This window comes from Siniperca chuatsi, linkage group LG18 (assembly GCF_020085105.1).
Source record: "Siniperca chuatsi isolate FFG_IHB_CAS linkage group LG18, ASM2008510v1, whole genome shotgun sequence".
Classification (NCBI taxonomy): Eukaryota; Metazoa; Chordata; class Actinopteri; order Centrarchiformes; family Sinipercidae; genus Siniperca; species Siniperca chuatsi.
Genome location: NC_058059.1, coordinates 4,112,755 through 4,227,372, shown reverse-complemented (window position 1 = coordinate 4,227,372; position 114,618 = coordinate 4,112,755). Strand labels below are relative to the sequence as shown.

The window sequence follows — 114,618 nt, the reverse complement described above, 5'->3', positions numbered from 1 at the left end:
AGATATGAACACACAAGAAAGGCCATCAAACTGATGAGCGATTCACCATCAATATACAGTTTCCTTAAAGCTGTATAAAAAGATTTTTGGCCTCTAGGGGGCAGAAAAACACAACCACCACATGTCACCAGCTTATAAAGTTGTTATGGCTAATGTGTTGGCATACAATTGCTTATTTACACATCCAGCAGACGCAAAGAAAATATTAGCATTCATTTGTAGTCGTGTTTCTGGCCACCTGATCTCTTTTTAGCTCTGGTTTGACTTTCACCAACTAAGACACATATCTGGATCTTTAGCTTGCTAGATGTTAGACTTTCTTCACCAGCTAGTTGCTAACTTTGTCTATCCACCATTTGCTTTGGGGCAAGTAGTGTATTGTGGGTTTATCAGAGGGTTGTTTTTTTTTTGCTGGAAACAGCTGCCTTTGGGAGCTTGTGAGATGCCAGTAAATGTGGTGTAAAACCAATACAATGAGCTAGAAGAGGCTGAAAGAGTTGGGTGTTTAATCTTAATGACTTCAGCAATAGGAGTGACCCTGTCGCATTGCACATTATCATTTGATCAAACGTTAATATCTCAAATATTGGTAGGTTTAAAGAAGTCTTTAATCTGCGTATTTCTGAGTATTTGGGGGAATTCTACTGGTGTTTACAAAGTGATGATCCATCAGCCAAATGTCAGAGGCTTAAATTTGTTTTTGGATACTCAATGACGGAGAGCTAGCTACTGGCTCCTGGCTATGAATCCCTTTGATCTTCTTTCTTTGTTCTTCTCTATACTACTGTGGATTGGACAGCAGTAGAAATAATGACTCCAAATACAAGCCCCTTTGCACTCACAAAAGTCTGCAATTCACTGAAAACTCATCTGCATTATGGAGGAACTTGTTGATCCACAAGCACTGTGGAAGGTCAGACTGCATTTTGGAGTTTCTTAGGGTTACAGTGTGTATATACATACAGCCACTGCAGCACAGCAGAGATGCAGCAGTGAGAATTTGTCTATTTGTGTTGACACATGGAAACATGGGACAATGATTATTTTATATCCACTGGGGTAACTCGAGGATTTTAATGAATCTTTCAGGAGAGCAAGATAGGAAAGTTTTGCACTTTTTCAAACAATCAGTTATCACATAAAAGTGATTAAACTTGTTCAACTTGTCGTCAAATTGCCAGAAAGAATGGTCTTGATGGAAACCACTGAAATCAACACAGCAGGATGTTTCTGCAGAAGTGACAGCAGTATGATCTGTCTTTAAAGGCCATTGTCATGAGTGGGAGCCTGTCTGAACCGGTTAAAATCTTTCTGACTTTGCCTGAAGATCAGGTCAGTGGTTTGGTCAAGACCTTAAGTGTTGTCCATTTCTAGAAAGCAGAATCTGTAGGCACTTGTTCAGAAATAGAACAACTTACTGAACTGAAATTGAAGAGTAATGTCTTCACAAGAGACTTTTGTCTGTTGTGGGACACAATCAGCAAGTAACGGCTATGTCACAGGCTTCCAGTATCACCTGTTTTGCAAGAACACACAAATTAATTTCAGTGTGCCAATTTCTGATGTGACCGGGCACTTAGGGAGCTCACTAAGAAACATTGTCCTCTTGAAATGCACAAAATAGTTTGCATGTGTGGCTATGGCATCCGTATGCACAGTAGTGTGTTTGGTTCACAGCTGATAAGGAAAGTGCAGAGCTCTAGACATTGACAGAAAACAGCTTTGAAAGAGGCCATGGTGCACAGCTGAAGCATTTCTCTTCACATCTTTGAAGGTGTTAAGGAAAAAACACATCCTCCTGGTATATATGATGGGGTGGCTGTTGCCCTCTCCTCTGCAGCCAGTGCCCTTCAGGGCTTTGATCTTGTCCATGGCAGTTCAATCTGGGCTTCAGCTGTGGGAAAGAGCAGTGGGGCTTAACAGGACAGAGTCCAAACAGAGCCCAGTAGATAGCAGGTGCTGGAGCCGTGACCTTCCCATCCCAGGCCAGCATTCCTGCCTGTCAGACCCCCCCGCGTCCGTGCATGCACTGTCTCCAGCCACACCATCTGGAGATGTTTGTCTTGCTGCACTGTGTTCAAATGGAAGAGTGTCCGAAACGCTTCAAGCACTCATCGACAACACCGCAGTACCACAGCAACTTTGATTAAGAACGATAAACCCTTAGAGAGCTATGTTGTTCGTCGCTATGCTAATTCTCACACCTGCCAGTTGGAGAATAAATACACAAATAGCCACTGTCTTTAAGTTTAGAGCCATGATATGTCTTCAGGACCCCAGCCAAGACTAATTCCACATGTCTTTGGGTTTTCAACCTCCAAGGGGAGGTAGATGATTACCACCCAAGAGACTCAAACTTAAATGTGGCTTAAAAATATCTTTGAAGTTTGACAGATTGTAGGATGCTGATGGGGTTTTTTTTGTGCATCCTTATAATTGTTGGTACCTTATTTCTGGTGTATCTTGCACATATTTGTATTGTCATGCAGCTTGTGAGGGATATTTAATTGCTGATAAGCAACAGCAATGGCTTCTCTCACTGTCAGCTGTTTCCATTTGAAGTGCAGAATCCTGGAGAAATCTGTTCCCCATCCTCTCTACACCTCTTATTATAAGCAGCCTGTGAGCTCCACGTCTCAGCACACACATGTGCTGGGAAATCATCTTGTCACTTATTCAGTCAAATACATATGGTACATGTCAAGGAGATTGATATTATCCGCTCGACTAATAAGGTCAACATACTGGAATAAGAGAGTTAAACAGTACTTTACTGTAGTCTCCATTTTGTAGTAAACAGACACGCTGACAGTGCCTTACTGTGCAGTGATGTCTAAAGGCCTGGTCACACCAGTATTTAGAGTGGGGAAATTCTATTGGAATTAATATAAATCGCCGCAGTTAGTGGATCCGCACAATTTTTTGCGTCGAGGTAAACTTTGGTGAAGTTTAAATTTGCACCTTTGACCAATAGCAACCCATCTTGACAGTGCTGACCTTTGAGGGGACGGAGAGCCAGAGAGTCCAAAATGGAGGAAGCTATCGTAGCTTATTAGCCGTGTTGCACCATTCACTTTAGCAAGGTCGTTAGCTTGGAGATCTTTATTTTTCCCTCTTCAATAACTTTTTTTGAATTAAATGGTGTGCAATGGTGAAATTCCAAGGTGGAGTAAACAGAACAGTAGAGAGAAAATAGAGAGAATCTCCAAGTGCTATTATGAGTTAGCGGTTAGCTTGCCTGCTACAGCAGTTCACCGACTAGCCCTGGGAGTATAGTCACTACGTCACCAAGCTTCTAGAACTAAATATTTCCCAAACATATGCACCCGGCCTTAAGGCTGACAGTGCTGAAACCAAGAAAATACTTGGTAATTCAAAGATAAATACCAATAAAGCTGCGTGACAACATGTGTTGTCTTGAACTCGGTCTTACTTTCATCGCCTCATCATCTGGAGGCCTCTTGGCCATGTGTACCCGCACAGTATCCAGTGAACAGCTTACGTTTCTCAAGAAAAACCTTCTGTTTGTATGTTTAATCTGCAATGAGGTATCGTCGACGTATGTGCACACATAATCGTGTGCAAATGTTTCGTGTGAAGTAGCCACCTCAGGGCTATCAGGTCCTCTGCTGATACAGAATCTCTCGGCCTGAATTCCATCACCTTCCTTTTTTTCTCTCCTTGTCGCCTTCAGCTTTGCAGGTTAGGACTAATGTAATCACAGACCCCTGCAGACGGTCCAGTGCGGGAGACAGAAGCTGGGCCAGATGTACAGGTATTCTAAACTGGTTACATTAGACCAAACAGGCCATCTGTCTCCCTCTGTAATTGGACACTGTGGATTAGAAGGAGACGGCGGCCTTTCCCAGCCAAGTGGGCTAGTTACTGTTTATTTGGAATTAATTACCAAGGAGAGTGGAAACCTCACAGCTCCCAAAGAGTGAATCCAGACACTTGAGGCCAGGATGAGAGGAAGGAGAGTGCCATACCAAAGCTGTGGCAACAGAGCTGGGACAGTTGAGAATGGTGTTTGACGCTGCTCACTTAAAATAGCTGACGTTTATTATGTTTGAATCTCAGATGATGACGCAGCTGGCATATCAGAGTTACGTAGATAAGGACAAAAGCTTTTACAAACGTTGCCCTTCTTCTCCGATTCGGTCACCCTAAACTGAGGCAGCGAATGAATGGATTTCTTCAGCGTTGGTAACGGGTATCCTGGTGTGATGCCATTAGCTTTTCTCATGCTGTGGGTGCTTTCCAAGAGTTGAGTGAAAGGACAAGAGCATATATCTCTTAAAGCCTGTGAGAACGGAGCATCCGCCCTGGCACCAACACTTCTCATTTGATCCTCAGTGTTTGTATGAGCATTTTCCTCTCACATGGATCACTGTGTACATGAATAGAAATGTCATGGCATGTTTTGATGAAATGAATACACTAACACAGAGTCTCTTTAAAAGCTGCTCTTTTTATTGTATCTACTTTTTTAAAAAAAAAGGGCTGGTGAAGGGCTGTATCACTGCATTTTTTTCACTATGCTAAATTTCAGTTTGCATGCAGTGAAATAAATGTACAAGTGAGACAACACAATAAATTAGCATATAATTTACATTTGAAAAAAAAAATTAGTAACAGTGTACCAACATTAATACTGAATATAAAATATAAGCAAATAATCACATGATGCTTTTCATTTCTCTTGCACTTTAGGTACAGGTATAAGCAATGTGACATTCAAACATCCAAGTTCACAGCAATGAGTACCAGTTTGATTGATTTCACTTCTCTTTTTCTGGAGGCTCTGTATCCCACAGCCAGTAGATGAGTTAGTCCAAGCAGTTTGAATTCAATTGATTTCAAATGCTTTTCAGCATCCACTGTCCTTTCCCAACTGCCTCATTCAAGGTTTGGTAACCAACAAAATCTGCTCGACATTGTCATACTGAAGGTGGCTACAAAAAAGTAGCAGCAGCAAAATTAGAAATTAGTTGTTAACAGCTTCGATGAGATTCTTGCACACTCCTACATTGTCTCTCAAATTTCTCAGACTCCTACTGTACCTCCATAACAGAGTGTGTGATGGAGACGTTGACACGTTGTTCCCTTTCACAACCCTTACACCAGCAGAAATGTCACCTGGGTAAAGGGATCAGTTACAACTGGGTGAGTGTCCATTTTGTTGGTAGCACAAACAACAATACACGGTTAACAATGAAAATTCCCAGTGTGAGGTATAAACAGATACAAACAAAACAATAACATGACCAGCATTTACCAACAGAGATATTGACAAGGATATTATTTCATATTGTTTGGATCCAGCCTCACTTTTAAGCACACTGGAGGGTTGAATGGAAGCACCCACTTGATAGCACCAGAAGCCTGGGAAGGCCGTAACCCTCGGAGCAGAGCAGGAGGAAATGAAGAGGTAAACACAGTACTCCAAGGAAATAAAAAAATAAAATAAAATAAAAGAGAGGAAAAGCACCATTGAGTTGGCTGTTTTTGTGTTTTCACTGAGGGACAAAGATGATGAGAGGAAAGGGAAGAAGGACGAGGGGGTAACCTTTCTTTGGAGGGGGTGTCTGAAGTCTGGATACGTGGTCTGGCAACATATCCATAATAAATGTGATGTGTGTGTGTATTTAGCACTAGTCCCTTATTTAAAGGAATAGTTAGAAATTTTGGGAAATACACTTATTGCTGAGAATCAGATGAGAAGATAAATACCCCTGTCATGTCTGTATGCTAAATATGAAACTACAGCCAGGAGACGGTTATCTTAGCTTAGCATAAAGACTGGAAACAGGGGGAAACTCCTAGCCTGGCAGCAACTCTAAAGCTCACTAATGAACTTGTTTTCATCATCAAGCCTCCTGGAACCGAGCTGGGCCGTGAAGCGATTTTCGTGTAGTGGCCACATGGGGTATTGCAACTTCAGCATTCATCACATTACGCACACTGGCCCAAAAAGCGTTTTCCCCATACACAATCATTGTAAAAGGAGGGGCTGTGAAACGGTGAATAAATTCTTCAGGGTGTCACAAACCCCCTGAAATTACTCTTTTTATTATCAGAATTTGATCTTTTCAGTCCAATAACATTTGGAAAGTCTAGAAGAGCCATATGATTAAATTATTTTATCCCATTCATCTGGCTCAGCTGGAGAAGGACTTTTTCCAGCCAGTGAGCAACTGTCAGAGGAATAAATGGGGCACGATCTTTGAACGCGGTATCCAGTTCTCCTTAATATATCTATCTATACACCAGACGCAGTGACTTCCTGGAGTCTTCACAATGAGGTTGCCAGGCAACCAACAGAGACTCCAGGCCAAAAGATAGTCTGGCACATCACCCCCGCTACTTGTCGTTTTTACTCAAGGTTAAAGGTCCACTGTGTAACATTTAGGAGGAGCTATTGGTGGAAATGGAATATAATATTTATAAGTATGTTTTCATTAGTGTATAATCGCCTGAAAATAAGAACCATTGTGTTTTCGTTACCTTAGAATAAGCTGTTTATATCTACAGAGGGAGCAGGTCTCCTTACACAGAGGCCGCCATGTTGCACCGACATGTTTCTACAGTAGCCCAGACAAACCAAACACTGGCTCTAAAGAGGGCCGTTTGCGAGTTTCGCGGCCACCGTAGCTTCTCTTACACTGGGGGCAAGCCGTATTCAAATGGTTGCAAACAGCAATTTCACCACTAGATGCCACTAAACCCTACACACTGGACTTTAACACATACTCTTCAAACTGAACTGACTGTAGTGAATCATCATTGTCACCGACCTGACTGACTTCCACTCACCGGTGACTGAAAGCACCGTTGTTGGCTCAGCTGTGATATACAGTACAGTACGTTACTGCAAGAGCCCCATAAACGATCACGATGTGATAACTGTCGCAAATAGTTGGCTGCTGAGCTATTAACCTTTACACAGTGCTGGTATGGGCCTAGTTTTGGACTGAACTTAACGTAACAGCTTAAACCAGCAACTGACTGAATGTGCTACTGAACTGAAGACACTCGCCGCACTTCTCAACTTTAGGAAAGCTTACTGAACTAAACTAAACGATTCAAATCAGCAAAGTGATTTGTAATTTCCACCTCTACTTTTTACGCTCCGGTTTTTGGACAGATTCAAGAAATGAGATATAACATGTTAATTTGTGACCTTTAGAGGTGCTGATAGGTGGATATTTTTACGGTTGGACAGAGCCAGGCTAGCTGTTTCGCCCTGTTTCCAGTCTTTATGCTAAGCTAAGCTAAACAACTCCTGGCTAAAGCTTCATATTTACAGTACAGACATGATGTCATAGAAAAGGTTTCAGTCGTAGTCATCTGGACACTGTTTTCAGAATCAAGACGTTTCGGCTCCCATCCGGAAGTCATTCTCAATTGTGATTGACTTCCGGATGGAAGCCGAAACGTGTTGATTCTGAAAACAGTGTCCAGATGACTACGACTGAAACCTTTTCTATGATAGAACACTCCTGGACGAATGAGGGACTACACCGTCTACAGACATGATGGTGAGTGGTATCAATCTTCTCATCTAACACTCTGCAAGAAAGCAAATAAGCAAAAATGTTGAACTATTCCTTTAACTCTTATCAGTGCTAAAACCATGACAGTCTTCGCTTGCTGCTGAAATACAAAAATATGACCGCTTACCAACATTTGATTAAATAATCACCCAGCTTAAAAGAGTAAGAAATAGTGACTGCACTGTGATTCCAATGAACAAGCTGCTTCATAGAATATGCTCCTTCAAAAGGAATCCTTCAATAGTGAAGTGAAAGCTCCTCAGTGGGATGTTTAGTAAAGGCCAGTTTGGTAATAGTGTTACATGTGTCCCAGGCACAGTCTGACAATATCTTCATACTACTCTAAACTAATGACTGACACTGGGTGAACTTTTATTTGAGTGTTAGGAACCAAGGCACCCGTCTGGGGAAAGAAAAAGTGATTTAAAGGTATTTTCTGGTCCTGGATTAACATCATATATAATATACAAATCCTTACAGTATATAAGGGTTTAACGTATGTTACAGTATGTAATATTTCATTCCAGCACAGAGACGTTGAATATTAATTCAATCACATTAAATTCCCTTCCATGACAGTAGGTTACTATCTGTCACAAACATGATCAGAGGACAATATCTCAGCTCTGTTTGGAATTGTACAATAAATATACAGTACACTGATGGGGTTTCTCTGTCGTATTTGAGCGGTAAGTTGGCAAAGTATTTACACGAAAAAGTGCACCGAAGCCAAAAGTCTGCCTGCCAATAGCACCATCACAGTCATCCCAAAGACATGAGTCCGACATGTTCAACTCCCATCCCCCCTCTTCTAGTGAGGAGTCCTCCCCTCCGTCTGTCCATCTCCGGGGTACATCCTCTGTGAGCGATGTGTCCAGCACTTTGGATTCATAAAACAACAAACACGAAGGAAGACTAACAATGATATTAATAATTATTATTATAATAAAAATAACATCACCAACAAATAATCTTCCAAGTTCCACTTCACAGAAGTGAAAATTAAAAAAAAAAAAAAAAAAAAAAACAAGTTTGTGTCAGCGTTATGGGCTGAGCAGTGGTTTGGATTCCACCACGATGGAGGGCAGGAGGATCAGGTGAGATAAACAGGGAAATCCTTACTTCTCTCCCCCTCTTTCGCCAGCACCGATCTCTTCATCTCTCTTCCACTGGTCCAGAGGTTTGTTTGTTTTTTCAGTCGGCCCTGTTTTCTTCTTCTCTCCCTTTCAGTGCCGTATCAGCCTCCCTCCATCTTTCTTACCTTTCTCTCTCTCTCTCTCTCTCTCTCTCTCTCTCTCTCTCTCTCTCTCTCGCTACATCTGGCTGTCGTGCTCCCTGGGTCAGTGCCCCTGGCAGGTCTTGCAGCACATCTGTCTGAAGTACGCACGGCTGCAGAACTTGAACTTCAGTACCAGCGGGCAGTAAGCCACTTTGTTTACATCTTTGCATTCTGGACAGAGAGAGAAGAATGTTAATACATTTAAAATTAACTTCCTGAATAACTTTTTTATGTTTTTTCCTGAGTATGACTCCTTTTAAAAGGTGACCTTCTGTAGGGTTCACCAAGTGAAATTTAAGACTTTTGAAGACCTTTAATACCACATAGAATGTAATTTAATACCTGTTTTACAATTACAGTTATAGCATCCAAAACAAAAACCAGTAGGGATGATATGGTCAAGAATGATTTATTATTTATTAAATCACATTTTTTCAGTACTTTCTGGCATGATATAATTAAATTAATTTAATTAACTCGTCCTGGACCCAGATAAGCGGCATGAAATGGATGAATGGATTAACCAATTAAATACGATTAATTCATTAAAGTTCATGTAAGTTTTGGCTAAAATCAACACTTGCCCATTATGAGACGATGAGCTTTGCAGCTGCTGTAGCTTCAATAGTGACTGTGTTTGCTGCAGGTCTGACAAACAGCCCGCAATCAGATACAAAACATTTTCTAACTAACAGAGAAATATTTAAGACTTTTCAAAGACCTGCAGATACCCTGTACTATATACTGATGTTTATTTCCAATATTTTATTTTTAAATACAAAATAACGTGTTAATATTTCGCTTGTCTCACAAAAAGAGCAGAACCATATGTAATTTCTGCTACCTTGATTAGGAAATACAGTCAAAAATGCTTTTATTGTGCAACAAATTGAATATTTTTTCTTTAAGGACCATACCTTCAGAACAGTGTTAAGTGTTTTTAAACAACCTTCTGGGTCCTTCAAATATCACCAGGTATTTATTTTTCAGAAATTCGGATGCTTAGCGCTGTGAATCCAATGAAATGTTAATACATGAGAGGCACAAACTGGGGTTAACCTGCTACATGAGGGCTGGTGCATCCCCCTTAGGCCTCAACAGAATACAACTCTGCAACTATACTTGGACGCAGAGGCTGAGACAGATCCTGGCCTCGTTCACTAACTGGGCTATCTGCCATCCCTACCATGCACACACACACACACACACACACACACACACACACACACACAAACTGCTTGCTGGATGCCGGACAGGCAGTGCTCTAAATGCCTTATCACGATCAGAGTGTCTTCCCTTATTAGGCTTTGGCCCCTGCCTCCGCAGAGCCAAATGAAACGAGACATTGCCTCACTGCTGTCCGTAAAGGAACAATTAGCCTACAGCTAATCCCATTAGCCAGCCTGTAAACGCTGCTCACGTTTTCCATTCAGGCTAATCGAAAGGCCCTTCTCTATGCATCTGAATAGCCATCCATCATGTGTAAGTGTATATGGAGGGTTGAGCTGTTTCGCTTTGACCAGGAGCCAACCTCACTGGAAAGATTAATGTAGCTGGCAAAGTGTAGAGGAGTGTGTCATCCAAGTGTGTTTAGGTCATAGAAGAACAGTGAAGATGAAGATAGAGACAGTTTATAACCTTTTCAATTGGGGCTTTGTGTGAAAGCAATGCATATACAGTAGATAGGTATTCACATAAACCATCTGCCTTTGCATTTGAAGGAGCTGCAGTTTTAAATAGAAACCTGCGTCTGTCCGGTGACCACACATTTTCTTTGTGAGCGTGATGAAAACTGCAAGCAGACAACTCGTCACACAGATGAGTTGAGCCAGCGCTATTAAAATGTGATGGCAGAGTCAGATGTGTGTGTGTGTGTGTGTGTGCGCCGTACGTTTCGTCATCTTACCGTCGCCATTGGAGATGGGGGTGGCGTCGCACTTGCTCTCACACTGCTGCATGGTGGTGGGTCGGAGCGACTCTGCGCACTCGTTAGACGGCTGCCCAGTGTAAGAAAGACACTGCACCGTCCTCATCTGCTGGCCCAGGCCACACTGGGCCGAACACTGTAACAGAGGACATCAGAGTTAAACTTGTTGTCTATGCAGGAGCATGTTTAGCCAATGAAGAGGTTTCTTCAATGTTAAATGAGGACCATCTTTCCTCTGTGACCCTGAGTGCTGCGCTGTAAGTCTCCCTCATGCACGCAGACACACACACTCAGCCATTCTGAGTAATCCCTGCACATACACAGCATCATTGATCCAATCAACCAATCATCAGGGCACGGAGGCAGCGAGCAGACAGAGTCACCTTCCCTTTTGTCTGATTCAACTGGCTGCTTGTCAGTGACTGGGTTTCCTAACTCGGAGTAACCAGGTCAGCTGTTGCTCACGAGGTTTTTCTCTGCGCAGAAAAAACATATTTTTGTGTATGTGTAAGGAGAGAACGAGAAACAGACAGACAGAAATTTGCCTTTTGTTTCTCCTGAGGAATTCCACTCTAATTCTTTTCAGACTAAGAGCTGAGCTACAAGCAGTGTGCACGGCTGAAGGAGACGAGGGTGAATCATTTCAGATGAAAATATAAAGCTACATCTGCTAAGTGCTGCTGGCTGAAAGGCCATAACCAGAAATACCTTCAACTGACGATTGGATTTACATTATTTATGAACACTTTCTCCATAAGACTGCAACAGGATGAGTTTTTGAAAATATGCACATGTATGTAATATGAAACTTGTACATTACACCTAAACGTCAATCATTAGTTTAAACCTGCAATAATTGATTTTTTTGGCCACTTCGGAGCAGCGGTAACAAGTTGTGAACACAACATTGACATATCATCACCTTTTAAGTTGACATGGCAAACTTGTTAGCAAACAGTTGCTTATTAACACATCCAGCAGTTACCGAGAAACATTGTCATTCATTTTGAGATGTGTTTTTGGCCACCTGATGAAAGTTAGTCCAATATTTACTCTCTTTTAGCTCTGTTTTTGTCTCTACCAAATCCAGAGGGAAATATCTGGATCTTTAGCTGTTAAATGCTCCACTATGTTCACTATGATAGATGTACAGACAACTATCACTGGAATACTTGATGGGAAAACATGATGATTCTCAGACAAAGCTCTGGAGGTATATGGAGCATGTTTTTATGATTTCCAAGCAGATGTATGGATGTTTACTCACGACGGACATTGAATGACTTATGACTCAGAGAAGGAGTACAAATTTTGACGCAAATTGCAGCAATCAGGCATGAGCTGTGTGTCACAGCCACAACGGTTGCTGCAACTGCTGACCGTGTTGTTAAGCCAGCCAAATCACACAGTTCACACAGTATCTTTGCCTCACATCTCTTCCTCTAACCCTTCCCCCTTCAACTCTCAGGCGTGCCTCACAGTTTTAAAACCTCTGGTATAGCCACATAAAAAGGTCATTTAAAAAAAGAAGAAATCATAAGGCCTTGCTTCTGCCAAAATGTGTCTTCTGGATGGATGATTTTCCAGCCTAGCTCATATTGTTTTATACAAATATAAATAAACTAAAACAGCTGCAACTCCAGAAGCAGAATATACTGAACACAGGTGCAATGAAGACTCGTCTGCTGACTAAAAGCTTCTGATCAGGAACAGAGGAAGCGTTAGGGTCCACTGCCTGTTTGTGTGTTACAACTCAAAGGTCTGCAATAACTGAAGGAACTACATGAATGTTAAGTCTATGTTAATGTTAATCACTAATGGTAAATAGATAATTCATTAATTCTTGCATTATGACTTGTGAACAACTCAGTTATAATATAAATGGAAATTATGTCTACAATGTCTTTATTTTTAAACCAATTTTCAATTTCAGTGCATCCAACAAGCTTTTTCAAATCAACAGGTTGTTTCTGCTTTTGCTGACTCTAGAACAGCCTCCCAAAGTCTCAGAGAAGCCAAACCCATTTGTTTTCTTCGGTTTTCTCTCGGATTTTATACCTTTTATTTTGTGTGTTATACACTTAATTTAGCTTGTTTTTACATACTGTCTTCTTTATATGTTTTATTTCCCTCTTATATCTTCTTTCTGTAAAGCACTTTGTAATCTCTGTTTTAAAAAATACTTGCTATATGGATGTTTGGAAATTGCATGCAGGTACAGTATAGTGAGGACTTGTATATTTAAACTGAGCCCACACAAAAACAGAGCAATGTAGTCTACTCCATTCAGTGCAGTGAGGAAAACTGCAAAGAACGGTGCAGAGGTGAGACCAAACAGCCACTTCACAAAAGACTTTATCAGCACAGACGACACGCTAACTCAGGATTACAGAGCACCGTGCATTTGCATCTAAAAGCTACAAACCGCACATTTGAAGACAGCGAGGTGAAGAATCTAAGTAGAGAGAAGAGTTGGTTTGAATGGGGCGTCAAAGAAGCCATTTTTGTAAAAAAAAAGAGAACCCCTCTTTGAACAGAAATGGTGGTCTGAGATTCAATCTGCCCAAAGTCTATCACAGTGTATTAGCACCTTGGTCACGCCAATCATCATCAATCAGGTACTTAACAGTGATGAGGGAGGTGCAGCCAGAAAACAATAGCCCTGATTACTGATCACTGGGCCATCTTGGAAACTATTAGGTCAGTTTCAGGTGAAACTAGCTATTAACAGATACTCAGGCAGATTCCTTCCTGAGGGCAGGGCTTATGTAACACAGAGTAGCTTAAATTTCTAGTTCCCGTCCCATTTTTTCACAATTGAGAATGACGGGAGCCGAAACATCTTGATTCTGAAAACAGTGTCCAGATGCCTACGACTGAAACCTTTTCTACGATAGAACACTCCTGGACGAATGAGGGACTACACCGTCTGATTTAAACTGAGTAACTTTGATCATTCTCAAAAAAAGCAATGTTGAGGTGTGGCTCTCTTCCTGTTTCTGCATCTTAGCTGAATAGTTAATTTGCATATCACAAGTTTATCACAAGAGAAGTAAAAAAAATTGATTCATAATAACACAACATTAACTTTGTTTCACAGGCCTTTTTTCCCCCAAATGTTTTTGTCCATAGTTTCAGTCCACTTCCTCTAATCTGCTTGTCCATTCTCCTGTGGAAGGCGCATCCTCGTTGAGCCGATGTTCAGTTGTACATTTCCTTGCTAACCAAAAGAATATTTTATGTTTGAAAAGTATGAATGTCTACAATCTTCAGGGATTATTCCCAGTACTGCAGTCTTATTTAGGATTTATTTACAAGGATATCTCCAAAACATTGGAGTATTAAATGTTGATGGGTCTTAATAAGAGTAACCAAAAGCATATGGTCCATACTGGCTTGGTTTTCTAAGAGAAGAAGCAAAAACTTAATGAAAAATGACTCTATTCGCTGGACTCGCCTTAACCAAAGAACTAAGGGAGAAAACGTTTGTTGACACATGAAAAAGGTTGTTGTACTGAACCCAAAATGTGCACCTGCATTTCTTTTTGACTTCTATCAATGTGCCAGTTGTAATAAAAACTGAGATTTGTTCTATGGGTGGCCATTAAACTCTTTTGCGGAATAAAAAAAAAAAAAAGACCTCAAAAACAATTCCTGTAACTGCCAACACACCTTTGGCAAAATACAAGCCTCAAATGAAGTGGATATCTTCATAATTACTCACTGAGAAACAACACACTTGTCAGCCATCACTATGCGTATGTGTCCATGTACGAGTGTGTGATATAAACCCAGCCTTCAACAAACGGCCATCCCCTGCTGACGAGAGAACTACCAGGCTTTCTGTCACCTTCAATGATCCTCTCTGGCTGCCTCAGATCAGTGAGCCCGCATGTCATCCCTTCCCAATTAGAGAGTCTTTATTAGGACCTGCTGCCGGCCATGACAGATGGCATACGTCAATGGTGCGACTTAAATGGGATTTGAACCAGTGACCTTTTGGCCTTTGAGACCAGGCGCTCGGTAGCTGGCAACAATCTCCCCTTTCTGACGCTTCAAGGGCCGGCCCGGCAAGGGACCGGAGCAATGAGGGCGAAGCTTGTAATTACAGCCAAAAAAAAGAAGAGGTGGAGGCCGAGGGGGGAGAGTTGCACACACACACACACACACACAACTCTGCAGTGCATGAGAAAGTGCTGTGTAAGAGCAGACTCCAGCTGTTGCTCTACAAGGTATTAACCTTGGCTCTGCGAGACAAGGAATCCACTCTTTGATGGACCACGCTGAGGTTATCAGTCAGGTCTGCTTTGTTTATGACTGTTATTGGCACTGATTGAATTGTAAAAGTGCGTTATTGATGTTTGTGTGTGTGTGTGTGTGTGTGTGTGAACACACATGTGGCTGTTATGAGGAGAAGGCAAGGGAGAGCTGTGACCTAGACTGCCTGACTCTTGACCTTTGACCTCTGACCTGAACAACACAGAGCTAAAACCATGACATCACCTCCACCAGAGCAACGAGTGACTCGCAAAACCATCTTCTAAACATCAGAACACACTGTTTAAAATTCCACTTTTACACTAAATTAATAACAAATCCTACAAAATAACAAGCCATACTTTTTGTAGATACAACTTTCTCTGACGCACGTTCTTTGGCGTCCTCTCACCAACATGAGTCAGCTGTGTTGTAAAGTGTTCAACAGCTTTGCTGAGCACACTAAGTCATGTCAGGGTGAGCCCAAGAATGCTACTCCTCTAAATCGTGTTCCTGGAAGTGATCGAGAGGCCTGGTCTGAGGCAGAGATAAACTTCAAACAGCCAGAAGGATATTACTGCCACTGATCACACACTCCAGGCCTGCTGGAGCACTTGGACTCGCACACACAAACACAACGTCTACGCACACACACACGTCACAGGCCTGCTTAGAACCCCCCAGTATGTCATCCAGGTGTAAATTATATTAACCATTCACCAACACATGGAATCTATCTGTGCATCTTTTGTCTTTTAAACATTCAAGCTATCCTTTTAAAGGATTAACCAGCGTACTGTTGTTTGGGAAGCTCACTAAAATCATGCGTAAGTTAAAAAGATCAGGCAGTGATGTGAAGGAGGTGCTGTCCTACCTGTCCCCATTCGCCAGGGATCCAGCGAGGAGGAGGACAGCGTCCTAAACTGCAGCGGATTCGGACCGGAGGTTTGTTGTGGCTCGGGCAGTGGGCGGGCGGAAAGGTCTTGGTCAGGTCGCTGCTCTTACACAAGGCGATGCGGTGCTTGAAGCCGGGGCCACATTTAGGTGTGCACTAAAGAGGGAGGAGGAGGTGTAAGAAGAACATCTCGACAGCGCAAGGAGCTAAAGTTAGTTTCAGAATATTGTCTTACCTCTGACCAATCCAGAGTGACCCACTTTGGCGGGCAGGACTGGTTGTTGCAAGACTCTTGTTCGATAGGTCGGTGAGTCAGACAGTGGGTGTCCTCTAGTGTCTCCTCCTCAGCAGGGCCAATCTTCCTGATACACAGGACTGTCCTCGTCCTTATCCCGCCGTCACATGTCTTCCCACACTCCAGCCAGTCGCCAATAAACCACCTGGAGGAGAGAAACACGAGTTACAACAGAAGAACCAAAGCTAACAATGAGCTCGGTTTTAGAACTCTGTGTACCAGCGTGTTATACACCCTGTGGTTATTTCATTACAAACAGGCTTTTGGTAATTAGTTAGGGTGTAAAATCACATTATGGTACTGTACATTTGAGTGGCTTTATCAAGTTTGGATTACAAAAAGGGCAAAGCAGGAAAATGCCCTGCATTGAACCTCAGGGGCTCCCAAAAGCCACAGGTTCACTGGTTTGTGGTAATTTGATTAATTGCAAAATTGTTTGGAAATATGCACCACCAAAGTACAATATAAACAGAAAAGGGCGATGAAAAGGTGGGTCCTGTGTTAAAGGTTCCCTATGGAGGTTTTTACCTCTAGTAGTGCTATGGAGCTGTTTTGTTCTCGTGCATGTGCATGAGGGCACACATGCACGCGGGTGACACGATACACATTCTTGGCAATGGTTTCACACTATTCCACTGAGCAACAGATGGGAGTAAAGTGCCAAGAAACATAGTAATTCGCCAACAAAGGCAGGGAAGAAGAAGACCGCAAGCTTGTAAATATGGATATAAACAATGCAGGATTTAAAATACTTAAAAAAAATCTACTTTGCAAATGTTTTATGAGAAAGGAAATGCATTCATTACTTTTGTTAGAACCGAAGGATACACACAACCCATTTTACTAAGTAATACTCAATGTAAATATATGTTTTCTTTGTTTACCAGAAAACTCCACAGGGCACCTTTAATCCTGAGGCTCTGTTTATGCAGGGGTTCTTTGTCTAGTTTTTGCTGGGTTAATTCGACCATGAAAAGGAATATTTGACCTTTTGAGAAATGCGCTTTCTTGCTGATAGTTGAGATCGATAACGTTCTCATGTCTGTGCATTAAGTATGAGGCAGGAGACAAGAGACGGTTAGTCTTGGTTAGTTTAGCTGAGCATAAAGACTGGAAGCAGGGGGAAACAGCTAGTCTCTCTCCAAAGTAAAAAAACATCCACCTCCCAGCACCTCTAAATCTCACACACACATTGTATCTCATTAGTTTAATCTGTACACAAACAGTAATGTAAAAATAACAATTTAAGGTTTTAGAGAGAGTTACCTGGGGTAACTTGGCTAGGCTAGCTAGGCTATCACGTGTAAGCCACCAGATCTACCTCCGTACTTAACGCACAGACATGAGAGTGGTATCAATTATCTCATTTAACTCTCGGAAAGAAAGAGAATAAGCGTATTTCTCAGAATTTCAAACTATTACTTTAAGAGTATTGAAACTATGTGTACTATAAGAGCAACCTCATTTAAGTGTGGCTTGACAAAGTGCTGTTGTAACATCTAAAGTTACCCACATAGACAAAAATGGGGAAATGATATTGGACACGAGACCAACACCTGGACAAAATGTCTTGATTTGAACATTTTAACATTCATTAAAACATGAATGATGCAGACAAACTCTTGTGACCTGGCAGACAGGTAACCACCATGTAGTTGTGCGTGCCGTGCCATGCCAGGCCGCTGAGCTTTTGACCTCCAGAAAATTAGACCCAGTCTTATTCAACCCTTTGTCTACAGACTTTAGAATTAATATCATAAAACTGCCCAGACAACAGCCCTCCAAACACATCCAGCCTGTGAGATATTACATCATCTGAAGGAATGTATACAGAATTAACAATGTGTTCAAACATCTGTGTTAGCTTTCATTACTCGAGCCCATAAAACCCTGGCGATTCTAAAACAATCGTGTTTACATGGTCTCCTTTAGTCGGCCTTTCCTGAGGCTGCAGAAGGAGTGTTTGCCTTCCTAACAGACACAAATGTCATGTGTGCACTGTAACTCAATACACACACATGTGTTGTAAAAGCCTTTAAGTACTAATCAAAATAAATGAGATACCACAAGTCTGCATCCACTGAATACAGATGTGAAAATAAATAACCCAAGACTGTAGTCTGAATGTATGAAAACAAATTACCACTTATACAGTAGATTTACGATACTATCAGTTTTTTTGGCTGAAACCCAGCTGAAAGACACCAACACTCACTCTCATACACAAATAATTGTCAGATAGTCTGAAACTAATTAACTCAATGCATTTAATCCCTCTTTTTCCAGACATGATTGAAGTGAGTGAGTCTGGCCATGTGTCCAGCTACAGTGTGGGGTTTACAGACATTTGGCCACCAAACACAAGTTCATATTCCACCTGTATACGTGTATATTACCCCTCGAGGATCGGTAAAGAAGCCAAAACAATCAAACACAGGTGGTCATTTTCAGGGCTCTCATTTCTGGCACGAGGCAAACACTGAAAATAGTTAACATATGAAGTTATAAATCACTGCCATTTTATTTTATTATTTTCTTCCAAACACATTTCACAAACTAAGGCTCATTGGAGGCGAATTAATATCATGAGTCAGTCTTATTTTTATGGAGGGCTTTTCTTTTGAAAGCATTAACCTTAAGCTGCTATACTCAATGTTTTTATATTTACAATGGATCAAATGTCTCTCTGTAATGTGAAAGGTGTAGCTCATAGTGACAAACCTACAGAGAATTATCACCTGACACAGTTCTCCTCGGCTCTACGGAGCTTGCAACTTTACTGTTTTGGTTCAGTCTGACCGCTGTCATCAGCGTTGTTTCCAGATGTAGCAGGCAGCTGTTTTCAGCAAAAAAAGCTCTAAACAGGAGATGAACTTAGCGACTAGCCGGTGAACATAGTGAACATAGCATTTAGCAGCTAAACAGCCAAATATTTCCCTCAGGAGTTGGTGTAGGCCATAAATAGGGTTAAAAGAGAGTGAAAATTAGATTAAAATTCATCAGACACACGACTCCAAATGAATGCTAATGCTGCTGAATGTGTAAATAGGTAAGTGTTTGCTAACACGTTTGCTATATTACCTTAAAAGGTGATAATATGTCAGTGTTGTGTTTACAGCTTGTTTCCACTGCCTCCAAACGGCCCAAAAAATTAATGGAGGTTTAAGATGATTGTAAATACTCTCTACAAGCAATTATTAGCAATATTTTCTCTGTCAATGAAAATTTTTAAAACTCTTTTTTCATTTACAAAAGTACTGAACTAAGCAGGTTAAACTAAGCTGGAGAGCAGGACTTGGGGGGAAAAATGAAAGAAAAATTGATGAATTAATCAACATAAAAATAATTGACGGCAAATTTGATAATCGATTAATCATTTAAGTCATTTATCTAGCAAAAATGCCAAACATCCTCTGCTTCCAGCTTCTCAAATGTGAGGATTTGCTGCTTTTCTCTCTTTTATATTGTTGTAAATTTAATATATTTGGGTTTTGGACTGTTGCTCAGACAAAACAAGCAAACTTAAAATGTGACCTTGGTCTCTGGTAACTTGTGATTGGCATTTTTCACTAGTTTCTCACATTTTGCAAACTAAAAAATTAATGAATTAATCAAAAAATAATCAACTGTTAATGAAAACAATCAAGACTCAGCGTTACGTACTCTGGAGGACACGACTCAGTATTGCAGTCTCTCTGGTTCTCTGGAGGTTTGCTGTCTGGGTCACAGTAGCTGTTCTGGACCACCGAGTTGTCATCCAGCCTTTTACACACCACCTCCTGCTTCTGGGAACCTACAGGGGAAAAGTCTGATCAATAAGGCACCACAGAGCTCAGCTGATCTCGCACATTCAACTCCTTCAGAAACATGGAAGCCGGCCGTCGTGTCGAGCGCTGTGTTTGAGCGGAGATGGTATCACTTTCAGTCTGTAGTAAATCCAGACATGTAAATTCCTGATTCTTTGCAGGATATCTTGGCAAATCACTTTTACAGAGCAGAGGGCTCTTTACTTTGGCTTCTAATGGAGAGAGTGAGGGCTACCGTATCGGTGTCACACCTCCCACTGTGTGTGTGTGTGTGTGAGCATGCATGTGTTTTCTGTGCGTGTGTGTGTGTGTGCATGTGTCTATGCCATACCAACTCAGAAAGGGTCTGTTTGGGCCCTTGTGGGACATATCCCACAGCAGACTTGTCTGGCAGATGTAATGAGATATGGATGTGTGTGTGTGTGTGCATGCGTGAAGTATAGAAAATCTACCCATCTGTGCTTGAAGTGAAATACAGTTTGGAGGAATAGTGCGAAGCATGGGGTAAAAGAGTTTCAGTTATAAGGCTGTCAAAAGGTGTTTTTCATAGGTTTTATTACTGTAGTGATATATTAAACAACACTTAGCTGAGCTAGCTGTATCGAATGGGTGCATGATAAAATAACATTTCACTGATTTAAAGCTCAGTGTGGTCAGAGACACACAGTAGACACAAATTAGATAATTTGGATCAACAATGCAAAGGCATGTTTACAACACTGGAAGGCCATGTGTGCTTCCCCATCTAAGGAATAGCTTCAAACTTCTGCTCCGGACTTGGAAATCCTTCCTCAGAAAAACCCACATGCTTATTCAGTCATGCTTTTACAAAATATTACAAACTCGTCCAGGCCACACTTGACAACTGGGAAGAAACACTATTTATTGTTACATGAAACCCATTGCTTTTGGGCTAAAAGGTTTGGTTTAGTCATTCTTGAGGCCATGGTCAACATTTCACTGCGGTTTCAGATTTTCAATGTTTGACTTTGTAGGACAAGCGCTCTAGAAGAGTGGCTGTATCTGTCTGCAGCACTGGTAAACCAGAAGCTATGCAGAGCAGCTCATTCACAGAAATTACACCATATTCATTACTCTGGCTAAAATATGGAAAATATACATATTGAATTTATTAGAGGGCTGAATATCCAGCTATAAAGTAATGATTTTGGAAACCCATTGCAAATTATGATACTGGGTTTCCACACACTGCTCTTCAGCATTTGTGTAATTATTGGTTAAGGGAAGATTTACAGAATGACACACACACACAAGATATGAAGTATTAAATACTTGAAAAGGTTAGAAATATTCAAAAACAATTTAAAACACCCACAGCGTGTTATGGTATTCAACACCAAAATGCTTGGAGGACTCTTTTTCAAAAGGCAACTGGCCACTGGAGCTCAGCAGAAGGTCGACACGGAGAAGACAGTATTCTTCTCTCATAGAAAAATAAACTTTAATAATGAAAACTTGTACAGCAATTTTATAAAATCAGTGTTTAAGCACTTTACACATAAAAAAGACATACAATATTTTATGTGACTGGTGGCTAAACTGCACTATGCTTGAAATAATCGATAAAATGTTAGAATTGATTAGAAAATGAATTAAAAACCATGTAACATGAGAAAAATGCTAAAATTGGAGTGTTTCTGTATTTGTACCTGACAGACACCTGACAGGAGTAAAGAAAGTGGCTGTGATTTAATCAAGAGTAAATTAATTAAAGATCTTGATTGTAGAGGTTTCGTTTTCGACACAATGTGCCATGAAAATGCCGGAAATTCCCCCAAAAAAGTTGAAATGTCACAAAAAAGTTTTTGCGCTTGGCTGCGAGTGAAGAGCTGGTGTATCGATAAAACCCAAATGCAACAAAATGTAATGGAAACAGGCTTAGCAAATAAATAATGAAGCATAGGACTTAAACTTCCACTGAAGCTTCGGCTCCACTGAAGAGACGAAAACATCAGCAACATCATCTATGTGGAGCCTCAAATTAATACATAAAACAAACATAAATGCCATATTTCCATTACATTCTCCACATTGTTTTCATTCACCGCTCTTTTAATTACTTGACTGGAGAATTAGTGCCACCAACTCCTAATAGTGTTACAGTAGTGGATGGAAGTGCACATTAATTAGCTTTTTATTTGCTGATTTTCTGGAAATTCTGTTAAAATTTTGCTAAATTTGGATGCTAGGTTTCTGTGACCATTAAAAGCCCAGGATCACAGTGAGGAAAGATACTGCAGTCAAGGCTTGCAGTGCCGACTTACCTCCAGCGCAGGTAGCTGAGCATTCAGACCAGGGCAGGTGGTGCCAGGAGAAGCCCACCTCATTGTCACCACTTCCTGTGCGCTGGATGGGCACGTTGAACTTGTAGCGTATTCCCAGGTTCTGTTCCTGAAGGAGGACCTGCAGAGGAAGCAGCAAACAAAAGGTGAGGACAGAAAAAGAGAAATAGTGTGAAGAAGAAAGTACATTTCTGTGCTTAGTATGAAAACAAACTGATCTGATTATTTATCCACTAACAAAGGCTTGATTCTTGCTCTTAAACTTGCTTAAATAGATTTTTTGGCCACATGGGGGCAGCGCAAACTGTAAACACAACATATTAAGACCTCATAATGTGGATATGGAGAACCTGTTAGCAAGCAGCTTATTTACACATTGGGCAGAAACTGAGCAACATTAGCATTTATTTTGAGCTGTGTTTCTGGCCACCTGACAAATTCACACTCCTTTTAGTTCTGTTTTGGTCTCCACCAACTCCTGAGAAATATCTGGCTCTTTGTCTACTAAATGCTCCATTATGTTCAAGTAGCGTATGGTTGGTCTTTAGAGCTTTATTGCTGAAACAGCAGCAGAGCACTGAGACTGAACAAAAACAGTAAGGTTACAGGTTGTAAAACAAAAACAATGTGCTGAAAGACGCTAGAAAGCTCTATAGAGCTGAGGGGAACTACAGAATCAGGTGATAATTCTGTGTGGGTTTGTCACTACGAGCGACCCCTTTCATATTACACTCATTTGAACCATTGTTAATATAAAAGTATTGATTATAGCAGCTTTAAATGTTGTTTGAACAGTCCGGATCAGTGAGGCTCTGGTGGGTTTATATTAGTCTGCTGGATGCAGAGGGAGACTGAGGGAGTCAGGCTTTGCAAGCCGCAAAGAAATGGCTAGTGGTCGAGTGGCCACTTGCTTGTCTATTCCAGTGGTGCTGTGTGGTCTGGTATTTTCAGCATTCATGTCAAGGCAGAAACCACTGAGTATTACAACAAGAAAATGCTCAGTTGCCTCACATTAACACACAAACTCACAGAGCAAAAAATGCAGAGAAACTTGTTATAAAATCCATTTTTAAAGAAGCACATCCACACGACTTAACATGCACAAGCAAATTCCCATACAACAACACACTCACCAAACAAGTGACATTGTATTTGCACTCAGCCAAAAAAAGTAGTTTTTTTTATCCCCATATAAATAGCTTTAAATCCCAAACCACAGGCTGAGGGTCACCTAAGGTTAGCACCCAGATGTTGAGTTTAAGTAGACTCAGACACACCAACAGCTTTCTGATTTCTAAGAAAGGAAAGTTTAAATAATTCAACCTATATTATCATTAAAGCAGTTATAATTGATATTTTTAATATAACAATGTATGAAAAGACAATGTGAAAACAATGTGAAAGGGGTCAATCGTAGTGATTAACCTACAGAGAATTATCAGTTGAATCTGCAGCTCCCCTCGGCTTTACGGAGCTTTATAGTGAGTTTCAGCTCATTGTTTAGCTGTCCGGCCATAATTTTACTGTTTTGGTTCACTCTCACCGCTCTCACAGTGTCATATTCGGCTGCAGCAGGCAGCTGTTTTCAAAGAAAAACCTCTAAAAAGCCACTGTACACTACCTGCTCAGCAGCAAACAGCAGACAGACACAGTTAGAGACTAGCTGGTGAACATAGTGGAGCATTTAGCAGCTAAAGAGCCAGATATTTCCCTCAGGAGTTGGTGGAGACCAAAAACAGAGTTAACAGAGAGAGAATATTACATTCATCAGGTGGACAGAAACCACAGTAAATGTAAATGAATGATTATGGTGCTCTGTAACTGCTGGATGCGTAAATAAGCAACTGTTTGTGAACAAGTTTGTTACATGGGTGATGATGGTGATGTTTTTATAGTGTACTGTATACAAAAAAATATTATTTACTACCATGACAATCAGGTTTTCAGTGGTAGCTCCCAGCGCCTCTAAAGACTCCGGTTCATCAGAGGGTCTCTTGTAGTGGAAGGCCGTCCCTGCAATGTCAAACTTCCTGGGCCAGTCAATGGTCCACGCTCCATTGATGTAATAATCATCACCTTCAGATTTCAAAGCTAGGTAATCACAGAAAACAAGAAATGCTTTTAGAAAGCTAAAATCAAAAGCAGGCAGGAACGGTAGCTGGGACAACAGGTGGGGACAATCATTTGGTGTGATGTCATTGCCGTCTTTCATCTTCTTTACCATCATTTTCAGCCTCCCTGATGTCACTGACTACTTTCTATCCCTCGACAGACTGAGCAGAAACACACACACACGTGCCTGTAAATGAAGAAATTCACGTGCACCGACATGAACGTACGTCTAATTTAGGAAGAGAAAGAAAACACACCTCAGGTGAAAGCCTGGACGAATCTCATGAATACCATTCTGTCTGGTTGTCAAAACAAAAGTTGGTCTCCAAGCACAACAGATCTGAAAATATCCACTTTCTATGCGTTGAAATGGGGCCAAATTGAGGAGAAACGATCCAACCGCTCGCTATTCTGTCTCTCTGACTCGTACTCTCCAGATTCCCTTCTGCAGCATTTACGCAGATTAGATGAACAATAGTTTACTCCTCTTTAACATACAGTATCACAATCCCCTCCTCAATACATTCATTTGCACATCTGGCACTGATTGTGAGCATTGTGATTTTGTTATTTTGAACAGTGCATTCTTCTTCCCAAGCATCCCGGTCTCTATTTTATATTGTCTGACTTAGTTTTTGATTTAATAAAACATTTTAAAAAAATGCAAACTTTGCTGACCTAAATAGCAAGGACTCTGACAATGCTGCAAAAGAAAAATATTATCTTTATCACTGGGGTCACAGATGAAATTCATAACAAAGTTACAAATTGCTTGGAGGGGAAAATCTAGTCCAACACAATAGCCAAAATTGCAGTCTTTAAACTTTGATATATAGACATCATATCCCCCATAATCCTGGTGGACCAGGCAGCTGTCACCACGGCCCTATAAATCTGATGCAGCTCGACGATTCAAAGTAACTTAAGCCCTCCATCAACACCATCTGCTATAAATTCAACACGCTGTCACATGTCTTTCTCTTGTTAATGAAAAGACACAGAACCGGCTTAATTGAATCCGGTTGTTTGATTGTTTTGGGTCTGACACTGCCAGTGTAGCAAATAGTTTTTGTTTAGTCTGGAATGGAGAGGATGAGTCTGGTGCCAAGACGGCCATCACATGGGTTAAGATTCAGGAGGTTTTTTTTTTTTTACAGACTTTGTTTTATGACTTTACATTAGGCAACAGGAGATTAAATGATGGCATCTTCTAATTTGCGCTTGACAAAGACACAAGGAAATCCCTGGAAATGTGGTTGACACAGAACTGAACAGATAATATGAAACAGCTTGACGTCGCAAATTGCCAATTCATCACACTATAGTGAACCACAGGGTCTACTGAGATTGATGGATTGATAGTGAAACAAGACTTAAGAGTCAACAGCCACACTAGTGCCTCTGTGAGACTGTACTTGCATACACTGTACACTTGTACACTAACATGCTCACAATTCAATTGCTACCATTCATATGTTTAGCATGTAATGTTTACCATGTTCACAAACTTAGTTTAGAGTGTTAGCATGCTAGCAATTGCTAATTAGCTGTTAACACAAAGTACAGCTGTCATTAGTTTTGCAGGTATTTGGTCATAAACCTTAGTGGATCATCCCGAGGGGAACATGAATGTCTGAACCAAATTTCATGGTTATCCATCCAATAGTTGTCAAGAAATTTAAATTAAAGGTCCAGTGTGTAACATTTAGGAGGAGCTATTGGTGGAAATGGAATATAATATTTATAAGCATGTTTTCATTAGTGTAGAATCACCTGAAAATAAGAATCGTTGTGTTTTCGTTACCTTAGAATGAGCTGTTTATATCTACAGAGGGAGCAGGTCCCCTTCCACAGAGGTTGCCATGTTGCACCGCCATATTTCTACAGTAGCCCAGAACGGACAAACCAAACACTGGGTCTAGATAGGGCCTTTTGTGTTTTTTGAGTTTCGCGGCCACCGTAGTTTCTCCTTTACGCTTGGAAGGGGAGGGTGATCGAGCGGTATTCAAATGGTTGCAAACTGCAATTTCATCGCTAGATGCCCCTAAATCATACACACTGCTCCTTTAAAACCACAAATGTTGATATATCGTGGTGGTTCTAGAGGGAAAGTCTGGGGGTCATTAAAGTCATTAAGAGTCATCATCCTGTAACCATGAATGTCTGTACAACATTGTGTGCTGATCCATCTAGTAGATGTTGAGATATGTCCCTGGATAACTAATATTTTTGCCCTTCTGATGGCGCTGGAGTAAATGTCAGGATTTCACAAAAGTCATTAGGATTCATCCTCTGGGCACCATGAGTATCTGTACCAAATTTCATGGCAATCTATCTTATAGTTGTTGAGATATCTAACTAAAAAAACCTCATGGTGGCGCTAGGGGAAATGTCAGGGGATCACCAAGTGAGCTTCATCCTCTGGGGATCATGAATGTTTGTACAAAATGACACAGCAATCCATCCAATAGTTGTTGAGATATTTCAGCCTGGACCAAAGTGGTGGGCAGACCCATATTGCCATCCCCTAAAGCCACGCCGCTAACATGGCTAAAAAAAAAGCTCACTAAAGTGCATATTCGTCTAATTGTGACTTGAACATTTCAAGGCCGTCACTTACCGATATAATTCTTTGACATGGCAATCTCTTTGATCTCAATGTGAACTGATCCTTTTGGGATCTGAACCACCTCCATGTAGCCTGGAAGGCAAGGACAGGGATCGTTAAGGTGGTATTTCTCCCACTCAACCCCCCCCCCCCTTTCATTTCTCCAAGACGTTTTTTACAACACAGAGAAGACAGAAAGTTACATATCATGTTAGGTAAGAGTACATATAGAATAAATTCCAAATCACCCAAAAAGGACAAAGCAGGAGGACAAAACAATCCCCTCATTTTTTTATTATCACACACACATGCACACACAGTATTTTTAGATGCTAGCCATACCATAGAAGGAGAAATATGTTTTCTCTCTCTCCTGCTCTCTATAGACGACCTCAGGCTAAAGCCAACACCAAGTCCCTATCTCTACTCCTGATTTCTTCACTCCATGATGTAATTAATGGGAAAAATATGTTTTGATATGTTATTCTGACAACACAATTCTAAATAGCCAAAAACATATGGTCGGTCGGTGGGTGACAAAGGCCAAAAAGGCACATTTTCTTGAAAGCTTATCTTCCTGGCTTCAGGGATATGTTGGCCTTTGGACAAAAGCTGCTTTGCCAAAAGGACGATGAGTTACTTTGTTTTCTTCACAGTCATCTCCGGTGACTTAAAGTTTGTCACATGTTTTCATCAAACCAAAACACACTCTCTCTGCTCCTCCTTTTCACACTGAGTGAATCAAAGAAACCTGAAAGCTGCTGTACAATATATCAATGGAGATGCATTAGAAACCTGAGGTGACAGAATAAGTCTCTCATCCTAAAAACGGCATGCCTGGAGTCAGATATGTTTTACCTCCTCTGGGTAGAGAGTCATTGAAGAGTCCCTCTGATGCCTCGCAGGTGCTGCCGTCTCCTCCGCACACACGACATCGATCTTCTTTAGCATCAGAGCTCAGGATGTTGTCGCAGCCCACATGCTTTGAAGCCAACATTCAAAGTCAGACAATGAGAGTGAGCGTTAATTGAATACTTGAATATGGATTCAGGATTTAGCACCATATATGGTTTCTATATGGATTAAACAAACAAGATATAACGTGTTAATTAGTGAGCTTTAGAGGTGCTGGTAGGTGGATTTTGTTACCTTCGGACAGAGCCAGGCTAACTGTTTCTCCCTGTTTCCAGTCTTTATGCTATGCTAAGCTAACTGGCTGCTGGCTGTAGCTTCATATTTACTGTACAGATATGAGAGTTGTATCAATCTTATCATGTAAGTCTCAGCAAAAAAGCATATTTCTTAAAATGTCAAGCTATTACTAAAAGCATGTTCCTTCAACAACAACAACAAAAAGCTTAAACAGAATTGACTGGCACTGTTGTGGGGATTTTCATTTTGGGAGGGATTTGTCTTGTTTGTTTATAGAGGAAGTCACCAGAATACACACAGCACATTCAGCATCCACACAATCCTGTACAACCACAGTCCTCTACTATTTGGGCAGCTTCAGTGGAGAGACTTCACTGAAGAGTTGTATCTTCAAACCAGCAGAGGAGGAGAGTAATATAATGTACATTTACTCTAGTACTTAGCTTACTAACTAAAGTTTTAAAAAGACCCTGTGCTTTGAGAGTAAAAGTTCTTTCTTGGCCTTGGACATAAAAGTTTGAAGTTCTATATTTTTCTTATTGTTAACAAATCCAATGAAAAGACTAAGAATTCTTCTGTGTCCCAGACCTCCATTGTTGTCCAAAAACAATTAAAATCACATCAATGAGCCACACCATTGCCCTTGGTGACATGTTCCTTTATTATGATGAACATGCCCACTGTATTTTGACTTAATCCCACATACACTGTCCTGCTACCACAAATACTCATTAGAGCACCAAATCAATTATATATTTGTGACCTGTTTTTTAAGTTTTACATATTCAGTAGAAACCAATGGGCCACAGACAGAGTTGGAGAGTCAGAAACTATTGAGAAACGGACTAACACATTGTTGGTGTTGGTCTTTTCATGGGATTTGTTGACAATAAGAAAAATAAAGAACACGGCTACACTGATAATTGCTAGTAACTTGGCAGGTTTTTACATATAAAACATATGAGAGCTCATAAAACATGATGGACTCTGAATCCATCGTGTTTTGTTGGCTTCAAATAAATTTTAATATGGAGGCCGCATGGAGCGCATTAAATCTTTATCTGTGCTCAATTTATAGTGATTGCTTCATCGTTACTTGATTGGTAATGCCTCGGAGCATCAAAGGTGGAACAAGCGGTACTGAGCACATTCTGATTGAAGGTAAGATTTGTGTTTTTATTATTTCATTATTTTTCCGCTTTAAGGGCTGCAGCATCAGCAGTATATTGACTCATTAGAGCATTTGCAATATGAAAATATTTGTTACATGTTAGGACCACAGTCTATGGTTAGGTCTACTGCGATATACATGCAAAGGACCCATTCTACAACAAGTTTACTTTGAATATTTCTAATACATTTTACATGAAAACTAAATTTGTGAATGCAGGACTTTAACTTGTAATGGAGTGCTCTTATTCCATTGTGCTCTCTGTGTTAACTGCTCCCTGTGTATAATCCCTATGTACAGTGTTTTTATAGCGTCTTAAATTATTTTATTATTATTATTTACTATTTACATTACTATATCTGTATTTACTATATTTTTACAGTATAACAACAATGTACACTTTAATTATCATGCCTCTTAAAATAATTTTGCACAGAACTTTTATAGTTATTTATTATATAATTTTTTTTAATTATTTTTAGCATCTTGGGATGACAAGACTGTTTTGTCGTACATCCAAAATTGAAATCACTCCCTCATTCACCCATTCGCTACTTAATATATATAATGGACACCAAGTAGGTCACTCTACAGTAAGCAGTAAATTGAGATTTCATACACACACGAATTATCATTTTGCATCATCACTGACATGCGGAGTGTTTGAAATGTGTATAAAATGTAACGTATTTCATTTTGGGATTGTTATCAGAAAGTAGTGCACATGCCACAGACACTACTTTTAATCTTCGATTTTAATCTTAGGGAGTTTTTTTAGGGCACTATATTAGAGCAGCAACGATGAGTTGATTAATCGATTAGACGATCGCTAGAAAATTTATTGTTACTATTCTGATAATCCATAAATCGTTTAAGCCAGCAAAAAATGCCAAAAGTGATCTGGTTGCAGCTTCTCCAATGTGAGGATTTGCTGAGTCTCTCTGTTTTATTATCAGCAAACTGAATATCTTTGTGTTCTGGACTGTTGGTCGAACAAAACAGGACTCTGGGAAAATGTGATGGCCATTTTCACTATTTTCTAACATTTTATGGATCAAAAAATTAATCGATTAAGGAAATGATCTAAAGATGAATTGATAATGAAAATAATTGTTACTTGCAGCCCTACACTATACAGAGCATACATTTCAGTAAAATGGCAGACAGAAATTGTCATGCACTATATAGTAAATAGGGAATGATAACAGCTTTAACTGTGTGTTAATGCTATGTGACAATACAACTGGGAGGATTACTGTTATCACTGACACTCCTACTACTCCTTTGGATCTTTCTACTCTCTATCACTATCTCCCCTCTCTCTCTCTCTCTGTAATTCGAAGTCTTTCTTTCTCTCGCTCTCCCTCTTTCTCTCTCCAGCACCTGTAAACAGCATAGCAGTTTTGAGTGTTTCTGAAAGCTTTCCAAGCACTCAGTGTTCTAGAGATTTATCACAGTGTGGCAGTGAACCCAGAGAGCCAGCCTCTGAAATACAACGACATGCTGGATTCAGACTGGAAATAAACCTGCAATGCTCCTTTGGTAGGGAATATTCCACCTCTTAGAATTTTCTTCCCATTAAAACACACACCATGTTGTGTTTTTATATTAGAATCAGAGTAATGTTGTTGGCACAGACGCTGCATGGTCATGCCAAACAGGAATCAAATTGTACGGTCAGGTGGAAGTCAAAGCAAATACTTAAAGCGAGGAACCAAAAAGTTATTTCAGCTGCATCTCAGAAAATACACAAAACCCTCATCTCCCCACACACACACACACACAAACACACACAAACTGTACAAAATGATTTATGCTCATGAAAACAAAGACAGCACCAACTGCCAACTCCTTTCAATAAAATGCTATTTTGCGTTGTTATTAAATCAGCCTTTTCAAATATATATAAAATCATTACTCAATCAAAACAATGATTTTTGTGTTTTATTTATCACAACACAATCCCGGTCGAGGCTGCGGGGCCCTGATAAGAGTCAAAAAGAGCAATCATTCGATCACAATCAGCCACAATCAGCAACTCAAAGGCTTAATTGTTCTTCACTGGAGAATGGTGCGGTTCTGTGCTTTGGCAGTTGTGTTTACACAATCAGTATCTAGCAAACTGTGTTGTCAAAGATAAAAACTAGCACGGAGGCTGAGGAAACTCTTGCTAGCTCAGTTAATGTAGAGCTAACATGTCACTCCAACTGTAATTTGACAAAATAGCAAGGGTTAACAGTCACAAACAATCACAAGAGCCCACTTAGGATAATGTCACAGTGTGGTGTGTCCTTATTTCAGGGCAGGAGATGCATCATTTCTTTTTATTTCGTCTGACATGCATTTCACATGCAAATTGATCGCAATACTGGATTAAACTTGGCACAGTGCCAGATAATGCATCAACATGTAATTTCATAGTCTGCACATTTGCCTGACTAATCAAACAGGATTGATCACATATTTATATCTGGAAATAATAAATTTCTTATGTTGAGTATATGAATTTTATAAGATGTGTAATTGTATTCTGTTTTTAGGGAGCTTTTTTTATCATCTGGCTAGAGGCAACAGATGAAAATTTGCCTTTTATCGATGAGCACTGCCCCGTCAAAAAAAGTTAAAAATAAACAAATCAGCCCTTGTATGAAAAGCTATGAATACTGAAACTGAATATGAAAGTTCATTCAAAACATCTCAACTCAAGGTTCACTTACTAGCTTTGTCCAGAGCTTTCAACCACATCTTAGTCTTCCTCAGCGGATGGAGTTTGTTCAGTTGTCATCATGTGACCAGGGTATGGAATTTTGATAACAGGTGCTAACTCCATCATAACTCCATTCGCTGAGGAAGTCCGTGACATTCGGTTGAAAGCCCCACAAAAAGCCAGCAAGTGGACCTTTAGTTGAGATTTTCTTCTCAAACAGAATTTGAAGTTTACTATCACTGATTTTCAACCATGTTTCAAGTCATACTTTATAAACCAAAACATCATCATTGCGTTTCTAGTTTTTTCGCTAATGTTGGCAGACTGGTTGTTAAAGAAAAACTATGATTTATTACAGCACAACTTGGGTTTTATTTTCGTAGTTCCAGCAATCAGTTGTATCGGATACGATAACATTTGTACTCATCAAAGTAAAACGTCAGATTTGGGAATATGGCTACATCGCTAATAATAGGTCCAATGAAACACAAGCCATCAGATGATCAGACCATGATTAGCCAGATTATCTAAACCTTTTTATTTGCAGATAAAACTGAAAATGAGTGCATTGTAAGTGTGCACAACCATGGTAAGTACGGTAGGTCAAAGTTAAAACAAGAAGCTGGTCAGAGGTGGATATTTTCCAAATCACTTTACTGATTCAAATCGTTTCATTCAGTTCAAAGATTCCTAGTCACTAACTATGTAGTTTTTTTCACTTTTTTCTAGGCTAAGCGGCTGCATCACCGTTCAAATGCACATGCTGGCTTCAAGCTGACACTGTTTGAGGTTAATGATGAGGTTAATAGCTCAGCAGCAAACTACAACAGAGCAACAGAGCTCCTGCTTGTTCCCCCGGTGGACCTCTTTTTAGTGATGTCGCCGCGTACCGCTATCATAAATGATACATACCGATAGAAACTGAGCTAGGAAAATAAAACCCAAGTTGTAATAAACTGTAGTTTTCCTCAATAAAAGAGAATAAAACAGAAATTTGCAAAGCATCCCAAACGTTTCGTCATGTGGATTTATGCTTTTATGCTTTTAAATGACCATCAGGAATATATGACAAAGCACTGCTCCCTTACCTTACACTCTCCATTGATGCAAATGTCCAGTGAGTCAGCCTGACATCGGGTGCCATCTATGACAGCAGGAGAGCGCTCTGTGTAGAAGTTATAGCCCTCTGCCAAGCAGTTCAGCGCACAGGGCTTAACACCACCTGGGTTACACAGAGTACACACAGACAGAGCACATCGTTATCTGTCGATCAGCCTGCACACAGAAAACAGACAACATGACCTGAACGCTAATAGAATAACTCAGAGATAAATGATAAACAAACAAAGAGAGCAGCAAACACTAGTGTTGTCCCAGGACTTGTAGCCAGCTCTGGGATCTCCCTTTTGACTTGTTGACAATAATAATCATGTGGAGGAAAGTCAGCAGTGCTCAGATCTAAAACCCAGAGCCTGACGTCACTGTAACACTGACACCAACAGAGACAGCACTGGCTGCCAACAACAATCACACTGACGCAGGTTATCTGCCGTTTTTACATGACGGCTCCCAGCCCGAGCAATGCTATAAGTCAGGAGGTGATAGACTTGACAAAACAGACCCCTGTGATAAAAGAGATCTAACTTAAGCTCCTCTATCTCTAAAAGAAAATTAAAGCCATGTTTATCACTTTTTCTTGTGTTTTTAGTTAAGTTGATATTTTCCACGATCTGCAGGCATGAAGGAGAGAACTTAGGGGGAGAATGACACAAAGCCTGTACTCCTATACTCCTGCCAATAACTTTGATAGTAGCAATAGCAGAAAAAAAAAAATCGCCCAGGTTGGACAAGCAGCAGATCCAGAAAACCAGCAAGGGTCTTCGAACACAGCACAGTGTACGGGAATCTAAAAAATTCTCTACCCATCAAAGAGACCTTCCCACTCTTGGTATTAACTGGGTACACAAGACAGGCCGGCCATTTGTGATGCAAAAAGGGTGACAGGAAGATTTGAAACACTTGAAAAAGTTGGATGTATGAAATATTCTCAAGCCAGTTGCATCGGCTCTTTGCAAGTTCAATCTTAGCCTAGTTATAACGTAAATGTTTACTAAGTGAGGATTTACACATCACTTAATTAAAGCTGGTTGCACCACACAAGCTAGTTCTTACATAGGGATTAGTTGTCATTAAATATTTACACCCACTAACTGCCAGGTTAACTGTTGCATAGCTAACTGAACTAGCTAACTGAAAGAACTAACATTGCTAGCATATGACCAGTTTAAATTGAGGAGTAAAAGATAAAGATATATCTGACCTGACACTTGATCAAACTGTTTCAAAATGTAAACTGGGAAAATGTTATGCTAATAACATCAGACTATTATATATATATATATATATATTTATTATAATTATTAGCTAAATAGTGTCAATTTAGCATAGCTAGATATTTACTGCTGATTCTAAAGAGCATGAATACTACTAACTCACGAATATTTTTCCATGCACTTACTTGTTAGTGTGTTAGCAATTACATTTTATATATATATATATATATATATATATATATATATATATATATATATATATATATATATATATATATATATATTTGCCCAACTGTTATTTTTAGTAGTTATGTTACAGCTACAGTGACTCCCTGTTTACAGAGTTGATTGCTTTAGTGTGAACAGTGATAGAGTTGTTTCCTAACTACCAATATTTACACATTACTGAAGTCTTAACTAGCTAAAAAAAAATACTCATATTTTAAAAAGGTACAACCTGATTTAGTAAATCACTAGTTTCAAACCAGCTTGTAGTTAAGCTAAGAACTTAGGAAGGACTTTACACAAAATGATTTTATAAATTAACTTCTTATGAGCTTAGGAAGCCTATATGAACACATCTTATGTTAAAGTTAAAGTTGAATCAAAATGTGACGACGGTTGTGTGGATGTTTGCTTGTGTTGGCAAATCACTGTCAATCAAATGTGATCAAACCACACCCATACAGTTCTGATGAAGCACATTAATTGAGTTCTGGAGTATTAAACTCTTAAAAAATAATAACGTTTTTCCAAACTTTTATTGTTGCTTATTTAGTCATTTAGAATATTTAATGCTATAAAGAAATACTTATGATTTGAACCCAAGTTTTCAGGGGCTTTAATGGATTTACAAATAGCTGGTGCAACCCAGACCTGAACTCACCACCAGTGTAAGGCTTCCAGTTGTAGTACTTCCCACGGAAAGGCATGCTGTCAAAATCGGCACACTGCTTCTCTCGGAAATCACGAGCTCCTACAGGGCAGGCCTGCAAAAAAAAGAAAAGGTGTCTTAGCCCAAATTATTACAAAGTATGACTGCTAACCATTTCATAAACTTTTTACAATCATTTTAATTTTTAAATCTATTAAAAAACTCTTGGAACTTGCTTGATTTATCCACCTACAGCAAATATTTGGCTTGAAATCATCAGAGATCCATGAGATGGAAAGACTTACTTAGATGATGGGAAGGGATGGATAAAATGGATAATATATTTGTTGGAATATTGAACATAGGTGTTAGTTTGCCTCTCTTACCTCTACTCCTTTCTATTTCATTCATCCTTTTCTTATTGCTGCATGCTTTACCAATCATGGATAATCATACACAAATTATGTGATGCTGCACAAAGACTTGCTGTCCTTTGTGCCTGGAAACTGTTCTTGTTTTCTTTTGTTGTTATTGACATAAAAGTTATTTTCTAATAAAATTTGTAAAAAGTATTAAAAAAGAAACTTTCTTGAGTTGTCTAATCTATCACCAAGCCCGCATTATTGTTGCAGAGTAAAGCAATACAGACTTTTCAAATCAATTTTCTATTAAACTGCATTACCAAGCAATGATTATGTAACTTTGACAAAAAACATAATGCAGACTTGATGTTCACTGTGATGGATTACACAACTCAAACAAGTTTTAGGAGTCTGCCAGTTGATTTTCATGTCATACGGAAATGAATGGAAACCGATGGATAACTGGAACGATAGGAAAAAAAATCTGTGGCATGAATTCAAAAATGATCAAAAAAAATGTACAAGATTTGCAGTAAAGGAGCAAAAACTTGCAAGCACACTGGTATGGGTCCTTTAAGATCTTGTGATGCAGAGGCTAGCATGTTGTTACCATTTGAGTAAGTTAATTATCTGCAACGACTATTTCTTTATTCTGGAAAGGTTTTATTTGCATAGACAACATCATTTTTAACAACTGGACAAAGTCTGCATAAGATGTCACATTTCATTTTCAGACACTAAAACAGACTTGTTTCTTGGAATTCCTCATTGAGAATAGTGTGTTTTGCATTTGGAGGGATTGCTCTGTTTTCATGTGTGGATGTTGCTCCAGTAAGAGGAGGTAAAAAAGTGGAAAGAAACACTTTATTGGTGTGAAAAGGTCCTTAGAAACCCCAAAACACTCTCCCCCAGGACAAATAAAAGCTCTTAGGTCAAAGCTATATTTCATATGCTGAAAGTGTTCCACGTTGCAGCGGTCCATAGGGAAGACTGAGCCACTTTCATTACCACTCAAGCGTTTTGCCAATATGGCAGCTTTAAACTTGCACATCAAACATGCAGATTGAGTCAGAAGAGACAGAAAAATATTATTACAAGTGTGTGTTGAAATGACAACACAGGGCCAAATTAGATTTACATGTACCAACATGTGTTGAAAGGAAGAAAAAACGTCAAAGATCACATTGGTAGGGCTGCAAGTAAGGATTATTTTCATTATTGATTAACCTGTTGATTATGTTTTGATTAATCGACTGATCATTTTGTCTATAGAATGTCAGAAAATAGTTAGTAAAAAAATCACCCCGGAGCCCGAGGTGATGTCTTCCAGTCCAAAAGAGAAAAGCAGCAAGTCTTCACATTTAACCAACTGGAACCAGAGAATGTTTGTTGTTTCTTCTTGAAAAATTACTTAAATTATTAATAGATCATCAAAATTGCTGTCAATTAGTTTTCTGTTGATTAACTAATCAATTCATCGACTTACCAGAATTACTGCATAATTGCATATTCATGTGACAACACTGGCCTGCCATGGCACAACCTCAGACTCCAGTCTCTAGAGTTAAAGGGGAACTCCACTGATTTTACAGTCAATTCACTAGTAATGAGGGGCACTGTGTAAACAGTTGTAAAATGTCTTCTGTGAGGAGCTTTGTCAAGTCTGAGAAAATTCTCATGACATCACTTAAGTTATCTTGATTTGGGCTTAGAGACAACTAATTTTCCTGCGTGCTAGCAGCATGGCTTTAGGGATGTCGCTCGGTCCACCATTTTGGTCCAGATTGAAATATCTCAACAACTATTGGATGCATTGACATGAAATTTGGTTCAGATGTCCAAGGTGCCCAGACAGTGAATCCTCGTGACTTTGGTGATCCTCTGACTTTTCTTCTAGAGCCACCATGAGGTTAACATTTGTTGTTTTGAGTGAAATGTCTCGATAAATGGACAAATTGTCATGAAATTTGGCATAAACATTCACGACCCCCTCGGGATAATTTGTAATAAATTTGGTGATCCCTTAATTTTCCAATTAGCACCATCATCAGGCCAACATTTATATTTGTCCAATAATTTGGTTTATGACCAAATTCCTGCAGAACTAATGACATTCCCATCAGCTTCAGCTGTACTAGGTGCTAAGTGCTATTTAGCAAATGTTAGCATGCTAACAAGCAAAACTAAGATGGTCAATATGGTAAACTTCATGATAAACGTCAGCATGTTAGCATTGTCATTGAGAGCATGTTAGCTTGCTGACATTAGCATTCAGCTCAGTAAGTACTCTTAATCTGGCTAATATGTCTCTCACAAGTCCCTCAACTTTATGGAAGTAATAATAACCTGATATCCGATTCCTTTTTCAACAGTTCTTGCATGAAGTATTATGCTAATGGTAACAGCCTTATAATATAAAGTAACCTCCCACAGGACAGACGTAGTAGCAACAGGAAGGGAGGGAGGCAGCATTAACAAATAATATCTGACTGCTGATCAATGCACAAATAGCTGGGATATAAACATCAATTTATGCATGTAAGTATTTGTCATTGTATCTACATCTGGTGCTCACACACACGCACATTTCCCTGGACAAGGTGTGGTCAGTGTGATGAAATAGCGGTTAGGGATGTTGTTTGTTGTCCAAAGAAAACACTCAGTACTTGCTCTCAGCTGTTATTTTTAAGACTTGCGGTTAAATGTCCACCAGGGCCCTAACTATTTCAATTTTCACCTTGTGAAAAAAAGCCCACCTAGAAATAGTTGAACAGAGATCTCAACTTGCAGCCATGTTAAATATTTGCTTAAAGCTTTGCTCCAGACCTGAAAAAATAAAGCTCTGTGAATTGCTTTTCATGGAATACAGTCTGAAACTGTCATCATCGTTGACTCAAGTAAAATGTCACAAACAATATATGAACTATTAAGTGACAAAGAGACGAGTAAACCCAAAGTTACCGGGGGAATATTGTATCACTGCCTGTGCATTTTTATCATCGTCTGTCCTGTGTTCCAGGAAGATAACATGTCAGAAAGCTTAAAGGCAGTGGGATGCTACTAGTTAACATGCTCCTTATAAAGCCTTTCCTAAGATAACATGTTCTGCAGGAGAAAAACGTGGAGCAGCAAAGAGGAGGTTCAGCAGTCGTGCTCTGACAGGCCAAATCCAGGTCAGAATGCCTCAACAGACCAACTATCTCAGTCTCTTTACAAACCAGAGCAGCGCATCCATCAAGAGGCCAAGTCACTTGTATACGCTGTTCTAAATACCAAGCAGACAGCATAAAAAAAACAGGGAGGCAAAGAAATTAAGAAACTCACATCGGTGTTACAAGATCTGTAACGTTTCCTCTCTCCAAGACAGTACTTGCCTCCTCCAGACGGGCTGAGAGACACAGGAGAATTGAATGAGTGGGGAATTGAGAAGTGAGAGGATATCTTCAACACATCACATCAAGCACCATAAATTACAAATTCTTCAAAGAAATCATCTTTGGTGATGTAGTGAGTACATTAGGGAGGGTTTGGTGAATGCAGGTCATGAAACAGGCCTAAAAAAAGCCTCTGCCAGAAGACAAAGTGTGTTTGTGTGTCTGCACTTGCTGCTTTGCTGAGTATGTGTGCCAATGATTCATTCACGAAATCCAAGCTGCTCCAAGAGCTCTTAAGTGTGACATGCCATTTAGATTTGGGAGAGAGACTAAAGTCCTGTAATTCTCTACTCACTCTTTTTTTCCTTGTCTACTCTTCACTACACATCTGCTACATCTGTGAAAGGGTTTGTTTTCCTTCTCTTATCATCTCTTTCCTTCTTCTCACCTTCATTAGCCTCCATTTCCTCCATGACTATTTCCACTTCATCACAAAAAACTATGAGACAGTCTCTGTAATGAATGTGTTAGAGGCTGGTCTGGCTGTGTTTTCTCTGCCTCCCTCCTCTTTGCACTGATGCCTGAGCTGCAGCGATCACCTTACACAGGTGTTCCACATTATGCTTTCTCCTCTTCCCCCTCTTCCCTCCTTCCCCCTTTTTTCCCTTCCCTCTAGTTCACCCTGGCTCTTTCTCGTGTCTTCCCATGACGTGTTTGACGTAATATCTAGCTTCCAAAACAAAGGAATGCAATGCTGGAAGAAGGATAAAGATCCCAAACGTCTACTTGCCAGACAAAGATGCACTGGACAATGATTTGTCTAGTGAGGACACACAAGAGGCCTTAAAACAAAACTACACAGCACTTTAATCTACAGTAGAGAGTGAGCTGTGTCTTAACTGATTGCACATGCTACATCAGTCCATCTCAAACTGTATGAGGACATAATTCTGTGCTTTGTTTCATTAGAAAATAGTGCTGTCCAGGACAACCTTAAAGAACCTTTGCCTGGCAATTATACGTCTGTCTTGTTACAGCGAGATTATGTAACTTTTGAAAGAAGAAATAACACAGTTTTCCTCTTACAAATGAAATGCTGAATTCATGAGCAATTAAACGAACCCTTGCTCAATTCAATACACTCCTGCTACAGCCTTTCTTAGTCTGGTGTGACCACTTAGCTTACAGTGGCTAATGTTAGCTAATGTAAGCTGCAGATCCGGGTGATAATTCTCTGTAGGTTCATCACTATGAGCAACCCTTTTCACATGTCACATTGTTTTCACGTTGTCATTTAATACATTATTATAAAAATATCGATTATAGCCACTTTAAAGATGAGTGAGTAAAAAAACAACAAACAAGTCTTCAATGATGAGGTATGTGTTTTTACTTCCATTTTTACTTTTGTGATAAAACAAATTAAATGTGTAATCTGTGACACAAGTAGAGAGGTCATAAATTCAGCAAACTGACTCAGAAATGTCAGTAACACTGCAGTATCTATCTAAAGTTTGCAAACATTAGTTAACATTAGCCACTATAAGCTACTGGTCATACCAGACCAAGTCAGGCTGTAGCAGGAAAACCCTTGGGAGTATTGAATTGAATAAGTGTGTGTTTTATTGGTTATGAGTTCAACTTTTAATTTGTAAGAGGAAGAGTGTGGTATTTCTTCTTTCAAAACATAGTCTCACTTCCTGAAAAACAGTGCATCATCAGTGGTGACCTCATGCTGCACTGAGGGGTGTAACTGAAAAGTCCAACCAATACATTATCAATCCTTTCTACCTATCTGCTTTTCTCTCCACAGCCCATCAGTTTACACTTATGATTGATCACTTACTGACCTGTTTCAACAGGAAATACACATTTAATAAGTAATTATACCATTTGATGGGATCTTTAAAGCTCTATGCGCTTGCAGATCTTAGTGGATCAAGAAACACGTGGAATGGTAACGATATTTTTTTTCTGTTCATTATAAACAATAAATGCATCACGTCCTGTTTGACTTTATAGTTTTGCACCACTGCACCCCCATTACACTTTCCATAGATCAGAATATGCAATTTTGACAGGTTATAAGTGAAGTTAAATGCTTCATTACGTCCTGTAGGAGTCAACAACAAAAATGTAGAAAAATTTAAGAAAAAGTCATCACATAGAGCTTTAACTACTAAGGAGTTTTTTTTCCCAAGATAGGAGACATGTACTCCTGGAAATATTTTACTACTAATAACTACAATCTAAGTAGCTCTACTCCCACTCAGATATAACATACATCCACACAGCATACACATGTGCACATACACACAAACACACACCTGTAGGCAGGACCTGGATGTGTGTGTTCAGCTTGCTGTGGCTTACTTTGCCTACTTACGCTGGGCTGTCACAGTGCCTCATGGAGGAGGATACACCGCCCCCACAGGTCCTGCTGCACTCCCCCCACGTCGACCAGGGCCCCCAGCCTCCGTCCCCACTCTGAGGCCAGGTACCGAACGCAACACACTCACCCTGGTAGCACCACTGGTCGGGGAGGAGCAGAAAACAGACAGAGAGGGGGAAACGTTGGCTATTATGCAATAGAGTTGCATCATTTCTTAACAACAAAAACACTGAGACACATTAACGACTGTTTTAAAGTCTTAAGTTAAGGCAAGACTCACAATAACAAACAACTTTTTACAATACAGAATACTTAAGTCTCGGTTTTACAGTTTTCAACAGTTATTAGCTCACTATAAATGTATGTACATCTGTGTATAGTGAAATGTATACCATACAGAACCTGACTGATGAAGTTTTCCTTCAGTAACACATTCTCTCTCCCTCTGTCTTGCTTAAAAAAAACACATGCACATAGACTAATGATTACGCTATTACTCACGCTATAATTTCATTTCCGCATTAGTCCTGTTATTTCTCCTCTCTTACCTGCCAATTTCCATTTTGTTATTACTGTCCTGGTTTCCTCCTCGTTGAGGTTTATTGTTGTATAGTTCATGTTCAGGTTGTGTCCTTTTCATCATTAACAGAATAGTTCAACATTTGGGGATATGTGCTTGGGTATTTGCTTGCTTTCTGAGAGTGAAATGAGAAGATAACACAATCTTCCTCTTACAAATGAAATATTGAATTCATAAGCAATTAAACAAATCCTTGCTCAATTTGCTCAATTTGCTCCTTGCTATTTGTTTAACACAGATGTAAACAGAAATGTAAAAACAACAATTTTTTGTTTTAGGGCGGATTTACATGCTATAACTATTTCTTGGTGAACAACAGCTGGGCGCAGTGACAGTGCGAAGTATCCTAAAATCTTGTCATCACAGTGAGATTGCCAGGTTTGATACCACTGTGCCCATACAGGGGAACAGAATTTAGTAACCTCCGCTATTGCTGGAGACGCTGCACTGAAGTACTGGGCGGAGAGATAAATTGTTGTTGTCAAGAAATAGCTTCAACAAGTAACTCGTTGTTAGTTGTTACCTGTCATTTTTACATTTCTGTTCATGAACAGGCTAAACAGATAAGATACATCTTGTAAAGAAGATAGTTTCAGAGTTGGAAGGCATATTTTTACATTTTGGACAGAGCCAGGCTAACTGTTTCCCCCTGCTTCCAGTCTTTATGCTAAAATGGGCTAATCATGTCCTTATTCCAGCTGTACATATATATGTTGAGTTAATACTTTAAAAGGACTTATCATTACAGTTTCACATGTTAATGTTGCTAAGATGCTTGATGCTAATATGTTTGAAATAGTAAATTCATAAACAGTGTAGAGACAGAATCTAATAATGTAAATTATTATGTTAATTAACATCTAAGATGGGGGGGGAAGTGGTGTAAGTCACCTCCAGGAGGTTCAAGTTTAGGACTTTAGGGGTTCTGTTCCAGGGGTCACCTGAGTGTGGGCGGAAATAAAGCGAAATTTCCCAAAATGTTGTACTATTCCTTTAATTTGTGCATTTTCTTAGTTTGTCATTCTAACAAAATGTGTTCTTATAATTATCTTGAACACATTCTTAACTTAAATAAAAATTATCTTATTAAAGCTGAATTAACAGATCAACTTCTTATACTGTATTTTTGTTTAATGTTTCCAGTGTACTGTGAGGTGTTTTCAGAGGCAGGTGAGGGATGGAAAGCAGTGTGCAGCGTTTCAGGAGTGTTTTAAGCCTCGTGCTAAGCTGTTCTGGGTTCTGAGGGAAGAGGGGATCAGAGACGGCACTTTGTCTCTCCAGCTGTGTCAGTAGGTTAAGAACCCAGAGAGGCTGGGACAATCAAGGTGAGGGCTACGTTGGGCCACTGTCCTCTTTCTCTGACTTACTCATTCACGTCCTGAGACGCTGTCTAAACAAGATTAGCAGTGGGAGAGAGGAGAGAGGGAATGGAGAGATGGGGAGAGGGACGGAGGGATCAGGGCACAGAAGGGAAACTGATTGGCAGAGACGCAGAGGAGGAGATCTGCTTTCCACCTTCGAGTATATCTCTGAGTCCACACATAGTAAAAACACAAAAAACTCTCTGTTGGTCTGTTTCTGTCTTTCTCCCACCTCCCACTGCCCTCTCCCCCAGTCTCTCGCTCCCTGCTCCTATTGGAAGGGCCTCTCTCCATTACACGCTGGGTGAGAAATGGCTGACATTCATATTCCTTTGAAGCTGTCCCCGGCAGGGGCAGACAGGGTATGCCACTGGCTCTCCTAAAGCTGCTCCAAAAGCTGTTCCAAAGCCCCCCAGGCTCAACCTGGGGCCCCCTGTGTTGGCCAGGACCCTGTCCGTGGGCCCCGGTCCTCAAAGGCTCCACTGAGCTAATGGTAATCACGGGTGACAGCTCGTGACACTCTCCTATTCTTCCCTTTTAGACCTCGGACCATCCGGTGACAATGGCTGCCGTAATCCGTGTTAAAACTGTCTCCCCTAACCTGGCTGGCATCAACAGTGGGCTGATGACCTAAAGCCTGGCCTGCTTGCATGTGTGTGTGTGTGTGTGGTAGCACCCATTGCATATGTGCACACTAAGGGAATGGTACCCCTTCCCAGAGTGGAACAGATGCAAGTCGAAGCACTGAGGTACCATTAGCTGAGGCTAATTTCTGCACACAGAAGACCAGGTACTGCACTAACTATGTGTACAATGGTTAAAGGGTTGGTTCTCCCAAATTACAAAAAAACTGATTTTGTCACTCATGCAGATAGTGAGAAATCCATCTTTAAGATTTCTGCCTCAACAAAAATATAATGAAGGTGAATGGAATTTGTGCTGTTCACTGCATTGAAAAATACATATTTGAAAAATTCAACAGCAACATCTCCTTCCAGAAACAAAGTCTGGATAATGCACAGAGGGAGCGCTCGAGAGATTTCATGGGAACTGTGCCACTGAAAAGTGTTTCCAGTGAGGTCTGTGGATTATCCAGAGATATGGCCCAATCAAGGCTCCCCAAAATCAATTAATTTCAATGGGAACACTATCAGTGGAGTCACTCACGGAGGCCAAGTAAATCCACAAGGAGCTTTTGTGTAGAGTTCAACTTTGACTGATTTTGACTCATAAATTCACAATGTAGACAACTGCAACCATCTTGACAGGGCTGACCTTTGAGGGAACGGAGAGCCGGAGAGTCCAAAATGCAGAAAGCTATCAGATTAGCCGTGTCGCACCTTAGTAACCGAACAGGCCAGCTAGCTTGGCAAGCTATTATGGCTGACCGAACACTAACAGGGATTTTGTTTCTGGAAATACACGTTGAAGTTAGATTTTTTGACAAAGTGAGTGAGAACAGAAAATAAAAATATTTTTGATGACTCATCTTGAACTCGGGGCTGTGCACAGAAATGTATCCAATCAAATGTGACTTTAGTGCGACTAGCTAACCCCACCCATCATATAAAAGCTAACTTGATCGTTAGCTTGTGGGTCGTAGTAGCTAGCAGAGATATAATTTCCAAAGAACATGGTTGAGGTCTACTTTATTAATTTCTCCCTTATCCTCCTGATCTAACAACGTGCGTGAGGGAGGTGTGTTGAGTTGGAGGCAGAAAACTTAGAGGATATCTTAAAACTCATTTATCCCTTGATACCACTTGTAGTAAGTGAGAAAATATGGAGGGTTTTTTTGGTAATTTGGGTGAACCTTTAAATGTATGAGAAACAATCGATGACTTACCCCTTTCTCAATGCTGCCAGTCTGGCACAGAGTCCCCTCTGCAGCAGGGATACTGTTAGTTACACAGCGGTTGCTTTTGCTAAGGCACCAGAGCTCTCTACACACTTCCTAGGAAAGAAGGCAAAAGCAAGTTGGTCAGAATAAATCAATTCAGCAGACTGGGGGGTGGATTGCTGAATAAGGGTGAGAATGATTTATCAGTAGCCTTTGGTGGATTTCTTCTTAGTGTTTTTCTTCTCCACTCTGTGAGAGGAAAACAAACACAAACAGCATGGAAATTCATCTATAAATCTACAAGATTCCAGATCAAATCAGAGGATGAGAGGAGTTGATGAGACCACATCAGGACTGCTGAGAGGCATCTAAATTCAAGAGCCCATATGCTTTGGATCATAGTGCATCTTGAGCAATACGCCAAGGGTCACCGGGTGCTCTTAATGTTCTCTTATGAGAAATGAAGAGTCAGCTGGATCAACACCATGACTAACGTTTGTTCACGTTCACCTCAGGACCACACGGGACCGTGACATCAGTTCAAGAAATCCAATTTCTGCTTCTTAGGGGAAATCAAGAGTGAGCAATAGGCCTCCCAAGTCTTAGATAAAGACGACTTGTACGCCTAACAAATATCTTTAGTATTACTGAGTGGTCTGAATAAACATCATATCTCTGTCTTCTCCTCCTCACTCCTCAGTCTAGAACATAAGGTGAATCCATTTAGATTACTAAAGGACGGGAGTGTGTGAGAGAGAGATAGTGGGTAGACAGCACTAAGTTGCCCCCAAATAAATGAAACCATAAAGTGAACACATGTTACAAGGGCAGCTCTGCACAACCTTGCATTAGATTTCCCATTAAACCCAACTGGGTCGCCTCGCATCTCAACTTCAAAGGCATTTACAGGACAATTGTGTACAGCAGAAGAGCAGGCCCATGAAAAAGAGTTATGACCCGGGCATAGATTCTGACCCCAGGGGTCAGTAAATATGCCACAGCCCTGCAGCTCCCTGAGCCTATCCAAATTAAATAAAGCGGCAAACTGCCACTCTCTGGTTGCAGCGACTCCCCTCTGCCAGCTGGTTTCAATAAGACACCCCGCTGCTCCATTCACTATCTCGGCCCTGCTAAAAGGTCAGTTGCCCAGGCCTTAACGAACATGGATGTGGGCTGGATGGATTTACGCTAAGAGAGAACAAGCCGGCAATAAAAAGGGCAGGGGCGCTCAGTGAGGGCCTTGCTAATATAGCCATCAAAGGTTGTTTGTTTTTCATACTTTCAGCTTCCAGTGTCGTTCAGGTTCTGGAAAATGCCTGTCTGTGTTGGTAGCTTTGAGCACAGACTAACTGAGAAGTGGGAAGCAGTCACTGAAACCAAATTATTGCTATAAATTACCCTAACTTCCTCTATTACTTTCTGGGAAAAGTAATACAGATGTATTACTTTTCCCACCTCTGACACAGTCTCATGCTGTGATTTAAAGTCTGTGATACCCCTGCGGTTCTGAAGGTGTTGTCTGCAGTGAAACACTGCTGTTGTATTTCTCCACATCAGTGGTTCCCAACCTCTTTTGGTAATGGCCACTAAATACAAAGCAATGCATACTTTGGTTTGATTTGTGAGCAATTCAATTGAAGGGTGATTTATTTTCCCTTCTTAAATTGTTTGAATTGATTTGATTTGATCCAATGTTGCCAGATTTGCCAAATAGCCCAATCAGAACCTCAAACCCACCCAATCATCATAAAAGTAGCCCAGTTATCTCCACCAGTCTTTTGGATGTAATAGTTTTTACAAGGCTTATCATAGAGGTACGACAAAATAATAAACTGCATAGGAAACATAGTAAAAACAAAACCAATAGTTTACAGCCATGCTAGCAGCTCTATGAGCCTGTCCTTAGCTAAGTGCTAATGTCAACATGCTAACATGGTCACCATGACAATGTTAAAACGTTGATGCTTAGCAGGTATAATGCTTACCATGTCCTCCCTCTTAGTTTAGCATGTTAACATGCTAACATGTGCTAATTAGGAGTAAACACCGAGTACAGCTGAGGCTCAAATAAAAATTTTGACCTGATGATAGTGCTGGACCAAAGTGGTTGACCGACAGACATTGTCATCCCTAGAGCCGCTAGCATGGCTGAAAATAGGTTCAGCCTAGTTGTAATGAACTGAAATGTCCGTTGGTTTTGTTGGTCATTTGTTATCAGTCATTGTGTGTTGAGATTACTAGTGCCTTGTGAGTAAAGCAGGTGCAGATTCATGAGAATGTAGCCTAAATTATCATTTGGGAAAACTGGTACAAAAAGTAGCCCAAAGTATCACAAGCTGCCCAAAACCATTTTTAACTATCCAGTATTTCACAAGAAAGAACCAGAAGTTAGAGAAAAGTATGAAAAATAAACCAAACTTAGTGCAGCAGAATTTTGTTTTTTAGTATTATGCTATATAATATTATGCTGTTAACAGTTTAACCCAGTTGGAACAGGACACACCAGGTCATGTGTGGTGGTAAATCTCCAACCTGTCCTGAAGATGAATGAATATGGTGTAGCTTTGTGGCCAACTTTTTGTTTTCTGTGGCTGAAAAAAATAACAAATCATTTTGTTATCTCTATTTTGTTATTTTGTTATAGTCTAAGCCGAACATGTTTTACCAGTGACATATCAAAACTACAATATGAGCGTATGACATTATTTATAGTAATATTAGAGATAAACTTTGATATGCTCTGGCTAAACGTCCCTTCCTTTCCCATCACTGTCTTTTGCAATACAAAATGATACAACGAATATTCATCCAAATGTGGAAAATTTCAATAAGTTATGGCTGAGCTTTTGCTTCAGAAACCAGACTCTTCCATTCATTAGACCTTTTATCCATTTCTGTGGTCACGTCTGTCCTGTAAGCAGTCGCAGAGGGCGTCTCTTTCACAGATGGCTGTATGAAATAGATCTGATTGTCAGATGAAAAACTCCAATCTAGCTCTGTTGAATCAGTGCTGGAATCCAATCTGCTTATAAATGTGTGTCTTTCATGCTGATCTAAAACCACAATTATGAGCTTAGGAGCCAAAATAACAAGGCTTGATATAAGGCCTGTTATAATCTGCTGTCAGATATTTCTTTCAATGAAATGAAATAACTGTATGATCTCAGCTAATCTCTGTCCCATTTTTTTCCATCGTGTGCCCAAATATTTATGTAATACAAAACAATATCACATTATTCTTCATTAAATCTTCTTAAAGGATTCTTTCAACCGCCAATTTTACCATGTGGTTGTTACTTGTCTTTCACTGCCTGTGTCACTTAATGTACTGAGGTTTTCTCATTACTCGGGCACGGGGGGTGAATCATTATCATTACAGACTTAAAAAACAGATGAGGGGAGTGCTGACTTCAATCCTTCATCTCTTTGTCTGGAAAGTTTATAGATTAAAAAGAATAAGGCAACGTGTGGAAAGACACCTCCGAACCAGCTCTAGTTGTCAGACAATAATAAAACAATTATCTTCTTCACATGTTCACCCCCCTTTAATCTCAAATAGGAAATATAAACATGAAGAAAACTGTTATTATCCCAGTAAGGACTGAATATGCTGTAACTGTACATCAACACCCCTTATTTAACAAGTCAAAAATAGAACTTTAACTGAAATGGAAATGGAGCTTGTTTTTTCGGTTCGCTTCGGTTTTTGCATTTGCATTGCATTTCTAAACAACTTTTATACAAGAATTTATGCAGCGCTTTTATCCTTTTTTCATAATTAGCCACACTCGAAGGTGGGGTGAAAAGCCGGCCGTCATAGTGAGGGGAAAGACGCAATATTGTTTAAATATGGTTTGTTTAAACACCATGAATGACTACAAAGTGCCCCCCCAAACTGACGTTGGAAAGGTGTGGGGGGAGGGGGTTTCCAAAGCTACTGGAGCCATCAGACATGCAGTTCTGACGGAGTATACTGGCACCTTAATGGGAGGAGGTCCAGATGAAAATGAAGTTGGTCTGAAGTGTCTATGACAAAAAAATGATAAAGCTATTGGGAAAAAAGGGCTAAAAAAGCTCATTGGGTCATATTGCATAATTTTTTTAAATTAGGTTGTGCCTGCATTAGGAGGAGGTCCAAATGTGTGTATATGATAAAAAATGAAAGAGCTATTAACAAAAATCTGACAAGTTCTTTTGGGCATTTTGCATGCACTTTTGAGATGGTCCCTAACTATCAGTTTCCCATGCACTGTGAACCCGCACAGATGCCAAGCTTCACTATTGCATAATGAGGTAAAAATAACAACTGTGCAACATCAGTCAAGCTTCATCCTGCATTGCACAGCAAATCTGATGAAACCTGCTGAGAGGTTACTGAGGATAAACCTCGCTGAATGTTTGAATATTGATTTGATATTAACTTAAGACTATTTACATCCAGTTCACACTGTAACCATGGAAACAGAAGACAATCATCAGGATTACTTTTGATACTGAAGAAAAAGTCGGAATCAGACGATAATGAGACCAGTTATAAGGAGTGCCTTTTTTCTATGATTTCCAGGGCTGCAGCTAAGAATTTTTCTCCTTATCGATTAATCGGACAATTATTTTCTCAATTAATCAAATAATAATTTCTCAAATAATCAGTATAATCATTTGGTCTATAAAATGTCGCCCGTTGGCCATCATAAAATTCCTAAAAGCCAAGCTGACGTCTTCAAAGTCTGACTAACTGTCCAAAACCCACATAAGCCAAAGCAATGAGGTGATTCCACAGGAAATGTTTGGCATTTTTGTTTGAAAAAATGACTTAATGATTAATCAATTATCAAAATAGGTGCCGATTAATTTCTAAACAGATTTATGGACATTGGAGATCCTGACACCAAGAGGGAGATCAGCTGGCTGTAGCAGTGTGCATGATGTTTGTGTGTTTCGGTGTGGATATTACTGCAAAAATTTAGATTCTGTTCATATCTGAATGATATATTCGTTTACATCCCTACTATCCACTCTGCTTTCCAACTGAAGTCCAGTCCTGTGTGGGTGTTTCAGCGATGCTACTGTAAGATGTCTTTGACTACACCATCCCATGTTCCAGTCTGAAAATGTAAGATTGTGAACTAGATAACTAGCATGTAATGAGCTGCTCCAGTTAAAACAGGGATCCCTTTGGGTCAGTGAGCAGAGGAAAAGTGAGCTGGAGAGCGACGTGAAAGATGCTGGTTTCTTACCCCATACTTGCACTGGCGTGAGGAGGCTCCATACTGGAAGCGACACTGCTCGTCTGCATCGTACACCTGCCCCGGGGCCACTGTTGGGTACAGGAAGTCTCGTTTCAGAGGTTCATTGTCCAGACACGTCCCCCGACCTGAGCTGTCAAAAAAACAAACCTACAATAGGATTGTTTCTTACACAAAGAAACCTTTCTACACTTGGCTGATTGCAGAGTTAGAAATGCCAAGATTGGATGATTAAAGTCCCCCCCCCCCTCTTCTCTTTAAGACCTTGGCTGGTGTTGTTTGACTCATTTAATTTAACCACCAAACTACCATTGTAGGAAGCTTGTCAAGTTCTCAAATGACATGTAGTTAATGTTGATATTACACATCAACACCTCCTCATCAAAGGGAGTGTTGAAGCACAAGCAGAGACATTTTACCAGAGGCAAAGAAGGCAGGCCGATCTGCCTGTCTTAAAAGAGCAGCCCTCTCTGATTATATGGCTCTGTGCTCCAGTATTCTGTATGTCACTGCTTATACTGAATCCACAGAGGAGCCAATAAAATAACAGAGCAGGGAAAGAAAGAGAAAAATCTGGAGTGAGCTATGGGTGATATGTCCAGGCCTAGGATTATGTTTAGTCTGTTTTGTCAGATAGAAATATGTCTGCTCACAAAGAACTTGCAGGAAAACACACACACACACACACACACACGGCTGTTTTGTATTCTAGTAGCTAAAAAATAAAAATACTTCAGCCAAGGAGCTCACAGAGTTTCTTTTGTTGGTGTGTCTGTTTATTCTGGGTTGAGATGTTGAGCTTGTTTAACTGTCTGTCTTGCTGTGTGGCTACTTTTCTCACGCGGCTCACAGAATAAAATTTAGTATTATTCTTCTGACCTTTTGCCAATGCGTAAGACACTAAAATCATACTAAAGACAATAAACTAACAGAGATATATTTCATTTTGATCTCTACCTCCTCTGCTTCTCCCTGAGTCAGAGGTTTCTCTCAAGGCAAAATATTACTACAACTATTTACTATAACACTTTGTTCTCTCCAGCTGTGGCAGCTGCAACATGCAGTGGAATGCTTCCCATCCCTCGAAAGGAAAAGTGGGCCTGGTGACAACAATAATGTAGAGCTAGTCTTTATGATTGAGCAGACTGACCTAGAATACAGGAAAGACTGAAGTCTGAAACAAAGAGAACATTAAACGGCCGGTTTAAATTACAAAAACATATTTCCTATATATACATATTTTCTCACTTACCTTTAGTGGTATCTAGCCATGCAGATAGTTGTGGTGTCCAGATTTTGAGATATTTGTCTCTAAGATTATCTGCCTGTACCTCAATACAATGAAGGTGAATGGAAATTAATTTATGGTGCTCACAGCATTGAAAATATACATTTAAAAAGTTCCTAGATACTTTCTAGATAAGCCATGTCCTAGAAACTCTTGGACCCCTACTACTTGTACTCCACGGGTACTTCTGCAGTTGTTTTGTTGTTGGAACTACATTCTAATGAACAAATAGTCCCTACAAAAAATTGCTGATAACGTGTTCTGTGGATTATCCAGAGTAACTGGGACTGGGAATGTATTTTTTCATTACTGTGAGCACCACAATCACACTTCCAATCACCTCTACTGTACTGGGAAGCAGGCAGAAAACCAGTCTGCTTGGCTGGACGTACCACTAAAGGTATATGAGAAAATAAGATTTTTCGTGATTTGGCTGAACTGACCCTTTAATGTCATGTCCCATGATATACTGAAGGGACAAATGTCCACCTTTCTTACACCTCCGTTCTACCTCAGGATTGTGTTGCACCAACTATTCGTTTGTATGTAAAGTCCTTTCTAAGTCCTTAGTAACTACTAGCTAGTTTCTAACTAGTAGTGTACTAAATCTGGTTGCACTATTAAAGGAAAGGTACAACATTTTGGGGAAATATGCTAATTTGCTTTCTTGCCGACAAATTAGATGAGAAGATCACTACCACTCTGCATATTGAATATGAAGCTACAGCCAGCAGCCAGTTAGCTTATCTTAGCATAAAGACTGGAAACAGGAGGAAATAGCTAGTCTGCCTGTGTCCAAAGGTAACAAAATCCCCCTACCAGCACCTCTAAAGCTCCTTAATTAACATGTGACATTTGTTTGATTCACACAAAAACACAAACAAACCGAAGTGTAAAAACAAAATTTCCCTGTTTTACGTTGGGGTTATGTTCCGGACTATTTCTTGGCCGGGACCAGTAACTTCCTGGTGTCTCCACTGGTTGCCTGGCAACGGATTAAATAAGGTAGTTATAATGTGAAAAGCTTTAGAGGTGCTGGATTTTGTTACTTTATGCTAATCTAACTATGCTAATCTAACTGAAACTATTTAGACAGTCATATAGTCTGATGTTCTCAGCATAAAGTTTGTAATTTGAGGTATATTGTGTTATTTGTGTGAAATGTAATTTAAAATATCCCCAGTTTCAAATGTCATGTTCATATTATCTCATCTTTTACTCTTCACTCTAAACGGGTCACATATTAGCAAGCTAACGTTAGTTTTGTCAGTTGGTTCAGTTAGCTACGCAACAGTTACACCTGGCAATTTATTATGTAAATAAACAACTAATCTCTACGTAAGAACTGGTTTGTTCTTAATTTGTCTAATTTAGTGATGCATAAATGTCTACTGAATAAACACTTACGTTATAACGAAGTAAAGTTTGAATTTAAGAACAGCTGTTCCAACAGGCTTCCATCGATGCACAATTTAAAGTTCATCTTTAATGTTGAAGATGTTGTTTTCCCAGTTTTAATTGTTAAGTGATGGAGAAAAACAGAATTCAAGGATCTCTATCAAATATGCACTTTTTGGACAATATTGAACAAAATAAAACAAATAATCTAATACATACTGTTTGTTTTCATCCCCGGGGTAGCAAATAAAAAAATGTATTTTAAGTGGAACTTAAATGTTCCAGACTGAGAGGAGAAAAACTCTTTCTGCCTTCCTTTTTCCCCTCTCTTCCCTCTTTCTCTTGTCTTTCTTCCTCTCTTCATCCTCTGTTGTCAGTTACTGAATGGAATAATCCTATTTCTTGGCTCTTGCTCCTCGGAAGACCCTCTCATCATGGAGAGAGAGAGACAAACCAGTCTCTGAGGCCCCCAGACTGGCCCTGTGCACTAAGGGCAAGCCTCACTATTTATTGTTTTGGAGAGAGACAAAATAGTCAAAGTTTAAACATAGAGGCTATTATTTGACATCGTCGCAAAGGCTTCCTGTCCGGTGGATTCAGCCAAATTCATTATGCTCAGCGGAAATATCCTCTAATAAGCGGGAACATCGGCGACTCCTGAACTCTGACACCAGTTGTTCATGTAGATGTTAACCGTGCTGATTGGATCCAACCAGTGACGAGACAGCAGCATGATTAAATCAGACTAACAATTATCATAAGGCACAAGTCACACCAGGATAATATCAAATTCAGTTTGTGGTCTCTGAGAGTTTAATAAACCCAAACTGCCTGCCTTTTAACATTTATAACAAACTGACACGCAGACTTGGGAGAATAAACTATGACTGAACTGTGAGTTTATTCATAAACCATTCCTAAAAAACCCAAACAAAGCACCACATATTGCTTAAGCAAGATGGTGAATCTAGGCCAACACCACAGCCAAAGTTGTTTACTTGGCTAGGAGAAGCATGTGCGATATCCAAAACTCTGATTGAGGGAGAGAAAGGGAGGATAATTGGGAGTTTACAGACAGAACCCTTTTGTAAGAAACATAAAAGCTAAAGGCAATAAAACCAAAATGAAAAGAAAAAAGCTCAAGCAACAGACTGATACAAATAGGGGTATAATATAAGCGAAGCAATACTTGATTCTGCTTAGAAAACAAGCAAAACAACTTTGTCTCTTTTTTGTTAGAGCACAGCTATGGTCATTCTCAGACACTCGAGCCAGAAATGGACAGGAACCCGACGGAGCAGCAGAGAAGCAGCTCTTTGTGTCCCAGTTGGAAGCTGGCATATAATACTGTCACAAGTGCTGTTCAGTAACCCTCCTCTAACAGCTTTCAGCCGGAAACATCATCTGACAACCACAGCTGCTATTATCGGCTTTCTTGGAGGGCCTTGCTAACTAAACATGAATACACAAACAGACACACACAAAGACACACCGCAGACTTGCAACGCATCCAACCGATACTTTACCACAAGGTTGTATATTAGGATTTGCAAGCAGCACTCAGGTCTTAGTGATGAGCAATCAAGCTGAACTGTAGAGGGGAAAAGCCTCTACAGGAAGATGGAAAAGGAAGGATTTTTTTGTGTGCAGTGTCTGTGGGTCTATGACTGTACTGAGAAGCAGTTACAAAATAACATATTTGCAATCCCCTCTGCTTGTTTGCAAGGGCAAGCTTAAACAAACAGGCTCTATTATCCAGAGTACACTTTGAGAATAATGGGTTATTTATGTTTCTATAGCTTTTCCAACATGCTCAACTCAGATCAAGCCTAACAAACGCAGAATGACATACACAGATACATGCACATTATTATGCACAAGCATGCTTATTAGGACAGCAGGGCAGTGAGTATAGAGGACCATACTGAAAGACCCTGGTTCACGCTCCCTTAACAAGACTTTTACATTGAAGTGTCCCTTAGTAAGACCCAGATAAGAATCAGCTAAAAGAATCTGCTAAAACCAAGGCTGTTTTAGCAGATAAAGCCTATTCAAGTAGAACTAACTCCTGCTCAACTACAGTAGAGTCCCTTTCAGACAGTGATGCTGCCAGTGTCTTAAGGTCAGCAGCAGTGTCCTCCAGGTCCTCAGGTCTGAATATGAACATCTCACTGTTGAACCACTTCTTTTGCCTTCTGTACCTCTACGAGATCCTGTTCTTCCTCTGTTTAAAATAGTCTGCCCTTTTTTTGGAGGCAGTGCAACAAACCATAAACCCAACAAGCTGAGCGTCAAACCAAAACAGCAAAGTCGCAAAACCAAAATAATGAGCTAAAAAATGCTAAATGAAATGCCGTAGATCTGATTGGAACAGCAGAGTTAGGTGATAATTCTCTGTGGGTTGTCTCCTTTTCCATTATATATAGTATTTTCATCCATTGTTATTAGAAAAATATTAATAAGAGCAGCTTTAACTGCTCCATGACTCACTCAGAGCTGTATCTGGCATGTTATTTCTCTTTCTACTGTAAAATTTAGTTCTTGTGCCACATTTGTCCAGACATGTTCTACAGAGTGGCTCTTTGCAATAGTTTACAGCTATCCTGCCATTGCTGCAAGCAAGCAATTGAGTTGTTGAGTGTTACCAAGATGAGGAATCTTTGACTTCAATCTGTGATGGTTAAAGAAGGATAAAGAAGAATGGCAGCATGTTTCTCATCATGCGGGAACAATCCTAACCACTTTCTGATTGTTATTCCTACACAATGAAGCTGTTTCCCAGCAGTGGCGCAGCCCGCTCAGCACTCAGTCTGTGGAGAAATGTCTTCATTGTCTTCAATCCACCACTGCCAACAGTCCCCAAGTGAAATCTATCATAGATTTAGTTTGAGCCCAGGGTAACTCTTACGTTCATTATTTAAAGGGGAACTCAACCAATTTTACACATCTTACAGAAAGTCTGTTTTCAGGTCTTGTGGAGACCAGACCTCTGTAGCCCACTACTCATCTCTGCTTGAGGCTAGCAGCTCGAGGCTACATTAGCCGCTACAGTATACCCAAATCTCCAACTGAACTGTCTGCAGTTGATTTGCATTGTGGGTAATGTGGGCACCAGGTTTTGACAAGGAAGATTAATTCATGGAATAAGAAAGGATACAACCTGGATAGAACGGATTGTCCTCATAAGTGTGAATCCAAAAGCGAAGAATTTAACTGTTATTAGTCAAATATTCCTCAGACGGCTTGAGGTGAGCTGTACAAGTAAAGCTGCTAATTTAGACAACTGCAACTTCAAGTCAATGTACCAATGATGTGCAGCGATCAGCTTTTGGTTTTGACAAATCAGAGTTCACTCCCAGGCTCCAGATGTTTTGTCTGGCCTTCTCTAACTCAGGACTAGAAACCCGTGTAAGTTTTTTACCATGCCAGGCTGGCAGGACATGACTCAGCCAGCTCATTCTGCCAAATGTCACCGTTTTCCTCCTCAGTTTATTTGTGCACTTCAAGTTTTTATCTTCTTTGAACTATCCACAAAACAGTGGAGCAGTGGTTGAAGGCAGCTGGCCTACACATCACCACCAAGCACCACATGAGCTCTAACATGACCCGCCTTGCGGTGCAAGGATGCAAGAGTGGAAGGCACCCAGTTATCATACACAGCCACAAGGAGGTCTGGCAGGAGTCTTAGTGATGAAATGGATGTGAATAAGTGGGGAAGGACAGCCTAGCGGGTCACCACAAGGGCCAGCCAGTGGCAGCGGGTTGTAAAGGGTTGCAAAGCGAGGCGGCTGCAAGTGAGCTGGAAAACAGGCATGCACCTTTTTCTCTACTGCACACACACACATGCAGGCAAATCTAAACACACTCAGACAGTCCCACAGGGAACAACCATCATCCACTTACTCGAGAAAGCTGGTGATGTAGTCTTTGCTGCAGGCAGACCAGGAGAAAGGGTTGGTGTTTGCTGTTATATGAGCGGCCATCAGTTTGGCTGTCTCGTGGCCTTTGGTACCGCAGGAATTCCCAATCCCATCATGGTTCATCCCAAAACTGAAACACACAAAATAAAAACTGGAATTAAGGCAGCTGGGTGTGATGATCATCAGTAACCACTGGTCTAAAAGTGTCCATCTCTTTGGCAGTTAACTACACAGTTTAGATGGAATGAGAGTGGATAGTCCAGGTTGCTGGCTGGAGGATGTCTCCCTCAGTGGCCCTGGCTGTAAAGATCGAGCTCTGTGGCTCTGAAACAGCTGTGTGGAGGAGAGCCAGGGGTCAAGGGTCAATCCCTGTCTGGAGCTCAAAAATCACCACACATGCTTGCTTGTCAATCAGCTCCTGCAGGTCTGGGCAGGCCATGAGTAAGAGTCACCGCCAACTGGAGCAAGGACGGGGGATCCTTTAGAGAGAGAAAGACCCAAACCCCAAACAGCTCCCGACCTTGTGGAGTGTTATCATTTGGGAGAAAATCTCACATTACAGCAGGATGTCAAAGCTTACTTTTCCTTACAGTCCAGGAGCACAAATCAGGTCTAATGTATATAACAAACCCGACCACATCGCACAGCCTGAACCTGTTTTTCTAAGGCTGGCGTTTATGACATTTTACCCTACTCTGGAAATAAATCAGCCTGGTTGAAACCCCGCTGCAGAGTGTTTTTTTTATACATCCTCTAGAAGCAGAGACTATTTTTACAACTGCCCCACAACAGAAGCAGACATGAGACATAATAAAGTAAATCGCCATCTTTTTGAACTCTCTCGAGAGGGATACGTAGACTAATACATCATCATTATTTTGTTTTATATTCAGGTAGAAAGAGCCAGAGGTATGTGGACACTGACATTTGCATGAGGAAATATGTGGAGATACAGTTAAAGACGTCTGCAGTGGGAAAAAAAGGTCTACATGCAGGTCTGGCGAACTCAAGTAGTAAGAAATGTTTGTTTAAGCGCAATTATTAGCACACAGTCGTGAACGTGATAAAAGGTTTTAAGATGCTCTGAAGCAAAAGAAGGAATCCCATTTGCAGTGAATGTCTTCCAAGTGAGACGATATTTAAACGATATCGCTGTGCCAAAATGTGACAAAGAAATCCTAAAATCTAAAATAAAGACAAATAAAAAACAAAAACGTTGAACTTCTCTAAGCCACGATGCTGATGATGACATGATGAAAAGAATATTAATCTAGCATTAAGTTTATTATAGTTATTTATTTTTATTTTAGTTTGATTTTTGTAGTATATTTAAACTCCAAATTCACTGATTAAAGCATTATAATTGTCAAGTCAAACAAGTGTTTTTCTCCCTGTGGAGAAAGGCAGGCTACCTGCGCATGGCTTGTATGGCAGGTCTCGTGAATTTCACATACAAGAAAATTGTTGAATGACATATTCTCTTAAATCCATTGTACGTGGAACTTCCCCAAAGTCCCCCTTACTTCACTTGGATGTTTGAGCTTCACTGTGCAGACTGATTAGGACATGACATGATCAGGAAGTTTGACTCTAGAAGGCTGTTGTCACATTCATCTGCTGAAGGTGAAAAGTTTCTCTGAGGTCACCTTAAATCTAAGTTTAACACGTGCGTGAGCATGATTTTGTGACATTACAACTAGTTTGGAGCCATTCGTGGTCCAGTATGCAACTTACACAAGTGTGATGTGGAAACCTGAAACCCCCAGTGCACAAACACTGAGAATGGATTTTAGTATGAGACATCTTGTGTCCAGAATTTATAATCTCAAAGCTTTTCATTTAAATAAATGTCTGAGTTAACACAATGGTGACTGTGCCTATGGCCCACTGATGAAAGTATTGCAATATTTATATATTTGCAGTTTTACGAACGGAGTGCCTGTGGCGACATTCCTGGGGAAAATGCTGTATAAAGTTACTGCTAATGCAAACCAAAGATTTCCTACTGCTGCAGCTTCACATCAAAAGCATTTAATTGGCAAAAGACAAGTTGACTTTTATTATGAAGTAGTCACAGGAAATGCAATGCGTGTCAGTGAGCTTGACACTGACCGCTGTCGTTCATCAAAAATGCGTCTACAAAACAAGACAACGGTCATTTTCGTCATTTTTTGACAGCGGATCAGTTTGAAATATTGTAGGGAGTAATGGAACAAGAAGGAGCAGCCACAGTGAGCTGTTAGATGAAGAGCTGCAGGCGACAGGCAGCACACCTCCAACTTCTCTGCGAGGTAACCAACTCCTTTCACTGTGCCCTGCTGTTCACAGACTCATGCTGTGTGCAGCATAAAATCAGATCACGGTGGCTCACAAAATGATGGAAAAAGGCAAATTATTGCCTGACTTCTTTATTAAAACGACAGTAGTTTGTTTTGCTGCCCCCAGAATTCTGTGACGTGTAGTATTAAACTGCATTTGCTGTTACCGCCAGTAACTAGGTGTCGCCAAATCAACCAGGACTGAAATCTTAAAGATTGCCACTTTAAACTTGAAACAAAAAATATTTGTATATTCATAGATTCTGGATTTTTGTTAATGAGAAGATGTCATTTTAAGAAATTTTAAGTTATCAGACAAATTATTATTCCAAGCAGAGTATTTTTATGTCTTAAAACATGTCTGGGGGGGATCTTTAAGAATGAGTCTGTGGTTCTTGCATGAAGGCCATTGACTTTGTCCCACCTCTGCCATTTGCATCAGTGTAATGTCAAATTTTATATTTTATATTAGGATCTTAAAAATCTTAAAACTCACTTGTGGCCGATCTCGTGCGCAATGGTGAAAGCAGAACCAAGGCCAATGTCTTCATTGATGCTGCAACTCCTCTCCGGCTCGCACATTCCAGCCACTGAGGCCAAGCCTAGACACACACACACACACACACACGAACGCCATACAAACATACAAACACAGGGTCAAGGCATAGCATTCTTAGGAGTCATGGTCATAAAATTGGGATTCCACACATATGATCATCTGTTCACCAGGGGGAGTTGAGTTTGGCATCACCGGCTAGACATCTTTCGTTGTTTTATTTCTTGCAAACTACAGTGACTGCTGGAAAATGTCTAGACAAGAGTTAGATTTATACATTTCAATTCATGTAACAAGGGATTGCCTAAAACACAAGCCAAGGAAGGGAATATAAGAACCCCCTCACCAACACCGTACCCCACCAGAAACCTCAGAAAATATAGATGTTTTCCTCATTTCAAAACTAGAGTCAGAGAACGAGGGAGGGGGGGGAGAGAAAGGGAGAGGAGAGGGTGTTTAAAGTTAAAACCTCTCCACAATCCAGGTGTCGCAGGTCCTTATTTTCCTAAAGCCTGACAGGTCAGCTAGGGAGACAGGAGGCAATTCTTCACAGATTACATCTACAGGTGACTGGAGTGTGGATCATATGACAGCGCAAAGCAGGTGTGTGTGTGTCTGTTTGTATTTGTGTGTGTGTGTTGGGGGATGTGCATTAATGTGTGTGAAGGAAAGAGCATTTCAATTATGTTGTTTATAATGTAGTGATAGAATGAAATGTTTTCAGGGCGAGGTAAAGATGAAGCACTATAGAAATTCTTTACAAAACTTCTCACTAGTTGTATCTAACCATGCAGGCAGTTTTGGTTTCATTTACTCAGGTTTTGAGATATTCTAAGACTTCTGCCTCCTCTCCAATACATTTGAGGTGAATGGGATTTAATCTGTGGTGCTCACATCATTAAAAAATTACTTTTTAAAAGAAATCAACAGCAACATTTCTTTCCTGTCAGTGGCCCTGGTACTCTGGAAAATCCCCAGACCTCACTAGTCAAGTTTCCATCCAAATATTAACCAAATTTCCAGAAAATACTAATTAATGCATGTTTCCATCCCCTACTGTTATGCGAGTATTAGGAGTTGGGCGTATTGGAATAAACAGTTGGTGGCACTAATTCTCCAGTCGGGTGCCATTAAACCATTGCAGAAGAAGAGCGTGCAACGAGATAACATAATTAAAAGAGCATCAGTCAAACCTCAAACTAATGAAAATGATGAGGAAAACACGATGGAAATATGACATTTATGTTTGTTTCATGTATTAATTTGAGGAAGGTTGCAGTCTCCTTATCACTCCACACAGATCTGATGTTTTAGTCAGCCACAAATTTTCATCTCTTTAGTGGAAGCTTCAATGGACGTTAAGTCACATGCTTCATGTATGTCATGATTTATTCTCTGTTCTATTTAGTCTGCTCCCATTGCACTTAGTCACACTTTTTTCTGAATGTCTGGCAACTCCATTCAGGTTTTTTTAAATGTGCATAAATGCAGGTGGATGGAAACGCATTTACTGTCAACAGTTTTCAATGTGAACTTCTTTCTACAGAGGAAGAGGCAGATATATCTTAACCTGGGCGAATAAAACAAAAAACTGTCTGAATGGCTAGATACAACAAGGGGTAAGTGAGAAAATATCTCTTAAAAATTTGGGTGGACTTATCATTTAAATCAAGAAATTCAAACTCAGTTTGTTTTGCATGCACAGATACAGTTTTGCAATGCGCAGTCAATTGTCAAACTTGCTTTGAGAAGTGCGATATTGATAAACGTGAGACACCTGCATTTGCGCTTGTGAGTAACCTGCATACATTTTGGTGGTCAGTACTGCTTCAGGTTTTCCTGTATAGTTTGCACGAACTCCCTGCCTCCCCTCTAAAAGTGGCATGGCTTTTGTATCCTCTTTACTAAGAGGCTAAACAAGAATAGACTCGCAAATCAGGAGGCCACTGAAGCCATTACTGCAGGGAAAGAAGGAGCCTGAAGGTGAAGAAAGAAGGAGGAGAGGGAGGGAAAGGAAAGAGGGTGGCTACTCTACGATTAGTTTAAGAATGTGTGAGTGTGTGTGAGAGTAAAGTGAGTGTGTATGCGCGTGGGTCGTGGGTGAGCGCAAACACACACATCGCATTGCAATTTGTTTTCTTAGCACCGGGTGGACTGTGTATTATCTCCAGCCCAGTGATTACACTGCGACCCTAAAGGCCAGCGATCTGACCTGGGAGCATGATCCCTGAAGAGGAGAGGGAGGAGAGGAGGGGAGGAGGAGAGGAGAGGGGGGGGTGGGGGGTTGAGACAACGAGGAAGCCAAGCAGATGCCAGGGCAATTAAAGCGACCGGGGAATGTGACGAATGCGGTCAATCTGTCAAACCACCCCTGAAGTCACAATATTACCTCCCAAGATATACTGTGGTGCCTGCAGGGCCTTTACAAAGATAAGATGGGGAGAGAAGGGCTGGGTGGGTAAGAGATTTGGGGTGGGACGAGGGGTTGAAGAGGAGAGAGAGAGAGAGGAGGGGGAGGTCTCTGCCACTGCTTGCTGTCCTTTTTCCACCCCCAGTACCGCTACAACCAGCATATCACCCACTCTATCTTCCTCCTGCATACTCTAACACTCCCTATAATTGTACTTTTCCCCTTCCATTTTCCTTTCAACTCCTCCTCTTCTTCTACGTCCACTCCTTCTGTCACTATTCTCCTCTTTAACCCCCCAAGTCTCCCTCCTTGGCTTCCCAACACATACCTTTTCCTTTCTCACTCAAGCCCAGTGGAAGTGTAAACACCTTAGACAAACTGAGGTTAGAGGTGGAGGAGAGAGACAGAGCACTTTTATAAACTGGAGGCCGTGTGAGGAGGTGACCACGGCTGTCCAGGTTTCAGGGCTCGTGGCCTCAACAAACAGAGGGGAGTCGCTGAGGAGCTATAATAACACAAGTGAAAACATCCTTCTCATTATGTCTCACAGGAGCTGTCTGGTGTTCCTCTAAAGGAGACTGCGAAGGTTGCTAAATAAGGTTTGCTGAGGACACGTTGAAGGCCGAACGTGAAAATGAAAACCTCTCTAGAGGGAAGGAGAGAAGAATGAACTCCTTCACTCAAGAACCATATAGTCAACGTCAGCTAAGATTATCAATTTGGCAAGAAAACACATGTTAACATACATAAATCTGACTCTGCTTTAGTCAACTCACCTAAGGTACCGCACGGTTTGTTCTTGTAGGTGCAGATGTCATACCTAAGGACGGGCAAAAAAGGGGAAAGAACAAAAACAATCAAATTAACTAATTAACATTAACATGTACAGTATTTTCTTCCACTGGATCTTTGCCATTCCATTCTTTCCATGTTTAATCACACAGTCTGGTGAGATATAATCTCAACCTTTAGCATAACAATAGCATATAATGAAGTCGTTTGGTTCTAGAAAACACCTGGTTCACTCCTCCCTCTAATAGCATGAGCCTTTCGCAAAATGTCACTTGGCTAACACACAGTGCTCAGACGTGAATGAGAAGTAAGTGAAAGGCTTCGCTCATGCTACGTCCCTACTGTTAACCTCCGTAACTCACATACAGGTAATCCAATAGAGCGGAGGAGAAAAAAGACCAGAACACTCTGAGCCACAGTGCTTGAAGAACACATCATACATTTCAAATGAATGATCCAATCATTCCTAAAGCTTTTAATCTATTAAAACCAAGGGCACAGCAAATTTAATTTCATTCTCCTTCCCCTCTCTCCCTCCCTCACTCTCCACATAAACTCCTCTTCCTTTCCCCCCTTCGCTCTCTCTCTCTTCCTCCCTCCCAATGGAGCAGCTCCAAACCAGTGAGGTACAATCGTGACCTCGTTGAGGACGTCTGTTTGTTTTGATTTATTTCCCTTATTTTCCCTCTGTGTCTTTTTTTGAACGTGACAGGCCACATTCCAAATAAGGCAGCCTCAAAATGGTATCCGACACAGAGACTGACAAAGAAGCAACAGTGCTGAGGAGATCACTTTAATGATGATGATGATGATGATGATGATGAGGGAGACGAGAACAATGAATCACTTCAATGAAAAGGTTTTGTGTGTCCTGCTGGTGCATCTCTGCAGGAGATCTACATTGATCAGTGATGACAAAGAAGTAGTAGTAGTAGAATATACTGACACTAACTGCAGGGACAACGTCTGCTTCCTGTGAGTCTGGTGAGTCCCTATGATAATTTGTCAAATACTAATTATATTCATTTGAGTGTTGAGATGAATTACAAAGTTGGAATTAGCTTCATATATTTAGTGAAGACCTCAGACACATAATTACAATACATTATACTAATAGTAGGCAAATCTCACAGTAACATTTTTATACACTGAAAAGCAAGCGTCTCACTTTAGTAAATAGTTGTCACTAGAGATAGATATTATGAACAACTATTAAGCAAATCTAACAATTACCAACAAAACAAAATACTCATAACATTATATTTTTATGCCTTGGATCTAGGGCTGCAACTAAACTAAAGAATTCCTTGATTAAGCGTTTGGTCTTTAAAATGTCTTGTTTGGTCCGACAAACACTCCAAAACCCAGAGATATTCAGTTTACAATGACATAAACCAGAGAAACGCAGCAAATCCTTACGCTAGAGAAGCTAGAACCAGAGAATGTTTGCTGTTTTTGGTTTTCTGTCAATTCACTTATCTTTAATTAATGGACTAATTGTTTCAGCTCTACTTTGATCACTATCCAAGTATAAATTAAATAAATATCCTCTGAGCTGAGTGCTGCAAGCATCATACTGAACCTTTTTAGGTGCATTCCACCATTGCAAGGAATGTCTGACTGCTCCTCCAGACATGGTGGTTAATGAGGGCTTCCTGGTGTCTACCATCAGCTATTTATACTATCTCCAATGTTAGCATATCTGAGCTCAGCTGGTGCCTCCTCCCCACAGCTTATTATCTCATTATCTCTCGCCTACTTTCGCCTTGTTTTAGCTCAGTATTCACCAGTATTATATTTACTCCACATTCACCAATATTTCATCATATGGAATTAACTCCGAGCACTGCACTGAGGTATATTATGGGCCTCCTGTCAGCAAGGAAGCCAATATCGGTGGTGATGTGCGCCATCTACAGGCATTAGTAGCTTCTACAAAACTGACATGTGTGCCACCTGCAGGCAATAGGGAAAACTGCAGTTTTTCCCTTAATATAGCTGCTGTTTGTGTGTGTTTTTGAGGTTTTACACCTCTTAAGCAACCACTGGTTCACTAAAATAAAAGAGACTAATAGTCTACAGCAACATGCTCACAATGACAATGATAACACGCTGATGGTTAGCAGGTATAATGATTATCATGTTCCCCATCTTAGTTTAGCGTGTTAGCATGCTAACATTTGCTAGTTAGCACTACACAAACGGTACAGCTTAGGCTGATGTGAATGTCATTAGTTTTGACCTGATTTCATTTTAATTTTTGGACCATTTTACGGTTACCGTCCTTCCAGCACCTAGCAAAGCCTTTAAGCCAGGGGAGCAGTGAACACTTTAATCTTTTGATTTTTTTGGTTTTACGGCAGATTTACTGTGTGGTTTCTCTTTAATCGTGTTTCATGCAGAAGGCAGCTGTTTGTAGCAAACAAGCTCTGATGAACCGCTACCTGCCCAGCACCAAATGGCAGACAAAGTTAGCAACTAGCTAGGGAAGAAAGTGGAACACCTAGCAAGCTAAAGTTTTCTAAGGATTTGTTGGAGACCAAAACAGAGCTAAAAGAAGAGGAATACTAAACTTACATTTGTAAAATGGCCAGAAACACGCCTCCAATGGGATGATAATGTTGCTCTGTGTCTGTTAGATGTGTAAGTAGGCGTTTGCTAGCACGTTAGCTATAACAACTTTATAAGGAGCTGATATGCCAGGGCAGTGCGTCTGTCAGCTTGCCAGTTATTCGGCCACCGCAAGGACGTTGATGTGTCTACATCTCCAGGTCTAAACTGTTGCTGCTATTACTGTCCTTCCCTTAAAGGTGGCAAAGTTTGGCACAGACACGGTCTGACAATTACCATGCTGCTCCCCCTTGTGGACTATCTGCAGGCTGCTAAACATGAATGAGTAATTTGTGAGTCTGTGCGCCCAAGTCCTCTCACACGAGTGAAAATGCCGCCAACGCCAAATTGTAGTGGCAATTTCTGCGGAATAAAGAAACACTCAAGGCAATCACTTGTCTTTCTGTAGGTTTACTTCAAGCGTCTGCAGACGGACTCACAGCAGCAAAACATACATCAGTATAATCTGCTCTGAATGAGTACAGAGGGAAAGGAGCATCAGTTATTTATCCAATCTTCAGGGTCAGGCTCCTCAACCCGGGGAGAAGAGTGTCCCTGAAGTCTGGACATAACAGTCACTAGGATGTTTTGTAGTTCCATCTCATCATTATGTACTGTTCTCATCACGCAGTCCAAACAATCATACACAGATCAAGTATTGATGTCCAATACTTATGTATAGCATCTGTATGTTATTATATCTGAGAGTCCGTTTGTTCTTGCCAAGTTAAAAGCCAGTTCCATGCGGTGTTTGGTATCTAAAAACAATCAGAAAAGGCTATCACATTTATCGTCTTCCCAACAAAACACCTATAGCCACAGAGATAAACCCCATGACCATTGCATCTACACTCTACTAAGCAATCTTTGGTGCTGGTGCTTAGTGAAGCAGAAACCAACAATAAAAACAGGAGCCAAAGGAGCTGGAGAACTTCAACTGACAGACAACAAGCAAGAGCACACTAATGATAGAAAGGCTGTTTTGTACAGAGCCCAGAGAGTCAAAAAGCTTGGCTTTAGCACATGTCATTCACAGAACGCCATCCTCTCTCTGGACAAAACCAGTGGGGGAATATATACTGTAGTTGCTAGGTTATGTGGCCAAAATAATTCTGGCAACAATGAAGCCTATTCTAGGTAATGACAGAGTTTTTCTGTTTTATGGTAACACCCTCGGCATAAATTGCAGTGTGACAGGTACAGTATGTCTGAAACAGCACATTTTATTTTCAGAACTGAGGTCTTTAATCCTATCAGATTTAACAGTTACAGGTAAAGTTTGTGCACAAGAACTTGGAGGTTTCAGTGCTGAAACTGCTGGCCACCTCTATTAGCAAACACACACACAACTACAGTCTGAATTTGAACCGTGACTGCACAGCTTTTATGGCCCAACAGCACAGAAAATAACCTGCAACCTATTTACTCAAAATGAGAAAATTAGCTCTACTTACAATGAAATTAACAACTGGAAGAAACAACTCTTACTCTTTGAAGTACATGAATCCTTGCTGGATCATTATACTGGCGTGTGAGCAAAATGTGGTCCATACCCGTAAATGTCAGCTTACACTTACCGGGTGATTAGGACAGCGTTATCATGATGAGCCATCCCATTTTCAGGAATGCTGTTGCCATCGCCGTGATGAGACAGGATGGACTTCTGCCACTTACAGAAACTGTCCAGAGACTTGTCAGCATGATGGTTAATCTCCAGGTTGGGCTGCAAAAGACAACACAACATGACAGTATTACAAAACAAAACCATATGATGCAGCACAAAACAATTTGTTTCAGTACATTACAGTATGGTATTGTGTCGTCAAGTCAAGTCATGTCGTGTCATATTGTGTCGTTTCGTATCATGTCGTATCGTATTGCGTTACATCATGTCGTACTTTGTCGTGTTGTTATAGTATCATGTCGTATGGTGTCATATCGTATCACAAAGTGTCGTGTCCTGTCGCGTCCTGTCATATCGGTTCAAGTTTTGTTGTATCATATCATATCGTGTGCTGTACAGTACTGTATACCATACCATACAACTTGAAAAGATACTGTTCATGGAGAATATGTGTGGACTAATTGAAAGCAGCTGGAATATTGCTTAAGCAGTACATTTCTAAGCAAAAGTGATCAAAGCGTGTGACACAGGGGCGTCACGTGGCCGAGTGGTTAGACGCATACCATGACGTCCCTGCAACGTCCCTGGTTGGATTACAGCCAGGTACCTTTGTTGCATGTTGTACCCCTCTCATCTCCTGTCGGTCCCAACTGTCTACTGTCCAACTGAGGCAAAAATGCAAAAAAAAAATGTGACCTGAACTTCATGTCATGTGTTGACAGTGCTAACCAGTGAGCCACCATGCCGCCAGAGAGTACTGTACTGGGATCAGAGGGAGGTTAGAGGACAAGTTGTTGGAACAGCAAACAGTTTTTGTATTTGATTTAAGAGAAGATGCAGTCATAGTAAAGGTAAAACCATGTATAGCAAGAGGAGTTAGATGAGTCAAAGAAGGAGTAGAACGAGGACTTGCATTATTAGAAAAAGCTGGAGACGTGGAAAGAAGACTAGCAGGAGAAGAGGCACTTGGGGAAGTTGTAGCGGAGTCTGCAAAATGCATCTACTTCCGTAATGTAATGGGTTCAACTATAGTAAACCATTGCAACGCCAACCAGTGATGCAGTGTTGATTTCAGCTTGCCCACTGATTAATGACAACACAATACTGAACAGCCCAGCAGTGATTCACTTCAACATTAAATGTATTTTCTATTCAGTTTATCCAAAACAAGGACTGATAGACTAGTACTTCCTTCCTACTGGATGAGTGGGGCTCCACTTTACATAAAAACTTGTTTTTTGGACCTGATGCTACGTAAAGAGCCACTATGACCCCTTCAGAAAAAAACAGATGCTAGGAAGGCACTCTGTTTCTCCCATCACGCATACATACACTTGTACAGTGCATGTAAAAATCCTCAATCGAGGCTCCCTGAGGGAAGATGCCTGAGCACATCTTTCATCTGAAGTGGTGGCCATATGGTGAATCTCTTCTCTCTCTGCCCTTCAACCACAGCAATCACATAAAACACTGCAGCTCACTCACGCCAAGTGTATCAGTTATACACTGACTACAGGTGAGGGTACAGACACTATAAAAAGAGCTCAGAGTAATAATAACTGCGATAGAACTGCATGGACAGTTCAAAGTTATAAGAGAAGAGAATGTTTCTCACCTGATCTTCAGTCAGAACAATCAACCGGGTCACAATAATGTTCACAACATTTCCTAGACTGGCATCACGGTAAAGTTTGGCAACCTGACCTCCAGAAAAGAAGAAAAGACACAAAGTCAGACAAATTGTGTCCATATGTCAGAACATCTAATCTTCAACCATTAGGCACTGTACCACATTACTGTAGACATCCGTTAACTAAACCACTAACAATGGAGAAATCATATGTTCCACGGTGGGGAAAACAACAACGACACCAAAAAGTAGGATCAAACTTACAATATTCATTACAGACAAGATGTAGTGCTCAATGTCTTTGCGTCCGTGGTAACCGACCATCATTTTATCAGCAACCACAAGTGTCTCCACAAAGCGCTCGCTGCTGACAGAGCGCCTCTGTCTGTGGGTGCTGTTCGACTGCTCGCTGTCGTTTTGGGGTACAGGAGACGAGTGGACAGGGGAAGGTGTGCTGGACTGGCAAGGTGCACTGCTTTTAATGAGGTCTGTGAACGACAGGGAGACAAAGACAGTTTATAGTGAATTACGAAATAGTCTACTTCAGAATGATTGATGAATGCATTATCTGTTTGAGAGAGAGCCGGTTTGTGTATACTAGATGCACATAGGGAATCTGCCCCTTTGAACCTTGAAGCTAAAGCCTTTGCTTTATGACCCAGATGCTCTGGGAAAAAGCTATAAGATGGTACATGTTAGGGCATGCTAGCTTCCTGGCGATGACAGCCTTTGGTGTTTCTTATAAGACCATGGCCCAAATACCTAAATATCCACCTGGTTCTTTTACCAATTCGTCATATCTCAGCAGACACAGTATTTGGTGTAACTGAGTAGTTTGAATTTTAAAATCCGAACATAATTGTTGGTTCTATAAATAGGATTTGTGCTTCTATAAAAGTCAGAGCCAAGAACTCTTTATGCACTGAAGGGCCTTTTATGAAAGCTGGAGTGAGACTTTTTCTTACAGGTTGAAAGGTGTCCAGGCCAGGAGCAACTATAGCACACAAGAGGCCCGGTCATGTCTACCAGAACCTGGGCCTAGAACCAAACCAGCACTTCCTCTAACCTGCTATGTATAGTTATTCCTTTACGTCAGTTCCACCCACACAGAGTCCAACCCAGATGGAGGTTCACCAACCTGAAATGCCACAGCTGAACTCCTGGCTATGCTCTTGCGGTGAGGGAATGGCAGACATTTTATAAATAACATGTTGCTGTGCTTCCTCCAGGTTCCATTCACTGGAGGTGGTGGAGGATATGTTCTTTAATGGCTCTATCAAATACTGTTCTTCCTCTGTTGTTATAACACCATGCTTGTTGGGGGAGAAAATCAATGAAAGAAACAGGTTACAAACACAAGCAAACATTGTTGCCAAATGCATAAATCTTAACAAAAATGCAGGAAAAGGCAACACACATGTTTTGTATTTCTGACTATTCTATATACTTTCATTCTATTAAAGGTGCACTCCTATTTTACACAGTTAACTGTGTGGTCAGACAGAACGTGAAGAGAATTTTAGAGGCAACGCGATTGCATACAGAGTCGATGGAAAGAAGCCATTGGGCGCAAGTTTGTCCAAGGTAGCGCATATTGACAAAAAGACATATCCACTTGAGTTGAAAATGGAGAGAGACTGGAGGAAAATAACAGAAAGAACTGGAGTTTCAGACACAATCCAACAAACATGGTCGGTGTGTCCGTTGCTAGCTAGCTTACAGATATCGTCTGTGCAATTGGTAAATTGGCTCTTTGGGTTGAATACCCAAAAATGGTCAAATTTGCACAAATGACATGAAGCAACGATTCGCTTTGCCTTTTGTCTGAAAACACCTTCAACAGTTGTTTCTTCTGTGGCTTGAAGGAAATTTTCTTAAGTCTGAAAACTTAAACTGAGATGACCCTGATGACATCATCAAGGTTATGTCAGCTTGGGCCTGAAGACTTGACTTTTTTTTACAGAACGCTGGCGTTACAAACTGGGGATGAGGAGTTTGAAAGACATGGGCATTTACCAGGCAGAGAAAGTCTGACGAAAGATGCAATTTAGTTGCATTATGGTTAATGTAGGATACAGCCTTTTTGGATACTAGGGACTAAAAGTCAGGATATCTCTGTCTTTGCTGCTTCAGTTCTGACCATTTCTTCTTTATCGTGTCTCTTGCAAGCCTCCCAACATGTGGGAGTGCAACACTTAATAGCTGGAGTACCTCTTTAAATAACTAATATATTCCCTCATGTAATCTCCTCTCCCTGATGGGATCATGTTTTAGCACATACAATACATTAGTTACTAGCCTGCAGTCAAATTTAAGAACCCCTAACAATCAATTACATCAAATCCTACATTAAAACCATTGTTCTCTTCCCTTCAACACCCCTTATGGAGCATAAACAGAGAGAAGTCTTTCAAAACTTGTTTGTAGAAAACACTGGCTTGGCTCTGTAAAACCTACAATGAAAGCAATTAACTGCACATCACACCAGCACACAGAAACATATTCGATTTAGGGTTTTAATAGTGTGTGATGTCAAGATCTCAAACTGTCCAGACAGCTGATTACATTAAAGTACAGACACAGTTTTGTCCATTTTTGGTGCTGTTAGAAAAAAGGGCAAACACTAATTCAATTTATGATACTGTGTGTAGGTCTTGCCAACACATTTGGCTACATGTTTTCTCCACATGATTACATTTGCCAATAAGAAGCAGGGCCTTTTTTTCCCTTCTTTAGAGTTATTCTGAACCAAGGAGGGATAACAGCTATTAAAACGTCTTCCAATTTCTTGATTAGCAAAGAGAAGCTGGACAGTCACACAGTCTGTGGATAAAAGCCCGAGGACTAAAAGCTTAGACAGCATAATTAGATGCCTTGTTAGTGCTGTTCAGTTTTGTTTTTGGACAGAGCACTTCAAACTACACATGGAGTAATATCTACGATTTAGACACATTATTTTATAGATCACAAAAAGGATAAACTAAAAGAAATGCGATCTCAACTACTGAGACTTTTAAAATCTGAGGATAAAGCGTGACATTTAACGCGCAAATGCAAAGAAAAGCCCCAATGCTTATCACTAACAGATCACTGAGATGATGTGATTTTTCTCCATGAGCGTCACCTCACTCCAAGCTGCCTGCAGACTCAGTGTGCCAAGTGGAAGGAAGCCAAGATTCTGTTAAGCAAACTACAATTGGTCTAATCCTTTGGCGCTGCGTCTGAAAGATTGGCTGACATGAGAGCAGCACAGGCTAGGCATATATTAGTTATCTGACATTAGTAGTTTGTTTGAGGTAAGCCGTGTGAACTCTTTGTGGCTCAAAGGGCAGTTAGAGAGTGTGAACCGGTCACTTGGAATAATAACAAAAACCACCCTTTGTACTCACCAGGCCCTTGCAGTTGCTGAGTGCCACTCTGGTCGTGCTGTGCTGATTTTGCAAGAATCCAACATAGTGACAGTTATCTACCACGTTATGACGCCACTCCAGCCCTCCTTTGCCCCAATACTCCACTGTAAAATGTTTTGACACCAGGTGGGGGTTGAGTGTCAGGTTTAAGTGAAAGTGCTTTCCGTAGGCTGACAGTCTGTAGAAGAGCCGGGACTCCGGGGGGTCCGGGTCTAATGCAGGCAGCTGTCCCATTATGGGGTCCACCGCCCCCCGTCTCCGTCGGCCCGGCCGGTGGTGCTTCACAATGTAGCTCAGGAACTCTCCGTTCTCATCCACCCGCATCGGGACAGTCAACTGGTAGTGCTGCAGGAAGGACAGGAACTCTTCTTTTACAGGAGAAAGAAGAGAAAAGCAAAGATAGTGAACATGCTGTTGGTTATAATAGAAGTGTTAAGATCTTCCCGTCCACCTGTCTACATCATACCTTGAGAGTTGTGTGAAAGTCTGTTGATGCTTTGAAATTCAGAAGCAGCCATCACCACCAGGCTCAGTGTCCAAGTCAGCGTCTTCCACAAAATTTCCATAATTCAGGGAAAGATGTGACATGGGGTGAGGGGGTAGAGGGGTGCTACAAACGGGTTAAAAGCACACGATCGGTCCGATGCCACACCATAACAAGTCCGTGGTTTTCTCTCCTTCACTTTAATGTTCTCGTCGTGCTCGAAGGCTCATCCAGGTCTCAGATTTCTCCTGAAGGCGAGCGCTTCCACATCTCACTGGCCTCTGAATTCATGTCAGCAGCTCGTAGAGAACACCGTAATCCATCAGACGCAGTCACTCTCAGGTGTAACTCCAAACAGGAAGCTCTATATTGGAAACTTGTCTTGACCGATCCATCTGCATTCCTGTGATGGAAATCAATCAGAGGTTAAATGACCTTTTATCTCTTGAAGTTGTTGCTGAATCAGATTGTTGTCTGTCGAGGGGATGAAACGATTTGTCAATGAAGCTGGAACCAGAAAACGTTTGAGATTTTTTTTTTTTTTTTTTGCTTGAAAAACGATTAATCGATTATCAAAAATGTTTGCTGATTAACTCTCTGCTGAAAAATTGACTAATCTTGCAGCTTTAATGAAAATAATTATTAGCTGAAGGCTCAGTCTGTGGCGAATGAATGAAAATGGAATACAAAGTTCTTATAATTTAACTTTACAGTTTGATTGTGTTTGTTTCATGGCTGTCACTCAACACATCAGATAACTTGAACAATGCTGTTTAACGCAACACTGGTGCCAAACGCCACTTGCCTTATTAATGTAATATGCATCTGCTGGAGTGACAGTTTAATGGCTAAAAATGCAGAGTGACAAAAACGAGGCTATGCAGTAACATTAAAATGGATGCATAAATCTTAACAGCGCTAACGGTGCTGACTAGTCGACATGATATAATTTCTGCAGACTGTGGTTTTACTCACTGACGCGCTTCACGGCAGCGTGTGCAAACTATAAACAAACGTCAGCGGATCCAGGTGATAGACGGATGATGTCCAATGAAAGTGACCGGACTCCAAACACGGATGACAGCCTTTGGAAACGAGGGTTTTGTGTGTATTTCTGCAGCTCCAGCGCTCCAGACAGACAGCGCTACTTACTTGGCCACTCTGACCCAGACAGTTGGCAGCCGGCCCGTGTGCATTACACCGGTACCTCCGACACAACCCTCAAGGAGCGTCTGCAAATCAAAATAAACCACCTGACGTTGCTTTGAAGCGTTTTGGTGTTGCTGCAAAAGGCGTGAAGCGTGCTCTGTCAAGAAGGTTTTGTTAGTTAGTTTGACCTGTAACGCTGCAATACTGAGACCCTGCAAATGTGGATCCGGTGCGTAAATGTTTCCTAAAGTACCATTTTTTTTCCACGCAAATGCCCCCCCCCCCCACCCCCTCCACCCCAAAACGCTCTGTCTGAACCCGCAGAGCCAACAGAGCAGTACAACTGGCTAAATGCCGGTTTGTAAACACACTCTGCTTCCCTGAGAGGATTTAAATGCTCACACGAATCTTGCTCCGACAAAAAAAATAAAAAATAAAAAACTTCCTGATAAAGATATCGTCCTGTTCTCAACAGACGGGAGAGTTAACAGACAGTTACCATGCTCATCTTCATTGTCAGCTCCGGTCCAACTGTGCAGGGAGAGCTCAGGACAAAAGGCTTCTGCAGCTCTGAAGTTCCGCACACAAACATCTGCTGCTCTCCTCTTTTCATCTCCTTTTGGACTCTGCCATCCTCTAAAACTGCAATGTGAGTCCCCCCGTTCAGACCAGACACCCGGAGCAGCAGTATCTCAGACACAGGCACTGTCACAAAGCAAAAAGCAGTTATTCAGCTTGGATTTCCTCCAGCAGAAGGGTCTATTTTCAGCCTATCTGTCGTCTTTATAATCTAGACTTTTGTGTTCTTGGTGGTGGCTCAGAGTGGCTTAAAAAGTTAGCTGAGGTTGGAGAGGGTATTCTGCCACCTCAGGAACCGCCACAGCAGACTGCTTCTCAGAAAAGTGCATGCTAACACCAACAAAAGTTGGCTTGGAGCTGCTCCTCCTCACTACATTGCAGAGACCGGGTATGTCCCAGTCCCAGCTTCAAATTTGGGGTTGGGGGTGGGGGTGGGGTGACGTCAGTGCAGATGTGCCTCTCTTCCATCAGCTGTGCGCATGTCTATCAGTGCTGCCCTGAAATAACACCAACTCACATAAACTTCAGCTCTTTTACCCCCCTAATAGAGTAGTGGGGGGGTTAACCTTCAGATCATCTACTTCGAGTAAAAGTAACAAAACCACATTATAAAAATGCTCCATTACAAGTTAAACTCAAGTTATTTTATTCATAGAGCACATTTAAAAACAGCACTGGACCAAAGTCCTGCATGCATTCAAAATTGAACTTAGGTAAAAGGACAGAAGTATTAGCAACAAAGTTGAAGGAAAGTGGAAAGCAACTAAGTAGCTACATTTACTCAAGTAGTGTACTTTACTTGAGTATTTCATGCTACTTTATATTTCTACTGCACTATTTCAGAGAGAAATATTAGTCTACTTACTTTTCAGATAGTTCTTCATGTAAATAACAGTTTGAGGCCCAAAGAATAAAAATTAGCCAATATTTCACAAAAAAGCTAACTGTATATAAAGCAGTTAAAACTAGCTAACTGTATATGAAGTTGTTAAAACTAGCTAACCTTATATAAATAAGTTAAAACTAGCTAACTGTATATAAAGAAGTTAAAACAAGCTAACTGTATATAAATAGTTAAAACTAGCTAGCTGTATATAAAGTAGTTGAAACTAGCTAACTGTATATTAAGTAGTTACAACTAGCTAACTGTATATAAAGCAGTTAAAACTAGTTTACTGTATATAAATAGTTACAACTAGCTAACTGTATATAAAGCAATTAAAACTAGCTAACTGTATAAAGTAGTTAAAACTAGTTAACTGTATATAAAGCAGTTAAACTAGCTAACTGTGTATAAAGCAGTTAAAACTAGTTAACTGTATATAAAGCAGTTAAAACTAGCTAACTGTATAAAGTAGTTAAAACTAGTTAACTGTATATAAAGCAGTTAAAACTAGCTAACTGTATAAAGTAGTTACAACTAGTTAACTGTATATAAAGCAGTTAAAACTAGCTAACTGTGTATAAAGCAGTTAAAACTAGTTAACTGTATATAAAGCAGTTAAAACTAGCTAACTGTATAAAGTAGTTAAAACTAGTTTACTGTATATAAAGTAGTTAAAACTAGTTTACTGTATATAAAGCAGTTAAAACTAGCTAACTGTGTATAAAGCAGTTAAAACTAGTTAACTGTATATAAAGCAGTTAAAACTAGCTAACTGTATAAAGTAGTTAAAACTAGTTTACTGTATATAAAGTAGTTAAAACTAGTTTACTGTATATAAAGTAGTTAAAACTAGCTAACTGTGTATAAAGCAGTTAAAACTAGCTAACTGTATATAAAGTAGTTAAAACTAGCTAACTGTATATAAAGTAGTTAAAACTAGTTAACTGTATATAAAGCAGTTAAAACTAGCTAACTGTATAAAGTAGTTAAAACTAGTTAACTGTATATAAAGCAGTTAAAACTAGCTAACTGTATAAAGTAGTTACAACTAGTTAACTGTATATAAAGCAGTTAAAACTAGCTAACTGTGTATAAAGCAGTTAAAACTAGTTAACTGTATATAAAGCAGTTAAAACTAGCTAACTGTATAAAGTAGTTAAAACTAGTTTACTGTATATAAAGTAGTTAAAACTAGTTTACTGTATATAAAGCAGTTAAAACTAGCTAACTGTGTATAAAGCAGTTAAAACTAGTTAACTGTATATAAAGCAGTTAAAACTAGCTAACTGTATAAAGTAGTTAAAACTAGTTTACTGTATATAAAGCAGTTAAAACTAGTTAACTGTATATAAAGTAGTTAAACCTAGTTAACTGTGTATAAAGCAGTTAAAACTAGCTCCACCTTGAGCAGCTACAACAGTAAAATGCTGCTGTAACATTGATGCATCAGTATTAACCATGTAATAATGTCATATTCAAAAATATATCAATCATAGCCCTTTTTTCTGCAAAACAAAGACTTTTATTTTTGATATTTTAACTACATTTTGCTGATAATACTTCTCTACTTTTACTTAATTTGAATGCAGGACTTTTACTTGTAACTGAGTAGTTTTACATTGTTGTATTGATACTTTTACTTAAGTAAAGGATCTGAGTATTTCTTCCACCAGTGAACAAAATATACATAAAGTATTGAAAGTAGAAGTACTAATGGCCCATGTCAGTGATCATAGGATTTTTAATGTAAAATCCTAATCTGAATAGTAACTCGTAACTATAGCTGTCAGATAAATGTAGTGGGGGGAAAAGTGCAACATTTCCCTCTGAATTGTTGTGGAGTAGAAGTATAAAGTAACATAAAATGGTTTTCAAAGTATTCAAAGTACCTCAAAATTGTACTTATTAAGTCCACTTATTTTAGGTGTAATTCTGTACAGATGATGGTGATATGATCTATAGCAGATGATCATCCAGCAACCACAAATATCAACAAGGAACAATATCAGAAAAAAATAACATATTCTGACATTTGAAAACTGCTGTCAGGCTAAAAAAAACATTTAACCCTGTAGTATCCTGAAATAAATCAAATACATACAGTCCCAGGCGCTTTAGAATTCACTTATTTATTGCCAATAAGTAATTAGGTTTGAAAGTTTGATGTCTAAATCATAGGATCTGCTCTGTCTGATGAGAGTATTTTTGTGGGGTCTGCTGTGGAGTGTAGGCTAATGGCAACCTCGTGTATTTTGCTGTAATTTAGCCCACGTCTATCTTTAGTCTGTAGGAAATTGAAAATCATGCCTATTCCTGAGTTTCCTTTACAGCTGCTCATTATGTAGGAGCCTATATCATTACAGTCAGGTCGTCATCACATGCTCTCCTACACAGCCTGAGTAGGTGTCGGTTAGTTTGTGGGAAGCAGCGCCACCGTGTGTCTGAAAGAAGCATAGCAAGGGCTCGAAATGCATGAAGATTTGCAAGTGTTTTTAAATCATTTCTAAAACAAATACATGCTCATATCATCAACCAAATCACATTTAACTTTTAGACCTGTGTAGTCTGTTTTTTCGATGGTGATTTAAAATCAGATTACTTGCAATGTCCTCTGCTGTTCAGGTGAATCAGGTCAAGGTGTGTCAACTGTGTAATCTTCCTATTTACAACTCAAGATAATGTCGGCACAATAAAAGTGTGTGACTTACCACCTTTGCTCATTGGTGGAAAAAGTATTTGGGATCTTTTACATAAGTAAAAATAGCAATACCACTCTGTAAAAGTGCTGCATTCAAAACTCTACTTAAGCAAAAGTGCAGAAGTATTATTATCAAAAATTACTTAAAGTATTAAAGTAAAAGTACCCTCTCTGCAGGCTAAATTGTGCTGTCAGTGTTATATTATTATATATTATACCACTGGATACTCATTACTGATGTTTTAATATGTAAAAAGCATTTTAATGTTGTAGTTGGCCGAAGTAGAGCTGATTCTAGCTATTTTAAATACAATTGGTAGTTTGATTTACTGTATAACAACGCATCATATTTTAAATGCTCATCATAGGTTTTTAAAATCATAGTCTGCAAAGTAACTACAGCTGTCAAATAAATGTAGTGGAGTAAAAAATATAATTAATAAAGTAAATATTTACCTCTGAAATGTAGAGGAGTGGAAGTAGAAAGTAGCATAATATTTGATACTAAAGTACCTCAGAATTGAACTTAAGTCCATTACTTGAGTAAATGTACTTTGTTACTTTGCACCACTGCCTTTGTTGTTCTCTTTAGTTGGTGTAAATGAACTGCATTAACATTAAGTCACCAAAAAAAAAATCAAAGATGAAAAGAAAGTTTTCAAAAAAGTCGAAAAGCTTATTTGTTACAGCAGATCTCTGTGATACAGGTCTTTTTAATAACATTTCATTCTCAGTAGTTTAGCATATTTTTCCCAAATGGATCTCTGGGTGAAAAATAGCCGAACCACGAACCATCCACTAAAAATCTTTTGATGCTCTGAATTTGTCATTGTTCAATAATCATTGTCATCTGACCTTGGCTGCTGTTAAAACTGTTAAAATCCTTATTGGGTTATAAACATTAGTTTGATGCGCAAATAATTTCAAAACACAAATATTAATCATTTCAGATTCAAAGGATATAAATATAACTAAGCAAATGTTTGGAAGTTGGAGTTTAATCTTCTTTTTTACTTTTTAACCAAAACTACTTTTATTTCTAATTTTAGATGCAAATTCACATTTGCATCTAAATTGATCAAATAAAACATGTGTGTGTGTGTGTGTGTGTGTGTGTGTGCGTGTGTGTGTGTTCCCTAAACTGACAGCATGTGTAAAGAGAGAAGAATGTAATACAGTTGGGTTTTATTGCAGTATTACTGGCTTGGTGTGGGTGTGTTTAGTGACCTATTCCCAGGTGCTGAAGTGATAAAGTCCAAAACCACATTAGTCACCTGCTTATAACGGTTATAAAAAGTCACATTGCCTCCGCTCTCAATCTGTCGTCCGGGAGCCTCCTTCATCAGTTTCACCGTCCTTCAACTCTCCAACCATCTGGTAAGATTTACCTCCTAACGACCGCTTGACTGGGAATCCCAAATGGATAACTTATGCCTGTAATGTTTGATGTTCAAAAGAGGTGTAATTTGTAGTTATCTCTGCTGGGGAAAATACAGAAGTACAAAATAGGCTCTTCAGTGTGCAGGCTCAAGAACAGTGATAAGAACAAACCAAATCAGTGACAAACCCTTTTCATCCCGCAGAGAATTATCCTGATCATGGCTGTGACCAATCAACCAGGCAGATACGAACCCTCTGACTTCCAGACCGGCCTGTGTGATTTCTGCGATGACTGTGGAACTTGTGAGCTGATCAAATCAAATCTGAATACAATACGCGCACAGTTAAGTCTACATTTGCATGCAATACATTTCTTTTCCCTCTGCCTCAGGCTGCTATGGTCTGTTGTGCTACCCGTGCCTCGGCTGCTCCATTGCCAGTGACATGGACGAGTGCTGCCTGTGTGGTCTGAGCATGCCCATCCGCAGCGTCTACAGGACCAGATACAACATCAAAGTAAGTTTTCAGTGGATATATGGAGCTGGCTGACTGTAGGACTCCCTTTGGACTATGTAGTAAAACAGCAACATTATTGTCAGGTAACACTGAGCATGATAGTACTACTTTTAGTTGTGGTTATAACACTTAAACAGATATACTGCAGAACAAGAGTAGAGTTTTTAAATACCAGTTTAGGCCGACTTTATAAAGCTGTAAAACAGTGGTGCCCCGCCTTTTTTGCTTGTGACCCCATGTCACAGGCAGTGATGGAAGAAGTAATCAGATCCGTTACTTAAGTACAACAAAGTAAAAATACTCCATTACAAGTAAGTCCTCCGTTCACAATTGCACTTAAATGTCCAGTGTGTAACATTTAGGAGAAGCTATTGGTAGAAATGGAATATAATATTTATAAGTATGTTTTGATTAGGCTAGTTTAATTAATCACCTGAGAATAAGAATGGAATGCAGTGGAGTAAAAGTATGGAAATAATCAAGTAAAGTCAGCCTACAATTACCTCAGCGCCTGACAGTACAGTTTTAAACTACATAGTAAGGAAAAGGCAAAGAATAGAGAAGTCCAAAAAATAAATGTCGTTCTGTGCAGCAGGATTTTCTTTTTAGCCATGCTAGCACTTTGGTCCAGACTGAAATTTCATTCATACTATTGGATGGATTTGTATGAAATTCGGTACAGATATTCACGTCCCCCTCAGAATGAATTGTAATAACTTTGCTGATCCCTTAAATTTTCATCACCATCAGGTCAGAATTTTAATGTGTCAACACTTTATTTTTATGATCATCTGTACTTTGTATTTAGTGCTAATTAGCTAATGTTAGCATGCTGACATCCTAAACTAGGATGGTTAACATTATACCTGCTAAACATTAGCATGTTAGCATGATGTTAGCATTCAGCTCAGAGCACCATCGTGCCTAACTGTCGCCTCACAGAGCCGCTAGCATGACTGCAGACTCTTAGTTTTGTTTCTTGTTCTCTACGCCAGTAATAATCTCGCAACCCATTTGATCAATCTCACAACTCCTTGTGGTGGCCCTGACCCCCAGGTTGGGAACCCCAGCTGTAAAATGCAAAAACAGCCTATTTAGAGCCTTGTACAGACTTTCTGGTGTTCACATGTTGATTCAACTTCCTCCTGAACAAAAACTGCATGGTTGTTCAAATGTCCATGGCTGGAGTCATCTATGTACACGCTTGCATCAAAAACAGTGGGGCAAATTCCATTCCTATAAAGTTGTTGCATTTGGCAAATAAAGTAATTCTGATTCAGATCAGAGTCAGTAACTCCACACCGTCCAATAGAAGTTCATACTCATACTTGTGTTTCCAGGGGTCACTGTGTAATGACTTTATGGTGGTCTGGTGCTGTCCAATCTGTACCACCTGCCAACTGAAGAGAGACATTGACCGCAGGAAGGAGCAAGGCATTTTCTGAATGGGTAAGCGTATTGTAATGGCTCCAAAACATAGCCTCATTTAAAAATACCTCATATATATACCACATCATGGTTTGTCATGTTATCTTTAAGTTTATGGAGCTGTTGAAATGATGGAAAATCACATGTCTACTTTATGCCTTCTAGATGCTGTCATGACACCAGACAAGCTGTAGATCTGCTGAATTGCTATGTGCTCATTGAAGCATTTGTAGAGCCCATTCTCTCTGTGATAAAGTGATTGAATTGTTTATGAAGTGGTATACAGTATAATACAACCTTTAACGGTGCTGTAAATGGACTGTCCTTGTGATCACCTTGGGGTTTTAAAGCTGTTCTTTTAATAAAAAGATTTTAATTTGAATTAGTAGAGGTAGTCCCTTGTTTTTTTCCCTCTACTTGGCTGTGGATGTTTGTACACTTTTGGATATTTCACTGCACTCCGGCAGTGTCTATTGCGGTTTAGTAAACCTGGTGATAGTGTCAGTTTTCTTATTTTCGCTGTGAGACTGTTTATTAGCCACACTACAGGCATGGCAATGTCGGTCTGTTGGTCACTCTGTCCACCTATTTGGTCCAGACTGAAATATTTGAACAACTATGGATTGGCACAAACCTTTGTACAGATATTCATTGTACCCAGATGATGAATCCTACTACTTTGGTGTTTCCCCTGATTTTTCACCTAGCGCCATCATCAGGTCAAAATTTTCATTTGTCCATTACTTTGGTTTATGACCAAATACTTGCAGAACTACTGACATTCCCATCAGCCACAGCTGCACTTTGTGTTTAGTGCGAATTAGCAAATGTTAGCATGCTAATACACTAAACTAAGATGGTGAACATGGTAAACATTATACCTGCTAAACATCAGCATGTTAGCATTTTCCCTGTGAGCATGTTAGCATGCTGTCGTTAGCTTTTCGACTTATGACAAGTCTGCTGTGAGAAAAGGCTGCATGAAATCCAGTGCAACAGTATGGCTCTTTCATGTATTTTTTGTAGTTTTTGGCTAACTATCTTTAACCTCTCATTCTTTACGGCTATAAAATTCCAAATTTGTATTGTAATGCAAATTTTACATGTAAATTTGGAGCAAGGTTTTGGATCAGAATTTCAGACAATAAAAGTGCACACTTTATTTATTTATGTGTTTGAAAAGGATGGAGAGAGAGAAATTTCCCATGCACTAAAGAGTGTCCACTGTCATTATCCAGCTTAACACAATGTCTGCAAAATCTGCTCTGCTTTTGGTCCTCATTTTGACCTGCCTTTCAATGAAGTGCATTTTTACTAATTGAATGGATATGAGCTACTGTTACCAACCCAACAGCACAACTTCTGTATGTAAGAGGTCAAATAATAACTTAAACTTTGTTTGATATTATGCCTATATTGAATAGATTATTGTAGCCCAACAGGTGCAACAGTAAAATATTTTTAAAAACTTGAATTTCACAGGAAAGTTGTGTATTATTTGCACATTTACACATTTTCAACATGCATCTCTTCAGCATGGATTTTACAGAAACAGACTGTGCCCACTCATCTTTGAACCTGTGTGTGGATCACGCCAATGAGCGTGCGCTGTGTGAGACTAACAGGTAGACACACTAACATAAATGCTCGATCTCAATTACAAAACTTACAAATGCAAAACGTAGTTTTACCAAAGCTCTCCGATTACTTTAACTTATTAACATTTTCTGTCTGTATCATCCAATGCTCTGACCTACTCTAAAGAAAAGCACAATTCTTTTCTCACAGGACAACCAGAACCAACATCCTGCTAGCTAAAAGAGGACCTTGCTGAGAAAGCTGCTGAGAAAGCTGCTGGAAAACAAACTGACAAAGTGCATTTCATCACTTTGTCCTATCAATGATAATTGAACTTGTATAACATTTCAATGAATTGTTACTGAAGCAGAAAATAAAAGATGATGCTAAACAATTTCTCTCAGCTTTGAATTTAATTCTTTGCTGAAATTTCATAAATGTGGACTGAGAAGTTTTACATGACGCCATAAATCAAGAACCACTTGACAGATATTGCTGCGTAAATATGTTAAGTTAAAAACAGAAGAATGTGTTGGAACACAAAAGCTTAAATAGACCAGTTGTTCGCATCTTTCACTTCTTTTTGACCCTATTACATGTCAACTATCTGAATAATAATAATAATAATAATATCCAAATTTTTAACATGCCAAGTACATAATATGAAGTCACACCTAAATGTTACATTACACCCCTCCTGTGATTACATCTATGCCAAACACAGATCTGAAATATTGAAAAACATTTAACAATTTCCCCTGTGGGCAAAAGTAATAAAACAGTGTTCTCTGAAAATTCAAAGTGATGGTGATACCAGAGGCTTCTCCTTGGGCGTTTCCATTACTGGGACTGAAGTGGTGATGTTTTTGACAAGGAAGACAACACTTTAGGACAGGCAGAGGGAGCATTTTAGGGATTTTTTTTGGGAGGGGTCAGGATGTTTACTGGGTCATCTGGGTTTCCATAGCCTGCGCAGCCCACTCTGGAGCAGCCTGACGGATCTTTTCTAAGAGGTTGTTGACTTGGAAACACAGAGACTGGATCTGTTTGTCCCAGGTAGGAAGGGGTTCACGGGCTGGAGGAGATAAAAGGAGAAAAAAAAAAGGGAATCAAACACATTACCCAACAACATGGTTAAGTATGCAACAAAACAACAAGACTCTTGTCTGTGCCTATAAACACTGAAGTAAAATAATTTGAGTTCAACACGCAACTTGTGTAATGAAAGGCGGAACCTTGTTAATGTAGTTCTTTCATGAACTTCAATGTAAGGTCTATTGTTTGTATACAGCGGATGGACAATTTTAGTAGGTTTTAGTTCTCTGTATGTCGTGTATTTGCTTCCCCCTTTTTAATCAGCTCTTCTCAGTCAGGACAGATATAATCTGTCACTTCCATAACTTGTACCAGGAGCGAGTTCCCGACACAATTCTTATGTCGAGTCAATCTGAGTACATAACCCAAATGCTTATAATTAGTAGCTAAAAAGATTATTATTCTACCTTAATTGTTTGCTTCCTCCTCAACGTGTAGTTTCAATAAGGTCAGGGGACTACCATCAGAAGTGAAGATAACACCAAGATAAGAGTATCTATAACAGTGTGTTACTGTAAAAGAACCGAATTCCTGCCGATCTTCGTCAGAGCCCATAAATACCTTGAACTTTGATTTGACAACAAGCCATATTTGCTACAACAGCCTTCAAGGTGTTCCGTTAAATAGTAGAAAACAAAGACGTGAAGTAGGAGACCCTTTGTTTCACACCTATCATGAAGGTAACTATGGTGGATCCCAGAATACTTGCAACACCAAGCTCTTGTAAGAGTGGTTGATACTTATGACATTTTTGGTGAAGGTGAACTAAACAATGAAATGGACAATATTGTCAAAAACTGTTGTGAAATGTTGCATTTGTGTTGGAATTTAATGGATTATAACTGACTATAAATTTTAAAAAAAAACCTGCACTTTGGTTCACAATGTTGAACTGGCTGTCGTTACTCACTCTCAAAGTGTACAATGCCATCTATCTGGTCGATGAAGCCATTCATGCGACCTTCAGTGATCATCTGGGAAGCAATTTTCTCAGCCTGAAGACAAACAAATGAAGCCAACATCTCAACATACATTATGGAAAATAGCTACAGCTACACAAAGAGCCAAAAAACCACATTGTCTGCTTCTGTTAAATATTATTTTTACTTCACAAATGTCAAACAAATTTCCTTGCACAGCAGAATAGAAAAATTAGTTGGAAGGCTATTATTTAATCTATCATTAATGGCGAAGGAGGACTAAAAAGATGAATTGCTTTGAGCCTTCTTGTCTTTGGAAATGCATACATGCTCTTGAAATTTAGCAAGGTTTGTGTAAGTAAATAATTTCATCATATGTTTCTGGCTCCAAATTTTCTGCAATGTGCTTGATTGCATCACAGACAAATATATAGATTTTGATGTTAACACTACTGAAACAAATGGGCCTTGAAGTAAGTTAACAATAATGTGCTCAAAGCAAAATGCTGATTTTACAGACTTTAATACACTGATTAAATATTAAACTGAAAAAAATGTTTAATACATTTTACTGACAACATCTGCAAAGAGATAAACGGCTGGTCAACAACCAGTGATATTCCTGGAAACTGAACATGTTCATACTGTGAATTGTGGCAGCTAACTGTAAATATCTAGAGCTTAATATTTTTTATTTCCATTTACATACAGTGAAGTTATTAGAAAAGGCCAAAATATTTATCTAATTGATGTCTCACCTTTGCAGGGGGGATTTCCAACAGTGCTCCTAGTTCTTCAAAAGTGATGTTGTTGTAGAGTTTGCTAGCAGACAGGAGGTTGTGTTCAATCACAGCTCTGTCAAGGATGCTGGAGCCTGTGAGAGAGAACACACAACTTAAATTACATTCACACTTATATTATAAACCTCACAGACTGAGGGTCAGATTCCTGTTGCGGCTTGTTTCAGACACATTCTGCACGTACAGATTTTCATGTCATTTATCAACAGAAACACCAGCTTGGAAGCACAGTTTGTTTGTGTGTGGTACGCAAATACTGAAAAGAGCTCTTGTAAGTGTCGTTGATTGTGTAATCCACTCAGTTTGAACGTCTATGCAATTAGTATGGGGCAATTTTTTCTGTCTCTAAATTGTGAGGGTGTAGTGGAAAAACTATTACTAATATGAAGCCTGCATTTCAAAATGCTGACCGTAAAAGGTTCAATAAAATACTATTGCACTATGGCGACTGCACCCTTTTCATTGAGACGTCTGGGAGAACCTTCCAACTGCCCTGAGACTGACACTAGTGTGTGATGTGGACAAGTTTCTCCACTGGCATCAGCCCCTTCTCTGGTAATCTGACTCCATAAATGTTAAGAGTAAACGCTCAAATCTTCTTTTTTGAGTTGAATTTCACCACTGTAAAGTGTACCCACTACTTATACTAATGATGTCTTTTTCAACATGAATGTTTTGATTTTCTTTTCTTTATGGAGCTTCTTTATAGCTTCATTTAAACGGGATTAATATTACAGGAGGAGGCAGGGAATGAAATATTCTGTGATTTAACTCATTGTTCTGGAAGGCATTTTAACATCATGAAATGACAGTGTGTGGTCTGTAATAGACACAGACATTCAGCAGGACAAAGCCCAAAGAGAAAGTGAGAAGCCTCCCAGGAGGGCGGGAGATTTGAAAGGAAGGCTAAGATATGGTGTGACGTGAATTTGAGTCAAAAATCGTACTGCTTCTCTGAGTCATAACTCCAGTTAAATCCAGTGCTTACCTGTAGCTGACATTACAACAGGCTATTAAATTAACTTGTATAGGGTGTTGCTCTCCTGATGGCTTTAATTTTTTCTGACATCATACTGATTCCACTAATGCATTTGTGTTAACATGTTTCTTGCTGCATTTTCACACAAAAGTCAAAATTTCACACTGAGCTGATTTTAAAAAGGAACAAAGTAGAGGGACAAGCAGCTCTTCACATGGAAAAAACTCAAGAGATGAGAGATCCAGACGGAATTTAAATTACAGGAGGATCAGCCACTTCGCAAAAAACAGTAGGTAATTGCAGCTGTAATTATTGCTGGGGTGGGGGTGAAAAATTACCCACATACGCACTCCGGGCGGGATTAAAATCAATCAATCAATAAATCCAGTCCGAATGGGGTTTAGACATTCCACTGAACTGTGGCTTTTAAGCTTTTTTCACTTGCAAAGTGCACTGGGCAGTCCCAGTTACTGATTTCAATATTAGCTGATTCTTTAGTAAAGGAAATGTTTCAGGCTAATGGTGACCTAAAAAATGGGTGCAGAGACATTTGCTCCGTGCCGGTCATGTTTGTAAGTGTGGCCCTCAGACACATTAAATCTACAAAATCAGGATTTATAACTGTGTTGCTTCCCATGAAGATCTAAGCTCTAAGGCTTAGCACAATCATGCCCAGTAGTGCTTAGTCCCAGAGTGCCCCCTAAGGGTGGCTACATGTTCACACAAGTGAATGGTGTTGTATTTGGCTTCAATCACTGCAGTTTGTGTAGGCTGGTTAGCGAAGATTGTCAAGATTTTTGCAAAGCCTCATTCACTGTCCGCAAATACATCCTCACCTGCAACTGATCAAGAACGTCATGTGATTGGTTGTGTTGTTTTACACAAGTCCTTTGGGTCACATGTGGCCCTGTTTACTTGTTTTGAAGGGCTTTGTTGTATCTATGTCTGCTCCCAACACAACTCATAAGCTGAACAAATGGTGTGGACCAGGGTTGAGCTATAGTAAAGATATAAAGGCTATACTGAATGGTGATGAATACTACATCATCAGCATTTAAGGCATAAAACATGACACAAACAATTAACTTCTAAAAGCTCAATCTGTGCACCATCATAGCTGCAATAAAGCCAGAAACATGGGCTTTCATTCATTGATAGCATATGTCTCTACACTGTCCACACATTGCATGGCCGCAGGGCTCACACGGCCGACCCAGCTAACGTATCAGCTATCAACAGTTGAAGGCGTGATGGTGGGAATAGGAAGATTTTCCCCCTTCGCCAAACCCAACAACTTAGCATCTTAGGCAGTGTAAAGCGAATTATCTCGACTCACCATCCGCTGTGGTGGCTTTCTGATGGGGCATCAACATGGCAGCAAACTCCTGCAGCTGGTTTCCTCTGATAATACGGTCCAGGTACATCTTCTCCAGAATACCATAGGTAGCCAGCTGCTGACAACGCTCATCCTTAAAGAGAGTGGCCAACATACGGGAGCGCTGCTGGCCTAAAACAAATGACAAGTATTTATAAGTTTGTCATTTAGATTATCTTTGTAAATGTAGACCTAAACACATTAGTCTTGGTGGTACCTGCAGAGGCCAGTATGGTACAGTTCAGGGCATGTTTCAGTGCCTCCAGACGTTCAGTCTCATGGACAATTGACTTATAAGACAACTCGTTGTATCTTTGTGCAGCTTCAATGAACTTCCTCCTGAAGTCTAAGACTTTGGCATAACACACCTAAGAAGGAAAATGGCATGAAACACTGACTCAAGCAACTACACACATTGTTTACGGCAAAGTCTCCAAAATATTTAATTTTAGCATTCGCAGTAATGCAGATATAACCTGTGGCGGTGAAATCACTATGGGATTGTACCTTATAGTGTATCTGCAGCTGTTCATTAGAGGACTCATTCTGAAGCAAGGAGGCTCTGTTGATGTAGGCCTCCGCCTGCACTGGATCATCATCCTCTAGGTAGAGACGGGCAATTTTCAGGTATGTATCCAACTTATAGTCAACATTGTATTGCCTATGGGAGGAAATAAAAAAAGGTATTTAAAGACATGGAAATATCACAAACATTAAAGTAGAATAATTCTGCCCGTAGCTTACTTACTTCTGTCCTGTTTCCAGGGGAATACCAACCAAGACTTGGGCAGCATTTCTCCAGTCTCCCTCCTTTTCATAAATGGTTGCTAAGTGCTGTCTGATTGAGGCTACCTAAGGGCGTGTAAGAGCATCATTTAATTATGCATTTCAATAAGAATACTGAAGTTTAACTGACTGAATGACCAACAATAAATACCCATTAGGGCTATAAGAGAGTGTGAGGGCATTTACTTGTTCCTCAAAGGAGATGACCCGCGGCTGAATCTTTTCCAAGGTAAAGTGATACACGGCTTTAGCGGTGGCGTCAGGCAGGTTGGGCAGATGTGTGCAGAAGTCAGTGAGCAGTTGTCTCGAGATGACAAGACTGACATTTTCATTGACCACTGTAAAAGAAAGATAGAAACATTATGGTAAGATATCCAAAAGTACTAAGCATGTAGAAAATGCTGATCACACAAAAAGAATGCAGGCACATCATACTTGCTTCAACAAAGGCCTTCAAGGATTCCAGTTGATCTGCATCTGTATACTGAATGGCCTTGTCCAAAATTTGTCGATATCTAAAAAAGATTTTATAGGTTAGAAACTGCACCACTAGTGTATAGTGGAGGCCAGTGCAACTGTTCAATGGACATTTAAAAGGCTGATACTGTACAAATGTGATATGTACACAGGCTGTCAGAAAACACACACTTTAGTCAAGGCAATATAAATATAAAGCTTAAAAGCTTCATACTTTGTTGGTCTGTTATTAAAATGGACACAAAAAGAAAATTTTGAGAACAAACAATACTGTGAAGGAGCAGAAGAAGTGTTGAGTTAGCATTTGTAAGTTGTAAAGTTCTTGTCCAAATACCATTTTGAGCCTGGAAACTTTTTAGCGAGGGATATGGTAACTAGCCCAAGTTCAAACTCTTTTAACCCGGTAAACCCACTTCACACTTATTTTATTTAATACTTATACCCACTTGGTACTTAATTTATTTTCTGACCTGTATTATAGTGTATTTTTATTTTTATTTTTTTGCTTAGTTCTTCTATTCCTGCGTGAGCTGCTGTAGCAAAAGAGTTTCCCCTCGGGGATCAATAAATTATTTCTGATTCTTATTCTGATAAAGCTTAAGTTATGTTGTGCCCAGCACCAACTGTGTAGCTAGGGAACACTAGCTGTTAGATACAAACATGAAATATAACTAATGTCAATGTTAGCCTCCCTTTATGTCGCTTGAACGTGGTGTTACAGCTTAAAGGAAAATCTGTACAATGAAGTACTTTGACAGACAATTACGTTGGGTGTTTGGGTGTTTGGGTGTTTGTTTGTAACACTTAACATTTACCTAGCTGACTATTTGGCTAATGTAGCCAGGTGGCTAAAGTTAGCTTAGCCTGGCTTTTAACAGCTATCTCGTTGCTAGCTAACAGTTACTGTGGCGCTTACTTTCTATATTTGGAAAAGCATATGGCTACTATTAGCAAGTAATATGTCTTTTATAATTTTCGTTACATACTTGGCAGCTAGATCTTTATGAGAGCCACTTGAATTCATCAGCTGTGCAAGCTCCTGCCTCACTTCGGTCGCCATTGTCGCCTGTCGAAGTGTCAACAACACCGGCTTCCTCTGCCAAGAGCGGAGCGAGCCTTCCGGTCCGTGTCCCGCAGGGCGCGGACCTCAATCGGTCCTCCAACCAACCAACAGCCAGCAGAGATGACGCAGCTGACTTCTTCTTCTTCTTCTTCTTTTTTAACGGCGGTTGGCAACCAGCTTAATGCTGCATTACCGCCACCTTCTGTTCTGGAGTGTGGATCAGTCAGTAAAACATAATCTACAATTTCCCAGGGATTGAGGGGGGAAGGAAAACAAAACAAAACAAAACAAACATAAACAAAAAATAAATAAATACGCAGCTGACTTCTGCTTCTTCTCCCTTTTTATTGCGTTTTGTGGCGGCGACCAGCGTTAAGGTGCATTACCGCCACCTTCTGAGTGTGAACCAGAGATGATTAAATCCTACCCAGTTTGTTTGATGAAATCAAAGAAAGTTTTACTATCTGCTCCTCTTGACAGGTTCGTTAATGTTTTTATATTGAGATCTTCCTGCATACGTTGCCCTTCTTGCCGAAACTTTATTATATTCCGTGATTACATGCACAACAATTCAATTCAATTCAATTTTATTTATATAGCACCAATTCAGAACAGAAGGTATTTCATTGCACTTTTCCTATAGAGCAGGTCTAGACCGTACTGTTTGGGGGCACAATGCAAATACCACCTAGAATTGTTTTTTATTTTTTTAAATAGTAGAATAGTAATTGTAGTGTTAATATTAATAAATTAGTAATACTAGGAATGACAGCTATAGGAAAAATAATGTCAGTATTAGTAACAGAGCCAATAACAACAACTGTAGTAGCGGTTGTTGAGCAGGAACACGGGGGTAGCAGGTGGCCCACAACCACAGATCCAGACTCTGCAGCTCCGGAGGCAGAGATACCTGCTGAAAGCGACAGAAGGAGAGAGGAGAGAGACGAGAAAGCACAGAACTACGGCAGAGAGAAGATGTTGAGTCAGTAACATGCAGTAATGGGATAAAAATGCAAACAGATGGAGAGGGAGAGACGGAGAGAGGAAAGAGGTGCATCATGGGACTCCTCAACCTGACCTGGATGCTTTCCTATTATCTTAAATTTGCTATTTAGGTTGGAATGACCAAGTCTTATTCTATTGAAAGTGACCTCTTCTACCTACAGTATGTTTCTAAATGATGAATTGATTCTACAATTATGCAGAAATCTTTCTCTTATTTCAGTGTTCCACTGCTCTTGCCACTCTTCTACTGCCTTACTCCAAACTACTCCCTTGACCTCTGATTTGCTTAATGGCACATGTAAATCTATTGTATCTCTCTGTAGTGCTTCTTCAACCTGTCCACTTGCTCATTTCCCTTCAGACCTACATGTGCAGGAACCCACATAAACTGGACTGAAATACCTTGTTGAATGACTCTGGGATGCACCTGTAACACTTGGAATAAAATATCTTGTCGGCTGGAATTAAAGGATCTCTGACATGGAATCAGAGCAGATTAAAGCATTTCCTGATTTATTTCCTGATCTACCCAATGCAGAGCCAAGAGTACTGCCAGCGTCTCCACTGAGTAGACTCCCGGATAGTTAGATGTACGCTTTACTGTGGTAACTTTCTTTTCTGGAACTGAAAAAGCAGCTCCAGTCGTCTGATATTCTGGATCTTTTGAACCATCTGTATAATTGTGTACATAGTGGTGTGTGTAGTGCTCTCTTACATGAACTGAGAAAGCTGTTAACAAATCAGCGTTCCCTCTCTCTGACTCTCCTGCCAGGACTTGCAGGGCTGGGATGGGGATGGACTTAACTGCTCCACAACACTGTCTCAAAGCTTGTGCTTGAATCTTATCAAGCTTTCCCAACAAAGCTTTGGTGGCTGAACCATAGACGATACAACCATAATCAAGCACAGACCGAACCATTGCTGCATAGACTGTTTTTAATGAAGAGAAGTTTGCCCCCCTACTTGGGCACCTCATGATATTAATGACTTTCTGACATTTTTCCATTGTTTTATTAATATGCTCATCCCATGTTAACTTAGAGGCTAAGGGAATTCCTTAGAACCTAAAAACATTCACCCTCTCCAAAGCTTTTCCATACATCAGCAGACTCATGTTAGGGAGGACCCTTTTCCTAGTAAAATACTAAATTAGTTTTCTCAACTGAAAATTTTAATCCCCAATTATATGCCCACTGTTCTGCCTTACTGATTACCTCCTGGATGCGAAGCGTGTCCTGCCTAACAGGGCAAACATGATGCAATATATATTTGTGTTTAATCAAACTAAAATGGTTAGTGGTTAATTAAAAAATGGTTTCTTGGGCTACAGGCAAAATATAATGAACCTGATTCTTGTAGTCTGCCATGTACTTGATGGGTACTTAAAGGCAACAGTATAGGTACACACACGTATTTTTAAGCACAGCATTTCAGACAGTTACACTGTGTGATCTATAATGAGGTTTTTGCATATCCAGAGACGAACGTCACAGGAATCCAATCAAAGTAGCTCTAAATGAAATATGTGCTGGAAACACCATGTCCAAGTGCACAAGTCTAATTTGACATTTGGTTTTAAGTTGCCCTATCCTTGTAGCTAGAGGAGGGGAAAACAAATCTACTGTATTTTGATTAAAATCGTTAAATGAACGTCAATGAAGACATTATCCTTGTTCTATTAAACAACACTGGCCCTGTTCTTATTTGTATTTTTGTACATATTTTTGTCTTTAAATAAAATGTAACTTCACTTGACAAAAGAACCCTGATTTAAAAGATAATCAACAATTTACAAAAGAGATATACTTCTTATTTAAACAGGGTTTCTTCTTTCTCTCCTTCTCATTTGAGTATAATTTGTTTATTTTTTTCCTTTTGCTATTTTAGTAGAGTTTACTTATATATCTTAAGCCACTGAGCTTTTCATTTATTAATTAATTTATTTATTTTAGTAAATTTTGACATCAGCAAATGTACTTTGATCTTCAGAAAGTATAGGCTATTCTTTGTATAATACTGGTGGCCCTAAGTAGTTGTAATTTTTGCAGAGCTTTGTTTAGTTTTATTATGGAATCATTTGCTTTGTAAATTGATTACAAACGTATACTTTTATCTTAATATGCATACATAAATTTGCATTTTTAATCGCTTTTATAAAAACAAAGTGGCGAAGTTGCGCTGCACCTTTAAGCGTGACGTAGGGGTGACGTATGACGCGGAGGGCGTGGTCGACTTGTGAAATGTCAGGGAGGAATGGCGCTCGGCGCGGTATTTTGAACAATCGCCTTTTCCTTTCCTCGTTTTATCTAGGAAACGTTGCCCTGCGTGAATATCTCGGGTAAGCACGACTACGTGTTGGCACGTTATAGGGTTCGCTACACTGCATCCAGTAGAAAGCCGCACACTTAAGAATGTGTTCAATGTTGAGATATAATGTTGTGCTAGCTAGCTCGGGTTAGCAAGCTCAGCAAGTTTGCTAGTACAGTTGTCCTGCCCGCTGGGCTGGCTTGATGAGGCTGGTGATAACAACGATGGTTAAGGGTAGACACCAATGAAGAGCACAGGGATCAGGATATTCTCTGGAACTGATCAATTACAGTACTCTGTGTGATGAGACAAAGTTTTGCGTGTACTAACAGACAATTTGATAACGTGGTGCAAATATCATGTGAACCGTCTGCTATGTTAAGTTAACGTTACTGCGTCCGCAAATTAAAAGTCAAAGCTAACTTAAGTTAGCTGAACACTGAGACGTATTGAGAGCTGTTTTGATTGTAGGACTTACCTGACGTTTGACTAATATATGTCATTTATAACTGGTTAGGCCACGCTAACTTGAATCATAGCCACTAAGCACAGGTTATAAGCGCCATTAGGTAAATCTATAAGTGCAACGGTATTAAGTGCATTGTCGGGCTAAAATGTTCTAATCCAAATGGATATCTCAAGTGACAGGAGGAGTTATTGAAAGCTAGCATTGTTTACGTTCTCAGTCTGCTAAAAGAGTTTATTACTTGCTAGTAGCACACCAGTTGCCAGCGAGAATTATCTTCAGTTCTTGTGTAGCTGTTTTTGTTTTGTGAGGAATTGTTGCGGGTAAGTGGCTTATCTTAATGTAAATAATAGTAAATGCATTCCCTCATTCTCAGTAGCTCACTGTTAGCCGGAGAGCTAACAGAGTTGATGACGAAGTAAAAATGGCGGATCTTTCGAAATCCAACCCCGGCCTGAAATAGTAACGCAGCCAGCAAATAGCTTGTCGCTTTTTCCTCAGTCTTTGCCTCAACTGGGACCACTTCTGTGGATGTTTTTATTATTATTATTTTTTTATACAAATGAGTGCAGCTCAGCACAGTTTCATGTGGGTGCGTGAAAACAATCAGAGCAGTTAGAGAGAGGTGTGTGTGTGTGGTATGGGGGCGGGCAGGGTTCATATGTGCGTTTCGGTGGATTAATGTTGAGTAGAGTGCAGCAGGACAAAGATACGCCTGAGATGATCAGTGCGGCCTAGCTAACCCAGCATCAGCTGTCACCCTGTGTCAAAATTAGTAGGGAGCTCAAGCGTGACTCATGCACACCCCTCAATTAGTTTAATCTCGTCGTGATTACTGATAAAGAATTTACAGGTACCTGCATAAAGTTGTCAAACCTGGCATTTTTGCTGTGGCTATCTCGCTAGCTTTAACTGCCTTGCTTGTTTGTTTGTTTATTCTTCTTGCAAAGCCTTTTGCAAGCAGACTGCATTATTGTCCAATAATGCATGTTATATATTATTAATGTTTGTATGTATGTATGTATGTAGAGCAACACATCAGAAATGAAAATTATATATTTTTGAATTATAAATCTTGTTTATTGTAATTAAATGCAGCAACTTTGCCTGTGATAGGATAGTTTGTGTGCAGCAGGCACCGTGATGCATTTAGTTAAGTACATCCACACTTCTCCAAACTCTGGTTAAAAGAATCACATTTAAATAATTAAAAATAATAAATATTATTTCTTAAAAGCTTCCAGTGGATTTTTAACCACAATTTATATTGTGACAATGAAAAATGATTGCATTGTTCTTTTGGGATTAACAGAGAGCTGAGACTTTGCAAGCATGGATGTGGTGTCACCAGAGGTCAACAGCCTCCTTCCTGATGAGATCATGGATACTGAGGCCATAGAGGACATCCCTCACTCCCAGCCCGACGGCACCACGGTCCAGTCAGAGCCCAGTGGTGACACATCGGTCCCAATGGAAACGGATACACCCATGGCTTCAGAAACTTTGAGCCTCTGTTCAGATGCCACTTCAACAGAACATACTCAGGCTCTGACCACCTCCACCGCTACAGACTCCACGTTCAGCATCAGCTCCGGAAGTCAGCTTCCTATCTCGATTTCCAGTACATCGACACCCCTTCTTACCCTCAAACCATCCATGGCTACTTCCACAGCCACTACCAAAACTACAGATAGTTTGACTGGGACTAGTGTCTCTACAAGTGGGTTACAGAAGCTCACGGCTCCGTTTACCATCTCTGCCGCAAACCATCAGATCATTCTCAACAAGGTGGCCTCATCTCAAGCCACAGAAGCAGCAAAGTCTGCAGGTACTCAACCCCAGGTCATCAAGCAGGAAGGACAAAAGCTGTTGGTTACAGCAATAGGAAAGTCTGGGCAACCTATAGTGCTGCAGTTACCCCACACAGGCAGCAAGCCTGGTGTTTCACAGACTTCAGGAGATACCAAATCTCAAGCTCCACAGTTTAAAGTGGTGACTATTGGTGGAAGGTCGGAGCTGAAGCCAGTGATGGGGAGTGCTGGCAACCAGTTGACCACATTACAGGCCCCGCAGCTGAAGACTGTACAGGTAACATTGATTGTTTTGTGTTACAGTGCAATATTTAAACAAACTGATGTTGACATTATTTGACAGTTTAATATCGTAGCGATTTGATTATTTTCCACATATTAGTGTTAAATGATTGTTGCAAATTTTAGTTTTGGCCAATAAGACATAAACACACTGTTTACAAACTATTTATTAGCTATAAACAATTGTAATAAAAACATGATTTTGCTTTGTTAGATTGGATTTTAGTGTTTTCCATCCATGGATGAGTGTTCAGTGGCCTGTCCAACCAGTAAACCTTAATGTGGGCTTTGATGCTCTAAGCTGACATTAAACATCAGCTGAGAACAGACTACTGTCTCAGCAGTACAGAACACATGTAGCTTTACTGCGTTAGCTCTCGAGCTGGGTGGGTAGATAGAGTCAAACTGCTTCTGCCTGACTTTTTTCTCAAAGTACTGTTTGGTATGGTGGTCGACAAGGGCAAACGCACTGCAACTTAAGAAAACACATGCAAATAAACAAAACACAAGCAAATTAGGAAAACATCTTCATTAATTTGACAGCACACGCGCAGCATTTAGAAAACACGCTGCTGCCACACGTGTTGTGTGTATTTGCTGCGCGTTTATGTATTTGGTTGTGTGTATTTGCAGCACGTTTGTGTATTAGCAGTGTGTTTTCTATTTGCATGTGTTTTCTGAAGTTGCAGTGCGTTTGCCCTTGTCGGCCACTGTAGTTTGGTGTTTGAAGAAGAGGTTAGGGCAAAAGACAGGATGATATTCTACTGTGCAGAGCATAAAATCAAAGTTAATACATTAAATAAATTTGAGTTAATAATTAATTTTGTGGGCAAGCACCTGTGCTTGCTAATACCTCAATATTAAAAGATGGGGTATTTGAGACATATACATTTGCTTAGATATCATAAATCTTCAGTAACCATCAGGCAGTCGTTGCTGTATTACCACGAACACTAGTGCTGATACAATCCAGTGTATTGTGGATCAGGTATTGGCCAGATGTGACCGATTTACATTACATATTATTTCTTAGTCACTTAGTCATATCATTAAAATCTGTACAAGCTTAAAAATCTTTGTATATAAACGTCTCCCTTTATAGTTAAGAAGTGAAGTATAGTTACAACCTCGTGTTACCTTACACATTGAAGAATGATCCCAATAATTTCCACTCCGAGGTATACATTTTTTAATCAACAAGTTGAGATGAAAACAACAAAACAAGCTAATACTACTACTAGTGGCAGTAATTTAAGATTCAACTAGATGTCACTTGCAGATAGGAATTATGTTTGAATTAAACATTTCCACTGATGCTAAGTTGTGAATAGAATGATACTGAATATCTCCACAGATTGCTAAGAAAACACAAACATCCTCAGCTGCACCAATCAAGTTCATCATCACAAAAACCGTTAACAGCAAAGGTCTGAGTCCTCAGTCATCAGTATCTCCTGTTATTGCAGGTAAGTTTATTTGCATTATTGTCGTGTGATTATTTTACATTTATACATAGTTTTCTTTAACCTGTAAGTTCAAATGTCAACTCTTGTTCTGTTTCTGCTGTAATTAAGCCAAGTTTTATCAAACCTTGTGCCATGTGTTCATAGGACGGGTCCTGACACAGAATTCCCCAGTGATGCCCCCGAGGACCATTACTCTCTCTGAGCCCCACAACACTAGTATACAAAGTATCTCCGGCAAAAAGATTGCTATTTCACCGCTTAAGACTCCCAGCAAGGTAAAATCTATTCCTCATTTACAGAATAAAATATTCCTTTTCTCTTTCTTTTTTTCCTGTTATGTTGGTGTAGTATTTCCCAACTTATTTTCAGTTTAATTAAATATTGACAAGCTGCAGGTGCCTAGAAATACATCACACTGCAGTTTTCAAATGGTCAAGTTTAAGATGGTTACAACATTTTGACTTGTTTTAGCAGGAAAAGCACAGGTGTCATTAATAACCCTAACGATGTTCCATTTAAGAGTGCCTGTAGGTCATGCCAGTCAGCCAGTATGCACAACACCAGAGCCCTGGAACTGACACACCTACATCATTAATGTTATTATATACACCTGTGTTTGACAAATCAAAACATCCACTGTGAGAAAGGTCCGTTATACTTAAGGCTGCATTTCAGCAGTCTTTACTTTCAGTTTCTGCCGCACATGCAGCGTGAATTCTTGTTTGTCTGAGAACTCTCTTGGCAGTAACCTCCAGCTTCATGCATTACAACACAATTTAAGCATGTTGTTTGTTGATATGTGTTGGGCAAACATTAATATTATGTGAGAATATTAATATGAGATATCATATCTATCAGGTGTTTGGTCAGTTGGACTGATCATACTGCACTGTCCTTGTTTGTCTCTGCCAGGTGACTGTGGTATCTGTGGCTTCCCCGACCTCCAATGCCTCTCAGAAGTCAGTGGCGCTGCCTGTCAATGTAGCACTTGGCCAGCAGATCCTCACAGTCCAACAGTCCACATCTGCATCTCCAGTCAAGGTGGCCACCAACCAAACCACAACACAGGTAAGATCAAAGCATAGAGCTGGTTTTTGTCAGCCGGAGTGTGCTCTGGACTTAAAACAGATGATTTGTTCTAAATCAACAATAAAGTGCGTGAGGATACCTTTTTTTTTTTTTTTTTTGTTAACTTGACAAACTTCTCCTGCTGCTGCACTACTAAAGCCATGGTCACCTCTAATGTAGAAAAGACAGCACACAGTGCTTGAAGTTTACCGCAAAATGCGCAGTGTGTCAATATGAAAGGAGTGGCACATTAAAACGCCTTGTTTACCTTGATCACAAGTTGGAAGTAGGGCTGTAACTAACAAGTAACTTTTTTTCATTATCGATTAATCTGTCCTTTATTTTCTCAAGTAATCAATTAATTTGGTCTAAAATTTTTTTTTTTTTTTTTTAAAAGTCAAAAAATGGTGAAGACTGTCTTCATATTACTTGTTTTGTCCAACCAATTGTCCAAAACCTATAGATATTTAGTTTACTGAAGCAGCAAATCCTCACAACTGAGATCCAGCTGAGAGCTGGATCCAGAGTCTGCCTTAAAACTTAGACAGAAAAAGTTTCTGTTGATAGACTTATCGATTTAATTAAACTCGTCTTAACAGCCGTAAACCCCCGTCTCCTGCTCCTAAGCAGGGCCTTTATACTGTGGGTCAGCACTAGATAGAGCAGCGTGCCACACCGTGGCTAATATTAAACGATACAGCTTGCACAGTAAAGCAGCATAACGAACAACAGGTTCATCAGTTTGTTTGTAGCCATAAAGTTAGTTTTCACTTGTGGGTCTTCTCACACCACTGACAGTTGTCTGTTTGCTGCAATGTGTAAAAGGGTTTATTACTTTTGTTTTTATTTTGATAAAAAGATTTTATTAATGAAAGACAGTTGGTCCTCCTACCACATTTTGCACTTTGCACTCATAGTTGCAGGAGGCAGTTCACTGAGCCAGGATCTGTTGGAGAAGAAGTTTTGTGTTCGTGTTTTGTTTTTTTTTTGTTTTTTTTATGGCCAGCAACTAAAAGCTTTCTGCTTATGGGAACAGTTAGGCTTGATTTAAGTGTAAATCTGTCACAGCATACCTTGAAGTTGTAAGATTTAACTTGACTCATACTATCATTGATTTTTCATGCAAAGTTGGTTTATCCTTCGGTCATTCGTACTTAAAGCTGTGTGTCCTGTTGTATCTGAACATTTTCAGAATATTAAACCAGTGCAGGCTGTGGGAGGAGTCGGTGGCTCCCAGTTCAAGACCATCATCCCACTGGCCACCCAGCCGAATGTGCAGCAGATTCAGGTGCCAGGTAGCAGGTTCCACTACGTCCGCCTCGTCACAGCAACGACAGCTAGCAGCACGGGACAGCCCAGTGGTCCCAGTACCAGCTCTATACAGACAGGTAAACAGACCTTTTGATATTTGTTTTCCTCATAACAAACCCAGATGGCACTTAATGTTATTTAGCAAGGCACACGTGGAAGCTCTTCTGTGGCAACTTATGATGCTTAATGTCCCACAGCTAAACCTATGGTGGTCAGTACAGGAGCAGTCAGGATGTCTGTCCCGATCGTCCCAGCACAGACCATCAAACAGGTAACTTTGGTTTTCTGTAAATGCTGTTTTTGTTTACTCAAACAGCTTTCTGTGAAATGTCTCTTGAGCAGCTGCATTCATGGATTGTATTCCCTGTAGGTGGCACCTAAGCCCTTGACGTCAGCAGCAGTAGTAACCTCCACTCAGACCCAGCAACGCCTGATCATGCCTGCAACTCCACTACCCCAGATCCAGCCCAACTTCACCAACCTCCCTCCAGGCACCGTTCTGGCACCAGCTCCGGGAGGAGGGAATGTGGGCTATGCAGTCGTTCCAGCACAATACGTCACACAGGTTAGGGGTGTTTTTAAAAAAAAAATATATATATATATAATAAATAAATAATCGATATTCAGATGTTGAGCATTTTCTGTTGTTATCTGCCTCTCCTGTAGCTCCAGCAGTCACCATTTGTGACCCTCGCCAGCAGCTCTGGTTTCCCTGCATCCACTGCGATCCAAACTCAGGCCAGATTGCCAATCAATGGGTAAGAAGGGACATGAAGGCAGTTCTTATTTGATGTGAGACAGACCAACTAAATAATTTATCTTCTGTTTAAAACAGTGTTTACCAGACAAGAAAATATTGCATTGATAACTTTTTTGTTGTTGTTGTGTTTAATTTTTTGTCAAATGAAAACTAGGTGAGGAACAGTTAACTAAAATAGAAATTGGGGCTTAATGGATAAATTAAGCTTGCCTACTTGAAAAACATGCTAAAAATCTGGCCTTCCTAATCTCTGTGACAGTCTTTTAATAGATACTATTTATATACATACTATTTTAAAATGAAGACTGCATAATTTTTTAAACGGTACTAATTAATTGGTTGAATGTGCTTTGATTTAATTTTAACTTAAGTAATATTCATCGGCTCACAGCTTGCCAACAGCAGAAACGACGTCAAGACCGAGGAAACCGTGCAACTGCACCAAGTCACAGTGTCTCAAACTGTAAGTATGACTGGTTTTCAAGTGTTTGACAAAAGTGTGAAGATATAGCCTGACGTGTTCAATATACTGTGTGTGTAACTGAATTAACTACTTTTTGGGAAGCACTAAGATATGCTGCTAACTCTGTGATATTCAGGCTGTTTTGTTTAGTAGAGCTGTTTTTTCTTCCCTTAGATACTGTGACTGCTTTGCAAATGGAGAGTTCTGCAATAATTGTAACTGCAATAACTGCTTCAACAACCTGGAACATGAAACGGAACGTCTCAAAGCTATAAAGGTACGGTGGAGGTTTGTGAGTTGTGTTATTGGACTGAGTTGCTTCCTGTCAGACCGATGGATGAAGGTGAAAATGTGTTTTTCACAGACGTGTCTGGACCGGAACCCAGAGGCCTTCAAACCTAAAATTGGTAAAGGCAAAGAGGGAGAGTCGGACCGTCGACACAGCAAAGGCTGCAACTGCAAGCGATCGGGCTGCCTGAAGAACTACTGCGAGTGCTACGAGGTGGTTTTCCCTTTTTATAATACTGCATTGTTTGCAAGAGCTGTTTTAATGTTTGTCGCTTTCACTTCATATTGACTAAACAAGACTGTTGTTTACATTTGTATATTTCATTCATTCATTCATTCATTCATTCATTCATTCATTTCACCTCAAAGGCGAAGATCATGTGCTCGTCCATTTGTAAGTGCATCGGCTGCAAGAACTTTGAGGAGAGCCCAGAGAGGAAGACACTAATGCACTTGGCTGATGCAGCAGAAGTGAGAGTACAACAGCAGACTGCAGCTAAGACCAAGCTGTCTTCACAGATCTCAGACCTGCTCATGCGGACAACACCTGTTATTTCAAGTGGAAGTGGGAGGTACTGAACACTTTTCTCTATAACAACAATAAGGAATAAGCATTTGCATTGTTGTTATAACAGAGTTGTTTATGATTTTTTTTTTTTTTTTTTTCCCCTTGTGCCCTTTTTTTATCATTTAAAGCAACTAAATCTACTAGCAATCTACTGTTACCCACTGTAAGTTGGTCACAAACTTGCAGGTCAAACATTAATACAGTCATAAAAGCAAGATCCAAAAGAAGAAAAATGTAAAATGGATAAAACAATGCAACTAATCTTAATACAACACAACCAAATCAATAAATGATTCAACAAAATGAAGGCAAAAGAGTGTGCCACACAAAAAAATGACAGGTAATGATAACAACAATACAACTACATTTAAGTACACAACCATCCATAAGATTCAAGAAAACTACATCAAATAGAAAAACATAAAAAGTGTATGCACTTTTGATTCACTAATTGTTTGGTAACTTGTTTCATTCAGCCCTGTATATAACCGTATAAATGTTAGTCTTGGGTCTAGGGATAACTAATTGTTTATCCACATACCGAGTGGAATATGTATGTGTTTAACCAGAGTCCTCCAATAGAGCTGAAAAAGATTCAGGTATACCTGAAAATATAGCTTTCCTCATGAAAACAAGCAGACTGAAATGTAACCTGGCTTCAACTGAGAACCCTGTTATGCATATCAATAACACTAGCACGGTATGAAAAACGGAGAACAAGTCTAGCAGCCTTATTTTGAGCTAACTGAAGTTTATCGAGATCCTTTTTATTAGCAGCGGACCATATGACTAAAAAATACTCAAGATGACACAGCATCCCATTTGAGTTTGCAAGCCTGGTGACGGCTTCACAATAAAAGTCACCACGACACGTTTCGACAGTTGAATGCTTTTAATGTGAAGCAGCAGTAGGTAATGTTGGGTTAGCATTAGCAGTCAATTAATACAGCTCTGATACAGCTGTAGGAGAATAAACAGAGGCTGATAGCAATAGGATAAAGTTACAAACATTAACGCTGGATTACAATCCAGTGTGGGAATGACAAAACAAATTACTCTGCTACTAACAAAAAATCATTGTATTATTATTATTATTATTATTATTATTATTTATTATTATTATTATTATAATAGCTAAAGTTGTTCATGATGAGCATTTTATCTACCTTAGGCCCTTTTATCATTTAAAGTGAGAAGTTTCTTTGAAACACTGACCTGCAGCTCTCTATTACAGACTTGATGAATTTTTTTTTACCTAATTGTAGTTTTTGAGTATTAATGTATGAAATCAAAATTAACAAAGAGGTAATTCCTAAATGTAAATACTTTTAATGTCTATTGCTGAAACAATGCCGACCGTACATAGTATCAAAATAGGTGTGATTTAATGAAAGTCTTGAGGATTATAAGTCAGTCTCTAAGTCATTTGATGAATTTCCGAGTTTAGTTAAGTCTGTGTGTAACATGACCGTAACTCAAGTGACAACTTGTCACCACCTCTGCCAACAGTTAAGAGTTGCTGATAACACAAATGATGATGTATATTCTCACGAAGGCCTTGTTTTCCTTTCCCTGCAGGCTGCCATATACGTTTGTAACGAAGGAGGTGCTTGAAGCGACGTGTGAGTGTCTGCTGGAACAGGCCAAAAAGGCGGAACAGACTCATCAACCTCAGGCCGAAGCAGAGAGGATGATCCTGGAGGAGTTCGGACACTGCCTCATGAGGATAATCAACTCCGCGGGGAAAGCCAAAGCAGACTGTGCCTCCATCAACTTCTAGGCCAAGCACTCTGGCTCTCCCCACCCTCTAACCCGCCCCAGCCATGGGGGCCGAGAGGCATGGATTACTCTGCGCTCTGTCTCGGACCCCTGGGGGTTTCGCTCCTGCGGGGAAACAGGTTGTCTCGCTCATCGAAAGGCAGAACAATGGCCTGAAAGTAGATTCCCCTGCCTTGGGCAAGCTAAGTCCAGCTGGAATAATAAACATGGAACAGACGTTTGCACTGTTCGCCTACTCGAACGGAAGGACAAACGAACAAACTGCCTCTAATGGACCTTCAAAACTGTTCTCACACTTGTTCGCCTGGCTGTGATGGACAGAAGTGACTCTGAGCAAGGTGGTGCTGAACAGGAATTAAATTGATTCTTCACTTTATTTTCCCTACAAGACCCTCACATCTGTTTTCTCCAAACTTTTGTTCTTCTATTTTATTCTATTTTCCTTTTTTGTCTTCTGAAAAAGAAATGCTTGTAATTTTTACGTAATCATTTGTGCTTACAGTAGACAAACATGTATCTTTTGATATTTATTTTGACAAGTATTTGTAATCATTGTGAGCGCTAATCTTGTGTGGCTTATAGTGCTGCAAATTATTAATTAATAACCAAGGCTAGGCTAAATTGTTTAAATGAAAATGAGTAGAGGCAATCTTAGGTTTTACCCTAAAGGGAGTTGTAAGATGAATGTGCACACACAATAAATTATGCACACGCATACAGCAATGCTCAGAATAGTTGGAACATGGCTAGATTGGCGGAGGTACACGTTTCTTCTGGTGCTGCTTTCTGTCTTGTTAGTCACATGCTTACTGTACATTAAAAACACCATGAATGGAGGCGGGGGGGAATTAAAACCTATGACTTGTTAAATGATGTTCCTAACTAGAGGCGAGCAGGTTCAAGGAACACATGAACAAAGAGCAAATTACAGTTACCTGATCCGTCCGAGGCTGGTCCGAGGGGCACAAACGAAGAGCAAATAAGGGAGCTAACATCCATTTTGCGTTTCACAGCAAGTAAAGCACAGGTGTAATTAAAGACATTAAAAATGGCTGCATTTCATTTACTTTTGCATGTTCCAAGGTCCTGATATTGTGTTTGCTGGCTCACTGGTATAACTAAGACGTCAGTATACTCAGAAGTGCTTTGTGGACAATCGAATAGCTTCCCTCACACCTTTCCGACATCGGATTAAGGTGCCGACAATTTCTGTAACTTTCCAAAGCTCACAATCTGACGTTCACCCTGTGATTGGCCAGCTGTGTGGACGTGAGGAAAGGAGCCACAGTTTGAACTAATTACACAACTATTTCTGTCACTCTTCATGTGAACAACCAAGTGCGACACTATGAATGTCTTCCAGGGGAGTCTGAAAATATGCGCCGTTATTCCCGCATTTAAACAATATCACGTCTCCTGTTTTATACAGTCTATGGTCTCCCCCCTTGTAAGACAGCTGGCTTTTCAGTCTGCCTTCCTCTGTGGCCTTTCAGACAACTATAAAGACTTTTGCTCTCCAACAAATCATACGAACTAGCTCTTTTCTAGTATAACGTGGCCCTTACTGGGGAAACTAAAAGGCCTTGAAAACCTATTTTCTCAATTGGCTTCTTACTGTGAGTAATGGGGTCCCACATGAACACAAAAAGTTTTGTCACTAAAGTTACAGCAGTTTTGGTTGTTTCACATGAGAGATTTATGTATTTGTGGGGGAGTTTTGTCAGTGCTCTTCTCACAGGTTTGAAGTGGGTGAGGCTCAGTTGGAAAAAGGTAAAATCACATATTTCCATGCACCAAATCAGAGTTTAGCACATTTCAGGTTTTTTTGCACCCACACAGTCCTGATGAAGCGGGTTAGCTTTTGACTTTTTTATTATTTATTAAGAGTTTGTTTCTTATTTAGTTATGAATATTTAATGTGAATACTTAAAGTCCCTGAAAACTTGGCTTCTTCAGTCTTTGTAACATTAAATATTCATGACAACAAAGTTAAACTTTTTTTTTTAAGTACTTCAATAATCAATCATTTTTAGTCATTTTTCAAGCACAAATTCCAGCTGTTTAAAGCTGAAATAATAAATTAAGGAACTGAATATTTTGGGGTTTGGGACTGCTGATAAAACATTTGAATCATCATCTTGGGATTTTTTATTCATATCATTTACACTCGAAACCTCAACTAATCTGCTTCAGGTGGTTTGTCAATCAAATGTGGTTTCATCACATTTCATTGACACTGGCCAAATAAGGCTCAAATTAATATGTTGCTGAATCCTGATTGGTGCACTGTATGTGTCAAAAAGTACATGACATCACCTTTTTCCAACCGAGTCAAACCAGTGAGAAGAGCTGAGACAGAACATAGATATCTATGTTCGTGTAAGACCCCTTTGCTCATAGTAAGAAGCTGATTGGGAAAATAAATGTACAGGGCCTTTTAAGGTTTATAACCAAGTTTTCAGGGGCTTTAAATACAACAGAGCCATCGTTAATGTTATTAGTTTCATCTGTGCTTTTCCTTCTGTGACAAGTCCGAATATCTGCTGATTAAAAATGTCTTCACAGTTGACAAATATTCTAAACTTCTACTTAAAACTTCCCAAACTTTGACAGTGACTGAATTTCATCTTCCAGATGTCTTTGTAGGTTGGATGCTGTGAGTTTTGTTTAGTCCACCTGATCTGCTGATGTTCTTCATCCATACTACATACTAATTCCATACAGTGTGTACTACATACTAATTGACATTGTATACTGTTTTAGCAGTTACTATACAAAAAGATCAACATATTTCACCATTTTATACTAACAGGAAGTCACAGCTAGACATCAAAATGTTTTTCCTAAGATATAATACTTATTTACACAACTCACAATTTGTTTTAGTTGTTTACAGCTGTGAGCAGCTCCTCCTTTTCCTTTGTGCATTTTATTGTAGGATAGTATCCACCAACAGCTCACTCAAAAATCGAGTGTATTTAGTCTGAATACTGTCTGCTTTGAGTAAACTTAATTTTGTCACACTACAAACTACAAACCTGCTTAGAATCAGTATGGATTTGGGACGAGGTGAAAGTATCTTGTGTCCATGCATGTGGGTGAGGCGATAAAAAGTCCTTCTGAAAGTTTAACCCTATTCTATTCATCAACAGTTGGTGGCGATAACGTGCCAAGAAATTTAGCAATGCGCCACCAAAGGCAGTGAAGAAGCCTGTTAGGAAGTAAATATGGATGTAAACAATGTAGGTTTCAAATTCTTCCAAAAATCGTCTCTGCAAATGTTTAATGAGGGAGCAACTGCATTCAACACGTTTAGTAGGTCTCAAGGATACAAATAATGTGTTTTGCTCAGAAATGTTGAATGTAAAGTGGCCACTTTATTAGGTACACCTGTACAATCTAATGCAATCCAATACTGTTCTGGCATAAAGTCTTCTTTTATGATGCCTATAATGTTCAGTTTTTATTAACACTGTTATAGAAGTTAATTATAAATTCTATGTATTAGCATTGACGTTATAGTTAGTGTTTGTGTTGTAATGGACTGCATTATATTCAGAGGGTTTTAACTCGACTCGACAATAAACATTTAATTGAATTTACGCCTTTTTGACAATGTTACCAAAAACTGAACATTAGACTTTGTAAAGGTAGAATTTATGGCAGAGCTTTTGCATTGAATTGCAATAGATTGTACAGGTGTACCTAATAAAGTGGCCACTGAGTGTAACTGTGTTTACTCCACAGGGTACCTTTTTAATGTAGGACTGGAGCACAGCACACAGCAGCATGCGTGTGGGATTTTAGATCTAAATAGAGACCACTTGTTCATTGTTTGTTCGTTTTTGTGCACATTATCACTCCCTATATGACTCACCGCTTTGAGTATCACTGAAATTAATTAACTCACTTTTTGCTCACTTGCTTGCTTATGAACCAGTGTAACTGAAATTATTCACATCCAAAAGAAGTATGCAAAACGTCACTAGAACAAAGCTCTCTGAGGAGAACATATGATTTTTTTTAATGATCTACGAATGCTACATGAAGGTTGGACAAACATTTTTGAATCCTAACTGAATTTTACAGTTGGAATATGCAAAATAATTCAAAAAAGGCACAATCACCCCATTAAGACCCCTTTTTTGTAATAATGTTCACCAATGAAGTTCACGTCTTTCACACAAATGAATTCATTTTGAGTGCCCTTAATAGTACTTCAAAAGATATAAACCAGCCATGCCACCTCTTCAGCAAGACATTTAAAAACCAGATGAGTGTCCGCTGTGGAGTTAGCTGCTGTTGGCTGCTTTTCTTCATTGTGGCTGTAGCTGAATGAAACGTTTCACCTGCCCTTCCAACCTGACTTTTAAATAGTAATTAAACGACATAATGTTTTTTTAAAGCTGAAAATGTGTCTGTATGCCTTAAATGTAATGAAACGTTATTTATTATTTCACCATTTATTTAGCCAAATGGCAAATGTACTGCCACAAAAGAGTTGAGGTAGCTCTAATCAATATCTTTTGTAATGTATCAAATGACACTGTGCAAACAATGTGAAAAAGATCTGCTGCAGGGTTAATATAGTCAGCTGGGCCGAAGGTTTTGCATCAAATGAGATTTGCTGTAATTCCCTGATTCAAAACTAGTTTGTGGAATATACTGAAGTTAAGAAGGTTGTTCAAAATATTCTAACTGGCATTATAAGGTGTATTTTTAACAAGACAGAGAGTCTACAGCCATGCTAGCAGCTCTGTGAGGCTGTACTTTGAGCTAAATGCTAACATGCTGATGCGTAGCAGATATAATGTTTAGTTCGGCGTGTTAGCATGCTATCATTTAATGCTAATCAGCTGTAAACACAAAGTGCAGCTGAGGCTTATGGGAGTGTCATTAGTTTTGCAGGTATTTGGTCATACACCGAAGTGTTGGAAAAAGAACATTTCGACCTCACGATGGCGCTAGATGAAAAGTCAAAGGATCACTAAAGCCATACGGATTCATCCTCTGGGGACCATGATTGTTTGTACGAAATTTCATGGCAATCCATTCAATAGTTGTTGAGATATTAGACCAACACTGCCATCCTTAGAGCCACGCTGCTCGCAGCACTTCCTGTCTCTAAGAGTCAACTAAATCCTGGTCTCAGCTGCACCTTACTGATTCACAGAGGCAACCACATCACCCTCAAAAGAGCTCTCATACAACTCATCACACACAGCTCCACGGTAGCATTGCACAAAGTTCAAGTGCCATTATGGCAAAATGTCTGTTTTCTGAAGCATTTTTGATCACATTTACTCGTGTGAGCTTTTGTAAAATTGACAAACATTTATCTTAACTTAAACTTCTATCTAAACTTCTAAAAACTTTCTAAACAAATAAATCATACTCTCCAGCTCTGTGCAAATGTTTACACCATGTACTTGTACAATATTCTGTTATACTGAGCTCAGGAAACCACCTACTGAAAATGTTGACCCTTTGTTTTTCTCACTTTTGCTCCTCCACTGCATCTTGAATGCATGGCCTAGTTCCACTTCCCCTTAATGAAGAAAACGTATTTGCTTACTGCCATTCTAGCAGTCATCTCATGCTTTATGATGTCTCAGTTTTGTTTTGTGATATTGTTTGTGATTTCAAACCATACCATCTGTTGTCAGTAGACTTATGAGGTCAAGAAATGTGGTATTATGATAACTCTAGTTCAGTTCAGTCTAGTTCAAAACAAAGGATCATACTTTGTTATATCTCAAATAACAAACTGCAATTGTGATTGAAATTGGGAATGCAATTCAAATATGAAAATGTATATGTTAGTCTACAGTAGTTTGTCCGTTATTCAGAAAGTGGAAGGCTTCATTGAATGTATATAATTCTGTGAGAAAGGCTATGCGCATGCACAGTCTTCTTCACAAATTAGAGAAGCCAAGACTGAGCCAAAACTGAATAAAGCAGAAGAAGAAGAAGACAAGATGGAGATAGTCACCCACCAAAAGGGTTGCAGGCCAGCTGGGAAAGAGAGAGAGCACAAAAATGAAGTTTTGACTGGACAGGAGATGCAGCAGCAAGAGACTTGGGAATACATGAAAAAGAGTTTTGTCCAACTGTAATATGGTCTGTAATCCCTGTGTGGATACAAGAAAATGTGATAGAAATGAGACTACTTCAAATCAAGGCAAGAAATAAAAGTGCAGATCTGGTGAGTGAGTTTTATGAGCATGAGGAAGTATAAAGACTATGTGCATGTTTTTACAGATGGATCAAAGGATACAGTATCAGGAAACACCGGTTCTGCAGTTGTTTCCAGTCATAGAAGTGAGATATGCAGACGGTTGTTGAGCTGTATGCCATATTAATGGCTCTAGAATGGGTTGAACAAAACAAACCTAACAAGGTCTTAGTCTGTAGTGATTCAGTCTCTGCTCTGTACAGCCTCAGATCAGGTATATCAAGTAATATAAGTACATACAAGAATAAGCAAACAAGGCACTGAGGTCATATTCATCTGGGCTCCTGCTCATATAGACATTACGGGTAATGATCATTGTTATGCAGATGACACACAGTTGTACCTCCCTGTCAAGCCCACTGACCTTAGTACGCTGAATAAAATTGGATGTCGATAAATTTTCTTCAGCTCAAATAAAACAGAAATCCTTGTTATTGGGCCCCAACACATCACTAAACAAATACTGGCATCTACTGGTAACCTGTCACAACATATCGAGCCTGTTGCAAGAAATCTTGGTGTCCTGTTTGTTAGCAATTTATGTTTTGAGCAACATATCACTACGCTTGTCCAATCATGTTTTTATCACCTCAGAAACATTGCAAAAATCCGATCTATTCTAAATCTTAGTGATGCAGAAACTGTTGTACATGCTTTTATCTCCTCATGCCTCGATTGTTGTTACAGCCTGTTCACTTGTCTTAATCAAAAAACATTGAAACGGCTGCAGACTGTACAAAACTCAGCTGCTCAGCTGTAAACCAGGACCGAGAGGTTCGACCACGTCACACCTGTTTTAGCCTCTTTACATCGGCTCCCTGTTTGTTTTAGGATTGATTTTAAGATCTTGTTGATTACTTTTAAGGCTCTTCGTGGCCTGGCTCCAGATTATATCTTAGACCTTGTAATCCCTTATGAACCTTCACGTAGTTTGAGATCTTCGGGCAGGGGTCTCCTGTCTGTTCCTGAGTCCAGGATGGAAACTAAGGGGGACAGAGCTTTTGCCATCAGGGCCCCGAGGCTCTGGAACAACCAGCCCGAAGAAATGAGGTTGTCTGAGTCAGTGTCTTCTTTTAAGTCTCTTCTCAAAAGGCATTTTTATCGGAAAGCAGATCCTGATTTTACCTGAACTGGCTGTTTATATTATTGTTTTTTATGTATTTTATCATTCACTGTGGTCTTTTATTTCTCTCTCTGTGAAGCACTTTTACTTTGTTTTGATAAGTGCTCAATAGATAAAGTTTTATTATTTATCATTATTATTAATGACAAATTAGCCAAACAAGCTGTGAAAAAAGGAAACATAGACACACGTATTAGTCTAAATCAGAAGGAAAGGGCAGTGTGCGAAAGCAAATCAACTGGGATCGAGAGATAAACATTTCTATTCCATTCAAAGCAGGGTTGGTGTTGTAAGAAGTAGGGCAGGAAATAGAAAAGAGGAGACAGTCATGACTAGGCAGCAGGAGTAAAGAGCATATTGGAAAATGTGGTGGAAGTGGATGAGGTAGAAGATGCTTCATCAGCTTCCTGATAAGAACAGGACTCGTGAGGAAAATCTGAATGGATACTGTAGGAGTTAGCTTACTCCAAAAGATGGCAGTAGTGCATTAAAACCCAAAGAAGAAGAAGTAGTAATAGAAGTAGTAATGGTTGGATGGCAGAAATGGAGTCAGAGGAGGAATCGGAGCGCAAAATTGGAAAAGGAGGACTCAAGAGGATTTGAAAATAAAAAGAAAAGGAAGAAGAACAATTCAAGTGAATCCAGTCAGACAATGAAGAAAGAGGAGACGTATCTTGTCGGGATGGAAGCTGTGACACAAACAGACGGCATTTTCAAGGATCCACATGAGGTCGGAAAGTTTGTAGGAGGAAGGCTTAGAGATGTAAGATCGGTCAGAATAACAGGAAGTGGGAAGGTTATCACTGACTGTGAATCAAAGCGTGAGAGAGACAGAGCCCTGAAGATTTGTGCATTTAGAGATCACAGCAGTGTGAACTGCTTCCTGCTTGGATCAGAAGTGAAGAAGAAGAGAGTAGTAAGCGGCCGAGTCATGTCAGGAGGTTGAAGATGTGTGTGAGGCAAGAAGGCTGACAAGATTCAGAAAAGGGGAGAAGGAGGACAGTAGTTCGGTGTGTTTGACGTTTGAGGGGGGAATTGCCACAAAGAGTGGATCTAGATTATGTGTGTTACAGGCTGAGGCCGTATGAGAGAGCTCCTCTCAGGTGTTTCTGCTGTCAGGAATAGGACGTGTTTCTGCAGGATGTAGAGGAGGCAGGAGATGTGGGAAGGATGACTGTAATGTAGAGGAGTGCAAAGGGGAGAAAGAGCAAGCAAAGTGCCTGCACTGCGAGGGAAATCACCATATGGGATCATGACAGTGTCCAAAAAGAATTAAGGAAGTAAAAGCGAATAAAATCAGAGCAGAAAAGGGAAAGTCATACGCTGAAGCTGCTAAGAGTATGGAAAGGAACGGTGAAATGGTGGCAGTGCAAAAGGAAAAGGAGCAGAAAGGGAATGGGGATGATCAGAGCATCAGTATGGACAAGAAACGATTTCTGGCATTTATTGCCATGGTTATAAATTGTGCTGCTGAAATAAAGGGGAAGTCAGAAAGAATTAAGATGGTGCTGGACGCTGCAAGAAGGTTCTTGAATGTTGTGGACATTTCTGGAGAGGATCTGGATGTTACACTGAGGGAAGGAGCTGCACCAACTCAGACAACTGGGTTTGGGTTATAGAATGGACTAATGGCTTTGGATCGCTTTGGGTGGACACTGTAAATACTTTACACTGTGAAGCTGTTACAATCCAGCAGTTGGCGGTAATGCGCAATTATGGATGCCAACCGCCATAAAACTCAACAATAGTAGAAGAAGAAGAAGAAGAAGAAGAAGAATAATCAGTGGCACGTTGGAGGTCTTTTCGAGACAGGAACAGTTATATTTCACCTACAAGTGTTTTAAAAATGCACGCTTTGCGCATATTAAATAAATGTAGTCTGTACGGATAGCTAGCTAGTTCGCTCTTCTCTTTTGGAAGCGAGGTTTCGTTCAGCAACTTTAGCTGAAATTGTATCTGCACGTGGGGGTCCCTGTTCGGTAATTAGGTAAGTAAATTGTAAATTAAATCCGTTATTACTCAGTTTTTTTGGTGATAATGTGTTGTAGACAGCACAATTAGCCCGCTTCACGTTGTAAACCCACCACCGCCAGAGCACGTGGTCTAGAAAGGTCATCGAGTTCCAGTGTGAGAAACGCGTCACGCCAAACTGCTATATAAAAGATTGTTGTTTAGTGTGAACTCGTTTATCAACCAATATTCATTAGTCAACAGATCACAAGTCAAACATCTTCTGAAGTATAAGCAGCAACTCTTCAATTCGGCATACATCCTATAGTTAATTGTAACGCTTGTTTTTTCATTAATTTGGTGTACAAATGTATTAATGGTGTTTATTATCATTATTATCGTTATTAACAACAACACATTGTTTCACCATCTACACGTTTGATGGTTAACATCTAAAAATCTAAATATATCTTGTTTTGACAGATGAACTGAAGAAAAGGAGTTCCAGTGAGATGAGCTGTGTGGACCTGATGTGCATGTATGTATTGCAGTTCTGTCATTAATGTAATAAAGTGAATAGCCATCCCAATGATTATATCAATCACTACCCATCTGACCCATTCAAATGTCTGGGGAAGATTATCCATGAGCTTCTAAATGAGGGTTTTTGGCATTAATTTTCCAACTAAAGAGCATGTTGCCGTTGTGTGAATTTAACCTTTCATCTTATTTTAGTGTCTGCATTATTCTTTCAGGGTTGACCTGCCCGGAGTGAAAGCAAGTTCAGGTGGTGTCTTGACACAACTACATTCACCTTAAACACTTGACTGGTTTGTCTTTTGTTTTTATTTTAAGTTATTCATTGTCAAATAAATACAAATTGTGACACAAAGTTTGCGTTTGTGTTTTTGGGATGGTTGGGTATCTTTGGGGAAATCAGACATTTTGTACATGATCACCAGACTTTCCCTGCTTATCACAGGTGTATTGACTTAATTAAACACATATAGAGGAATCGCATATTTATAGTTGCATTTAATCCTCCTTTCACTCCCTTAACATTTATCAGAATTGGGTGGCAGTGGTGGAAAATAACTAATTACATTTACTCAAATACTGTACTTAGGTACACTATTGAGGTACTTGTACTGAATATC

The 114,618-nt window shown here is 39.9% G+C and overlaps 4 protein-coding genes across 10 annotated transcripts; 2 read left to right on the top strand and 2 right to left on the bottom strand.

Moving 5' to 3' along the window:
• Nucleotides 1-7,364: 7,364 nt before the first annotated feature.
• On the bottom strand, nucleotides 7,365-74,980 carry adamts6 (ADAM metallopeptidase with thrombospondin type 1 motif, 6). Of its 5 annotated transcripts, none has more exons than XM_044174657.1 (25): nucleotides 74,519-74,980; nucleotides 72,853-73,273; nucleotides 72,366-72,754; nucleotides 70,115-70,289; nucleotides 69,241-69,464; nucleotides 68,962-69,045; nucleotides 67,300-67,445; nucleotides 63,097-63,140; nucleotides 59,851-59,956; nucleotides 57,020-57,166; nucleotides 50,422-50,501; nucleotides 45,191-45,294; nucleotides 41,398-41,543; nucleotides 38,962-39,025; nucleotides 35,288-35,390; nucleotides 33,157-33,290; nucleotides 27,897-28,020; nucleotides 27,051-27,131; nucleotides 24,246-24,409; nucleotides 22,301-22,439; nucleotides 19,873-20,002; nucleotides 16,150-16,354; nucleotides 15,894-16,070; nucleotides 10,742-10,898; nucleotides 7,365-9,006 (listed from the first exon to the last, which is right to left on the bottom strand). In XM_044174657.1, the coding sequence occupies exons 2-25, from the start codon at nucleotides 72,950-72,952 to the stop codon at nucleotides 8,897-8,899; spliced, it is 3,333 nt and encodes a 1,110-aa protein (XP_044030592.1). In that variant the 5' UTR covers nucleotides 72,953-73,273; nucleotides 74,519-74,980; the 3' UTR covers nucleotides 7,365-8,896. The 5 variants fall into 5 exon arrangements, with proteins under 5 accessions (XP_044030592.1, XP_044030591.1, XP_044030587.1 ...); XM_044174656.1 differs by having other exon boundaries at nucleotides 7,366-9,006; nucleotides 45,191-45,298; nucleotides 50,422-50,563; nucleotides 72,366-72,751; XM_044174652.1 differs by having other exon boundaries at nucleotides 7,367-9,006; nucleotides 45,191-45,298; nucleotides 50,422-50,563.
• A 4,432-nt stretch (nucleotides 74,981-79,412) lies between these two features.
• Nucleotides 79,413-81,888, top strand: LOC122865622 (placenta-specific gene 8 protein-like). Of its 2 annotated transcripts, none has more exons than XM_044174313.1 (5): nucleotides 79,413-79,559; nucleotides 79,766-79,865; nucleotides 79,954-80,078; nucleotides 81,419-81,527; nucleotides 81,672-81,888. In XM_044174313.1, the coding sequence occupies exons 2-4, from the start codon at nucleotides 79,781-79,783 to the stop codon at nucleotides 81,521-81,523; spliced, it is 315 nt and encodes a 104-aa protein (XP_044030248.1). In that variant the 5' UTR covers nucleotides 79,413-79,559; nucleotides 79,766-79,780; the 3' UTR covers nucleotides 81,524-81,527; nucleotides 81,672-81,888. The 2 variants fall into 2 exon arrangements, with proteins under 2 accessions (XP_044030248.1, XP_044030247.1); XM_044174312.1 differs by having other exon boundaries at nucleotides 79,558-79,618.
• A 1,087-nt stretch (nucleotides 81,889-82,975) lies between these two features.
• Nucleotides 82,976-90,686, bottom strand: cops4 (COP9 constitutive photomorphogenic homolog subunit 4 (Arabidopsis)). The gene is made up of 10 exons (XM_044174311.1): nucleotides 90,503-90,686; nucleotides 89,475-89,554; nucleotides 89,226-89,377; nucleotides 89,002-89,105; nucleotides 88,761-88,914; nucleotides 88,471-88,621; nucleotides 88,215-88,385; nucleotides 85,858-85,973; nucleotides 85,090-85,174; nucleotides 82,976-84,159 (listed from the first exon to the last, which is right to left on the bottom strand). The coding sequence occupies exons 1-10, from the start codon at nucleotides 90,574-90,576 to the stop codon at nucleotides 84,026-84,028; spliced, it is 1,221 nt and encodes a 406-aa protein (XP_044030246.1). The 5' UTR covers nucleotides 90,577-90,686; the 3' UTR covers nucleotides 82,976-84,025.
• A 3,092-nt stretch (nucleotides 90,687-93,778) lies between these two features.
• Nucleotides 93,779-110,378, top strand: lin54 (lin-54 DREAM MuvB core complex component). 2 transcript variants are annotated; one of them, XM_044174908.1, is made up of 14 exons: nucleotides 93,779-93,922; nucleotides 95,670-96,445; nucleotides 97,805-97,916; nucleotides 98,061-98,191; nucleotides 98,829-98,984; nucleotides 100,177-100,372; nucleotides 100,493-100,566; nucleotides 100,666-100,860; nucleotides 100,962-101,053; nucleotides 101,447-101,518; nucleotides 101,693-101,795; nucleotides 101,883-102,020; nucleotides 102,176-102,378; nucleotides 103,953-110,378. In XM_044174908.1, the coding sequence occupies exons 2-14, from the start codon at nucleotides 95,690-95,692 to the stop codon at nucleotides 104,152-104,154; spliced, it is 2,430 nt and encodes an 809-aa protein (XP_044030843.1). In that variant the 5' UTR covers nucleotides 93,779-93,922; nucleotides 95,670-95,689; the 3' UTR covers nucleotides 104,155-110,378. The 2 variants fall into 2 exon arrangements, with proteins under 2 accessions (XP_044030843.1, XP_044030844.1); XM_044174909.1 differs by lacking the exon at nucleotides 93,779-93,922 and adding an exon at nucleotides 94,722-95,210.
• The last annotated feature ends 4,240 nt before the right edge of the window (nucleotides 110,379-114,618 follow it).

Bases quoted from the DNA above. Each gene is read 5' to 3' on its own strand.
- adamts6 (XM_044174652.1), bottom strand. From the start codon at position 72,952: ATGGAAATTTTGTGGAAGACGCTGACTTGGACACTGAGCCTGGTGGTG. The intron at 63,141-67,299 runs GTAAGTGTAAGC...GCCCGTCCTTAG, and splicing joins AACGCTGTCCTAATCACCCG to GTATGACATCTGCACCTACA. The intron at 27,132-27,896 runs GTAAAACATATC...CTTGCCTTCCAG, and splicing joins TGACTCTCTACCCAGAGGAG to GCTACATGGAGGTGGTTCAG.
- LOC122865622 (XM_044174312.1), top strand. The intron at 79,866-79,953 runs GTGAGCTGATCA...CCTCTGCCTCAG, and splicing joins CTGCGATGACTGTGGAACTT to GCTGCTATGGTCTGTTGTGC. The intron at 80,079-81,418 runs GTAAGTTTTCAG...TTGTGTTTCCAG, and splicing joins GGACCAGATACAACATCAAA to GGGTCACTGTGTAATGACTT.
- cops4 (XM_044174311.1), bottom strand. From the start codon at position 90,576: ATGGCGACCGAAGTGAGGCAGGAGCTTGCACAGCTGATGAATTCAAGT. The intron at 88,915-89,001 runs GTAAGTAAGCTA...TTCCTCCCATAG, and splicing joins CCCCTGGAAACAGGACAGAA to GCAATACAATGTTGACTATA. The intron at 84,160-85,089 runs GTGAGTAACGAC...TATCTCCTCCAG, and splicing joins TGGCATTGTACACTTTGAGA to CCCGTGAACCCCTTCCTACC.
- lin54 (XM_044174908.1), top strand. From the start codon at position 95,690: ATGGATGTGGTGTCACCAGAGGTCAACAGCCTCCTTCCTGATGAGATC. The intron at 98,985-100,176 runs GTAAGATCAAAG...GAACATTTTCAG, and splicing joins CCAACCAAACCACAACACAG to AATATTAAACCAGTGCAGGC. The intron at 102,021-102,175 runs GTGGTTTTCCCT...TTCACCTCAAAG, and splicing joins ACTACTGCGAGTGCTACGAG to GCGAAGATCATGTGCTCGTC.